This window comes from Mytilus edulis, chromosome 12 (assembly GCF_963676685.1).
Source record: "Mytilus edulis chromosome 12, xbMytEdul2.2, whole genome shotgun sequence".
In the NCBI taxonomy this organism is placed as follows: domain Eukaryota; kingdom Metazoa; phylum Mollusca; class Bivalvia; order Mytilida; family Mytilidae; genus Mytilus; species Mytilus edulis.
This window is the reverse complement of record NC_092355.1, coordinates 60,120,705-60,264,883: the sequence shown is the minus strand read 5'-3', so window position 1 is coordinate 60,264,883 and position 144,179 is coordinate 60,120,705. Positions and strand designations below refer to the sequence as shown.

General features: G+C 32.9%; 3 protein-coding genes and 1 long non-coding RNA gene across 4 annotated transcripts; 3 read left to right on the top strand and 1 right to left on the bottom strand.

Annotated features, from left to right (window-relative positions):
* The first annotated feature begins 23,544 nt into the window (after window positions 1-23,544).
* On the top strand, window positions 23,545-24,018 carry LOC139497741 (uncharacterized). Its single transcript, XM_071285976.1, has one exon. It carries the CDS (start codon window positions 23,545-23,547, stop codon window positions 24,016-24,018), a length of 474 nt encoding a protein of 157 aa, XP_071142077.1.
* Window positions 24,019-66,825: 42,807 nt separating this feature from the next.
* LOC139498904 (uncharacterized) lies at window positions 66,826-133,252 on the top strand. Its single transcript, XM_071287493.1, has 13 exons — window positions 66,826-66,918; window positions 67,543-67,650; window positions 70,817-70,888; window positions 74,955-75,006; window positions 86,398-86,628; window positions 96,676-97,215; window positions 100,170-100,276; window positions 102,720-103,173; window positions 121,082-121,857; window positions 123,216-123,246; window positions 126,446-126,717; window positions 128,583-128,610; window positions 130,028-133,252. The coding sequence occupies exons 1-13, from the start codon at window positions 66,841-66,843 to the stop codon at window positions 130,402-130,404; spliced, it is 3,126 nt and encodes a 1,041-aa protein (XP_071143594.1). The 5' UTR covers window positions 66,826-66,840; the 3' UTR covers window positions 130,405-133,252.
* On the bottom strand, window positions 92,259-93,709 carry LOC139497369 (uncharacterized). The gene is made up of 3 exons (XR_011657755.1): window positions 93,532-93,709; window positions 92,915-92,987; window positions 92,259-92,416 (listed from the first exon to the last, which is right to left on the bottom strand). It is a non-coding gene; the product is annotated as an uncharacterized lncRNA (long non-coding RNA).
* Window positions 133,253-133,802: 550 nt separating the features above from the next.
* LOC139497740 (uncharacterized) lies at window positions 133,803-134,519 on the top strand. The gene has a single exon (XM_071285975.1). The coding sequence runs from the start codon at window positions 133,803-133,805 to the stop codon at window positions 134,517-134,519; it is 717 nt and encodes a 238-aa protein (XP_071142076.1).
* The last annotated feature ends 9,660 nt before the right edge of the window (window positions 134,520-144,179 follow it).

The window sequence follows — 144,179 nt, the reverse complement described above, 5'->3', positions numbered from 1 at the left end:
ATGTTTACTGAAGACAGAGACAGGATTAGATACTGTTGAATATTGGAATGATTAATTATTAAACTTTTAATTTATAGTATTCTTAAATGCTTTTAATTTGTTATTAGGGTAGTATCGTATAGGTTCTATGCAGTTCTTGCAAGATAAGATTCACATAGGGTAAGCTTACAATCAACGCGCGTCTGGCGTATATATAAAATTTAGTCCTGGTGTCTATGATGAGTTTATTTACAACCACTGGGTCGATGCCACTGGTGGTGGAGATTTATTTCCTCGAGGGTATCACAAGCCCAGCAGTCACCACTTTTTGTGATTACATTGATTATCTTTGATATTGTTATATTTATAAATTAACTGTTTACAAAATTTTGAATTTGTTTAATACTAAGGCTTTCTACCTCAGGCGTAGATTACCTTAGCTGTATTTGGCAATCCTTTTAAGAAATTTGGATCTCAATGCTCTTCAACTTCGTACTTGATTTGTTTTTTTTTTTAAACTTGTTTGGATTCGAGCGTCACTGATGAGTCTTTTGTAGACGAATCGCGCGTCTGGCGTATATATAATATTTAGTCCTGGTATCTATGATGAGTTTAGTTTACTTTAGCCTCGGTCACACCTTAACGCATAGCTCGAACGGACGACTAACGGATAACTTTTTTTCAATCCGTTAATGTCCGTTAGACGTCCGTCCATATACGTTGCATGTCCGTTAAGCGTACGTTTTATCCGTCGGCGTTCGTTCTGTCCGGTGGAAAATTTTGAGCATGTTCAAAACTTTGAACGGACGTTCAACGGACATTAGGCGTTTGTTTTGTACGTTACTCGTCCGTTTCGTTTCCTTTTTGTATCCGTTACGTTTCCGTTATACATCCGTTGGAGGTCTGGAAGATAAATTCACCAACGGACTTCTACCGGACGTTTAATGGATAAAACGGATGTTCAACGGATGAGAAACGTACTTCTACCGGACGTATAACGGATAAAACGGATGAAGAACGGATCTGAATCGGATAAATGCCAATTGAAAATTTCACATCAGAAATGCCAATTATTGGTTTGTCAGATTTCTTAAGGTTCATGAATTCTTATCATTCATAATCGATCTTAGAGTATAGGCACGTCTCAACAATCAAGCAGCTCTTATTAGACCTTTTTAACAACTCTCGACACCGACCAATGACACCTACAGTTTACAGGTTAAATGGATGGGTCGTCTCAAAGACAAAACCATCATGATTATCATTACGTAACATATTGGATTTGCGGGTATATACTGTCTTGACTATATAGCTTCATAAAATATATCAACCAAATAAATAAATAAATAAATATATATGTCTCTGTCATATTCTTCTTTTGCATGTTGAATTGAACAAAAAATGCAGTCATTCTGCATCCTGATCCGCATTCTCTTCAATTGATGAGTATGTGAGTCGCCAAATATTTGCCGCATGCCAATAACGATGAAATTGTTGGTGTAAAAGATTTTTTATGATTTTTTTCAAAGTGATGAAAAATATTACTGTACTGTCCGTCCATCCGTATCACACTTGTGAACACGACCAACTTGGTGTTTTTCAACCGATCTTCACCTTAGTTGATGTACATATACAATTTCTGGAGGGATAATCACATATTGATTTTTAAGGTCGAATAAAAATTTCACATCTATTCTTTTTTATTTTTTTTTTTATCAACGACGGACCTCTCTGCTTCATAATATCTTGTTAGTGTTGATGTTTTCCTTGATGAATTTTGAAAAAAAAATATTATTGAATTCTCGTTTCAGTGTTTAAGCAGTTCATTTTATTGTACATTCCTTCGTATCGAATTTATATTTCAAGTTGTTAGTTTATACTAAAGAGCTTGTTGACATTGCAAAATCTTTTTGGACAGTGCCAAGCAGGGGTTTGGAGACCAACGGCTGATATACCTAAAAACAACATACCTTGTGCCTTCGTCGTAGTGTCCTTCCCCTGTTCCTGAAAATTTTTTTTTGGTTTCTTACAAGAAGATGATCAAATGTCGTCATTGCTATTTGTGTTTTGTTTTTACTGGGTCAGAATTTGTTTCTCTATATCAAATTTCTGGTACATAGCTTTGGTTTTGTATATGTACCTTTTTCAATTGTTGTTTCGTACTTAGTTTTTTTTATCTCATCTATCACCATACATAAGGGAGGTTTTGTCATACCTTACATACACCCTTTACAACACCTCAAATTAATCGTTAGCCAGAAGATTTGAAGAGAAAGAGAAGAAAATTTAATCGCGTGATTGGTGAATACAGAATTCAAGTGGAACACCAATTTGGTGAAAAGAAACAAAGTATTGAGTACATTATGGAGGCACCCAAGGCACCTAAGGCCAAAACTAACAAGCATTTTGGGAACATTTGCCGCCCTTGTCAACAGACATAAAACATTGTTTAATCAAATATCAAAGACAATAAAACATGTTTTGTTCTTTTCATTTTCCAAATTCCACCAGGACAGCTAGAAGCTCAACGGCTACAAAAATTAAATGTGACTTACAATCCATCATTTTCTTTAAAAGAAATGAAAAAAATACATGTTATTTTGACTCTGTGGGAAAGTTAAAATTGAGAATGGAAATCGGGAATGTGCCAAAGAGACAACAACCCGAACATAGCAAAAAACAACAGCAGAAGGTCACCAACCGGTCTTCAATGTAGTGAGAAATTCCCAGACCCGGACGCGTCCTTCAGCTGGCCCCTAAACAAATATATACTAGTTCAGTGGTAATGAACGCCATACTAATTTCCAAATTGTATAATTGTCAATGAAAGCAATGAAATCAATAATGATCTCATTTATTTTTCAACTTTTGAGCCTACCCCTAACATTTTACCTGTCGTAGTCGTTCTCAACTGTAGGTGTCGAGAGTTGTTGAAAAGGTCTATTCAGGCCAGACACTGCCCTTTGGCGGAATTTTGAAGAATAAACCAAAACCAGTTACACAGAAACATTTTGAATATATATGCGATTTACATGATTGTATTATTATTGTCGCTTTTGATTTTTCCGTATATCTTGTTCATCCGTTTTATCTGGTACGCTTCCGTTAGGTATCCGTTTTATGCGGTACTCGTCCGTTGGATGCACGTTCGATATCCGTTCTGTCCGGTACGTGTCCGTTTCTCGTACGTTGCTTATCCGGAGTGTGTCCGTTATGCATCCGTTACACGTCCATTTTATTCGGTCAGTACATCAACGGACTCCCAACAGATAACAATTTTGTCAACGGACAACTTTTATTTTCATCCGTTAGGCGTCCGTTCGTGCTATCCGGTAAGGTGTGACCGAGGCTTTACAATCATCAAAGTTTTTTTTTTAATTCTTAAAAAATCTTAACAAGGGTTAGGATGGGTAGTAAATGTACTGTAATAGAAAGTACTGGTAGATACAGTGATTTCTTTTATTAGGCTATGATTTAATAAATAAGTACTGTTGTGAAAAAAACGTTTTTTTAAGATTTTACTATTTGAATAATTGTAAGTATATGTTGCGTTTTGTAAATGCAGCTGTTTCATTTGTTATACCACCAACTCATATTACGTCACGTACGGTTGCATACGAAAAAAGATCGAAAAAAAGGTTAGCTTGAATTGGATAGTTGTAGGAAATTAATTCTACATTTCATTGCAGTAAAAAAATTGTCATAAACAGATATCTTTGGTGTTTCAATTATATTTTCATTTTGCATTTCTATAATATATTTTGGAAACTTGATGTTACATGGTTACTAAAGCTTGAATACTGGAAAAAGGTGAAATTTTATTGGTTAACATCATGGTGTTTTCTTATATGCAATGCAATGTTATGTGAAATTATGTCTGAAATTTTGCACATGATTAAAGTTTATTCATGCACAGTATTTCTTCCTTTGCAACAAAGATAAATTCTGCACAATGTTTTTTGAAAAGTGCAAATTCAACAAAGACTAATAGAAGACAATCAATGGTGGTAGTCAAAATATTATAATCCACAATACATATGTCATTCATTACAAATAAACCTTCCTTATTTGGTTCCGAAGTTTACCGACTCTTAAATAATGAAAAACAATTCACATGGAACACATGAAAATGATGTAATAATAGAGCGCATTAAATTTTTTTATGATGTTTTTCATGCGTTCCCATTTAACAAATTTTCGCTGTTATAACAGTTTTAAATGATTTGGTATATTTTAAATTATTACCTCCTATTTGTTTAATTCTATATCCTTAGCACATACTGACAACTTCTCTTCCCATCAAATTGCCTATATTTGCCTTCTTATTTTCATAGTACATACTTAAAGTCTTATTCCGTGTATTAAGTAACTACGCATGAATGACCACAAGGGTACGATTTTATGGTATCGTAATCAAGATATTAAAACAAAAATTGCTCTTGGCTATTTTGAAATAAATGCTGTGTTCCAAATTAAACTGAATAGTTTGTGATCAGTTTTCAATTTTTGTTACATCCTACTAATTAATCTTTTGATCTAAAAATGTTTTTGACGATTAAAAGTTTCTTTCGTTTAAATAAAGAGTAACAAATATGGCTCTTTATACCTTGATTAGAGTACAATGCCATTTTTTTCCATGCAATTGCTTTGTACACAAATAAGAGTGAACCTTGAAACCTTGGGAAGGGAAATCTATTTCGACTTGTATCGATTGATTATTGGTTACTTAATGTCCAGTGACAAATATTTTATGCATGTAAACTATCCACTAGACTACCTATGGGTACATACCAGGGGCAGATCCAGTCATTTTTTAAAAGGGGTTCCAACCAAAGATAAAGGGGGGGGGTCAAACTGTTTGTCCTCATTCAAATGCATTGATCATCACGAAAAATGCGTATTCCACACCCCCTCCACCTTTTTAAATCCACCACTGCAAACTATCTATATGTGTTAAATGTATTATAGTTTTAGTTTTAAAGTGAAATAAAAAAAAAATCAAAAATGTTAAGCATTCACTGCAATTTAATTTGCTTTTGGTCAATTTATTTTGTCATCTTACTATGTAAAGAAGTAATTATATAGTAAAACACCGCTTTATATCAATAAACATACTTATACCAGCAGCTACCATCTTTTCATTCTGGAGTCAAGGGCCTTTTAAAATCACATATTTTACAATAATACTAGTGAGTAGATTTACAAAACTACGTAATGAGCCACACCTAGTCAGCCAAAACATATGAATAAACTACTTCACTGTGTCTAAACCACACCGGCAAAATTTGTTCGGACTCGATGGTATCTAACATCCGGCACAATGACGGAACATTAATAGACAGAAGAAAGCTAGATTTCTCCTTATTTTCTTATTTTTTTTATGATATCGAAGAATATTTATACATATACAACTATTTTCTATTGTGATATGCAATATTTTCAACAACCGTTCTATATTAACGGAGAAATAAGTAAAATGTATGTCAAAATGACGAATTGAGTGAACCTTGCCTCGAAATTGTTTAATTTCTCGTTAAATTGTTCACATTGTACGAAAAGAAAGGTACGAGAAGATAGATACTGACACGGAGATTGCAAAACTTGTTTTATGAACATCTCAATACTTGTATTTCTGAGTATGGAACGAATGAAATGGGTCATGTCAAAATGGAACTGGCCGGTTTCGTCAATGTTTACCACCCGGTTTGGTCATAGATTTCACAATGCATAACTCGGTTTGGTCAAATAAAAAAAAAATCATAATCGCATTGCATTATGATAATTGATAATTTAACTTCAGTGTTAAAAAGGAGTTTTGTGACCGGGTCGTTGGAAAACAAGTTCTTTCACAGGACAACGGCTTATTATTTATATGATTAGTCTCAGATTCAAATAAATAATAAGCAAACACTAAAATTCCTACTCTTATAGAACACAAATAATTTTAATTTTACTTTGCATTCAAAAAATTTTAACAGCAGAATACATATAAATGAAGGTTATAACGCAAATTGAGGTTAAAGCTCTCAAATTTGCGTTTTCAATATGAATTATGGAAAATATGTTTAAACTTGAAATTAGAGTTAAACTTTGCGGTCTTAAAAAATCTAAACACACAATTGATATGTGGTTTTCTCGTACAATAGGATGGACACCTTTATAAGTAATCTAATCATTCTATGTATGTAATCTTTTCTATGATTGTTAAAAGTATTATTTAGGATAAACGTTGATGATAAGACAAATGTATATATGCATGCATAATCGACATGGAAAATGAATGTTTATAGGAAGAAAAGGATTACAACTACCATGCATCAAAGGTGGTGTCCCGTGGGTGGGGGTGCAATCTATTCGTCTTCTAGATTCGTCACTTATATTATAAAGTATACCGAATTAAAATATTGTAAGAAATAAGAAAACAGGAACACCCGCGAAATCTAATTATGTGAGGCTGATTATGTTTATTATAAACATTCTCATTGATATTTTTAAACAAGCGACACTAAGTGATTCGAATTCATAGCGTTTTGAACTACATGTACATGTATTTGTATAAAGCTGCATATGTTAAAAGTGAGAAGGTTTGACTGTAACATATACGAGTATGGAACACAGATCTAACGATTTTTTTCCTATTTGCCATATGTCCATTGCCCTTGCCGCCTTGACCTCATTTCTATATTATTTTTCCTTCGGCCACAGACCTTCACCATAAATTGAAATGTGACCATTTAAGCATTTGTGACATGTCAGTGCGGAAACTGAAATATAAATAATATGTCTTATTTTTTTATTGAAAAAAAAAAAAGCCAGTGAAGTTGTTTGCTATGTCCGATCCGGTTCGTGAAATTTGAAATTTTCACATTTTCAGTTGTTACACATTTTTTTTTAAATTCAAGAACGGTGTAATTTTGTTTGGAATCCTTGATTGTTTTTAGCTCACTTGACCCAACAGGAAACGTTTTTTTTTTTCATCACTTGGCACCGGTCGACCGTCGTTCATTATCTTTCAATACAATTTTTTACATAAATGTTCACATCTAAAATTACTAGGCTGCATTTAACAAAACCTTATTTAAAATCATGTCTTTTAATTAGGGTATCTAGTTTTAAAAAGTTTACTGTGACCCCGCTTGTCAACCAAGATGGCCTTCATGGCTAAGAAATAAACAAACTGGGGCATGCAAGTGCATGATGTCAATTATTCAAAAACAGCCGTAGACATAGACAATTCGAAAGGGCCATATGATTATATTCAAAATCTTGAGCTTTACCATTTGTCTATTTACTATAAAATTCTCACATTAGTTCTAAAAGGAGTTATTGCATTGCCCTTAAATGACGAATTTGAAGTTCTTTTTATCAATTTCTATCTTTTATTTTCAAACATATATATAAAAGTCATATAGCAAAAATGACTTAGGAAGTCAAGAAGATATACAAATAAATCGACTTGGCCGATATCCTAATAAAACTTTTGACCTTTAATTAAGAGTTTTTTTCCCATTTCATTGCGTTTTTACACACCCGTTACAATTTTGAATTGACGTATTATTGTATACATCCGTCCGTCCGTTCCTCCATCTATCAGTCATTCTGTCCGTCCGTCCGTCCGTCCGTCTATCTATCCGTCTATCCTTCCGTCCAGCGTAAACATGTCGCACCGTAACTTGAGAACAGCTTATCTAGTTTTCATGAAATGGTCAAACGATCTGTAAACCTTTTAGTGAAAATCAAATGAAATCTTTTTGAGTTACAGAACTTTGTAAGTAAAACAGGAGTGTATTTTTTTTAACATGTCGAGCCATATCTCAAAACGATTTATCATCATTGCATCAAACTTTACACACTTCTTAGTAATATAAATCTTAACTTCTGCATACTTTTAAGTGATGTTTTAAATTTTGTTTATTAAGCGTTATTTAGGTGTTTTTTTTAAGGGGGTCACATATTGCAATGTATCTCAAAACCTCTGTAAAAAAATATCATAATGTTATAGTGCCTAACAAGATTTTGTGAGGTAGACGAAATTGACTTTAAAACGATCGTATTGACTTTTGATGTGCAGAAATAGGCAGATCGGACATATTTTGACTTTAGTTACTTACTTCTTAAGTTTGGGAATAATTGTAATCAACATATTCCAATGAGACTGAAAAATGCTTTTTTTTATCATGATAAATAATAATTTTACCTGCCGTAGTCGTGCGTAAAATATATTTCGGTATTTCTCTTACGAAAATGACTTGTTTAATGGAACAAAACGTATTATTTGTAAACTTTCTAATTACTCTTCACAATAGGCTTTTAAAAAATAACCTTTCAACTGTATATTCCGAAAATTTTGTGAAAATCGAATAAGTGGCAATTCTTACCTTTCATACCTTAACTTTCATTGATAAAACATATATTGACTCGTCCAGTGTCCAGTTTGAAGGTCATTTTAGTTACCGTACACATTCATGCACGTTCTAATTAATCAATAGTCATGTATGAAAAGCATAAACAAGTTTGAAGGTAAACTAATAACAACTTAATCCAATCAAATTGCCTACGATTCAATAACAATGACCAGTCCACATCATAAAAATGTATAGGGGTAAACTGGGTAGGGAGAAAATGTCAGATATATTAAGTTCATTATTTTGCAATAACGAGTAAAAATTTGTTAACCAATAGATTTGTTATAATTTCATAAACATGTCGTTATGTATTGGTATAGTTTTTGGATCTTTCATTAGCGTATTTAAGGCTGTAGAAAGTTTGGCCTTCAAAAGTCAACATAATCATTGACTTTATAAAGAAAATTCGCCTTTTTAAAACATTGAATGTTTCACAAATAATACGCGACAACAAAGCAAAATCATTTCTTAAAACACTGCAAAAAAATTAATTCTGATTGATGTAGTGGTATTGTCATAAATTGCACTGGAGTGAACAGTGGTACATCAAACGTCGAATTCCCTCACACAATGTTATCACACACTATAATGTTAAAAAAATAATTAGATATCAGTGTTTGCTATTCAGTATTTATATTCCATTTAAAATTAGTTTGAAGATCAGTGAAATAACGGATACGTCTTTCATTATAAAAATGTGTACAGTACTATAATTACCTATGTAAATAAATGTAAACACGCCAAGTTTACTTTATAATAAATATATATTTAAATTCTTTCGAAAGACAAAGTTCAGATCCGTGTTAATGTTGCTTTTCAGAAATTGTTGGTTTTAAAAAAATATAAAAAACCGGGTGCTATATATAGACGAAACCGGGTGATTGTTAGTAAACAACAATGACGAAACCGGTGTATTTTTATTTGACATGACCCATTTCTTTCGTTCCATACACAGATATACAAGTATTGAGATGCTCATAATGACTAGTTTTGCAATCTCCGTGTCAGTATCCATCTTCCCGTACCTTTATTTCCGTACAATGTGATCAATTCAACGAGAAATTAAACAATTTCGAGGCAAGGTTCACTCAATTCGTCATTTTGACATGCATTTTTACATATTTCTTCGTTAATATAGAACGGTTGTAGAAAATATTGCATATCACAATAGAAAATAGTTGTATATGTATAAATATTCTTCGATATCATAAAAAAAATAGGAAAATAAGGAGAAACCTAGCTTTCTTCTGTCTATTAATGTTCCGTCATTGTGCCGGATGTTAGATACCATCGAGTCCGAATAATTTTTGCCGGTGTGGTTTAGACACAGTGTACTTACAGGATTACTCAAGTTGTAAATATGTGCTAAATTGGATAGTGTATGGAAAGGTATATACTATGAAATTAAGAGCTCAGGGCAAGTCCTAGCTCTAAATTTCATAGTATATACCTTCCATACACTAACCGACACTTTCAACGGTTTTTTTACCCGTTCTTTCATTACTATTTTCCTTTGTACTTGCGTTGTACGATTGGGCGTATTGCATTTCCGCTAATTATTCAAAGTCCCAATACTACGTTTCCGCAAATTTAAAGTATACGTTTCCGCAATTTGCATTTATTACTTTTCCGCAAATTTACCTGGTAAATTATAAAGATTTGAATGTACATATGTGATAAAAAAAAAATTAATAAAACAAATGTTCTGATCTCAGTATAGCTACAATTTACTAGATATAACTAGTTGACTCGAGTAAGGATGAATTAAACTTCATTGAGAAATCTTTGGTTTGGCTTACTTGCCAACTGACATGATTAAAGAATGCTTTGTAGAATTAATTGCCGATGCTTCATCTAAAGATACATGCATGAGGTCTACCGATTATATATTGGAATTTCATATGGGTGGCAATTGAGATTTCCACCAAGCATTTGGGCATCACCCCTGACCCCGAGGAAAAGAGAACAACGAATGGTGTCGAGTCTTTTAGTGTCTACCTGTGCGAGCAGTTTTAAGCTAACCATCTTACCATATTTGTCTTTGTCGATGTGTTAATGAAACTGAGGACAACATCTTACATAAAGATGAGAACTCTAACTGTAAAAGCACCCGTTCGGAAGTATGAAAAGGAGAAGATGGACTTCCTTCCTAAACAAAATACAGAACTTGTAAACGGTGAATGTGCTCCTATGATCTTTCTTTGTCTACAAATATTCTGCCAGAACTGACTTATGAACTCATATCAAGATATGTTTGAACATACGTTTTCATACATTTTAATGATGTTTTTTACTTACATGTTATGATGACCTTTAACTTAATGCATATTTATTTTTTATTATAGCTTTGCTTTCGATCAATAGGTATTCCTTAATTATTTGCGGAAAAGTAATAATTTATTTTTTCCGGAAAAGTTACTTTTTTTCCGGAAAAGTAAGATATTTATTTGCGGAAACGTAAACTTTTTTTTCCGGAAACGTCATCTTTTTTTCGCGGAAAAGTAATGCCAATTTGCGGAAACGTAAAACGCCGGTACGATTACCTAATGCCTGAGAAAGGTGTCATTGTTAAGGTCACTGCATATAGCCTTAAGCGAAATAGAGCACATAAGAAAGTATATGTATACGTTTGGTAAAGTATAACTTAGCCATTCGCGTATATAAAACATATTTAACTTTATTAATATTTCAAATTGGCACTGTAAAAACAATGTTTCCTCCATCTTTATTATTTGGTGTATATCGTAAAATCGAAATATTTTTCAAGTTTATAAAGAGCAGTTAAATATGACCGGTTTTGACCACGGCAATATCACAGGGATCCTGGAGGCGAATCTTATAAGGTAATAATTACCCCGCTCACTGTTGACGTCCCCGGAAGTTATCATTAATCGCTAAAGATAAATGTGCAAGTATTAAGTCGATAACAATGTCCAACGTTTCCAAAAGAGCTACAATTATAACACACAATAAGAATGTTTATATGAAAAAGTTATATTTGTTAGGAATTAAGGCTAACGCAGATACAAGTATCGTGTCTTCGGGAGAGATAAACCGTACTTTATAAAGTCAAGTTCGATTTAAACACAGGCTTTTAAACCGATAGTTCCGAGTGGTAAATATGGAATTATTCCTTCGAAAATTTCATGGACCCAATCACCCGTCAACAGTTATTAAATATCTGTTTCATAAATGACGACGGAGAGTTCAAAAAGTTCCCTCCACTTTTCCATCTTTTCTTCTCTTATATATAAATCTATGTGTATTGTGAAGATGTTCACAATTGGATAGCTAATAAATTCTCCACAAGAAACCAAATGACACAGAAATTAACAAATATAGGTTACCGTACGGCTTTCAACAATGAGCAAAATCCACACCGCATAGTCAGCTATAAAAGGCCCCGAAATGACAAATGTAAAACAATTCTACCGAGAAGACTAATGTTTGTACAAAATAATGAACGAAAAACAAATATTTTACACAGCAACAAATGACAACCACTAAAAAACAAGCTCCAGGCACATACAGAATGTGGTGGGATAAAGCTCGTTTAAAGGATCCAACCCTTCCAAAACTTGGAACAGTGGTGTTTTACAATCTTCTGTAGGATTTCAACACCTTCTCAATGACCCTTGTAATCACTCTTAGGGAAGTTGAATAATCTGTTATTAAAATTGTTATCAAAGTTTGAAGAAGGTTATAACCCCATTGAAGTTATAGTATCATAGTCGTTCGTAAAAATTGTTATAAGCTAGCGATGAAAAAGCATATTTTTCGAGAGGGTCATGTGAAAAAGAATGAAAGAAGAAATATTCTAAGGATGAGCCGTCACAATAGTTCTGATTTTCCTGCTTCTTTTTATTTAACAAAATTAATAAATAGTATATATGATAAAATAGTTTATCATTTGCAAGATTAATGATATTAAAAGTCCCTACAAATTACTGTAAATTCATTATTATTCGTTGGATACCAATTTTCGTGCGTGGGTTTTGTGGGAACAGGTGAACCACGGATTCAAATGTTCAATAAATATCTAATTTTCAATAGGCTTTGTATACAGAGATTGGCAAAACCACGAAATCAAATATCCACGAATATGCAGGTTTTCAGCAATCCACGAAAATTGATACCCACGAAAATAAATGAATCCACGAAAGTAAATGAATCCACATTGTATGTCGTTTTCAATCAATAAATAAATTAGGAACTTGCGTCATATGAAGTATTATCTGCTAAACAAATTAATTGATAATTAGATGTTTAACATGTGTCAATGAAATTGAAGTAGAATTACAATTAAGATAATAATTGATGTGAATAAAATGATTTGGGATTTGAGTAAAGTATTCGTTTGCTGAAAAGGTTTATTGTATGTTCATGACCTTGATACACCTAGATGAATATAACTTATAAAGGTAAGCCCAGGGTTTTATATCCTTTATGTGAAAATAGTATAATATGTGGTAAGCACTGGCATTTGAATTCATGTTCTGAACATAGATATACATAGACATTGTACAAATCAATAACCTGCATAGCTATTTAAGTGAATAAATACATCCTTGAAATCTATGTTAAAGTCACATGACATTGTTGCAAAAGAACTGTATTGTCAAACTTAAAAACTTATTTAGTTCGTGTGACCTGTTAAGATAACATCGTGAAATAACCTGCAACGGCCTTTTTAAAATATTTTACTAAAAGTTATAATTATTATTGACATTAATCAAATGCAACATTATGTATTATTCTTCAAAATTAATATGTTGTTTCTTCAAACGATATTTAAGACAAAAGTCTGGCAGTTGAGTGATGGGATACATATTAGAAAAAATCCTCCTAACATTTTAACTATGACTCAGTTGCCAATACTGATTTAAAACTACGGGCTTTCTCTCTTGAGCTACGTAATACCTTGGCAACGTAGATATCTGTGTTACTACCACAACTACATTGCTTTTGCTGTTTTAGTCTATCAATGTATTGTTAAACGGTGTTCACATGTTTTAAACATTAACAGAAATGCGTTCAAATTTATTTTTGGTCAATCTTTGATAACACAATTGTATTTGATGTAAATAAATGAAATGCTGAGCTATTTGTTTGGTGGGCTTACTTTTGAAGCGTGTGGAAGTTACAGCTTTGTTCATATACCATTAGAGGTACACATTATTGTAACCACCATCCTGTTCTCTATTTCTCGCTTTTGACATTTCAGAAATCGAGGTTTTTTTCTGATTTTTACTCGCATGATCAATACTGTAGGTGTCACATGTGGAACAGGAATTCCTTACCCGTCCGAAGTACCTGATTCCACACTCGACTTTTGTAGGGTTCATATCTTGAGTTGTCAATGTATTGTACTGTCAATTTAACTGACCCATTAAGTGTATGGCTTCTCTTGACAGCTTTGGTGTCAAACACACTAATTACCTTAGCTTTAGGTCTAAAATAATATGTGTATTTCAAATTAAAAAAAGAATATATGCGGATTGCCAATGAGACATTTCTCCACAAGAGACCAAATGACACAGAAATTAGGTTACCGCACGGTCTGTAACAATGAGTAAAGTCCGCATCTCATAGTCAGCCATAATAGACCCCGAAATGACAATTCAAAACAATAAAAACGAGAAAACTAATATAACGGCCTAGTTAATGTACGAAAGTTGTTTACAAACAATTTGAGTTACTTCCCCTTTTTTGTCACCTTTCAAAATATGGTACTTAAATTTACGTTTATTTTTGTAAAATAGACTAAACGAATCTAAAACAAATTGAATTTCAAATACATATTACAATATTACTTATTTTTCTACCTTTATAGTACAATAACACCGTGTAGAACGCCATATACTGTATGTCGGCTATGCTTGACACGGGGTGGCGGTTTCGAACGGAGAAAAACGATCCCGGCAAGTTCAAGTATAAATATTTATTTTTTGAGAGTTGTTAGTACCAAACAATATATTGCACGGAAGGAACCGAACCATAATCTGTTTCCTGCAAGCAAAAGTAGACGTTTCCAGTGGCCTATTTTCTCCATCTTCGCTAGCCAAGGATTACGATCAACTCCCGCTCTCGGAGCTAGCGAAGATGGTTTTCTCAAACACCTCTCCCTAGTTCTTCATATGCAAGTTTCAGGATAAAATACTACTTTTGTCGATTTTTTCATGTATAATTTACTTATGAAGTCCAATCATGGGATTTAACCAAATGCCAGCTTAAATAATAGCGACATCGATTATAACCAACGTGAAATTTCGACGCTGAATGAACCCACCACATGAAAAAAAATCATGCTAGTGCAGTGGAATGCGCGAAACTACGAAAAGATTCTGGATTTGATGAGATACCTGCAGTACTAGTAATTAAAAACACAGCAGCCATTGAACTTTTGTAGATAATTTGTAACGATTGTTTCGAACTGGGAAAGGTACCAGATAAATGGACTACTCAGTAGCATAATCAATTCAATTTTTTAACCTGGATCTGAAGATAGAAAGATTCCTTTAAATAACCGGGGAATTACATTAATATGTGTGCCTAGTAAAATATATTGCATGTTCTCAATACTCGTTTTAATTTATGGCTCGCCGATGTAAACAAAGTACTGTGTGATGAACAGAACGGATTCAGAGAGAAACGAAGCTTCGAGGAACGAGCATTAATGGAAAGTTCCTGTCTGCGATTCAGTCTTTGTATGATAACGTGAAATTAAAGTCAATGAACGCTTAACGCCATGGTCCAACGTTGAAGCAAGCGTAAAACGAGGCTGCTTAATTTCGCCGAGTCTTTTTGCCGTCGACATTTAAACGACTTGGTCGAGCGCGTAAATAACCTTAAAGACAAATCCTTCTATTCAGATCTCCGATACGAACTTTTTTGTCAAGTTAAATCACTTGAACATATTGATGACTGACAGAATAAATACATAGATTAGATTTATTGCTCTTATAAACTGCAAATACATACACATGTTTTAAGCTCATCCATTGAATAGATTTTTTCTTAGAAGAAAGAAGTTTTTATAAAATTATGATTTGCAAACCATATTTATTTACCTTCAGTATTATTTTTTCTTTCTTTGTGTGCATATTTGTATTTTACATAAATGTCACTGTCATATTCTGCATTTAATATCCAAAGTTTAAATACTTTAATATTTAATTTCAATTGAAAATTTTAATTACTATGTTATATAATTAGAACAATAGCATTTTAATACAGTAAGACGGGATTTACTTTGGTACAAGCTTCAAGTTATGGGAATTCCTGGCCAATGTTTTAATGCAATAAAATCATGATATGAAGATGTTCAGTGCACAGTTATAGTTAATAATATGCTAGCACCGTCGTTTGATGTGTCATCTGAAGTGAAACAGGAATGCAAATAAATATATAATTTTCTCGCCTACTTTATTCTCTGTATATATTAATGACTTGGCCGACCGAATAAATGTTCTTTATTGTGGAGTGTCTTTAAGTGAAAAAAAAACATTAGGTATTTTGCTTTATGCTGATGATATTGCCCTAATCGCGCCGGTCGAACAGAGTTTACAACGCATGCTTAATGTCCTGATAAACTTGTGCTCATCTTGAAAGTTTTCCATAAATCAAGAAAGGATTTAAGTAGTTCACTTTAGACTAGATATTTGAGATATTTGAGACTTTAATTTTACAAGTAGTAATTATGATTTAATAATAACGTATTCTTATAAATACCCTTGGATTTGGCTTGACGAACACCTTACAATTACAAATAATACCAAGGAACTAGCAAAATCAGGAAGCCGAACCATTGGGACTGTTTTTTGGATGTTTTGTTTTATCCGGTGGTATCTCCTATAAGGTTTATATAAAAATGTACAATTCAATGGTGGAACCTATCTTAATGTACGCGAAAGTGGAATTTGGGGAGGGGGGATCGTTTAGCGTAACTAATTCGGCTCAAAATAAAGCCTGTGTACTATTATACCACTGTCCCAGGTTAGAGGGAGGTTTAGGATCCCGCTTACATGTTTAACACCGTCACATTATGTATGTATGTGCCTGTCCCAAGTCACGAGCCTGTAATTCAGTGGTTGTCGTTTGTTTATGTGTTACATATTTGTTTCTCGTTCATTTTTTTTTTATATATATAAATAAGGCCGTTAGTTTTCTCGTTTGAATTGTTTTACATTGTCATTTCGGGGCCTTTTATAGCTGACTATACTGTATGGGCTTTGTTCATTGTTGAAGGCCGTATGGTGAACTATAATTGTTAATTTCTGTGTCATTTTTGTCTCTTGTGGACAGTTGTCTCGTTGGCAATCATACCAAATCATCGTTTTTATATGTAGATATTTTTTTAATCTTTTTATCAGTTGGAAGAAATACGTCTTATATTTCTACAATGGGCGGCCTAGGATGAACATCATGTTTGAATAGGCAGCTCGTTTCTTGTGTTCGGCTTCAGTGTAAACTTACACGAATGGATCATAGTTGAACCGTACAGTTGGGTGCAGACCAAGCATTACATAAAGTAAACGCAAGTTAACGCCGCGTGCACATATTTCGTTAGTTAACTTCAAATTTCCCGTTTACTATAATTACGTTAACGCGGTCGAAATGGAAATTTCTAATGTCTACCCGAGTAAACGGGCGTTTACTTTGTTTCCGTTTAGTCAGTAGTAAACGGGCGTTTACTTCAGAATTCGTTAACTTTATTTTTACGTGCACTTAAAAGTAAACAGGCGTTTACTACAGATTTTAAAAGTGTATTTTTACGTGCACTTGAAAGTAAACCCGCGTTTACTTTTCGCGTTAACTGATTGGATTAATTGATAAATTAACTTCAAGTTCATTTGTACATTTATTTTATAAAAACGACCTTTAGTCTTTGTATTTTAAGTATATGTGTTTTAAACCAGAACAATTCATAAACTCTTTTAATTCGAATATTAATTTTATTCAATTACACACAATCAGTTCCATTAAGTCCATTATTTTACTGATTAGCAGATTTTCTATATTTTCTTTTCAAAAATTACATGTACAAATATCTATACGGAAAGAAAGGTTATCCGAGACATCGGAAAAATATTTTTATATGACGGGATATAAACAAGGTTTACGTTGTTTCTTTCCCCATTTTTAATTGTCTCTTTGAATTCTATAACTCGGTGCATTTAATATAAAAATTTTAATCGAAATTCCCCTCGTTTGTCTTGGATTAACATGATTTCAGCTTCTGTTTTGACAAATTATCAAACGTAAATTGTACGGGGATATTTATAAAGTGTAACATATTAAGTATGTACGTCATTTGTACCATTCCGTCAAATATTGCTATCCTTTACATGGATATATAACTCATTTACTATTCAGCTATAAAGAGTGCCAATATGGTCTGTGTTCAACTTGGTTGTTGGACAAATATTTTTATAAAACGAGTCAGTCGTATGAAAACTACTGAAATTTGTTTCAATTCAATATTTTGAATAAAAAAAAACATGGTGGAACTCTAAATTGACATAATTGATGTGAACAATTTTTTTAGTCATGATATTCAAATATTGCTACCTTTTACTCATTTACTATGCAGCTATATAGATGTACATAAAAAAGTGCTAATATGGTCCGTTATGGTTGTTGCAGACAAATAATTTTATTATATGAGTCAGTCTAAGGTATGAAAACTACTGAATTTTGTTTACGATTCAATATTTTGAATAAAAAAAGGACATTGTGGCACTCTAAATTGATGCGAACCAATTTTTTTATTCATACTGCTCCAATATTGCTACCTTTTATATTACACAATCAATTCTTGCATGAAAACATAACTCATTTACTTTGTGACTATATAGATTTACATAATAAAATGTTAATATGGTGAGTTTTGGTTGTTGCGAAACAAATAATTTTATAATACGAGTCAGTCTGAGGTATGAAAACTTCTTTAGTTGGTTTACGATTCAATAATTGGTATAAAAAAGTAAATGCTGGTACTTTAAATTGATGCGAACCAATTTTATTTAGTCATAATATGCAAATTTTGCTACCTTTTATATAATGCAATCAAACCTTACATGAAAATATAACTCATTTACTATATGGCAATATAGACTTATATAATAAAGTGCTTATATGGTAAATTTTGGTTGTTGTGGACAAATAATTTTATTATACTAGTCTGTCTGAGGTACGAAAACTACTGACTTTTGTTTACAATTCAATATTTTGAATAAAGAAAAGACTTGCTGCCACTCTAAATTGATGCGAACCATTTTTTTTAGTCATAATATTCAAATATTGCTACCTTTTATATTATACAATCAATTCTTACATGAAAATATAACTCATTTACTATGTGACTATATAGATTTACATAATAAAATGCTAATATAATCAGTTTTGGTGGTTGCGGATAAATAATTTTATTATATGAGTCAGTCTGAGGTATGAAAACTACTGAATTTTGTTTACGATTCAATATTTTGAATAAAAAAAGGACATGCTGTCACTCTAAATTGATGCGAACAAAATATTTTAGTCATGATATTTAAATATTGGTACCTATTTTATTATACAATCACTCCTTACATGAAAAGATAACTCATTTACTATGTGGCTATAAAGATTTACATATTTATTTAATAAAATGCTATTATGTTCAGTTTTGGTTGTTGCAGACAAATAATTATCTAATACGAGTCAGTCTGAGGTATGCAAAGCTACTGAATTTTGTTTACAATTCAATATTTCGAATAATAAAAAGACATGCTGGCACTCTAAATTGATGCGAACAAAATATTTTAGTCATAATATTTAAATATTGCTACCTATTTTATTATACAATCAATCCTTACATGAAAATATAACTCATTTACTATTCAGCTATATAGATTTACATAATAGAATGTTTATATGGTCAGTTTTGGTTGTTGCTGACAAATAATTTTATTATATGAGTCAGTCTGAGGTATGAAAACTACTGAATTTTTTTTTCGATTCAATATTTCAAATAAAAAAAGGACATGCTGGCACTCTTAATTGATGAAACAAAATTTTTTAAGTCATAATATTCAAATATTGCTACCTATTTTATTATACAATCAATCCGTAAGTGAAAATATAACTCATTTACTATGCCGCTATATATATTTACATACTAAAATGCTTATATGGTCAGTTTTGGTTGTTGCGGACAAATAATTTTATTATATGAGTCAGTCTGAGGTATGAAAACTACTGAATTTTGTTTACGATTCAATATTTTGAATAAAAAAAGGACATGTTGGCACTCTAAATTGATGCGAACAAAATTTTTTAGTCATAATATTCAAATATTGCTATCTATTTTTTATTATACAATCAATCCTTACATGAAAATATAACTCATTTACTATGCTGCTATATAGATTTACATAATAGAATGTTTATATGGTCAGTGTACAAATAATTTTATAAAACCAGTCAGTCTGAGGTATGAAAACTACTGAAATTTGATTACGATTCAATATATTGAATAAAAAAAGGACATGCTGGCACTGTAAATTGATGCGAGTAAAATTTTTTAGTCATAATATTCAAATACTGCTATCTTTTCATTATACAATAATCCTTACATGAAAAGATAACTCATTTACTATGTGGCTATATAGATTTACATATTTATTTAATAAAATGCTATTATGTTCAGTTTTGGTTGTTGCAGACAAATAATTATATAATTCAAATCAGTCTGAGGTATGCAAAGCTACTGAATTTTGTTTACAATTCAATATTTTCAATAAAAAAAAGACATGCTGGCACTCTAAATTGATGCGAACAAAATATTTTAGTCATAATATTCAAATATTGCTACCTGTTTTATTATACAATCAATCCTTACATGAAAATATAACTCATTTACTATTAGGCTATATAGATTTACATAATAGAATGTTTATATGGTCAGTTTTGGTTGTTGTGGACAAATAATTTTATTATATGAGTCAGTCTGAGGTATGAAAACTACTGAATTTTCTTTTCAATATTTTAAATAAAAAAAGGACATGCTGGCACTCTTAATTGATGAAGCAACATTTTTTAGTCATAATATTCAAATATTGCTACCTATTTTATTATACAATCAATTCTTACATGAAAATATAAATCATTTACTATGCCGCTATATAGATTTACATATAATCAAATGCTGAATATATGGTCATTTTTGGTTGTTGCGGACAAATAATTTTATTATATGAGTCAGTCTGAGATATGAAAACGATTGAATTTTGTTTACGATTCAATATTTTGAATACAAAAAGGACATGCTGGCACTCTAATTGGATGCAAACAAAATTTTTTTAGTCATACTATTTAAATATTAGTACCTTTTAATATTATACAATCAATCCTTACAAGAAAATATAACTCATTTACTATGATATTTGGAGTTGGATATCACGTCGACGGAAAGGCTGATATACAGAGGTGAACAAGACGGTCAACTTGTTGGAAATTAGGAACATTGTAAGTGATGTGACAATAAGTACAAAAGTAGTCATGTAAAAAATTGTTGAACAAGTACACAGAATGGCAGAGAGAACACTTTAACGATCGCGGAAAAGACAATGGAAACTTATAACATACAGGCAATACAAATGCAAATGTTCCGTGGAACCGTTTGGTTCAAAAATTATTCCACGGTCGTACTGGCGTCATATAGTCCTTTTTCGTGCAGGCTCGATCCGGTTAGCCATCCAGACTGGAAGATACACCAAGCCTGTTGAAGATCGTTTATGTACTCATTGCTCTGACGTTTTTTATTGAACTGTTGTCTATATAATGACTTGAGATTTGACCTTTACTCATAATGTTCACAACATATAAAATAGTTTCGACAATTTGAATGATGATTTAAAATTTTTACAAAATTTATTTATATCATGTATTGCTCAGACAGATTCAGCCAATTTTTATGTAAAAGTTTTTTCATGCGACATAAATTGTTAACAATTTTCCGTGAATAATTATTCTAATTAATTATGTTCATTTGAATTATGCAGAAAAGGTTTTTTTCTTTTTTTCGTGACATCTTAACGTAAATATTTTCACATATTAGTCAGTGTAAGGTTTTAGATAAAAATTATATGTAAAGTAAATATTTTACTTTATTTTTTTTACTTTAGTTTTATTCATCATGTTGAAAGTACTCTTAAATCATATTTATAATTTAAAAATATTAAGTATTTCAAAGTATCTTTGGATTTTTAAGAAGATGTCTATATTTTGTGCAATGTTTCTCATAAGCCAAATTATAGGTATGGCTGGGTGTTGATTGTTCTATGTATGTTTTAATAAAATTGAATACTATTTTATTATTTTGTTATTATTATTTTTACAGAGATTTTATTATTTGACTTATATAAAAAATTAATGTGGATATTATTTTGATGCTTTGGTAGCATTCGTCTACTTTTGTTTATTGCCGGACATTCTAAAATGGAACTCGTCGAAAATATCACAGAAATTACACAAAGTACAAACACGATTTTCTCTCTGAATTTTTCGCCAGCTACCAATTTCTTTATGGATTTTTGTGTTAATTTTTTCCTAAATCAACAAAATGAAGCAACAATTTTGAGGTACGTCAGGACATCAAAAAGTCCACTCAGGACAGAGTGAGCGTTAAGGAATGCTTACAGTTTTCTTCTTTTTGTAAAATCAATTTTATCGGCACTAGCCGTTATTTGGGATTAGTCATGCACGAGCGATGATCATATTCAATACCGATACATTCATAAACTATAAGCATGAAGAAATATCCTCTATTGACTACATATTACTAGATAAAGAGCTGTTTGAGAACCATTCCAGTTATCTTAAACTTGACTCCTGTAGTTCTTTAGTCTCTGATCATTATCCTATAACCTGCAGACAAAATGTCAAAATAGAACATAGGCAACAAAGTACAAAAATATTGCCTACTAATAGGAAAATTAAATGGAGTACTATTGACGTGAATCTATACGAGGAAAATGTTAACAAGTCACTTACAGCTATTTCAAGTGAGATTCAATCGGGTCATGAGCTGACTAAAGTTATGACACAAGTTAAAACCATTATGAAAAATGCAGCAATAGAATCAGCACCTAGAGCCTAGGTATACAAAAGAAAGAAACAAAAACCTAAAATAAGATCCTTTAAAACAAATCAAGCGAGTAAAAGTTGTAAAGAAGCTTTTGCAAAATGGAAAGCAAATGAAAGACCGACATCATCGAACAACAAAATATACTGTGATATGAAATTTGCGAAATGCGAACTTCGAAAAACATGTAGAATAGAGATAGCGATGAAAGTCCTCAATGATAGACAAGAAATTTTAGATGCTAGAACCAAACATGATCAAATATTTTACAAGTTACTTGGTAAAAAAAAAGGAAAGCTGAAGAATTGTATATCCGAACTGAATGTACAAGATAATATATATAAATCTGACAATGAAATTATAATTGGATGGAAACATCATTTCAATAAATTAGCTCAACCAGCAAATGATTCTGAATATGACGACGAATATTACAAACAGCTATCATTAGATCTAGACAATATAATTGATATATGTAACAATCAAACTAATACCATCTCTGTAACTAAAAAAGATGTTCAAGATGCCATAAATGGATTGAAATAAACAAATCTCCAGACATTTATAGCATATCCTCTGAAAATATCAAATATGGTGGTGAAAAGCTGCAAACAGTTATAACAAATATGATAGTATCATCATTCAAATTAGGATTAATACCTGAAATACTCAAAATGGGTCTCCTCACTCCTGTATTCAAGAACAAAGGAAGTAACAAGAACGTCACCAACTATAGAGGGATTACTGTCATGCCAATACTGCTGAAACTAATTGAGCCTGTAGCAAAGGCTAAGGTCCAACCTAAAATATTGAAAGAACAAAATGGGCTACAAAGAGGATTTACTGAGAACTCAGCTCCAATGAACTGCTCCTTCTTTATAGAAGAATTTGTCAGAGAGTGCAGGGATGCTGGTAAAATAATATATATAGCGCTTCTAGATGCTTAATCGGCATTTGATGTGGTAACGCATGAGAGTATCCTAAGAAAGCTGTGTAGATTGGCTACTATGGAAACTTATACATAGTCTTCACATGGACTCTAGCAGTTTAGTTAAATTTAATGGTATAATATCTGAACCATTCTCAATATGTCAAGGCGTAAAACAAGGGGGTATACTGAGCGCCGACCTGTACAAGCTGTACATCAATAATCTCCTAACAGATATCGAGCACTCAGGATTGGGAGCAAAAATAGGATCCATTTGTTGCGCAGCTCCGACTTGTGCAGATGATGTGGCACTAATGAGCGACAACCCTGAGGAACTACAGGTACTTATTAACATGGCATACAACTACAGTCGAAGGGAGAGATATAAGCTTCAACCAGTGAAGAGTGTTATTCTGCCAGTGTATCCAAATCGTAGAAAACAGCAAGAACCTTCCTTTCCATGGAGTATAGGTAACTCAATAATGCCAATAGTTAGCCAAACAACCCATATGGGGGTCTTACGCACATCAAAACCATATGATCCTAATCCGTTGTATGAAAACGTGAAAAAAAGCTAGACGACCATGTACAGTCTAATACCAGCTGGTTTGCATGGGAAAAATGGACTGGACATACAATCCTTACTACATATATTTAACATCTGTGTCATTCCTGTACTTCTGTACGGCCTGGAATTGGTAACTCCTACAGGAAAAAACTTGGATATTATTGACATATTCCACAAAAAATGCCTTAACCAATTACTTCCTTTAACAACAAGTACAGCTACGCCCGCCATATACATTATTTCTGGACAACTACCAATAGAAGGTCAAATACATAAAAAGATCTTATCATTATTTGGAAATATATTTAGACAACCACATAATAGTTTAGAAAAACAAATTGAATATATAGACAACTACTTATGAAAACGGATGATAGTCACAGCTGGTTTATTATTGTTAAAACGATTCTAGCGAAATACAACTTACCATCAGCTTTATATCTATTAGACAGTCAAATTCAAAAATTAAAATGGAAGACCATGGTAAATAAAGAAGTATCAAAGTATTGGAAACATTTTATCGAGGGTCATTGTAAGCTGTACCCATCACTAAAGTATTTAAATAGTCAATATATACCAGGAAAGACACATCAGTCAGGATCCTACTTCGTCAAAATGGTCTCCCCATTACGCCAGTTCATTTTCACAATCGTAGAAATGGAAACCATTGTAGGGATGACGCGCTACCAATTTTGTCCTTGGAAACCGATAAATGTATCCACATTGCACCAGTACGATCCTTATATGTCAGTTGCATTTTATAAGAGAAATGTATCAACTCGCTAATGAGCATCAGTTAATGATCTTATCTGCATTGATTCAACTTAAAACTATTGTCTGATCGGTTGTCAGGTGGAATTTTTGAAAATTCATAAACATTTAAAAAAATTCTAATTAAATATTTCGTGGAAGGGCAGACTAGATTTTTTTAGTGGTTGAAGACTATAAACCCTAGTTATCACAAACAAAAAATTATAATTTTTCGAAGATATGCATTTTCATCATCCAACTTGAAAGAAATACCAGTACAAAACTGGTATGGATAGTAAACCCCACATTGACAGAAACAAGTGCCTGTGAAAATAATAGCTATTCGAACACACCTACTCTGTTTTTGTGATTCATTAGATAGGTGTTTCACTTGACCCATATATTTCATCTTTTAGTACTGTGATTTTTATAAGTTATAAAGTCAACCTGTAGCTTTGATATATAAAAATGATAGAATCTGAAGCGAGACGGTGTATGAAATATTCTTGCTTTGTACGATATCAAGACAAAATATTCAACTCAAACACGCCCTAACATAAAAAGGTGCACTCGATTTTCTCTTCTCGATACTATTGTTACCCATTTTTTGGAATATTTTCTTGAGTCACATAATAGAAGGGCAGACACGAAAATTACTGAACTAATAGATTGATATGTTTTCCGTCCGTGGTAATTTTTTAAAAGAAATCGGAGGATATGCATTTTCTACATCCAACTTGAAAGATACCCATATTGTCGACCTGCTATCTAATTGTTCTGCTTAACTATGTACTAGATAAATTGAAAACTTATGCAAATGGTGTTTTTAAAATATAACACTTCGTTATTGAGAAGAAAATTGTAATTTCGTTTGTTTCTATTAACTTTTTTTTTGTCACTATGGTAAACATTATCACTGTACTATTAGGCATATTTTAGGGGCCAGCTGAAGGACACCTACGGGTGCGGGAATTCTCGCTACATTGAAGACCCATTGGTTGCCTTCGGCTGTTGTTTGCTCTATGGTCGGGTGGTTGTCGCTTTGACATATTCACCATTTCCTTTCTCAATTTTATTACAGTACACATTTATCGCCTTCTCTAACAAAGAGCTTCGATTCTTTTGTTCTATTTCAACCGTGTTTCCGACTGACATGTATTAGTAAACCTATCTGCTAGTAATGCCATGCAAGAAGCTATGAGAATACCTGTAAAATTAAGAATAGCAACAGGAAGTTATATACTCATAGCTGACAGAACAAGGCATTCAAAAAACAAAGGACTATTGGCAACGTGTCCTTTGTGCCAAACATCAGATGAAACCTTGGAACATTTCTTTCTACTTTGTCCTGCACTGTCGAACCAGAGAAAATCAATCTTAAGCAATATCCAACTGCTAAACGAAAATCTCAGTATTCAATTCAAACACAACGGTAGCGAAGTAGACCTTATCCAAGTGATAATTGATTCAAGTACAATTGGATTACTGGAAAACAGTTGTGACAATTCAATCCTAATGGACATAGAATTTCAATCAAGGAGACTATGCTTTCTACTACACACAAGCAGGTCGAGAATTCTCAATGATATCGATCGAACATCAAGTTAGCTTGATAGACACCGTGAGCAATGCAAAATGAGCGTGGATTTCGCCACACTTCTTAACTCAACCATAGTCCATAACGCCTTCTAATGCAAACATATACGTCAACACAACAAAAGCGTGGATCTCGCCACACTTTACTGAAGAGGCTAAATATATATCGTTTATCAGAGAATAAGCGTGGATCTCGCCACACTTTAATGAAAGTTCGGCACGGGTTACATTAACGTCTGTAGGTCTATAATTGACACTATGGCTGCTTTAAACGCAAGACCGTATAAAATATATATACAAATTTATTCACAAGTTTACAGTTTGAAAGCTAGGGGAAGACTGCCCCAGCAACAGTTTACAAAACATAAATTAAGTCAAAGATAAGGGTATTAAAACATTATAAAAAGGTTCTCATAGAAATATATACTATTGTCCAATCTTATGTAATAATAAGCTGATCATTGTCCTCCGGTTTAACTTTATAAAATAGCGATAATTGCTTTTGTAGTTCGAGTGTTAGATACATGTATTATCTCTCACACTTTTGACAGCCATCGGATTAAGTTGTAAAATAGTAAATCTATAATCTCTTTGGATATTTGAAATAAGAAACATTATATCTAAGAATAAAGAAACATTTAAAACAAGAAATATTCAACTTAAAACTAAACGAGAGTTCATAGAAATATCCAATCTTAAACGAGAGTTCAAATTGATATTCAATCTAAAATGGGAGTTCATATAAAGCACTTTTCGAATTATGGTAAAAGTTCCCGATGTCACTTTTCTTCCGGTTATACTTACTACAACTCAGCATAAAGTCCTATGAAGCAGTAAGCGTGGGTACGTGGCCACACTACACTGTATACAGATAAAAGTTGACTATCTTAAGTAAAACCAGCAAACATGCAGAAGAACGATTTCTGCTATATATATAAGTACGTCTGAGTCAGTGACAACCCTACAACAGATGTATCCATCGGATCGCCATCAATGATGGTGATACATGGCTGTGTACATAATGTATATACAACTCGTCTAAACATCAACCCAACAATGTTAGATCTGTAAATTTGCTTTCGCAAATTTTTGGTTCTTCCCTCGCCGGGATTCGAACCCATGCTACTGTGATATCGTGACACCAAATCGCCTGCACTGCAGCCGTCCCGCTAGACCACACGACCACCTGGGCTCTCAAAAAACGAGCTTTCGGTGGGCATGTGTTACCTTTCCACGTCAGTTTTAATCTAGCGGCGTACTACAGTACATGATATATAAGGCATGAAGATGTTATTGTTACAGATCAGCTAAATTATCTATAGTAAAGGATCCTACAAATTAATGTAAGATACAGTCACAGAAAATAATTATATTCATAAGTACGTCTGAGTCAGTGACAACCCTACAACAGATGTATCCATCGGATCGCCATCAATGATGGTGATACATGGCTGTGTACATAATGTATATACAACTCGTCTAAACATCAACCCAACAATGTTAGATCTGTAAATTTGCTTTCGCAAATTTTTGGTTCTTCCCTCGCCGGGATTCGAACCCATGCTACTGTGATATCGTGACACCAAATCGCCTGCACTGCAGCCGTCCCGCTAGACCACACGACCACCTGGGCTCTCAAAAAAAGAGCTTTCGGTGGGCATGTGTTACCTTTCCACGTCAGTTTTAATCTAGCGGCGTACTACAGTACATGATATATAAGGCATGAAGATGTTATTTGCGAAAGCAAAATTTACAGATCTAACATTGTTGGGTTGATGTTTAGACGAGTTGTATATATATATATATATATATATATATATATATGTGTGTAAATAAACTGTAAATATCGAGGAAGTATTTTAAATTTTAAATTTCATGACGTTGAATTAGCTAATATTTTTATGCCGATACATATGTATATACAAAAAAAAGTAAAATCACAAAAATACAAAACACTTTTAAAATTCCTTTTAATGATGATAGATGTCTACCTGTGTGACTTTTATATTTTAAAAATTCAGATATATGTACTTTTGAACTGGTGGTGGAATACTCATTGATTGAGGTGCTCCTTTATTGGAGGAAGTTATGCAATACAAGTTACAAGATAACCGTGTTGATTAGGTAATTAGGTGTGTCACTGTGAAGGTAATAAACAGATACAAGTAAACTCGCCCCGGTAAACAAGCAAAAAGGGTTCCTTTTAAGAAAAAAATATATATTGTATTTGCAAAAATGTTAAATAAACTTGTTGTTTAGTTTCAACTTTGTAATTTATCAGGAACATATATTGCTACCAGAATATATGAACCCAATTAAGAAATCTACACAAAGTCGGAAAAATTTCCATTCATTTTATTTCATTTGCAAACGTTAAATTATTGATCGAATTCATTACAAAATGTGGCATCCTTAGGGATCAACTATAGTTTTAACAGAGTTTGTCTACTTTTGCAGAATATTCAAAAACATAATGAAACTCGTCCTCAATCATGTCAATAGGATAAACATTTAATACAAATGAAGTTTTCTCTCTGATTAATCTGCCATCTACCAGTTTCAAAAGATTTTTTTGTGTTCAATGTTCTAAATCTACAAAAAGAATCACTAGTTTTGTTGCTTAGAATACCAAAGTAGGCTTCACAAGTTAGACATTTGTTTTGCATAGTTTATCGTTTTTTTCATCCTATTTTTCTAGAAACTCCTGATAGATTTGAACATTATAAATTATTATAGACAGCTTACATCTGGGAACAGTTTATCTAAATATGTCAATATATATGTTCCTGCTTACATACTAGTATGTTGATTTTTTTTTAATTTTTTTTTTTGAAAAATTCATGAAACTAATTCTTGTCCAGTAATAAATACATTTCTTAAAATATTGAAATTCTGAAATATTACTTAGTTCTTATCTTTATTGCGAAAGCCTATTTTTGAGGGGAAAAAAAAACAAAATAATTTCAAATTTTACGTAGTAAGATCTATAACCCTATTCAAAAAATTTGAAGAAAGAATTTCTCAGCAAATTTTGTTTTGTATCGTAAATCATCGTAGGGCGACGACTTATATAAAAATCAGTCCGTTTTCGAAACATTTTTTTTTACTTAAGAAGCTTGGTGCATTCGGACCTAGTATGACAGCTAGGCCTTGAATGCATTTAGATAAATTCTGAAAAAAATAATTTATATTCGTTTTCCATTCAGTTTTTGTCATTCATCGTATTTGGGTACTGATTTATCTAATTATCAAAATTAAGTTTTTCATTTTCGTAACACACTCCGTGCGTGCAGTACGATACGAAAAAATGTCTACATCACGGTGGGTAAGGTTATCCTACAAGAACACTTTCTGTACTGGTGATTTGGTTCTGATTGGTGCTGGTGAATATGTAAAAAAAAAAAGACGATAATGATGACTGTTGACGTTTTCTCGCATAAGAAATGGAAGGAAACAGTTCTTTCGAGATTTTTTTAATTTTGTTTCTTATGGGTTTATAGGCCAACAAATTAAAAATGTGACATTGTAAAATGTTTTGGTAAGCGTAACAGAAAAGTGCTCATTTTAAGAAAATCTTGAACTTAATAAAGTCACAAAATACCTAGGAATAAAGTTAAGGGAAAAAAGTCACAAGAAATAAGTCACAATATAATTTAATATGTTTGGATAAAATTCAACTGGAGTTTTTGTATGCATAGAAAACAAGCCGGTGAATGTGTCCATAGTACACGGATGCCCAACTCGCACTATCATTTCTATGTTTATTGGATCGTGAAATTGGAATAAAATCTCTAATTTGACATTTAGATTAGAATCATCATATCATAGGGAACATGTATACTAAGTTTCAAGTTGATTGGACTTCAACTTCGTAAAAACCTACCTTGACCAAAAACTTTAACGTTTGCCTGAAATTTGCACTATCATTTTCTATGTTCAGTGGACCGTGAAATTGGGGTCAAAACTCTAATTTGGCATTAAAATTAGAAAGATCATATCATAGGGCACATGTGTACTAAGTTTCAAGTTGGTTGGACTTCAATTTATCAAAACCTACCTTGACCAAAAACTTTAACCTGAAGCGAGACAGACGGACGAACGAACGGACGCACAGACCAGAAAACATAATGCCCCTCTACTATCGTGGGGCATAAAAATCTTAATAAATTGAAGGATTTTTATCCTCAAAAATCAAAATAACATGTGGTCAAGCCATATACTGAATTTCTAACTTAGACTGAAATTAAAGGGAATTGTTGCTCTTAAATACAACTCGCATCTCCTTCTTAAGAGATACAATACAAAAATAATTCCAACAAAACATGTATCTGAAATACACCAGCATGTACCGGTTTTATAATTTCCAAAGCTAAAGAGCATAAACTGAATTAGAATATGTTCATATGTCCGGGATCGGGTGTTTTAAAGCTGGCGATTTCGGGATTTACCCTTTCGGTATCCGGGAATTCTTATTTGAATTTCGGATTGTCGGGATTTAAATTTATTTTAATTCGGGACCCCGGGATTGCGTGTTTTTAAGCCCAGCGTTTCGGGATCAGGACTCCCTCAATTAAGGGATGAAAATGAGTTTGACATTTGTGTTACGATTTAAAAAACTATCAATTTATTAATTTAAGTTGCAGTATGAAAACAATATTAGGTCAATGTCATAAAAATATAAACTTTGTTTGTAATCGGCGCAAAACTAGGGGCGATGCTCGCCCTTCCCCAGTTTCTCAGCCTCGTACAAAAAAGTTTACATTTTTCTGACATTGACCTAATGTTGTATATTTAAGATATTAAATGCCCTTACATTGATGATTCTCTGCGTATTGATTCTCGCTTGTAGCCCCCAAATTCTTAAAGTTTTATATAGGAATAGCACTGTGTCCAGCTGTGTCCACTTGTAGCCAGCAGATTTTACAAATTTTATAAAGAATTAACGTTGTGTCCACTTGTGTCCGCCTGTATCCCCCTATTTCATAAAGGTTTATATAGAAATAGCACTGTGTCCAGCTGTGTCCACTTGTAGCCAGCAGATTTTATAAGTTTTATATAGAAATAACGTTGTGTCCCCTTGTGTCCGCCTGTATCCCCTATTTCATAATTTTTTATATAGAAATAGCACTGTGTCCAGCTGTGTCCACTTGTGGCCAGCATATTTTATAAGTTTTATTTAGAAATAACGTTGTGTCCACTTGTGTCCGCCTGTATCCCCCTATTTCATAAAGTTTTATATAGAAATAGCTCTGTGTCCAGCTGTGTCCACTTGTAGCCAGCAGATTTTATCAGTTTCATATATAGAAATAACGTTGTGTCCCCTTGTGTCCGCTTGTATCCCCTATTTCATAAAGTTTTATATAGAAATACCACTGTGTCCAGCTGTGTCCGCCTGTAGTCAGCAGATTTTATAAGTTTTATATAGAAATAACGTTGTGTCCACTTGTGTCCGCCTGTATCCCCCTATTTCATAAAGTTTTATATAGAAATTGCACTGAAGAATTAACGATGTGTCCCCTTGTTCACAGAAACAACTCTCCATCAGAGACAACTTTACATCAGAGACAAATTTCCATCACAGACAATTCTCCATTAGAGACAATTCTCCACCAGAGACAACTCTCTATCAGAGAAAATCGTCACCCAGAGACAACTCTCCATCGATGGCAACTCTCCACAGAAACAACTCTCCATCAGAGACAATTTTCCAACAGAGACAACTTTCAATCTGAGACAACTCTCCATCGCAGACAACTCTCCATCAGTGACAACAGTCCGCAGAAACAACTCTCCATCAGAGACAACTTTCCATCACAGACAACTCTCCATCACAGACAACTTTCAATCACAGACAACTCTCTATCAGAGACAACTTTTCAACAGAGATAACTCTCCATCAGACACAAATATCCATCACAGACAACTCTCCATTAGAGACAACTCTCTACCAGAGACAACTCTCTATATAACTCTCTATCAGAGAACTCTCCAACAGAGACACCTCTCCACAGAGACAAATCTCAATCAGAGATAACGCTCCAGCAGAGACAACTCAACATCAAAGACAACTTTCCGTCAGAGACAACTAGTCTGTAAACAAGGTTTACAAGGTCATGGCTGTTATGACTAAATTCGTTAGTTCTGTACTAATCGATACTTAAGTCTGAGAGAACAAGATTTATTTGTTTTGTTTTGTTTTTTGTTTTTTTTTGTTGTTTTTTTTTTTGGGGGGGGGGGAGGGGGGTGTTGAATTTTTTTTTCAGTAGCTGAATATACTCTTATTTTGGTGCTTTGTGTCAATTGTCTTAAAGTAAGTTGTTTTTGTGTCTCGTACCGGTCTTTTGAGTTTATCCTATTGTTATTACATAATTTTTAAAGTTTGTTCTTATGTTGTACTATTACGCCGCTGTCCCAGTTTATGGAAGGATTGTGCGTTCACAAACATGTTTTACCCTGCCATATTCTTTTAATATGTGACTGTGTTAAATCAGTAGCATGTAGTTTTAAAAGTGGTTGTCGTTGGTTCATGTCTTTTGACTCATATTTGATTTTTATAAATTGTTTTGTTATATATAATAAGGCCGTTGTAGTTTTCGTTTGAAAAGTTTCACATTTTTGATGTCGGGGCCTTTCATAGCCGACTATATGGTATGAGTTTTTGTCATTCTTGAAGGCCGAACGGGTGGATTTAATTGCTTAAATCCACTTCATTTGAACTCTGTTGGATTGTAACCATACCAGACCTCCCTTTTTCTATATGATCTACCTGACTTTTGAACTCGTGTTTTCCATAACTTTCATGAAATATTTGTCACTGGACTTTAAAAATCAACCATTAATCAATCAATCAATTTAACAATTTAAACACGTGATAAATCTATCTATCTTCTTATTTCCGCACTCAGTCACAACTTTGACTAGTACGTGCCGTTGCATGCGTGGCTTATTTACAATTTAAAAGAAATAAACTTTTCAGTAATATTACGTTACATTGGTGAACAAAAAAATAAAATATATATAACAGTGATTTAATTAATATAAAAAAGAAGATCTGGTATGATTGCCAATGAGACAACTATCCACAAGAGACCAAAATGACACAGACATTAACAACTATAGGTCACCGTACGGCCTTCAACAATGAGCAAAGCCCATACCGCATAGTCAGATATAATAGGCCCCGATAAGACAATGTAAATCAATTCAAACGAGAAAACTAACGGATTGTTTTCCTATGTATATTTCTTGGTAAAACTGTGTACATGGTATGCAGTGTTTAGAACATTTGCGAAAGAGCAGATATAGAAATCTGCTCTTTGAAGTCGTCAACTGTTGTACAAAGGATTGCTGAGGTTGGAAGTAGGTTCCATTGTACTATTTTATGCGCATAAAATGAGAATGTGTAAAAATATTTACTGGTCTGAATTTGTTTATATAGTGATTGGTATGCTTATGTCTTGTTCTGTTGTCTGATTTAATGAGAAGATCTTTAGAGTATACTGCTAAATGGTGGTGTGTAATTTTATAGAAAACCACCAGTCTTGTCTGTATTCGTCTCAATTGTAATGTAGGCCACTGTAGGTGTTCGAGGATATTTGAGACAGAGTTGGTATTGTGGTATCTATGACATGTATAGCGGGCAGCTCTTCTCTGGACCATCTCAATTTGATTGTTTTGAATTTTTGTTGTGAGGGTCCCAGACACAAGAGCTGTACTAAAGCTTAGGTCTAACTAACGAAATGTATGCCCTTTCTTTTATTTGTTTGGGTGATTCTTTTAGGTTACGTTTTATAAAATTTAGTTGTCGATTTTCATTTGCTGTTCTTTTATTTACATGTTTATTCCATTTGAGATCTGATTGGATGGTTATGCATAAATATTTTGTAGCTGTTTCAGTTTGAAGAATGTGGGTTTTTTTTTTGTGTGTGATTCTTAGAATGGAACATTTGTCTGGATGGAATGACATTAACCAGTCCTTTTCCCATTGTGCCGCTGAATCTAAGTCCGATGATTTTTAATATGAATAATTATGATGGTCTGGTAAGAGCTGAAAAAAATGGCAAGCTAAGCGACAGATCAATTGAAATCGGAATAATAAATCAGTAAAAAATACTCCTGCCCCCTCGCCTCCCCAGAATACATGATAAATAGTCGTACCCTTACTGTTATTTTCCGTGTAGTTTTAATACTCATCCAGCTTACCGTCCCTACAGGGATGTTCTACTAAGGCTGCCATATCATGAAAACGTTTATCACACAGCTCACATTCTATTATATCTGCATTCATAAATTTATTAATGCTATATTTAGACTAAACGCATCATGTTTGTTATGCATGTGTCGTCTAAACTATATTATTATAGATATATATGTAAAAGGAAGAGGTAGAAGAGAGACAGCATATATTTCCAATGCAAAGAAATACAACAGATATTGACCTCTTCTGGCACACTATACCGAAGAACCAAAAAACTACACCCATCTGTAGGAGAGTCACGTGGGTGGGGTTAACAGAATAGAGAAAAATGGACAAAAAGGATATAGAATATTGAGGTGCTAAAATATAAAGAATAGCAAAACATGAACAAAAAGTAAGAAAAATTAAATATATAGAAATGAAGGACTGGCTCATCCAACTTCTCAGCCTCCTGTCCATGATGCATTTTATTGGGGCTTTTTTTAAAAGATCAGCTGTTCAATATTTAATACTATGAAGCAGTTAGTATACTAGACTCAGGGGTGGATCCAGGATTTTTGAAACTGAGAGGGATATTTCCAAAAACGGAATGTATATACCGTCGAGCGGAGCGAGCCGATTTTTTTTTTTGACAACTTATTGTAAAAAACATGTAAATCGTGAGTAACATGAGAACTCTTTTTTTTCGTTCAAAGGGGAGAGTGTTACCTGTTACCTGTTACCTATTCTGTACTTTCCACCTTTATCAGATGAACCACTTCAGTTGGAATATCCTCTTGAAGTGTAGAATCCCTTATATTCACTATTGGATTAAAAACATCTTCTTTATACACTTATATACACCGCCACCACACTTATTTAAAAGTATTCAAACTGTATATACAGTCATATTTTAAAATCTAAAACTTGATAGATTCATCCATTGTTATTTTGTCCTTTATCTCACTTGAGTCTCTCTCCTCATCGATAGAATATATATACATCACATCTATCCACCATGCACATAGACTGTGAAACTTGCTCAGCTCAGCAAATGTCTAATTCACATTCCTTATACTTAAACATACTCATCAGATGCAAACTGTAAGTCCTAACCCTTACACCTACACCTAGTATATACCCTTAACCAAAGAGCCTCATTACAGAGTAGTTTATTCTTAAACTTAAGGTAATGAACCATTACATTGTTATTTGTACTTAAAACTTAGCGACAAATAAACATTTAAAATCTAAAAATAATATGTAAAGTTATCACCTATCATATAAGCGTTAAAAAGACCACCTAACTTTAACAATCAGTTTAAATCTTTGCTTATCATTATCATCTATACCACACTCAAAAAATATATTTCACTATATATGTCTCTTTAACTTGGAAAACTATATGAACAGTCTTTATAGTAACAAGCTAGTTCTCTTCTGATGTAGACCAAAACATAAGCTGCTTGACAGGCGCTCAATAGTTGTCCATAATTGTTTTAAAAACTGGAATTTTGTACAGTCCACTATTAATTGTAATAGATTATCTTCAAAGTTAAATAAATCATCCACAAGAAGAGCATTTATCTTATCATTTAGTAGATTTCTTAGTAGCATAATGAATTTCCTTCTCACTCCTTCCAAAGAGTTACATTTTATAAGAAAGTGCATTAAGTCTTCAGATTGTTTAAAACACAGAGGGCATAAAGAACTTGTTCTATTTCCATTAAATTTTGCTCGATCAGCTTGAAGAGTGTAAGTCCCACTTATTATTTTGGCTTTGACACATGCTCTTTTAACGGATAAAAGTTCTGAACCACTACTCTCCCAGATATTATGAACTACACCAACTTTAAAGTTATCAACATTTAACATTTTCATAGATACTTTTGTCCTAGCTTCAAGAATTAAAATGTTTTTCCAATAGTCATTCACTGCGTTATAAACCAATTTTTTCCAAATATGCTTTTCTGGGACTAGATCCAGTACCTCTATAGGGGATGGCAATTCATACATTTCTGTTAATTTTATAATTTGAATAAACCAACTTTCAGAGTCTCTTGTTTTCAAAGCAAGCTGTCTTTGAGCGATACTGCGTTCAACTGACCCGTGATTATCTGCAATGTTACGAAATAGGGAAAGCATTTTTTTGTGAATTTCAGATTCTATAGGAAGCTGACCAGTCAGGACTAAAACAGCAGAATTCGCAGTGCGTGACGGCAGATGCTGGATTTGTTTCAACAATTGTATATAATAAACAGATAGTTTTGCTATATCAGTTTTTGTTAATCGAATAATATCCAGGCCATACAGTAGCCTCGGAATGACAAAGCACTTTATCATGTGAACTGAGACCTTCGGATTTATCCCATTCAGGCCATAGAGACCAGCGCCCATCAATGCATATACTGTTTTACGAGCAGTTTGTATTCTATCTGGTACAACTTCTTTAACTCCAAATTTAGAATTTATGTCCCTTTTTATTCCTAAGTGGGTAGCATTAATTGGTGTATTTAACTTTTGGTCGTTCATATACCAGGAATGTTCTGACTTGTCTCCTATTTTCAATACACAAGATTTCTGTTCACTAATCGAATATCTAAATTTGTTTGCATGGTCCATTTGAATATTAATCATAGTTTGTAGATCATATGGATCATTAGCTATCAATGTAACATCGTCTGCTACAGTTGGAGCACCACAGTATATTGAACCTATGTACGACCCAATTTTATTTTCCTCATAGATTTTCAGTAAAGAGTTAATAAAAACTTTATACGCAGTTGGAGACCAAACACCTCCTTGACGGACGCCTTGTTTTTCTTTAAACCCACGTGAATAATTTCCTTCCCATTTTACTTTTGTAGTTAAGTCTTCATACCATGCCCTAAATAATAACCAATTGTCTCCAGATATGTTCATTTTATGCATTTCTCTAAATAGGCCAGCATGCCATACTATATCAAACGCTTTTTTAGCATCAGTTAATCCAATATATATGGGTAAACGTTTTTCTTCACAATACTTTTAGATATTTGGATGATATATTGGCTCTAAATAATGACGACTTCAGTATGTATACTAAAGAAATTTATCCTGTAGAACTTACTTTAAATAAAGCTAATGATAACAATGACCACTGCCCTTTCCTCGATCTTAATATCTATATCATAAACGGGAAGCTTAATACAAAAATTTATGATAAAAGAGATGATTTTTCATTTCCTATTGTTAATTATCCATTTTTAGATGGTGACGTTCCCTTGTCACCATCTTATGGTGTTTATATATCTCAACTTGTACGATTCGCTCGTGTATGTAACAATGTATTAGATTTTAGCGAGAGAAATTTATGTATTACTGAAAAATTATTACACCAGGGTTTTCGATATCACAAACTGGTCAAAACATTTACTAAATTTTATCACCGGTATAAGGAAATAATTCGTAAATATAACTCAACATGCAGACATCTTATACGTTCAGGTATTTCACATCCAAAATTTTATGGAAATATTCTTTATAAAGCACAAAAATGTCAGTATTCTCCTCAGAAACTTACAAAACCTTTAAATAGACTTATTAAAAGGGGATATAGTTACGATACTGTTGTCAGGTCATTAAAGATTGCATATTTTGGCTTTAACATTGATTCACTGATAGGGTCTTTGCATCGGAACTAAACACATTTATTTCTAAAAAAAACAGTTGTTGGCATGACACGGGTTATGTTCTTCTCATATATTTTATGATAGTATGATACTAAACCCCTAACGGGAGGGATTGTACCTGATATTCATATGATGAAGACATAATCTTTCAATCAGTTTAATTGAGGTCTGGAGCTGGCATGTCAGTTAACTGCTAGTAGTCTGTTGTTATTTATGTATTATTGTCATTTTATTTATTTTCTTTTGTTACATCTTTTGACATCAGACTCGGACTTCTCTTGAACTGAATTTTAATGTGCGTATTGTTATTCTTTTACTTTTCTACATTGGCTAGAGGTATAGGGGGAGGGTTGAGATCTCATAAACATGTTTAACCCCGCCGCAATTTTGCGCCTGTCCCAAGTCAGGAGCCTCTGGCCTTTGTTAGTCTTGTATGATTTTAAATTTTAGTTTCTTGTGTATTATTCGGAGTTTAGTATGACGTCCATTATCACTGTACTATTATGCATATTTTAGGGGCCAGCTGAAGGACACCTACGGGTGCGGGAATTCTCGCTACATTGAAGACCCATTGGTTGCCTTCGGCTGTTGTTTGCTCTATGGTCGGGTGGTTGTCGCTTTGACATATTCACCATTTCCTTTCTCAATTTTATTTTTTACAGAGTTTGTCTTTAGTGCCGTGTGGAGATAGTAGAGTGCCTCCCCGTGCTTAAGGTTTATGCTCTTATATTATACTAGATTATGGAGTGTGTGTCCGAGTGAGAACTTCTCTATGTTCATTACTTTAGGAATATCTATCAAAAAGTATTATTTTAATATTCAGCCCCATTCATCTATTTAGTCAGACGTCAGTCGCTACCTTGATATACCCTTTCTTTTTTTAAATTTGTCGGGTAACTTATGACAATAAGCATTTGACGTCTTGAGCCGAACAGTTTTATCATTTTTACACAATTTAATCTACTGTGTGATGGTTCATATTCTGGACGCCAGTCTTTGCTCCTTTGTAATAAATCTACATACCAAAAAACAAATATGAAGCTTAGAAATGGAAAAATATTAAATACTAAACTCGTTCAAAGGGTATCTACACGTCTCAATCTTCAGAATCGCTTATCTAAAAATACTACCATAGCTAACGTTTTTAACAATAAAAATCGTGGTTACCCTTCTATCGATAAGTGTCATGCCAAAAAATGACTTACGTGTCCCCGTCTTTCCACCAACAATACAGTAAGGTCCACATTTAATGGTCGCACATTTTCTCTAAATTTTGAAACTGATATTACTTGAAAAACAAACAATATTATTTATTTACTCACATGAAACAAACCGGGATGCGGTATTCAGTACGTAGGTGAAACTGGGCGATATTTATCTAAACGCACGCAAGAACACCTGTATCGTTTTAAAAGACCCAATAAATTCAAAAGTATCATTTATCAACATCTTAAGAAGCACAGTCATCCTATTAAATATTTAACAGTTCAACCTTTAGAAGTAGTAAATAAGCAGCCTGGTGAATCTCATTCCAAGTTTGTACGATCACGAAAAATAAATGAATTAAATTGGATTAAAAAATTACAGACAGTCTACCCTCTCGGTCTTAATGATAATATCATGGGAATTGGCAATATATCAAGAACCGATTCTGTTAACATTTTGGATATAGTTTCTAAAACTGTTCGTAAAAATCGTTCTCATGGACGCAGAAAAAATCGCAATCAAAGAAAATTTCGGACCAACCATACAAATATTTCGGACCTAATTTCCATTTCAAAAAACAACGGCAGACATTATCTGTTAACCAAGCTTTGTTCTTTACCTATAAATAAATTAAATAAAATTTTAGAGGATTGCAACACAATTTCATATTACAGTCCTAAGTATGAAATTGTCCAAATTATAATGGCATATTGTTATTCTAAACTGTTTCCAAAAATTGATCGCCCTGAAGATCATAAAAAACATTTTATTAAAATAAAGTATGTCAATAAAGGTTTTGATTTTGTAAATATTGCCGGTATTTTTAACGACCATTCTGTTAAAGACCAAATTCCTGGATATTTTGATAATACTGAACTCCCTCTCATTTGTTATATTTACAAGAAATCTACCCGAAAATATGTGTTTAATTATAGCCAATTGTGTAAAGATGTAAATATCACTGAAAATACACCTATGTCGTGTAATTGCAGTAATTCAGAATACACCTATGGACCAATTTCCCATGTTATAACAGGAGACCTTAACATCGTTCGCGACCGAGAGTTAAAATCATTCCTCAGTAAAGGACCTAAATATCGTCCCCCGTCAACTATTAACTGGAATGAGTGTCGTAATATCATCAACGACTCACTCCGCGCCTACTGTTTGAAATGGGTAAAACGGGAAAAAGCTGACAAAAAATCTTTGGGCTCTTTTATTAATTCAGTAATGAAGATAGTTGATATTCGAATACAACATTTTAAAGAACATTTTACCCTCAACAAAAACTATAAAAACCCTATTTCGCGTATCAAAAATAAACTAACAGAACTAGCCAAGGAATTTGTTTTTGTCCCGGCTGATAAAGCTGCTAATAATATCATTATTGTTTGACGTAAATTTTATATAGAGGTTCTGCAAAAGGAAATCACGAATTCACCAACATTCCAACTGACTTCATTTTCAGAAAACGACATCTGTAACAAACATAAACTTTTAGCTACTTCTTTACAAGCAGAACCAAACACAATGAAAGTCCCAACTATGTACTGGCTTCCGAAGCTGCACAAAAAACCTTACAAATATAGATTTATTTCATCTTCCAGCCATTGTTCAACTACTAAATTGTCTGTTTTACTTACTAGTACACTTGGTACAATAAAAAACCTGATAATAAATTGTTCAAATAAGGCCTTTGAAAATAGTGGAATTAATTACTTTTGGAGTGTCAAAAACTCGTTGGAAGTACTTGATAAATTGCATGCATATATTGGTGATTTTGAATCTGTTCATAGTTTTGATTTTTCTACCCTATATACCACTTTGCCTCATATTCTTATTAAGAAAAAATTCACATTCCTAATTAACTGGGCATTTAAAAAGTCGGAATGCGAGTACATATGTTCAAACTCTTTTAGATCATTTTTTAGTAGCAATAAACAAAAGAACTATGTCAATTGGACATGCTTTGATACTATTTATGCACTTGAATTTTTACTTGATAACATTTTTGTTCGCTTTGGAGATTCCGTATATCGTCAAGTTATTGGAATTCCAATGGGGACTAACTGTGCACCACTTATTGCGGACCTGTTTTTGTATTGTTATGAGTTACAATTTATGACTAAAATTAGCAAAGACCCATCAAAACAACATTTGATACAAAAATTTAACAATACTTTTAGATATTTGGATGATATATTGGCTCTAAATAATGACGACTTCAGTATGTATACTAAAGAAATTTATCCTGTAGAACTTACTTTAAATAAAGCTAATGATAACAATGACCACTGCCCTTTCCTCGATCTTAATATCTATATCATAAACGGGAAGCTTAATACAAAAATTTATGATAAAAGAGATGATTTTTCATTTCCTATTGTTAATTATCCATTTTTAGATGGTGACGTTCCCTTGTCACCATCTTATGGTGTTTATATATCTCAACTTGTACGATTCGCTCGTGTATGTAACAATGTATTAGATTTTAGCGAGAGAAATTTATGTATTACTGAAAAATTATTACACCAGGGTTTTCGATATCACAAACTGGTCAAAACATTTACTAAATTTTATCACCGGTATAAGGAAATAATTCGTAAATATAACTCAACATGCAGACATCTTATACGTTCAGGTATTTCACATCCAAAATTTTATGGAAATATTCTTTATAAAGCACAAAAATGTCAGTATTCTCCTCAGAAACTTACAAAACCTTTAAATAGACTTATTAAAAGGGGATATAGTTACGATACTGTTGTCAGGTCATTAAAGATTGCATATTTTGGCTTTAACATTGATTCACTGATAGGGTCTTTGCATCGGAACTAAACACATTTATTTCTTAAAAAAAACAGTTGTTGGCATGACACGGGTTATGTTCTTCTCATATATTTTATGATAGTATGATACTAAACCCCTAACGGGAGGGATTGTACCTGATATTCATATGATGAAGACATAATCTTTCAATCAGTTTAATTGAGGTCTGGAGCTGGCATGTCAGTTAACTGCTAGTAGTCTGTTGTTATTTATGTATTATTGTCATTTTATTTATTTTCTTTTGTTACATCTTTTGACATCAGACTCGGACTTCTCTTGAACTGAATTTTAATGTGCGTATTGTTATTCTTTTACTTTTCTACATTGGCTAGAGGTATAGGGGGAGGGTTGAGATCTCATAAACATGTTTAACCCCGCCGCAATTTTGCGCCTGTCCCAAGTCAGGAGCCTCTGGCCTTTGTTAGTCTTGTATGATTTTAAATTTTAGTTTCTTGTGTATTATTCGGAGTTTAGTATGACGTCCATTATCACTGTACTATTATGCATATTTTAGGGGCCAGCTGAAGGACACCTACGGGTGCGGGAATTCTCGCTACATTGAAGACCCATTGGTTGCCTTCGGCTGTTGTTTGCTCTATGGTCGGGTGGTTGTCGCTTTGACATATTCACCATTTCCTTTCTCAATTTTATTCTTTAGCTTCTATTCTTAGTTCAGTTACAACCAGCCCCGCTACAGTAGGGGATTCCCCTTCAGTGAACCCTTTTTGTAATCTACTTTGCTGATTTTTAATAGAGCTTTTGTTACGGGATAAATGTAGCTTTTCTATAGTTTTTCCAATAGCACTAGTTATAGTTATACGTCTATATGAATTTGGATCTTCTTTTGGTTTTCCTCCATTTTTAAACAGAGGGCATCCTATCCCTATTTTTAAATTATTTGGGACAGCAACAGTTTTAAAAATCAAGTTTATCAATTTAGTTAGTATATTTACAACTGTCTGTCCTCCATATTTCAAGTGTTCTATGGTGAATTTATCAACATCTGGAGCTTTTCCATTTTTAAAAGATAAAATACATTTATTCAAAAATAAATTAAAATAAAAAGTGTACGACCTCTACGTCAACCTGGATCCGCCACTGCGACTGCAACCTTGTCTGATATATTTATCATGATATTTTCCGGAGAAATAAGTCCTGAAACGAGTTGTACATACAATATATGCGCACCAGATTTCGCGCCCCCTGTCAAAAAAGTCTGTTTCCTGTACTTGTGAAAGAAATGGAAAAACAGACGATTTTGTTAAGATATACTTTAAGATATAACCAAGATATTGTGAGAACACAGAAAAGTAAGTGAAAATAAAACAGACTTCAATCGACAAAAAGTTGGTTCTTCCAAGGATTTGTATAGTTAGCCTCACAGGCACTTGTTTCTATCCATACGAAGGTCGACTATCCATATTTTTTTTCGAGCAAAGCCTGAACAATTTTATTTAGTTTTTCATGTTTTTCAACGCTATCAATCAAATTATCTTTTTCAATTTAACACTATAAGGTATGGGGAAAAAATCTGGATTCAGAATTTTTGTTTTGTCATCTGCTTGAACAGAATATTTTTTTTCATCAAATTGGAGATCTAGGAAAAAACCATCTATTTGTTAGATGGGACAATAGAACTGCCAAAAGTTTAATTGGACAGGTAACTTGCAGGTGAATCTATGGAAAGGTTAAATAGGGTGCGCAATAACTGTATCACAAAAAAAAGTATGTTTGTGATATTTGTTTATGTGTATGAATAAAAGGATGTATATGGTTAACTTCAAAAAGACAGAAACCCAACAGCAAAACAACCAAAAGACATCTGAAGGGCAATTTTGCAATGTTTTTTGAATGATAGCCAGTATACATGGTATTGATAGATCCATGATTTTTTATAAGATTTGAAACGAGTGAAGAAATGACTAATTAATACGTACATGTATTTATAATAAATGATTAAGTCTCCCATTTATCTACATTACTATTGACAACAAAATAATACATTGTAATAATTTGTATATACTTTTAATTAGCAAGATGTGGGTGTTTCCTACAAATTGTGCAAAAATTTAATTTATTTCAGAAGTTTCTTCACCATGTTTACTGGAGAGCCAAGGGCTTTTCAAATTCTTATTTGTCCTGAATATGCATGAAATATTTGCCACTGGATGTTAGGCAACCAACAATCATTCAATCAAATTCTCGTTTTTATTTTTTCATATTCTCTGTCTTTTTCCCTCTCCGTTTTTATGCCCCCGCTGTAGCAGAGGGGGCATTAAGCTTTGCCCTTGTCTGTCCATACGTATATACATTCTTGTATGATTTTTAATTTTAGTTTCTTGTGTATAATTTCGGAGTTTAGTATGACGTCCATTATCACTGTACTAGTATACATATTTTTTAGGGGCCAGTTGAAGGACACCTATGGGTGCGGGAATTCTCCCTACATTGAAGACCCATTGGTGGCCTTCGGCTGTTGTCTGCTCTATGGTCGGGTTGTTGTCGCTTTGACAAATTCCCTTTTTCCTTTCTCAATTTTATGTACATCCCAAAGTTGGTTTCCATTCTCTAACTTAAGTTTGCCTCTTCCAAATGTTATGAAACTTATAAAAAATGCTTATTACCACAAAATACAGATCTAGTTTAATTTTGGTGGTGTCACTTTAACCGTTCTACAGTTATGCCCCTTTACAAAAGCTGCATTTTTTGTTTCCGTTCTCTAACATGACTAACTTAAGATTGCCTCAACCAAATGTTATGAAACTTATACACAATGCTTATTACCACAAAATACAGATCAAAATTGATTTTTGGTGGTGTCACTTTTACTGTTCTAGAGTTATGCCCCTTTACAAAAGGAAAAATTGCTGAATTTGTTGTTTCCTTTCTCTAACTTAAGTTTGCCTCAACCAAATGTTATGAAACTTATACACAATACTTACATGATTAAGTTTAAACATATTTATTTATAGTGGATTGGGAAACAAGTTTTGCAACTTATATTAATCCCTTTCCACATTGCGGGTGCGAGTGCTGCCTTGTAGCGGCATTAGCCTACTCTTTTTCGAAATCTACAAGGGTGTCTTTAATGTGCAAGAGATATGGCTCTCTCTTAACACGGGTCAGCCATTACCATTACCATTACCAGAAGTAATTTCACAGATCTTAATTGTGAAATAATATAATGATCATTTTAATACATGTATATAAAATAAGGTAAGTGAAATACAGGTAAAAGTGAGTTCCCTGTTTTCAGATCTCAGCTGACAGTACAAATAAAAAAAAAAAAGGTAGAATTTTTTTTTTTTAAATCATGTTTTAAGTCATCTTTTTATATAAATTAATATAAATAATTAAGAATAAAGGGAAAATTTTACTATGAAATAGATTACGGAATATAATATCTGTAAAATATAAATGACTCATAATTACCTCCCTCTGATTGCTAAATTGATAAATTATGCAAATATGTTCTACCTTGGTTGGTGAAACATTTATAATTATGATCAGGTATATATTAATTGCGAGTACCTTACATAGTAGAAAATGGGACTCTATTTCACAAGGTTCTGTGAAATATGAAACGGTAAATATATATATATATATCATTATATATATATAAATATAAACGAGTCTAAATTGAAAACTACGTTCAAACCTAAGATTGCGTTGGATAAAAACCCCAATTTTTATACGTGTGCATGTTAAACAAATTTCGTTGTAGAAGGATGTAAAAACAGCACAAACAACATTTTCCAAAAGACCAAAAAAGTGAAAAAGTATATTTAAACAAAACGCATTTGACTAACAGGTCGAACAACTGATGTTCTTTAACCCTGCTGACTGCCAATATATATACTGGTAAACTCTATCCGCATAAGACAAAAAGAATGTCATGAATGTCACTCCTCTGGATAAAATCTACCTGTGAAATACCATGTCTGGAAAAAAATAACTGTGACAAATTATCCCCAGGATAAAATATCACAGAGGAAGAAATAAACCGTTACAAAAGCAAGTCTCATTTCCATGGTCCTGCAACTTGCGTTAATCTTCTTGACTTGAGACCGACACATGTCTAATGTGTTTGTAAAGGGGGAACTATATATTTTATTTTAGAATTGAAACTGTGACTAGATTTGTTATTTATCAGCACAAACAAAATGTTATTTATATACTCTTTTTTTTAGGTCTAAAAAGTAGTGAACGCTGAAGAAAAGAGAACAGAAACATAAAAACAATAATGTCCTGTTAGATATATACATGTGGCCTACATAGATCTGTTATATAGAAAGAAGGAAAGTGATTAAGGTAAATTGTGCAGTTAATGAAATCAGCCGTTAATGATTTAACATACTAAATACAGATTAGAGAAAAGTGATCTTAGTTGCATATACATGTATAAAAACAATTTTAGCCTTTGACCATGCAAAACATTTTTCAAGATAAATCTATTAGCTATAGCCTATAATCATGATAATTGGGTTTTATGTCGAGCATAAAGCAATAAACTATTTCATATCCATGTTGTTGAAATATTCATACACTGTAGCTGTAAACTCATAGTAGAGAAACTGTAAATGTGATGAATTACAAAATGTAGTTTATCAGGCAATTGACAAAAATCATATTAAATGTTTTGAGTACATTCACTACAAACTAACAGCTCAGAGTCTGAAAAGTCCATTTTTTTGCCCAACCGGTAATGTTGAGTACAGATTTTAATTGACATGCTTGCCCAAACTGTTCAGGGTTCGACCTCTGCGGTCGTATAAAGTTAAGGTGACTTGTGTTTAAATGTGTCGATCTGTCTGAAATTGTACTGCAAGGTACCATAACAGGCAGGAATTGAGTTTGGGGGTAATTACTCCAAGGGGGGTTAAAAGAAAAAAAAATGGGGGGGGGATTTTTTTCTTCATAATTTTTGGGTTTTTATACTGATATGGCAGGAGATATACACCAAACAGGATGTGTAAATTTTTATATGAAGTATTGTGCAATACCATAGGACACAAAATGACTTCATGCTATAAGGCCTAAAAAAAATAATGTTGTGTTTCCGATCACCCCGTTGAAATTTTGAAGGGACAGTAGGTAGGGATTTTTCTTTTTTTTTTTTTTTTTTTTTTTTTTTTTTATAATATTAATATATTAAACTCAATTTCCAGTTACCAGACAAAAGTTTTGGATTTAATAGAAAGAGATTGATTACCCACTTTAAAAATCTCCCTGAGATAATTTTTTGTTTACCCTTTTAAAATCCCCCTGAAATAACTTTTAGTTTACCCCCTTTTAAAATACCCCTGAAAAAAACTTAAGTCCAAACCTAAAAAAAAAATTTGGGCAGCACTTCCCCTAGGAAATTAGCTTTTTAAACCCAATTCCCCCATTTCAGGACCATGCAAAAGTTTGGGATTGTCAGAGAAAGAAATTGAGAAGATGTGGGGCAGATTCATTTATAGGAACATGAACCAAACATCATCCCAAACCTACAGATAGACAAATATATTATATACACTGTACTTGGCAGGACACTTTCTTTTGGCAAAGCATCTGGCTTTTCATCAGAATGTCTAAAGCGTTGATTGGCAATCTAATTAAAAACCGATCTCTCATCGCTCCTGTTTCTGATATGTCGCGTGGGAGATCTAACGAAACCCGCTTTGAGGTCACATGTGAGTGACCTCGTAGGTGTGTCTTTTTCGACCAATGAAATTGAGTCTTCCACGATCTTGGAAGTTTAACGTAAGGCAAAGGGATGTAACTCATTTTATTTACGACGAAATCGTCAGTCAAAATAATTCATAAACTTTTTTGATTGGCTTATTAATAGGTCGTCAACTCATTTGCATATCTTTATAAATTCATAACTTTTAGTTCACTCACATGTGACCTCAAAGCCGGTTTCGTTAGATCTCCCACGCGACATATCAGAAACAGGAGCGATGAGAGATCGGTTTTTAATTAGATTGGTTGATTGGCTGACCAGTTTCAGATGGATTAATATCAGGTTCATTTTGAAGAAGGGTCTGGCATGAAAATTTGATAAATTTAATTCCAAAAGATTGCATTGTTCAAACAGTTGTGTTATTGTCATCAATCTCGGTCCAGTCATTTTTGCCGGTGGCCGAGCACAAAATTTGTGTTGTGTATTTTTTTTCATCGATGTTAGACATTGGATGAATTTCATTGCTAATGTCAAAAAAGGTGTTACTTTCTGTAAAATTTAGAAATATTTTTTTCTCCACGAAATGGTCACACTTTCCGCGTTAAACATTGAATAGGACGCGTTGTGTTGCCATGTTCAAACACTGACAAATGAAAATAACTACTGCGCATGCTCCCGCATATATAATTAGCCAAGACGATTCCACTTTCCAGTACATTCTAAAAATGAGCCTCGAGTTTAAAATTAGCGTTGTTTTCTTTTGGGGCGATAAAAAGATCGAGGGACTTAGAATTTTTTATTTTCTTTCAGAAAAAACGGTCGGTAGGTATACAAATTATTTTTTTTCCCACATCAGCTTTAAAAACTTTTGAGTTGGGGTCTGAAGGACGGTCGGTCGGGTGACCGGAAACACAACATTTTTTTTTTTAGGCCTAATGAATATGTCCTAAAAACTTTTCCACTAATTAGCTTTGTATGGTACATGTACCTTTTCTTTTTTAATTCATGACAGGGACATAAAAATTCAGGGAAAGTTTTACCAATATTTATATAAACGTCAAACAAACTGAAATTGAGCTACATGTATTTTTTTATATTTTCAGTTTGAAGATCAACTATTAGTAATTATTGATTCAAGGTCCAGTCAAGTTATTACTATCTATAGGTCAGTGAACATTACATTGGTATTGTATTGGAACAATTAATGATTTTTTTATCAAATGAAAATCAGAAATATATTGAAATTGTAAATGTGAATTAAAGGGGAGATAATCCAGAGCTATAGGATTCATTCTAAATAGCATTAGACCAGTGTTTGTATTAAAGGGGAGGTAATCCAGAGCTATAGGATTCATTTTAAATAGCATTAGACCAGTGTTTGTATTAATTCTTTTAGAACAAGGTTAATATTTTGCACTTAGCAACTTTTGTGACGGGATACAAAAAATTAACTGACACAATATCAAAATTAACTGACACAATAACAAAATTAATTGTACTTGGAAGTTGAAACTAATTAAACATTGCAAGCGTTACAAAAAGAGTTGTTAACTTAGAACATGTAGAAATCAATTGTTGTTTATGATTGTAAGATGGGAGGTCTATGTCAATGAGACAGCAACCAATCAATAAAAGAGGTCAACATTTTATTTAAAAATAGATTAGTGTCTGTAACGTGTTGTTTTTATTTCATTTATATTTTCAGTTTGAACATCTATAATGTCTATTATCATGATTATTGTTTTTTATTTGATAATTGTCCAGTCCGTGTGACCATTGTCCAGTCAATGTGATCCTTGCCAGTTGAGTTCCTATTATAGGTAAGTTTAATTGTATGTGAACTAGATAAAATCATTTACTACTGAAATTTGTTTAAAAAAAGATGCAAATGTAGTATTTTAACTCTGACAGGGGGAGATAATTAACAGATATATTTTACATTCAAAATATCCCTAGTTTTTTTTTATGTAATAAACAAAACCCTAAAACATCTTGTAAAAGTGAAGGTTTAGAGGTCTATGTCAATAAGGCAGCAACCAATCAACAAAAGAGGTCAACATGGAATCAAACAATAAACAAGCATCTTTATAATTATATTTCAACCTGAAATAGAAACATTTATATTCTCTTTTAATACATCTATTATCAGTATTTATTTGATCCCTGTCCAGTGAAGTTGATCCTTGTCCAGTGGATTTGATCCCTGTCCAGTCAGGCTGTTGTTATAGGTAAGTACATCATATATGTGAACAATATAGGATCATTTTGATACTACTGAAATTTGTTTCTAATGTTAATATTCAAACTCTTAAAGGGGAGATAATCAACATCAAAATATCCAAGACCAATATTTTATAGTAAACAAGACACACAATTCAAATTGTATTGGAACGTTTAATGATTTATTTTATCAAATGAAACTCAGAAATATATTGGAATTTTAACTGGAGTTTTAATTGTGAAAATTCTTAAAGATTAGATAATTTAAAACTTAGCTATTGTATTCATTTTTAATAGCATTAGATCAGTGTTTTTTAATTATACCCCATGTAAAATGTTTTTGACCCGTCTGTCAGTCCGTCCGTCAGTCCTGTTTCTCGTCATCGCAACTCCTCTCAAACCACACAACAGAATTTCACGAAACCTTTTCAGATAATTAGGACATACTATGTAGTTGTGCATATCGAAGGGAAATTGCGATTCAATTTTTTTTCTAGGAGTTACGCCCCTTTGAACTTATTTACTTTAATGTACTACTGCAACAGTTTGTCATCGCAACTCCTCTCAAACCACACAACAGAATTTCACGAAACCTTTTCAGATAATAAGGACATACTAATGTAATTGTGCATATCGACAGGAAATTTCGATTCAATTTTTTTCTAGGAGTTGCGCCCCTTTGAACTTATTTACTTTAATGTACTACTGCAACAGTTTGTCATCGCAACTCCTCTCAAACCACACAACAGAATTTCACGAAACCTTTTCAGATAATAAGGACATACTATGTAGTTGTGCATATCGACGGGAAATTGCGATTCAATTTTTTTTCTAGGAGTTACGCCCCTTTGAACTTATTTACTTTAATGTACTACTGCAACAGTTTGTAATCGTAACTCCTCTCAAACCACACAACAGAATTTCACGAAATCTTTTTATATGAAAAGGACATATTATGTAGTTGTGCATATCGACAGGAAATTACGATTCAATTTTATTTCTAGGAGTTACGCTCCTTTGAACTTATTTGCTTCAATGTACTACTGCAACAGTTTGTCATCGCAACTCCTCTGAAACTACATAACAGAATTTCATGAAACCTTTTCAGATAATAAGGACATACTATGTAGATGTGCATATCGACAGGAAATCACAATTCAATTTTTTTCTAGGAGTTACACCTCTTTGAACTTATTTGCTTTAAGGTACTACTTTAACAGTTTGTCATCTCAACTCCTCTGAAACCACACAACAGAATTTAATGAAACTTTGTAGATAATAAGGACATACTACGTAGATGTGCATATCAACAGGAAATTACAATTCAATTTTTTTTCTAGGAGTTATGCCCTTTGAACTTATTTGCTTCAATGTACTTCTGCAACAGTTTGTCATCTCAACTCCTCTGAAAACACACAACAGAATTTCATGAAATTTTGTAGATAATAAGGACATACTATGTAGATGTGTATATTGACAGGAAATTATTATTCAGTATTTTTTCTTATACAATTTTTTTTCTTATACTTATTTAATTTCTCAAATGACAATGTGGGGACGTGGGGTATGTGAGCGTGCTCACTAAGGTTCTTTAATTCTTTTAGAACAAGATTAACATTTTGCACTCAGCAACTTTTGTGACGGGATACAAAAAATAAAATGACACAATTACAAAATAAATTACACTTGGGAGTCGAAACTTATTAAACATTGCATGCATAATTAAAAATAGAGTTGTTAACTAAGAAATCAAATTATGCTGTAAGAATGCAAGATGGTAGGTCTATGTCAATGAGACAGCAACCAATCAACAAAAGAGGTCAAAATGGTATTTAACAATAGACGAGTGTCTCTATAAAGTGTTATAGTTATTTCATTTATATTTTCAGTTTGAGCATCTATTATGTCTATCATTGATTTTTATTTGATAATTGTCCAGTCAATTTAATCTTTGTCCATTCAATTAATCCTTGCCCAGTCAATTTAATGCTTGTCCAGTTGAGTTCCTATTATAGGTAATTGTATATTGTATGTGATTGATATAGGATCATTTATTACTGAAATTTATTTCAAAAGAGACCTGAGTGTAGAATTTTAACTCTGACAGGGGGAGATAATTAACTGATATATTTCACATTTAAAATATCACAACACCAGTGTTTTTATGTAGTAAGTAAGACACTAAAAACAGAGAATGTATCCTGTATGAGTGAAGGTTTAGATGTCTATATCAATGAGACAGCAACCAATCAATAAAAGAGGTCAAAATGGAATCAAACAATAAACAAGCATCTTTATAACCAGTTAATTATTATTTAAACCTGAAATAGAAACATTTACATTCTCATTTTAAGCATCTATCATCTGTATTTATTTGATCCTTGTCCAGTCAAGTTGATCCCTGTCCTGTCGATTTGATCCCTGTCCAGTCAAGTTGATCCCTGTCCTGTCGATTTGATCCCTGTCCAGTCAAGTTGATCCCTGTCCTGTCAAGGTGATGTTATAGGTAAGTGTCCAGTTGATTTGATCCCTGTCAAGTTATGGCTGTTATAATAGGTAAGTGTAAATTACATGTGAACTATATGGGATCATTTACTACTGAAATTTGTTTCAACTGTAAAATATTCAAGCTCTTAAAGGGGAGATAATCAACAAATAGTTTTAACATTCAAAATACCAAAAACCAATACTTAATAGTAAAAAAGACAAAAATCAGAGAACATGATGACATCATTGCAAAATTATTTTCCTTCACAAATAGATTGGTTGAACTTAAGTATGAACTTGGGATAAAAGATAAAAAAAAATGTGAGGTATCTACTGGAGCTAAATCAACTTTAAACGTAATATAGAAAGCAGAACACAGCCATACTGTTAAACGTTTACTTCATCTAAATGAAGTGCTAAGGCTACATCCCACACTGACATCAACCCTATATAAAATAGGTTAAACACATCATAACTCCCACAATATTGTCAACAGTATATGTCAATGAGAACGCAATCCAACAAAGTAAGAACGGAAATATGTAGATGTCAGTATATAGGTAACGAAAATAAATTATCTTCAAATGACAAGGTCTACATTTTCATGAAGCTGGCCATAAGGCCTAGGTAAGGATTTATTCATGTTAATGAAATAATTGAAAAATATGCCTTTACTGTTCATAGTTATTTTGTTGAAACAGGAAATAACACACAAACATTGATATGTTTATAAGATAAAGAAACATTCATATATATCACAACAGTTACTGAAGAAGTACCGATAAAGTATAATTAAGTGATACATATATTTTACATATATCAGACTTAAACAAGTAAATATGATTTATCAATATTTTTCAGAGATGCTTTAGATGAAGGCACTTTCTTACTGATAAATATAGCTGACCTCAGTTTTAATTAAATTAGTATGTATTGTATCATATATGTTTTAGTTCACCTGACATTCTCGTCACTTAGCGTCAGTTGTCTCTCGTTGACTCGAGTAAAAAACAGAAAATGTAGGCAGAGAAAGACTGGGAATATAAAAATTTACAATTATACTTCCCCAGGGACAAGAGCTCACAAATAATATTTCCACACACATGATATATTTATAAATTATTTGCTAGTGTCTTTTGGGTTTTGAATGTTTCTGCCTTTTTGAAAAATCTTATTTTTGAAAACTCAGTCAAATTGTAAAAATCCGCCTCATGTTTGGGAGGCTGATCCATTGTCCAGTAAACCCATAATTAAAAATTTATATTTGCTGCTGCTTTGTCTTTCTATCATCATAAAGCTGAAGTCAAAAGTTAAAACCTGGCTTAGATGGTTTATAATTCAAATATGGATTGTTTTGTTTAATACTTTGTTGATTTCATGATAAAAAAGAATATAATTTTGTATAGACTTAAAATATTCTGAATACTAGTAAGATAAAAAGGTATAGGTAATTAAGGTATTCACTTCTCATTGTTGAAAGCTGTGCACTAACTTGTCCTTTTGTCAAAGTACCATACGTTCTTAAATAGTCTGACTTTTGTAAGACTGATGAGCTGTAGGATGTGTGAATTATCTGTCCAACCCAAATAGTATTGCCGTATATAGATATATGAAGATGTGGTATAAGTGCCAATGAGACAACTCTCCATCCAAGTCACAATTTATAAGTAAACCATTATAGGTCATATAGTATGGTCTTCAACACGGACCCTTGGCTCACACCGCTCAGCAAGCTATAAAGGGCCCCAAAAAATACTAGTGTAAAACCATTCAAACAGGAAAACTAACGGTCTAATCTATATAAAAAAGGAAAGAAACGAGAAACACTTATGAACCACATCAATAAACAACAACTACTGAACATCAAATTTGTGACTTAAGAAGGGTGCAAACAATTGCAGCAGATTTAAACGCAATAATCACAACAGATTTATACATTTATTTTTCTATTTAAGGAAATATGGATGATTGGAATGAGGTAAGATTTTTCTTCTTTATAGTCAAACAGTCAAGTGATTTTTGTCGAGCCTCCAACATTTATGTTGCGAAAGCGAGACAATGTGATCCTGGATTCCCTTGACGGCGTCAACATTAAGGTTCATTCTGTTGTTAAATTTTTTTTTTAGACATCAATTTTTTTTTGTCAAACCTTTATGGAATTTTAAGAAACTTGGACAGAAGCTTTTTTATGAACAAAATACTGTAACCATTATAACTCCTGCAATAAAGCATTATATTTTTTAACTGCTCGCTCAACACGGGAAAGAAGTGACGAAGACCCCTAAGCGCATGAATGATGTTCACTGAAACAAAAAGTTTTTGACAGAAATGCAACGAACTCAAAAGAGGTCTATTCATTTTAATTTCCTAAGCTTACCTATTGTTTGTCATAAAACTTGGAAGTAATGATTAACACCTGTAAAAACACATAAGTGTCAAATATGTCCCCACTGACAAAAAGGCAATTTGATCATTAAATAGTCACTATTTATGAAACACAATTTTCACTCAGATTAGCTTTATTATGTTTTAAAAAAAATCTTTTTCTTCTTCAAAATTTAGGAACAGTATACAATGTAATCATAAGTAGGGTTTCCTCTGGGTCTATTTTCTTTTTCACCACCCCTTTTGCCAAAACAATATATATTTTTCACCGCTTTCAATTCACACCCCTCCCCTACCCCAACTAATGTTTGTCACATTATTGTATTCAATAGAGTACATTTTCTCCCTTGTATTAACCAATACAAATCGGTCATTCTAAAATATAGTTATTGTCTGGCATTAGCGTGAAAAAACATTTAAGTTACTACACTTTTTACATTCTGTTAAATGTAAACTCTGTTTCTTATTTACAGAAACTTATTGTAGCTGCTAGATTTGGAAGTGTAGAAGAATTGAAGCTTTGCCTAGCGAACGGAGCTAACATTGATTATCAACAAGAGGTAAACCTTTAACATTGAATATCAGTTAGGTAAACTTGTAACATTGATTATCAAATAGGTAAACCTTTAACATTGAATATCAGTTAGGTAAACTTGTAACATTGATTATCAAATAGGTAAACTTGTAACATTGAATATCAAGTAGGTAAAATTGTAACATTGAATATCAATTAGGTAAACTTGAAACATTGAATATCAAATAGGTAATTATATAAAATTGTAACATTGAATATCAAGAGGGTAAACCTTTAACATTGAATATCAAAAGGTAAACTTGTAACATTGAATACCAAGTTGGTAAACTTGTAACATTGAATATCACATATGTAAACTTGTAACATTTAATATCAAATAGGTAAACTTGTAACATTGAATACCAAGTTGGTAAACTTGTAACATTGAATATCAAATAGGTAAACTTGTAACATTGACTATCAAATAGGTAAACTTGTAACATTGACTATCAAATAGGTAAACTTATCATGACACAACAATGGTGTTCAACACAAAACATGGTACATTATGACTTAACACTGATTTTCAACACAGAACATGAGACACATGACACAACACTGATGTAAAACACAGAACATGTAACACATCATGACACTACAGTTATGTTCAACACAAAACGTAAGTCACATCATGACACAAAACTGATGTTCAACACAATACATGGGCCACATGACTTAACACTGATGTTCATCACAGAACATGAGATACACATGATACATGACACAACACTGATGTTCAACACAGAACATGGGACACACATGATACATTACACAACACTGATGTTCAACACAGAAAATGGGACATACATGATACATGACACAACACTGATGTTCAACACAGAACATGGGACACACCATGACACAACACTGATGTTTATCACAGAACAGGAGCCACATAATTACAGAACGTTGAAGATCAACATAGAACACTGCTACATCATAACATAACTGTTGTTCATCACAACAAATGAGCCACATCACATGAGACACTTCGTGACACAACCATGGTGTTTAACACACAACATGATGCATCATGACACAACATTGATGTTCAATACAGAACACGAGACACATCATGACAAAGCACTCATGTTCAACACAGAACATGAGACACATCATGACAAAACACTGATGTTCAACACAGAACAAGAAACACATCATGACAAAACACTCATGTTTAACACAGAACATGAGACACATCATGAAAAAACACTGATGTTCAACACAGAACATGAGACACATCATGACAAAACACTGATGTTCAACACAGAACATGAGACACATCATGACAAAACACTCATGTTTAACTCAGAACATGAGACACATCATGACAAAACACTAATGTTCAACACAGAACATGAGACACATCATGACAAAACACTCATGTTTAACTCAGAACATGAGACACATCATGACAAAACACTGATGTTCAACACAGAACATGAGACACATCATGACAAAACACTGATGTTCAACACAGAACATAAGACACATCATGACAAAACACTCATGTTTAACACAGAACATGAGACACATCATGACAAAACACTGATGTTCAACACAGAACATGAGACACATCATGACAAAACACTCATGTTTAACTCAGAACATGAGACACATCATGACAAAACACTAATGTTCAACACAGAACATGAGACACATCATGACAAAACACTCATGTTTAACTCAGAACATGAGACACATCATGACAAAACACTGATGTTCAACACAGAACATGAGACACATCATGACAAAACACTCATGTTTAACTCAGAACATGAGACACATCATGACAAAACACTCATGTTTAACTCAGAACATGAGACACATCATGACAAAACACTCATGTTTAACTCAGAACATGAGACACATCATGACGAAACACTGATGTTCAACACAGAACATGAGACACTTTATAACAAACCACTGATGTTCATCACAACACATGAGCAACATCATGACACAACATTGATGTTCAACACAGAACATGAAACACATCATGACAAAACACTCATGCTTAACACAGAACATGAGACACATCATGACAAAACACTCATGTACAACACAGAACACGAGACACATCATGACAAAACACTGATGTTTTGTTGTTCAACACGTGCACAGAACATGAGACACATCATGACAAAACACTTATGTTCAGCACAGAACATGAGACACATTATAACAGTATAACACACCACTGATGTTCATCATGACAGAACATTGATGCTCAACACAGAATAAGACAAGAATGTGTCCAAAGTACATGGATGTCCCACTTGCACTATCTTTTTCCATGTTCCATGGACTGTAAAAATTAGTTAATAATCTAATTTGGCATTAAAATTAGGAAGATTATACTATAGGGAACATATGTACTAAGTTTCAAGTTGATTGGACTTCAATTTCATCAAAAACTACCTTGCCCAAAAACTTTAACCTGAAACTCCCACTTTCATTTTTAACCGGATTTTTGTGACAAAAATGTCGGTTATTGATTTGGGGATGTACGGCGGGCTGGCGGTCGGGCTGTTGGGCGGGGTTCTTGAAAGATTGAAAAATGGAGTTTCCAGTCGTGTCCGTGCATTTATGCATTAACTGTTCTACCAAAGCTTCCGAAATTTTAATATGCTGTTACTGATGACAAAATGGAGGTCAAGTTCAATAATGACGACTTTGACTTTTACCGTTCAGGAGTTATGGTTCTTGAAAGATTAAAAAATTGTTTTTCCCGTCGTGTCCGTGCATTTTCTCATGAACCATTCAACCAAAGCTTTTGAAATTTTAATATGTTGTTACTGATGACAAAATAGAGGTCAAGTTCAATAATGACGATTTTGACTTTTACCGTTCAGGAGTTATGGTTCTTGAAAGATCGTAAAATGGCGTTTCCATTCAGGTTGTTGCATTTACTCATGAACCATTCAATCTAAGCTTTTCAAATTTTAATATGTTGATACTGATGACAAAATGGAGGTCAAATTTGATATTGACGATTTTCACTTTCACCATTCATCAGTAATGGTTCTTGTGATATTGCCAGGACACAAATAAATGTTAATAAATCCGGTTTGCTGTCGTTGTGACAGCCTCTTGTCTATGTTTAGTGAACCGTGAAATTGGGGACACAAAAGATCATATCATAAGCAACAAGTGTACTAAGTTTCAAGTTGATTGGACTTCAGCTTCATCAAAAACTACCTTGACCAAAAACTTTTACATGAATGGACGGACGCACAGACAAACGGACGGACGCATGAACAGAACCATAGACCAGAAAACATAATGCCCCTCTACTGTCGTAGGTGGGGCATAAAAACATCATGACACAACACTGATGTTCATCACATAACATGAGACACATCATGACACAACACTGATGTTCATCACATAACATGAGACATATTATGACACAACAATTGTTTTCAATACAAAATAGGAGACACATCATGAAACAACATGCATTTAAAGACAGCATGTGACATATCATGACATAACACTAATATTCAACATGGAACATGAATCACATGACAGAACATTGATGTTCAACATGGAACATGAAACACAACAGGACACAACACTGATGTTCAACACAGAACAAGACACATATTAGGACACAACACTGATGTACAACACCGGAACATGAATCACATGACACATTACTGGTGTTCAACACAGGACATGAATCATATGACAAAACATTAATGTTCAACACAGAACAAGACACATATTAGGACACAACACTGATGTTCAACACAGAACATGATACACAACAGGACACACCACTAATGTTCCACACAGAAAATGTGACACATCATTAAACCTCACTGAACTATACATGTAATCAGAGTACTGCACTAAATGTGAAACCTACCTTTTTTTTTAAAGCATAACACTGACATACTAATACTAACATATGTTCTGCACCTGACTACTTAGAGTAAATAGAGTAAATAGACAAACAAATATAACAACACACAACACATGGCCTGGACCTGACCTGACTACTCAGAGTAAATAAGCAAACAAATATAACAACAAACAACACATGGTCTGGACCTGACTACTCAGAGTAAATAGACAAACAAATGTAACAACACACAACACATGGTCTGGACCTGACCTGACTACTCAGAGTAAATATACAAACAAATGTAACAACACACAACACATGGTCTGGACCTGACTACTCATAGTAAATAGACAAACAAATGTAACAACACACTGTAACACATGTTCTGGACCTGACCTGACTACTCAGAGTAAATATACAAACAAATGTAACAACACACAACACATGATCTGGACCTGACTTCTCAGAATAAATAGACGAACAACTACAAACAACACATGGCCTGGACCTGACCTGACTACTCGAGTAAATATACAAACAAATATAACAACAAACAACACATAGTCTGGACCTGACTACTCAGAGTAAATAGACAAACAAATATCACAACTCATGGTCTGGACCTGACCTGACTACTCAGAGTAAATAGACAAACAAATATGACAACACACAACACATGGACTGGACCTGACCTGACTACTCAGAGTAAATAGACAAACAAATATAACAACACACAACACACGGTCTGGACCTGACCTGACTACTCAGAGTAAATAGACAAACAAATATGACAACACACAACACATGGCATGGATCTGACCTGACTACTCAGAGTAAATAGACAAACAAATATAACAACACACAACACATGGCCAGGACCTAACCTGACTACTCAGAGTAAATATACAAACAAATATAACAACAAACAACACATGGTCTGGACCTGACTACTCAGAGTAAATAGACAAAAAAATATCACAACACACAACACATGGTCTGGACCTGACCTGACTACTCAGAGTAAATAGACAAACAAATATAACAGCACACAACACATGGTCTGGACCTGACTACTCAGAGTAAAAAGACACAAATACAATAACTAACAACACATGTTTGGACTTGACTACTGAGAGTAGATAGACAAACAAATACAACAACACACAACACATGGTCTGGACCTGACTACTCAGAGTAAATATACAAACAAATATCACAACACATGATCTGGACCTGACCTGACTACTCAGAGTAAATATACAAACAAATATAACAACAAATAACACATGGTCTGGACCTGACTACTCAGAGTAAATAGACAAACAAATATCACAACACACAACACATGGTCTGGACCTGACTACTCAGAGTAAATAGACAAACAAATATAACAACACACAACACATGGTCTGGACCTGACTACTCAGAGTAAATAGACAAACGAATACAACAACAAACAACACATGGTCTGGACCTGACTACTCAGAGTAAATAGACACAAATACAATAACTAACAACACATGCTTTGGACCTGACTACTGAGAGTAGATAGACAAACAAATACAACAACACACAACACATGGTCTGGACCTGACTACTCAGAGTAAATATACAAACAAATATCACAACACACAACACATGATCTGAACCTGACCTGACTACTCAGAGAAAATAGACAAACAAATATCACAACACACGACACATGATCTGGACCTGACTACTCAGAGTAAACAGACAAACAAATACAACAACACACAACACATGGTCTGGACCGGACTACTTCGAATAAATAGACAAACAAATATCACAACACACAACACATGGTCTGGACCTGACCTGACTACTCAGAGTAAATAGACATACAAATATAACAACACACAACACACAGTCTGAATTTCTGAGTAAATAAACACAAATACAACAACAAACAACACATGGTCTGGACTTGATTTCTGAGAGTAAATAGACAAATAAATACAGCAACACACAACACACGGTCTGAATGTGACCTGACTACTTAGAGTATATAAACAAACAAATATCACAACACACAACACATGTTCTGGACCTGACTACTCAGAGTAAATAGACAAACAAATACTACAATACACAACACATGTTCTGGACCTGACCTGACTACTCAGAGTAAATAGACAAACAAATATAACAACACACGACACATGATCTGGACCTGACCTGACTACTCAGAGTAAATAGACAAACAAATACAACAACTAACAACACATTGTCTGGACCTGACTACTCAAGAGTAAATATACATACAAATACAAAAACTAACAACACATGGTCTGGACCTGACTACCCAGAGTAAATAGACAAACAAATATCACAACACACAACACATGGTCTGGACCTGACTACTCAAAGTAAATAGACAAACAAATACAACAACACACAACACATGGTCTGGACCTGACTACTCAGAGTAAATAGACAAACAAATACAACAACACACAACACATGGTCTGGACCTGACTACTCAGAGTAAATAGACAAACAAATATCACAGCACACAACACAATGTCTGGACCTGACTACCCAGATCAAATAGACAAACAAATACAACAACACACAACACATGGTCTAGACCTGACTACTCAGAGTAAATAGACAAACAAATATAACAACACACAACACATGGTCTGGACCTGACTACTCAGAGTAAATAGACAAACAAATATCACAACACACAACACATGATCTGGACCTGACTACTCAGAGTAAAGAGACAAACAAATATAACAACAAACAACACATGGTCTGGACTTGACTACTCAGAGTAAATAGACAAACAAATATCACAACACACAACACATGGTCTGGACCTGACTACTCATAGTAAATAGACAAACAAATATAACAACTCACAACTGTTTTTCAACAGACTGTCAGAATTCCAATGGGATCAAACTGTGCCCCTTCACTTGCCGACTTGTTTCTTTGTTATTATGAGGCTGACTTCATGCAGGAACTTCTTAGGAAGAAAGATAAGAAGTTATCAATATCCTTTAACTCTACTTTTCGCTATATAGATGATGTTCTTTCACTAAATAATTCAAAATTTGGTGACTATGTGGAACGCATCTATCCAATCAAGCTAGAGATAAATGATACTACAGATACAGTTAAGTCAGCCTCATATCTTGACTTACATCTAGAAATTGACAATGAGGGTCGGTTGAAAACAAAACTTTATGACAAAAGAGATGATTTCAGCTTTCCAATTGTGAACTTTCCATTTCTAAGTAGCAACATTCCAGCAACACCTGCATACCAAGTATATATCTCCCAATTGATACGATATTCCTGTGCTTGCATTTCCTATCATGATTTTCTTGATAGAGGGTTGCTGCTCACAAGGAAGCTATTAAACCAAGAGTTCCAAATGGTGAAGTTGAAATCATCCCTTCATAAATTTTATGGACGCAATCACGAGTTGGTTGACCATTATGGAATAACCGTTTCATGATATCGGATACGTTCCTTACGTCGTAACTACAATCCCCTTCCCTTTAATGAATGTGACCTACCGAATTAGACTATTTACCGGATTTGTTATCACATAAGCAACACGACGGGTGCCGCATGTGGAGCAGGATCTGCTTACCCTTCCGGAACACCTGAGATGACCCCTAGTTTTTTGGTGGGGTTCGTGTTGTTTATTCTTTAGTTTTCTATGTTGTGTCGTGTGTGCTGTTGTTTGTTTGTCTTTTTCTTCTTTAGCCATGGCGTTGTCAGTTTGTTTTAGATTTATGAGTTTGACTGTCCCTTTGGTATCTTTCTTCCCTCTTTTACAACACATGGTCTGGACCTGACTTGACTACTCAGAGTAAATAGACAAACAAATATAACAACAAACAACACATGGTCTGGACCTGACTACTCAAGAATAAATATACAAACAAATGTAACAACACACAACACATGGTCTGGACCTGAATACTCAGAGTAAATAGACAAATAAATATAACAACACACAACACATAGTCTGGACCTGACTACTCAGTGTAAATAGACAAACAAATATAACAACTTACAACACATGGTCTGGACCTGACTTCTCACAGTGAATAGACAAACAAATATAACAACTAACAACACATGGTCTGGACCTGACTACTCAGAGTAAATAGACAGTTAATATAACAACACACAACACATGATCTGGACCTGACTACTTAGAGTAAATGGACAAACAAATATAACAACAAACAACACATTATCTGTACCTGACTACTCACAATAAATAGACAATAAATATAACAGACAATCAATATAACAACACACAACATATGGTCTGGACCTGACCTGACTACTCAGAGTAAATATACAAACAAATATGACAACAAGCAACACATGATCTGGACCTGACCTGACTACTCAGAGTAAATAGACAAATAAATATAACAACACACAACACATAATCTGGACCTGACCTGACTACTCAGAGTTAATAGAAAAACAAATATAACAACTTACAACACATGGTCTGGACCTGACCTGACTACTCAAGAGTAAATAGACAAACAAATATAACAACTAACAACACATGGTCTGGACATGACTACTCAGAGTTAATAGAAAAACAAATATAACAACTTACAACACATGGTCTGGACCTGACCTGACTACTCAAGAGTAAATAGACAAACAAATATAACAACCAACAACACATGGTCTGGACCTGACTACTCAGAGTTAATAGAAAAACAAATATAACAACTAACAACACATGGTCTGGACCTGACTACTCAGAGTTAATAGAAAAACAAATATAACAACTAACAACACATGGTCTGGACCTGACTACTCAAGAGTAAATAGACAAACAAATATAACAACTAACAACACATGGTCTGGACCTGACTACTCAGAGTTAATAGACAAACAAATATAACAACAAACAACACATGGTCTGGACCTGACCTGACTACTTAGAGTAAATATACAAACAAATATAACAACACACAACACATGGTCTGAACCTGACCTGACTACTCAAGAGGAAATAGACAAACAAATATAACAACTAACAACACATGGTCTGGTCCTGACTTCTCACAGTAAATAGACAAACAAATATAACAACACACAACACATGGCCTGGACCTGACTACTCAGAGTAAATAGACAAACAAATATAACAACTAACAACACATGGTCTGGACCTGACTACTCACAGTAAATAGACAATAAATATAACAACACACAACACATGGTCTGGACCTGACTTGACTACTCAGAGTAAATAGACAAACAAATATAACAACAAGCAACACATGATCTGGACATGACCTGACTACTCAGAGTAAATAGACAAACAAATATAACAACAAACAACACATGGTCTGGACCTGACTAATCATAGTATATAGACAAACAAATATAACAACACACAACACATGGCCCAGACCTGACCTGACTACTAAATAAATAGACAAACAAATATAACAACAAACAACACATGATCCAGGTTGTCTGATTTGGTACGGGCGCACAATGTGGAGGGGTTAAACAATATTTGCTTTTGTACCATTCCCCCTTGGCCTATCTAGACCATTGGTATTAAAAATAAAACACACAATAATAAAACCTGCACTATTCAATTACCATTGGTCTGTATGTTAACTGATACTTAGTCATTATACTGAGTCAAGATTAAATCCAAATTCTGAATTAAATTAGACAGTTTTAATTGAAAAATGCATGCATGGTTTGATTTTAAAATATTTCTCTTTTTGTTTGAGTTATGGATGGTGAAGTTATTATTTTGCTTCTTGACATGAAACAATTTTTTACACTTATGTTTTACTTGATGTTGTGTTAACAACTTTGGTCAGGTTGTATAAAGATCTAATGTAGAAACATCTTGTAAAAAGGACAAATAGTCGTTAGATTTATATAAAATGTAATTCCGTTTTACTCATATAATTGTTCTGTATCTGACATGTCTGAAAATACTACTCTTTTTCACTTTTCTTTGATTTTTTTTTAAATCAATGATTATACTGAATCTGCACTAAATCCTGTTGTTAATTAGACATGTTTAATGGACAACAAATGCTTGTATGAATAATAATAATGATAATAATAATAATCTTTATTTAAACATGTTTTAGGATCTCATTTTCTTTATGTTGTACTAAATCAGGAAATAAAACGTTTTTCATGCTTTTTTGAATAATTTATTATTAATGAAATCTACACTAAATCCTGTTGTTAATTATACAGGTTTAATGGACAACAAATATTTGTCAGAATCATATAAAGTGGGGTCTCATTTTACTTATAGTATTGTTCTGAATCAGAAAATAGAATTTTTTTCATTTTTCTTTGAAAAATTTACTTTTATAAAATTTATGATTTTACTGAATCTACACTAAATCCTGTTGTTAATCAGACAGTTTTAATTAATGTGACTGTTTATTTTTGTTTATATTTATTACACAACATTGTCCAGTTTATCAGACAAGTTTTGATGTCAGTTGTATTATTCCAGGATACTGGATGGACAGCATTAATGTTTGCAGTGGCTGGAGGACATGTGGAAGTGTCTCGACTACTTCTGGAGAACAGATGTAACAAAGATATCACAAATGTATGTTATCTACTAAATCTGATCACATTACTATTAATCAAAACAAAATCATGTTGTTTTAAAATTAGACAGGTTTAATGGACAACTAATATTTGTAATAATTATATAAAGTGGGGTCTCATTTTACTCATAGTATTGTTCTGAATCAGAAAATACATATTTTTTTCATTTTTCTTTAAAAAAAATATTTTCTTTAAATTTATGATTTTACTGAATCTACACTAAATCCTGTTGTTAATCAGACAGTTTTAAATAATGTGACTATTTAATTTTGTTTATATTTATTACACAACATTGTCCAGTTTATCAGACAAGTTTTGATGTCAGTTGTATTATTCCAGGTTAGAGGAGAGACAGCATTAATGTTGGCAGCCATTGGAGGACATGTGGAAGTGTCTCGACTACTTCTGGAGAACAGATGTAAAAAAGATATCACATCAAAAGTATGTTATCTACTAAATCTGATTACATTACTTTTAATCAACACAAAATCATGTTGTTAATTAGACAGGTTTAATGAACAAATATTTGTCAGAATCATATAAAGTGGGGTCTCATTTTACTCATAGTATTGTTCTGAATCAGAAAATATAACTTTTTTTCATTTTTCTTTGAAAAATTTACTTTTATAAAATAAACAATTTTACTGAATCTACACTAAATCATGTTGTTAATCAGACAGTTTTAATTGATATGACTGGTCATTTCTGTTTATATTTATTACACAACATTGTCCAGTTTATCAGACAAGTTTTGATGTCAGTTGTATTATTCCAGGTTAATGGACGGACAGCATTAATGTATGCAGCCAGGTGGGGACATGTGGAAGTGTCTCGACTACTTCTGGAGAACAGATGTAACAAAGATATCACAGATGTATGTTATCTACTAAATCTGATCACATTACTTTTAATCAACACAAAATCATGTTGTTAATCAGACAGTTTTAATGAACAACAAATATTATTTGTTAGAATCATATAAAGTGGGGTCTCATTTTACTTGTCTCCTCGTACTAAATCAGGAAATGTAACTTATTTTCATATTTCTTTGAAAAAGTTTTTTTTTTTAAATTGATCATTATTCTGAACCATGTTAATCAGACAGATTTAATTATTATATCAACAAATACTTGCTAGACTTATATAAAGTGAGATCTCATTTATCTCTGTGCATTGCACTGAATCCCTTGATATAAATATTTTATGCATTTCTTGAAAAAAGGTTAACATGACATTTCTGATGGAAGTTCTGACATCCCACAAAAAAAACTTGTTGTATATTTGTTGTTTATGTACAATATGAATACAAATGTGACTGGTCATTTTGTTCAGTTTTGACCACTGATTCATGTGATATACATTTAGTTTTTATTTATTACACAACATTATCCTGTTAATCAGACAAATTTTATATCAGTTGTAGGATATGTTGTATACTATTTATATTGGTAACAAAGTAGTATCCATAATATTTACATGTAATTTGGTATAATTATAGAGAGATGGTAATACAGCTCTACATCTGGCTGCTGAATATGGAGAGCTACATGTCACAAAATGTCTAGTAGAAGAAGGAGGCATCAGTCCCTTCGTTAAAACACATGAGGTAATATATTATAGTAAAGGCTCAGTATTCAACTAGTAAATAATGCATCACAACTTTATAGTTACATATATGTCATATGATACTTTAAATTGAACTAAAAATATGAAAGTGTTTTATAGACTTGTATAGCTTAGTTTTACTATAAAACACATGAACATAGATGATCATATAAATGAAATCCAGTATTTGTTTTCAAAATCTTCAAAAATAAAATGATTTTGTTTATAAACCACTAATACATTTTGGGTGATTAGTTTTACTAAAAGGGGATAATTTTATTATTCCATAATTTGTAATCCAAAGTATATGAATATCTCAGTTTTAGGGAAAAGAAGCAATAATAATAACCTATAAGTAAATGGATAAAATAGTTTTTGATATCAAAAATAATAATTTGTATTGATTCAAAATTAGACCTGGCAATATCCTGAATCTGTCACTTGTTGTCATTAAACAAAATGGAAACAAATAAACTGTCAAAAGACCCATACACCAATCCTTTGTCGTAACAATGATAACAAAATTATTAGATAGTATCAAAATAGTATTAAGCAATACATTGAATAAAGGCAACAGTAGTATACCGCTGTTCGAAATTCATAAATCGATAGAGAAAAAAATAAATCCAGGTTACAAACTAAAACTGAGGGAAACGCATCGAATATAAGAGAACTACGCTACAACAGAAACACAACATTAAAATGTAACACACACAGGAAACGAACTATAATATAACAATGGCCATTTCCCTCACTTGGTACGGGGCATTTTAAAATAAAAATGGTGGGCATGCCAAACCTCCCTCTTAATGGCGATGATAATTATAACATTAAACTGACAACATTACAAAACAGGACTACAATACAAATAAATTGGAGAAAATATAGACAGAGAAACAAATGAATAATAGCCAACAAAAGGTACCAGGTTAAAAATTTAATACGCCAGACGTACAAGTTCATCATATATTTATAATTTAATAGTTAAAAAAACATTCGATTGTAACAGTTACTTTATCTAAGTTATCTCTCCTTATATCAGATTTAACTTCCCTTATATGGCAAAGTGTAAAAACAATTAATAAATCTGTTTTTTTGTAAAATATAGCAGTAAATATGATAAATCACATTATTTTCTATATTAACATGAAAAGTTTTACACATAAATTACATACAACTTTCGAAATTTGCACATTTTATTAAAGATCTCGACTGTTTATTGTCTGTTTTTTTCAAAATCCAATATGGAGGAAGACACCGCAGCCTCCTTAAGACTGCAAATTTCTTCAAATTCTTGTTTTTAATCTATATAGTTGGAATAGTTTGGCCATACCGTATATACTCGAGTATAAGTCGATCCGCTTATAAGTCGGATGCCCTTTTCAGCTTTAAAATCTAAGGATTCAGTCTTGACCCGCCTATAAGTCTGTTTAAATTAGGACTTTTTTTTGCAGCAGAAAGTAACTGATCATCGGCAAAATCAAGAAATTAAAGAGATTCATTGAATGAATGTTTGTTTCTTTAAATAAGTACATGTAGAATAGTTATCAAAGGTACCAGGATTATAATTTAGTACTCCAGACGCGCGTTTCGTCTACATAAGACTCATCAGTGACGCTCAAATCAAAATATTTATAAAACCAAACAAGTACAAAGTTAAAGAGCATTGAGGATCCAAAATTCCAAAAAGTTGTGCCAAATACTTGATGTTCATCCTGATAATTTATTCTGTTGATAATAATAAAGATGTTTTCATTTCTTGTTTCTTATTTTTGTTCATTGTTTTGCCTCATATTGTTTACGTAATGCATCAATGATTTTGTAGTGTATGACCAAACACCTATTGTTTGAGAAAAACGAATATAAACCAACATAAACCTTAACAAAATAAAAGTCAAACGAAAAAAATAAATTAATCCAGTTAATCATTCATAACAGACCAGTCATAGTAATAAATAAACTGAGACATTTGATAGACACCATCAATTAATGGATTATAAAAATCAAGGGACACTAACTAATTAACCTATTAACATGTCACTGATATTTTTCACACCTATAGTGAATACAACTCTTTGTCACTTAATTAGGGGTTATTCATGGATTATATTGGCTTGTCAATCAATGTTGTAATTTTTAATAAAACAATAATAACACAATTAGTCGGTTAGATACATTCTTTTTAAATATTAAGTACATTATTATCTTCTTCTGATTTCTGGTTCTTGGCTCTTCCTTTGGGATGATACAAAAACCATGTGACCATGAAAAGTCAATACACAAAACGGAAACAGTGGGAAATTCAACACAAATGTTAAGAGAGAGCAAATAAAACACAAAGACAGTATTGTAGTCATTTATTTTCCACAAAACCTATTTATTTAGAGATTTATGTAGGTTTGGCTATCACAAACATAGTTTTGGTCAGGAAATTCACATCTGACCACCTTTCTTGAACTTGGATTTTTCCTCTGGTCTCAGGATCTCGCTTATAAGTCGGTACCCCTCTCTTGATTCTGAATTTTACTCCCAAACTTCCAACATATAAGCGAGTACCTACGGTAATTTATGTATTTCCTTATCTATACAATGTCAGTGTTAACACTAAAAACTATGAAATCTGTAAAATAACAATATACAGTTATAGGAGGGTATAGACAGGCTACAGAATAGAAAATCATGAATGATAGAAAAAAACTTCAGGAATAGAGAGAATTGGGCAAAAAGATGACGAATAGAAAATAATGGGGTGCAAAAATATAAAGAATAAAGAAAAATGAGGTGCTAAAATATTTAAAAAAAAAATTGAGAATAATTTGTCCAAAAAAAAAAAAAAATCCTACAACCCTCATCTAGACATCAAGGATGCATTAACAGATTTTAAAATAAAATGCATAAAAAAAATAGGCTAAATGCTGACAGATTTAAATTATTTCATATGCTTTTAAAAAAGTTAAAAGCCTTCTTAAAGGCTACAGGAAAAATTATAAAAATATTCAGAATGTTGTTCATGAGTTATATTTTATAATTGAAAATGATATGGTTAGCACCATAAAATAACACAACACTCAGCTGCTACTGGTCTTGTTTATTGTATGATATGTGTAACACAAGTCTTCTTTGTAATAATCAGATAAAGGCAATATAAAGATTTGTCTGCATTTCAGGGTAAGACTCCATACAATCTAGCAGCAGCAAGTAAAAGGGGGCAGTATAAAGAAGTGATGGAATACTTACAGGTACATAATAATCATATACTTTTGAATTACAAATGCTTACATTAAGAATAACTCAGGTAATTTACCAATATAAAGCTTAAGAGATATAAAGCTAAAAAAAAAATCAAATGCCACAAAACTCAGGATACTCCAGGAATGTACACACAAACTTTTAACATTTTTTAAGTCTTGAAATAAAAAAATCAAATTATAATGCAATTTATTTTTTTATCACAATTTTGATTAAACAACATCATATATTAGAGGTGATAAATTCCACACTTTATCAGCTTTTAAGTAAGAGCAGACTTAGTTGATGTCTCAAGAGTAAACATTGCATCAGGCGAGAACAATTTTTAAAAATTTCTATTTAGGAGATTCTAACACTGACAGTATGTCTTAAATAAAATGTTTTGTTAATTTTGCATTCGAATGAATAACAAGAATGTGTCCACAGTACACGGATGCCCCACTCACACTATCATTTTCTATGTTAAAAGGACTGTGAAATTGGAATAAATTCTCTAATTTGGCATTAAAATTAGAATGATCTTATCAAAGGGAACATGTATACTAAGTTTCAAGTTGATTGGACTTCTACTTTATCAAAAACTACCTTGACCAAAAACTTTAACCTGAAATTTCCACTATCATTTTCTATGTTCAGTGAACCGTAAAATTGGGGTCAAAACTCTAATTTGGCATTTAAATTAGAAAGATCATATCATAGGGCACATGTATACTAAGTTTCAAGTTGATTGGACTTCAACTTCATCAAAAACTACCTTGACCAAAAACTTTAACCTGAAGCCAAAAACTTTAACCTGAAATTTGCACTATCATTTTCTATGTTCAGTGAACCGTAAAATTGGGGTCAAAACTCTAATTTGGCATTTAAATTAGAAAGATCATATCATAGGGCACATGTATACTAAGTTTCAAGTTGATTGGACTTCAACTTCATCAAAAACTACCTTGACCAAAAACTTTAACCTGAAGCCAAAAACTTTAACCTGAAATTTGCACTATCATTTTCTATGTTCAGTGAACCGTAAAATTGGGGTCAAAACTCTAATTTGGCATTTAAATTAGAAAGATCATATCATAGGGCACATGTATACTAAGTTTCAAGTTGATTGGACTTCAACTTCATCAAAAACTACCTTGACCAAAAACTTTAACCTGAAATTTGCACTATCATTTTCTATGTTCAGTGAACCGTAAAATTGGGGTCAAAACTCTAATTTGGCATTTAAATTAGAAAGATCATATCATAGGGCACATGTATACTAAGTTTCAAGTTGATTGGACTTCAACTTCATCATAAACTACCTCGACCAAAAACTTTAACCTGACATGGGACAGACGGACGAACGGACGAACGAACAGACGAACGAACAGACGGACGAACGGACGCACAGACCAGAAAACATAATGCCCCTACTACTATCGTAGACGGGGCATAAAAATGGAGATAACTGTATTGCACTTTAAACTTGGCATACATAATTTTTATACCCCACCTACGATAGTAGAGGGGCATTATGTTTTCTGGTCTGTGCCTCCGTTCTTCCGTCCGTCCTTCTGTGCCTCCGTTCGTCCGTCCACTTCAGGTTAAAGTTTTTGGTCAAGGTAGTTTTTGAAGAAGTTGAAGTCCAATCAACTTGAAACTTACTACAGTAAAACATGTATAAACCGGCCGGTTTGGACAGTGATCCGGTTTATTCAGGTTTCCGTTTTGACCGGAAGTTAATGACTTGTGACGTCCGACATTTTGCATGTAAAAGTTCTCTCTGATTATAAATTATATCTGATAAATTAAAATACTTTTACTTCGTTTTTCATTGTTTGCATTTGCATCATAATGCTGCGTTGTTTGGATTGTAAGACGAGAGTTTCGATTTACTCCCATGATCAATAATTTGAAATGTTTGAATGGCCAATTAACAAGCCAGAATATTATCAAACGTAATTTCATCACTTTCGAAACGTTGTCGTACAGTGTACAATATCCATTGATTGTTGTTATCCGGGTGTTTTTCATTATCAAGGTCATTTGTTTAGGGGTTCACAACAGGGAACCCAGGATTTCGAAATCACAATGTGAATTTCTTACTCCGCGATTTTAATTTGTTTATCCAAGTTAAAACGTAATTTCAATCTAAGATATATTCGGTGTGTCTTTTCGTTTAATTGACACGTTTATAATGTTTTAATAAATAATACAGCTCACTACTGTACGATTGTAGGTTCACAGTTTGACACCTGACTAATTAATTATCACGAAAAGCCATATATTGTATAAACAAATATGTTTTGATTGTATATCGATCATTGAAATTAATTAGACAAACCGGTTTTGACAGGTAATAATTAATGTAATTAAGAGTATTGGGACTTCATAATTAGACCGGAATTCGGAATACACAGGCTCCGGTTTACAGAGAGTATTTTAACAAAGAATTTGAATGGAAAAATATGGGACTTTCATTTTCGGCCAGAATGGACAGGAAACCGGTTAATTCAGGGTCCGGTTTAATCAGGTTTGACTGTACACTCGTTCCCCATGATATGATCTTTCTAATTTTAATGCCAAATTATAGTTTTGACCCCAATTTCATGGTCCACTGAACATAGAAAATGATAGTGTGAAGTTCAGGTTAAAGTTTTTGGTCAAGGTAGTTTTTGATGAAGTTAAAGTTACATCAACTTGAAACTTAGTACACATGTTCCCTATGATATGATCTTTCTAATTTTAATTCCAAATTAAAGTTTTGACCCCAATTTCACGGTCCACTGAACATAGAAAATGATAGTGCGAGTGGGGCATTCGTGTACTATGGACACATTCTTGTTTTTATTTCGTATGCAGCAAAAATACTGCAATCTGGTTGGTTAATTACCACAGTGTAAATAACACCCCACCCTTGTTCACCCAGGATAAATAAAATTTTGCCAAAAAATCAAAGAAAAAAATCAATAATTTGCCAATACAATGTATAAAAAAAAAAATCGAAACTAAATATATTTGAGGATAAAAATTTGAAAAATTAAAAAAAAAAAAAAATCCAGAAAAAAAAAAAAAAATAATTTTTTTATGAATTTCCCACCAAAACAGTATTTGACAATATGCAGCAACATCTTTATTGAATTTCCATAAGCATTTTTCAATTTCACATCCCGGTTTAGAAAGGAATAAAGGAATTGTTTCATTTGTCTTAACTCGGCCGATTCCAAGGAGAGTAGTGGATTCTACCGTGGATTGCCGTATGGGAACTGTTCATAAGAAATAAATGCGCCTCAGGGTGTATGAATTTTCAACAACTGTGTAAAATTCTGTACACCCCTGATTACACCAAGATAACTAATATTACTTCCTCAGGAATATTTTTACATAGCTCCACATCTTTAGGTAAACTCAATTAGCGATTGTAAAATTTTTAGTAAGCCACTTAAAGTACAATGCAGTATTCTACTAAATACCTAGTACAATCATGAAAGTGTGATAGAATTTGCTACCAGGTTTGAGGTATACTCTGTGACTTGTATTTATCAAACAGTGGTCCTCAACTCTGCAGTAAATAGAGTTATAACAGTGATGCTAAGCCTACTTATTTAGCACACCTTTCCAATAGGGCCTAGTGAGCTTTTCTTGTCCCTTGGCGTGGATGGCATTTGCAAATCAACATGACGCAAGTATATGTCTACAAGGGGATGATCCAAATAAAAAAAAAACACCTGTACACTTCAAACTATATCTCTCTTTTTACTCTGGGCCACATATTTCCTGAAAAATATGTTTCATATAGATATATTTGGGTGGGTTGATATTTTATAAATCTAATAGTTCAACAAGTTCAGTGTCTGTGAAATGAGCAATATAAAAAAGAAGATTTGGTATGATTGCCGATGAGAAAACTGTCCACAAGAGACCAAAATGACACAGACATTAACAACTATAGGTCAACGTACGGCCTTCAACAATGAGCAAAGCCTTTCATACCGCATAGTCAGCTATAACAGGCCCCCATAAGCATGATAAGACAATGTAAACATATATTGACACTGCATATTCCTTGTTTTTTAGACTGTCATGTCAGAAAAATCTTCAGGTGTGACTGCTGGAATAGGGTTAGAAGGTAATTTTTATTTTATTATAAGTTGATAATTTCAGAATAACAACACGTTATAAAGTATCTGTACGACGTCATGCAATTAACTGTAATGTATTTATGAGATTTATCACTATAAAATAGATAATAACAAACTATAACTATATAGTGTTAGCAGCTTTCCAATATTTGAAATACACCACATAGTAAGTACCATCACATATATGGTCTTCTGTAGGAAGTTATAGTACATGTTTATCAGTACTTGCAGGCAATATTCTACCTTGCTAGGATTATTTCCCAAAGAAAAGGGGAAGCCATTATAGACTTCACTGACATAATATTGTTAGAAACCAGTAATGTTTGTTTCACCTGTGACAAAAGTCCTATAATGTGAGACGTAGGGATTACAATCCATTCATGTCATTGATCACTGATCAAGGTACATTTTCCGTTGTCTAGTCAGTATCTCGGCTGCTATACACAGTAGATAAACTATATTTGATTGATATAGTTGCTGTAACGTGAACATGTCTGTCTGGCAGTTTTCACCTGACCTTGACCTGTTTTTTATGTTGAATTGGTCAATGTTGAGTTTTTGTGTTTAGATATAAAAAGATGTGGTATGAGTGCCAATGAGACAACTCCCTATCCAAGTCACAATTTGTAAAAGTAAACCGTTATAGGTCAATGTTTAGTTTTCATAGTACATGTTTGTTTCCCAGGTACTTAAAGCATTAAGTCATCTTGGTATTTAAAACGACTGCACGGCGTACATGTCTGTATGGCAGAGTTGGTGTAACCTTTTTATGTCGGGGAGTTTTGTGGCCAAATATATGTTGTGGGTTTTTCTCATCATTAATGGCCTTGCTATTACCTATTGTTTCGTATGTCAAAGTATTTGAAACCTGGTGGATAGTTGTATCATCATGATCATTGAAAATCATACCACATCTCCTTAATTTTATTTTGACCTCAATTTCATGGTTCATTGGCATGATTGGTCAAAGTTAGTTTTTTGGTTATGTCTAATTCGCAGATACGATAAGCAAAATGTGAACTATATTTAGTTAATGGAATAAAAATAGGATGTTCATATATACAAAACAAACTCATCATAAATAACAGGACTAAATTTTGTATACAAAAGACTCATCAGTGACGCTCTCATCCAAAAAAGTTAAAAAAGCCTAAAAAAGGTATGAAGTTGACGAGCATTTAGGACCAAAATTTCTAAAAGTTTTGCCAAATACAGCTAAGGTAATCTATGACTGAGGTAGAAAAGCCTTAGTATTTCTAGAATTCAAATTTTTGTAAACAGTTAATTTATGAATACAACCATATCAATGATAATTCATGTCAGCACAAAAAAGTGCTAATTACTGGGCTAGTGATACCCTCGGGGAAATAAATCTCCTCCAGCAGTGGCATCGACCCAGTGGTGCCCCTGAATTGGTAATTTTAAGAACATTTTGCTGTTTTTGGTTATTATCTTTATTATAATGATCAGTTGACCCCTTAAGGAGTAATTGCCCTTTATAGTCATTTTTTACCAATTATTCGTAAATTTTTGTAATCTTTTACAAAAACCTTCACCTGAAAGACTACTGGAACAAATTTAACCAAAATTAGTCAGAATCGTTTTTAGGGTATCTAGTTTAAGAAATAAGTGCGGTGACCCAGCCAACCAACCAAGATGGCCGACATGGCTAAAAATAGAACATAGGGGAAACTGTTGGCTTATAAATCTGAAACAAAAGCATTTAGAGTTTATCATGGTGTTAAATTGTTTTTCTAATATGACGTTCTTCTTTAGCTTTGGGTACAAAGCCATGTTCTAATTCGAATAGAACATGGGCTGCACGTGATTGATGTCACAATTGAAATTGCAACGTCAGATGAATTTTGAACAAGGCCAGAGATCAAAATGGACATTTTTGTTGGTGTTGCTCGCTATGAAATTAAATAAAAACATTCTAAAAGTAAGTTTAAATGTTTCTGTTCTTTTTTTATTGATAAACTGTTGATTTTTCTATAACGTTTTTGTTCATCAAATCAAAATGGCGACATTTCGAGCGTCTCCCTCATGAAAATATTTTCTGAATTTTTTCTGAACTCGATGCTGAAATTTTACTGAACACATTTAGTAAACCCTTTTCTTAAAAATGCCTGAATTTGGCACGTTCCAGCAAGTTTTCAGCACATTTTCAGTAAAAATTCAGCAGTACGTTTTCAGTAAATATTCAGCAATATTCAGAAATAATTCAGCATTAATTCCGAATTTTTCTTAACACCTTGCTGAATTTTACAGAATCTATTAAAAACCTTTTGCTTAAAAATTTCTGAATTTGGCACATTCCAGCACATTTTCAGCAAATTTTCAGTAACAATTCAGCAAGTCATTTTCAGTAATTATTCAGCAATATTCAGAAATAATTCAGCATTAATTCTGAATTTTTCTGAACACCTTTCTGAAATATTCAGAACCTATAAAAAACCTTTTGCTTAAAGATGGCTGAATTTGTCACATTCCAGCAAGTTTTCAGCAAACTTTCAGTTACAATTCAGCAAGACATTTTCAGTAAATATTCATAAATAATTAGTATCACTTCTGAATCTTTCTGAACAACTTGCTGAAATATTCAGAACCTCTTAAACACCATTTTCTAAAAAAAAAAAACAGCTATAATTTAACCCGTTCCAGTGGGTTTTCAGCAAATTTTCTGTTAAAGTTCATTTAAGACTCTAAAGGTAAACTTTTTAGCATTTCTTTCTATAATGTTCAACAAACAAAACAATATTTAAGCAAATATTCAGTAAAAATTTGAATTAATCTATACTCAGCCAATATTCAGTCTTCAGCTATTGTTCAGGATGGGTTCAGACCATTTTCAGCTTTAGCTTACATTTTTCAGGAAAGGTTCAGATGATTTTCAGTTATAATTCAGAAAAGTTTCCATTGGTATTTTATATATATAAGACAATATGAGCTTTTTAATATTCTGTCTGAAAGACACTATTTATCCAAAACAAATAAACATTATTTAAGAAATACAATGGTGTCATATGTGAAGTAGAATAATTAGTTGTGTCTTTGTCTTTTTATGCCCCACATAGGGGCATTATGTTTTCTGGTCTGTGCGTCCGTTCGTCCGTTCGTTCGTCCGTTCGTTCGTCCGTCTGTCCCGCTTCAGGTTAAAGTTTTTGGTCGAGGTAGTTTTTGATGAAGTTGAAGTCCAATCGACTTCAAACTTGGTACACATGTTCCCTATGATATGATCTTTCTAATTTTAAAGCCAAATTAAACTTTTGACCCCAATTTCACGGTCCACTGAACATAGAAAATGAAAGTGCATGTTTCAGGTTAAAGTTTTTCAGGTTAAAGTTTTTGGTCAAGGTAGTTTTTGATGAAGTTGAAGTCCAATCAACTTGAAACTTAGTACACATGTTCCTTATGATATGATCTTTCTAATTTTAAAGCCAAATTAAACTTTTGACCCCAATTTCACGGTCCACTGAACATAGAAAATGAAAGTGCATGTTTCAGGTTAAAGTTTTTGGTCAAGGTAGTTTTTGATGAAGTTGAAGTCCAATCAACTTGAAACTTAGTACACATGTTCCTTATGATATGATCTTTCTAATTTTAAAGCCAAACTAAACTTTTGACCCCAATTTCACGGTCCACTGAACATAGAAAATGAAAGTGCATGTTTCAGGTTAAAGTTTTTGGTCAAGGTAGTTTTTGATGAAGTTGAAGTCCAATCAACTTGAAACTTAGTACACATGTTCCCTATGATATTATCTTTCTAATTTTAATGCCTAATTATATTTTTTATCCAATTTCATGCTCCATTGAACATGGAAAATGATAGTGTGAGTGGGGCATCCGTGTACTTTGGACACATTCTTGTTTATTATTGCTTTTTATTTTGTGTCTTATATAGTTGCAATCAGATCAGTCAAGCCTTTTACAACTGACGATTAGTTTGTTATGTTGTGACATCAATGACCCAGCATTGTGACATAAGAAATTTATGAGAAATTGGACACATTTTGAAGTCGGTTATACTTAATACAGTATAGATTTTGCCCATTTTAATCTTTAACTGACCAGTAATGACCGTTTATTATATCTCTGGGTTTTTTTTTTGGTTTTTTTTATCTATGAATTGTTTGCTCAGCATCAATCATGCCACATCTAATTATTTTTATATTTTGTATAATAAACTTATATAAGTGAAAGCTTCCATGCTGCCTTTGATACTTGGGCCAAGTATTGTACACCGTTAGGTTACCACACGAAAGGAGCACTACAGTAAATCTACATGTAATCTCACGTCTTTCACTTGAAACATTTCGTATCTATACAGTAACATTAACAATATGCGTCTTGTTCTATTTTTCCAACTAAAAAAAAAGAAGTCTTTTGGACTCTTTCCTGTCCTTCAACCCTTTGAAATTTTCTTGTGTTAATAGGGAAAATCATCAATCCAATTTCAACGGCCTGATAATTATTTCAAATAATGTGAATCATGAATTATTCATGAACTTTTAATTCTATTAATTCAGAAATTGAGAATCATTTGTATATTAAATAAAAAGCAGATTATAATATATGTAAACTTCTCTTTCTTTCTGTATTTAATCAAAATTGAAGTTTCAGAGCTTCAAACTTAGATCAGTTCAATTTCTGCTTGAATTTCAAAAAGTTTCTGTGGAAGATGCAGGACTTTCACCTGCAAGAAAATACAATCCACAAAGAATCCAATGTCTAACTTATTTTTTAATTCAATATAAATTATGATTTTTTTATAATGCCATTTTTTTAATTGATTGATTTAATATCATGAAAAAAATAAATTTTAGAGGGGAAGCGAAAAAAAGTATAAACATTTCTTAGAGTTTTCTGTATTGAAAGGTGCAGATCCATGATTTTGTTAGAGGAAAGGGCGCTCCCTTTTTTTTTAATGATCAATGCATTTGTCGATTTGAATTGGGACATATAGTTGCCGCACCCCAACTTTTTAAAATGTCTGGATCCGCTCCTGTTGGTGTGAATACTTGTAAAAAGTCTATGGCATGCAATTATCATATATATGAAGCTCCATATGTGGGACCCTGGCACCCTGTATCTGCCATTGATTAATACGTTCATAAAGAAAGCAATGTGTCATATCTAAGTTCAGGTTAGGGGCACAATATGGTTCATTTCCGAAATCCTGCTTTTTTGTATTTTTTTTCCCATTATTCCTCTCACATCTGACATCCTCCCCCTCACTCAATTTCATATCCCCACAATCCCCTATAATTCACATCCCAAAATTTGCAAAAGCATGCCCCCCCCCCCTTTTTGTCCCTCAAATTAAAAAAAACTGCTGGTTCCCAAAATATGGTTCATTTACCAAATCTGGTTATTTTGTAAAAAAAAAATCATGAATTCTCTCACATTCTCCCCTTCCCTTTGTTCCATATTCAACCCATGTATCTCACATACCAAAACTTGCAAAAGCATGTCCCCCCTTTTTCTTTTTTTCCCATTAAAGTAAAAAAACAGCTGGTTCCTAATAAAAACAAGAACATTCCCCTTCCTCCTCCGATTTTCTCTAAATACATGTAAGTTGAATGGTCAGTGCATAATGATGTGCACAAGTTCAATACATAATTTCAAGGATTTTCTTCATTTTTATTTATTTTCTGGTGTTGACTTTCTCAAAGATGGTATTTATAGATTGTCTCAATAAACTTTTATCTTTAAATATGATTTAAAATTAGCAATAAACATTTCAGTTCAAACTGTAATATACTTATCTGATAAATATAGCCATCATTTTACAAATCGTATTTAGGGCGCCTAAATAGTTTTTTGTTGACGTAATTTATTATGCGTTTCCGGTTCAGAAAGGTTTCACTTATTAAACTGGTATCTACTTTCTACGAACATAGTGTAGTAGCCAGCAGGGGACCAGCTTAGATCATGAAAACGTTTTAACTCCCTGTATAACTGACTGTACCATCAGTGCTTGTAAATAACACTGTATTAGTTTACAATTACAACGATTGACTAATCTGATATTTTTCTTAGTTCTTTTTTATGCCGAAATACAATTAAGTAAGGCATATTTAAGAACTTGGAGAGAGATTCAGAAAACTTCTTCTACAGATAAAATTAACACTGGCAGTGCACCAGCAAAAACGGATAGGCTATCGAACAAATCGCAAATAATTTCAACGTAAGTTCCCTTTTCAAATTTAGAATTTTTATAAATACTTCGACACCAAGACACATTGACACCTGGCAAGACCTTCGGTGTCAATATTTTAATATAACATAGGTCCTTGCTAGTATAATTTTGGTATGCCTCTCAAGTCTTCATATAAATGAATTCTAGACATTCCGGCACCTTGTCAAATCGGCACCGCTATATACAGTTCGGCACCAAGTCAAATCGGACCTGGTTAATTGGCCCCCAAAATTAACAGATTATGTTTTGCAAGTTGGGGAATCATGACTTTTAAAGAAAGGAAGTTTATTATAGAAAAAACAAACTTGTTATAAATTGTAATTGATATAAGATCTTCAGTTTTTAATGTGATTACCAGTCATAACATTATTAATAGAGTACTCATGACTTAAACAGAAAGCCAGCTCAATATTGTTTATTGTAGATTTCACAGGTACCTGTGGACATGATTACATATGGGTGCCCCTGAGTGGGAGAATCTTAAATGACACCCCCCCCCCCCCTTTTTTGGTACATGTAGTTAATGATTTTGAGATTTTTTTATTTGTTTATATAAACTATTTTCACTTCGAATATATTTTGATTTTACTGATTGGCTAATATCTCAAAAAGATACGAACCAAATTCTTAAACTTTCCCTTAAAAATCATATGTCACAATGCTTATGTTATATCAATTACTCTGCTCTAAAAATTAATTGTTTACGTTGTTAACTCCAATTGACTTCAGATCAACTCATGTAATTAAAAAAACAACTTCAGTTTGGTGGTCTTTGGTGTACATGTATTCTGCTCTGGTCTGATATAAAAGTTTGAAAAATATTTTTTATGCCCCACCTACGATAGTAGAGGCCGGTGGCATTATGTTTTCTGGTCTGTGGGTCTGTTCGTCTGTCTGTTTGTCCGTCCATTCATCTGTCCGTCTGTCTGTCCCGCTTCAGGTTAAAGTTTTTGTTCAAGGTAGTTTTTTATGAAGACTTGAAGTCCAAGCAACTTGAAACTTAGTATACATGTTCCTAATGATATGATCTATCTAATTCTAATGCCAAATTAGAGTTTTACCTCAATTTCAAGGTCCACTAAATATAGAATATGATAGTGTGAGTGGGGCATCTGTGTACTGTGGACACATTCTTGTTTGTATTATTTTCAGAAGATTTTCAGTATTCTGTCTGAACAGTTCAGCATCTGGCAAATCTGTTCATATAACATGTATAAGCTCTTAGAGCTGTTCTGAACAGTTCAGCTTTCTATCATTTCAGAAAGTTTTTTTTTTTAGCTGTTTTGAACAATTCAACACTGTCTGAATAGTTCAACACATTTTCAGATGTCTCTCTGAAAAATTAAGCAAGTATTTATTCTGTTCAGAATGATTTCAGTATTGTTTCTGAACATTTCAGGATCTTGAAAAACTGTTCAGAAATTTTTCAGGGCTGTTCTGAAAAATTCAGCACTGTTCAAAGATATCAAAAAATTTTCAGCATAGTTTCAGATGTTTGTCTGAGGAGTTCAGCAATAACTGAACAGTTCAGATTATTTTCAGCTTCAGTTCAGCGATGTCTGAATTTTTCAGCACAGTCTGAACTTTTCAGAAATTGTTACAGCACTTTTTCAGCAAATCTGAACATTCCAGTAAGTTTTCAGTATTTGTTCAGAATTTGGAAAAAGTGCTTCAGCACGTTTTCAGATCCCAAAATTTGGTTCAGCATGCATTCAGCTAGGGTCCAGAACCTATTCAGCAAAACTCAGCAAAAATTCAGACATTCTTTTTCATGAGGGCTGAGTACTATAGGTCCGCTTCGAAGTACAAAAGTTCAAAATATTCCTATTAGAATCGAAATAATTCTATCATGCCATGCTCTATGCTCATTTTAACATGGGTAGGCATTATATTTGTAAACATTTAATACCTCGCTAACGCTCGGTGTTAAGATATTAACAAATATAATGCCTACCCATGTTAAAATGAGCATAGAGCATGGCATGAAAGAATTATATCTTATTAGTCAAGTCAATCTATACAAATGCTATATCTGCCGATAAATTTTCAGATGAATTAGACAATTGGTTGTTGGGTTGCTGCCCCCAATTGATATTTTTTTAAGAAAAGTTTGCCAATTTTGGTTATTATCTTAAATACTGTATAATCATAGATAGGGATAAACTGTAAACAGCAATACTGTTCAGCAAAATAAGATCTACAAATAAGTCAATGTGACCAAATGGTCAGTTGTCCCCTTAAGGAGTTATTGCCTTATATAATTTGGGAAATTTTCATAAATTTGTACAAAATATTATCCTTCTTAACTAAAGGGCCAAGTTTATTAATGATAGAGAAAATTGTAGGCAATGTTCAGTAAAGTAAGATCTACAAACATATCACCATCACCAAAAGACAATTTTGTCATAAATCCATCTGTGTCCTTTGTTTAATATGCATATAGACCAAGGTGAGTGACACAGGCTCTTAAGAGCCTCCAGTTTAGTTGACATTAGGCATTTTTTGTTAGTGAATACAGGGATGATTCCACTATATAGTTTAGGGCCGCTAAGCGGCCCTTAAATCTGCCAGCGGCCCCAAACAAATGTTTGTGAATAATAACTTCCCAATTCAGGAAAATAAAATAAAAATCGGTATTTGCGGAAAAGTTTCAGGTCACCGATTACGGCAACTATAATTTTTCATAGTTCGTCGTCAAAACGTAGTAAAATCCGATCGCATTTTTATTAACAACGATTTAATTATGTCAACGTGAGGTAAACAATTTTAGCAGCCGGATTTAATTGAATAAAATTTGATGGGAGTATTTGAATTAAAAAAAGGAGATCGCTAAGCAGGTTGATCAAAAACATGCTTTTTTTTTCAAAATTGGTGTCAAAGCAGACCTCGGCAAAGAAAAAATTCAAATTTTGATATAACATTGATGAATAAATTGTAATGGGCGCCGATCTTCTAAAAGTAGATCGACCAGCAGAGCCGGTTATGTAACTTGATTAAAACTTGTTTTGTAAAAGAAGTTTGCTCTATCTTTATGGAACTGTTTCAAAAGATATAAAAATGATCCAAATAAGTTCATTGGTGCCTGGTGCAATTGCTTTAAATATCTTATCGGGTATATAACCCTTTGTAATTGCTTTTCTGATTTCGACAATTGGCCAGTTCAATTTGAAATCCATTTCAATCAAGGTAAGTTTATAAAGATGATCTGTTGAAAAAATACCCAATGGATGATTTTTTCAGTGGTTACAGTAATATGGCAAGCCGTTTTGCTATTTAATCTGACTTCAAGATACCTTATATAATAAGTTCATAAGATATCTTATATAGTTTGTAAGATATCTTATAAAGTTTATAAGATATCTTACATGATAGTTCATGAGATATGTTATAAAATTTATGAGATATCTTTTATAGTTTATAAGATATCTTATATTTTTCTTATAATCGATATTAGATATCTTCTTTATTATATAAGATATCTTATAAAAACAGATTATTTAAGACATCTTATATATCATATAATATATATCATTAGAGACATCATATAGAAATTATAAGATAATTCATATAATATATGTTATATAATTTTCTTAAGATGATATCCAATAAACTATATAAGGTATCTTGTATAAAAAATATTTATAAAATATTTCATATACTTAATGAGATATCTTATTAACTTTAGAAGATATCTTATAAAGTATATAAGATATCTTATAAGTATATATGATATCTTATAAGTATATAAGATATATAAGTATAAAACATATAAGATATCTTATATAATATAAGATTCACATATAATATATAAGATAGCTTTAAAAAATTTAATTATATAAGATATCTCATATATTAAATGAGATATCTTATAAAAATCGTATATGTTATATAAGATATCTTATATATTATGAGATAATTTGAGATAATTTGAAATTCGAATAAATAGCTAAACTGCTTGCCATAGGTTTATGTTAGCTGGTATATATGCATTGTTTACCAAAGTTAAGATGATAGTGCATCATGTGCAATGGTATTCATGTATTAACTTCCCTGGTTTGAATCCAATAACTTCTTCAATCAGTGTACAGATGGAAATTCATATACATTTTCCGTTTTTACAGGTCGGGAAAATGATATTATTTCGTTTTAGATTGTATGCATAACAAATTCCCAATTGGGATAAAAATTCCCAATTTGATGTTCAAGGGACCCATTTGAAAACACCTGAAATCATCCCTGGAATATTTTTGTTATATAATCATTGTATATAAATATTGAATATATATTTTTATTAAAGTATGCATAATTTTATCATGTTATCACTTTGCACTTTAACTGAATTTTGAATGAATGACAAAAAATGAAGAGTAACACTTACAATCAAGCCACAGTAAAGAGCTTAACATCTAAAACTGCTCAACAAAGATACAAACTTCGAATAAAAAAAATACTTAGTTTGCCAGAAAATAGATTATTATTCAATTTTTTATTGATCATCTAGCAAGCATGCCTGCTGAAGCTAAATTAAAACTGGAGTTAAATCAAATAGTTATCCAATATGTTTAAAACTGCAGTATGGTTGAAAAGTTAATCAAAATTGTCAAAAAATTCCCTATTGAAATTATTTCCCTTTAATAATCAACAGTTTAACTTAAATACAGAATTTTTTTTTTAAATGGAATAATACTATTTTGCCACAGTCTATTTCTATGGTGTAGACACGAATAATACTATTTAGCCACTGTCTATTTCTATGGTGTAGACACGAATAATACTATTTAGCCACTGTCTATTTCTATGGTGTAGACACGAATAATACTATTTAGCCACTGTCTATTTCTATGATGTAGACACGAATAATACTATTTAGCCACTGTCTATTTCTATGATGTAGACACGAATAATACTATTTAGCCACTGTCTATTTCTATGGTGTAGACACGAATAATACTATTTAGCCACTGTCTATTTCTATGGTGTAGACACGAATAATACTATTTAGCCACTGTCTATTTCTATGGTGTAGACACGAATAATACTATTTAGCCACTGTCTATTTCTATGGTGTAGACACGAATAATACTATTTAGCCACTGTCTATTTCTATGGTGTAGACACAGATTTTTTTGACATCATCAGCAATACATTAATAATTGGAAAATTTGTATTTATACAGATTCCATCCGATCTACCATGTTGAACAAGTTGCTTGGCAGTGGAAGCTACGAATCATTTGACATGCGCTGTATGGTAACCGGCCAGTTTTCGGTAGGGAAATCAAGTTTAGTCAAGCTTTTAGTTGGGGATAATGTTCCAGAAGGGCGACATGCAACTGATGGGATTACCCTCATTGAAGGTCGCTGTGGACTTGATATAGAGACAAGAAATTGGATCATGATTGATCCAGGTAGGAATACACATTTACATATACATGGATTTAACATTGTATTCATTTAAAGTATGCATAAGGTATTGTTTTACAGGTAATTGAGGTAGACAAGTTATATTTTGTGAAGAAATGGCCGTGGTCAGAAGTTTCAGTTGTATGCCAGTCTACCTTATCTCCATATCATCATCTCTGTATGTTCCTGTTCCAAGTCTGAAATTCAGTGATTGCTGTTGGTTTCTTTATGTTATTTCTGTTCAGCATTAATGTTTTGTCATTAGTTTAGCTGTTGGTTTATTGTGCCCCATCTAGGGGCATTATATTTTTTGGTCTCTGCGTCCATTCGTTCGTCTATACATCGTCAGGTTAAATTTTTGGGTCAAGGTAGTTTTTGATAAATTAAATTATCTTTGCACTATGATTTACTAAGCATATATATATATATATGTGTGTAACACTCCCAAATGTGTCCATCCCCCAAATTTAAACGTGTCTGATAATTGTTATTCGCCAAAACGTGTCCACTATAAAATGCTAGAACGTTACATGTTTTTTAGCGCTAATACATGTTTGTCGTTTATGAAGTGGATACATCACACTTCCATGAGGAAGTTTTATCAAGCACCAATTTCATATTTCAATTGTTGATATTCACCCCACATTTACCAAGTTTTAGAATAGTTTAATTGTTTTACAAGAAATTTCTTGGTGTTTCTAAACGTAAGGTTATACAGACAGAAGAAGTAATCGTATCTACAAAATCATTTTTAATTTACTTGTGTTTAACTTTGATAATACTAATGGCGTATTTTTTTTTTCAAAGCTGATGTTATTCTGAAATTGTTTAGCATTTCACAGCGGTATAACACTTTTACTATAATTATTCATCCCATTTTTTATTAACTTTGTATTTACATTATATCATAGATCAAATTTATTCGTTCAGTGTATGTTCATTTGGTCAATACGTCTTTTGATTCAGTTAAGTCATTTAAATTGATATTTTATAGTGTGTCTTTCTATGTTGTGATGTTACACTATTGTTTTAGATAAAGGTGAAGGTATGGTACCATTAAAACGTTTAAACTTGCTGCAATTCTTTGCACCTGTCCTAAGTCAGCAATCTGATGTTCAGTAGTTGTCGTTTGTTTATGTAGTTCATATAAAGGTTTCTCGTTTCTAATTTTTTTAACATAGTTTAGACTGTTAGTTTTATCGTTTGAATGGTTTTACACTTGTATTTTTTGGGGGCCCTTTATAGCTTGTAGTCGTTGTGAGCCAAGGCTCCCTGTTGAAGACTGTACATTGACATATAATGGTTTACTTTTATAAATTGTGATTTGGATGGAGATTTGTCTCATAAGCACTCCTACCATGCTTTCTATACCTATTGTCCTCAATGAGGTCAAAAATGTTTACGGCAATTGCATCAGGGAACATACAAATAATGTGAGTACAGCTGAATTAGTCGTTTACTGAGTGAATAATTTTGTACTATTAAACTCCGATGATCCCTTTTTTTTATGTCATTCCTGTCTACGACTATTGCACAGCGGGCTTTCAATTATAGAATTGAAATCCCCTTTTTAGCTCACCTGGCCCGAAGGGCCAAGTGAGCTTTTCTCATCACTTGGCGTCCGGCGTCCGGCGTCCGGCGTCCGTCGTCCGTCGTCCGTCGTCCGTCGTCGTCGTCCGTCGTTAACTTTTACAAAAATCTTCTCCTCTGAAACTACTGGACCAAATTAAACCAAACTTGGCCATAATCATCATTGGGGTATCTAGTTTAAAAATTGTGTCCGGTGACCCGCCCAACCAACCAAGATGGCCGCCATGGCTAAAAATAGAACATAGGGGTAAAATGCAGTTTTTGGCTTATAACTCAAAAACCAAAGCATTTAGAGCAAATCTGACATGGGGTAAAATTGTTTATCAGGTCAAGATCTATCTGCCCTGAAATTTTCAGATGAATCGGACAACCCGTTGATAGGTTGCTGCCCCTGAATTGGTAATTTTGAGAAAATTTTGCTGTTTTTGGTTATTATCTTGAATATTATTATAGATAGAGATAAACTGTTAACAGCAAAAATGTTCAACAAAGTAAGATCTACAAATAAGTCAACATGACCAAAATGGTCTGTTGACCCCTTTAGAAGTTATTGCCCTTTATAGTCAATTTTTAACCATTTTTCGTAAATCTTAATTATCTTTTACAAAAATCTTCTCCTCTGAAACTACTGGACCAAATTAAACCAAACTTGGCCACAATCATCATTGGGGTATCTACTTTAAAAATTGTGTCCGGTGATCCGGCCAACCAACCAAGATGGCCGCCATGGCTAAAAATAGAACATAGGGGTAAAATGCAGTTTTTGGCTTATCACTGAAAAACCGAAGCATTTAGAGCAAATCTGACATGTAGTAAAATTGTTTATCAGGTCAAGATCTATCTGCCCTGAAATTTTGAGATGAATCGGACAACTCGTTGATAGGTTGCTGCCCCTGAATTGGTAATTTTAAGGAAATTTTGCTGTTTTTGGTTATTATCTTGAATATTATTATAGATAGAGATAAACTGTAAACAGCAAAAATGTTCAGCTAAGTAAGATCTACAAATGAGTCAACATGACCAAAATGGTCTGTTGACCCCTTTAGGAGTTATTGCCCTTTATAGTCAATTTTTAACCATTTTTCGTAAATCTTAGTTATCTTTTACAAAAATCTTCTCCTCTGAAACAACTGGACCAAATTAAACCAAACTTGGCCACAATCATCATTGGGGTATCTAGTTTAAAAATTGTGTCCGGTGACCCGGCCAACCAATCAATATGGCCGCCATGGCTAAAAATAGAACATAGGGGTAAAATGCAGTTTTTGGCTTATCACTCAAAAACCAAAGCATTTAGAGCAAATCTGACATGGGGTAAAATTGCTTATCAGGTCAAGATCTATCTGCAGCAACAAAAGAAAGAGAGTTTTTAACGACCTCAGCTGGCTATACAACCCTTGCACAATCAACTGAATTTTGCAGAAATCATTAATAGGATAGATTGCCCTTATATGATAATTTTTTATTACCTTTTTGTTTTTTTTGGCAAAGTGGGGGGGGGGGGGGGTTGCGCAACAACAAAACTACTTCACAACTTTCTCATTACTTTGCATTTCTTGTTAGATAAATTTTACAAAAATTCTCCCCTGAAACAACTGTTGAATTTAAACAAACTTGGTTTAAATCACCACTAGGATATCCAGGGACCACTGTGTATGATGACCCTGCCTGCCCACATGGCTGAAATAAAACATAGGTTTCAAATGCACTTTTTAGTATTATATCTCTGAAACTAAACGACAGTACAACAGTTGCATTTATCATGCAACAATTGTAAATAAAAATATCAGGTGAGCGACACAGGGTCCTTGGACCCTCTAGTTAACAGTTCTGAGACAAACTGGTCTACAGGCTTTTATTGAAATTTTAGGTTTCGAGCATCACTAAAGACACAGGAACAAGATACATAAACATCCAGTGACACATATTTCATGCATTATTTGAACGACATCACGTTAACAATAAATACTTTAGATAGGTTCTATAATTATACCAGGAATTTTTGATTGGGCCGGAATTTTTACGGTTATTCAAGATTATTACTAGTTAGGATATCAATCTAAAAAAGGAGAAGGCCTGGTAATGGCTAATTTCGGCCTAAAATTTACAGTACATCAGACATGTGAGATAATTTTTGAAATTTTTTATTCACTCAATTGGTTATTGTAAAAGGTTTTGACTGACTTGGTCATTAAAAACGCTCAAACTCAAGCATTTGTCAAGCTTAAATATGAAAAAAAATTCTATCAAATATACCATTTAAAGTCACTTTTCAGATGATTTTTTGTCTAAATGGAAATAGCCGCATTCGTGTTCACTCTCAACATTTATATATAACTAGAACACACCTGTATATCGCGGGTCCGTGACTGAACTAAAGTATATAACTATGCGCAAGCCTAATTTTAGTATTAGTATTTTCATCTGATAAAGTCATGCTGATTTTAAGATACACAGTTTTCTCTGCTTTAAAATCTTTCTGTTTGAACCCGTCCAACTGGAACTTATCAATTATTGATAATATTAATTTTTTGGAAAACAAAAGGTCCTGGAATGGAGTATTTTTTAATCAACAGCATTGTCCTATATTAGTTATAAATATTGAATTCTTTGATTCGCTGTATTATGTCATGCCCGCTAACAAATTGAAAACTGTACCTATACGCCTTATTTTAGTCCAGATTTTTAGTATTCGTATTGTTATCTTAGAAAGTTTAACTGATTAAAATACTACAATAGGTAACAATTTGACAATTAAGTAGTGTCAACCCTGTGATTATGACCCGTGTAATACTATATAGCATATTAATCCTGAATACACCGTTTGGTGGTGCGCCTGTCAGATGCGGAACGTACAGATAAGGTAATCGGTAACAGGTGAATATACTATTGATATCGGTATCGGACTCGACCCGGAACTTCTTAATTATTGGCAATATTAATTACGTGGAAAACAAAAGGGCCTGGAGTGGTGTAATTTTTAATCTACACCTTTGTACTATATTAGTTATATATAAAGTTGAATTCTTTGATTCGTCGTTTTTACGTGATGACGGCTGACAAATTGGACCTCGTAATTTTAGTATTATAGATATGTATCATTATTGTCATTAAATACAATATATATTTAAATATTAAGAATGAACACAAGTGTGGCCACTTCCATTTTAGACAAAAAACGTCTTAAAATTAGCATAAATGTGAAGATATAAGAATTTTTGCATGAAAAAATGATGCTAGTACCTGATGCATGTACATTGTATTATCAATAACAGCCCATATTCATGTAACAAAAACATGTTTCTTTCCAATAAATAAGTAAAAGTTAACAATTAAACAACTTTAAAATTGATAAATTAACTATCTTGATTGAATAAATCCGATAATCCACTGATACCAATGTAAGAATCTATATATATATAAATGCTTCAAGTTGGCATATAACTTACAGGCAGATTCCCGTCCCTAGTATTTTCATGGCATTCCATGGAATTTCCATGGCAAAATTGTTGCCATGAAAAGGATGGAGTATTGAAACGAGCTTTTTCATGGTTTTCATGAATTCCATGGCATCGAAAAAAAGAGTGACAGGGATTGTATACTCAGTATTTCCATCGTTGCCATTAAATCATAAAAGGATGGAAATCATGGCATCGATGGCAAATTGCCATGATTTCCATGGAAAGTATGGCATCAATGGCAGGTTGGCATGGCCTCGATGAAAAGTATGGCATCTATGGCAGGTTGCCATGAAAATGATGGCAACAATTACAGATTGCCATGGAAAGTATGGCATCCATGGCATTTCCCTGGTATTCACTCACAAATGGACATGCAGACCTGCAATATTACCATGTATAGTTCTGTATAGTTTAATAACATATTCTTGTCCTTTGTCCTTTTCAAAATAGGACACTGGGAAAGTAAATATCTGCAGGAGTTCTCATCAGATTGAATTAACCTCATTACTTTCAAAATAAAGCTTCACCGTTCAAATTTCATTGCCATATATTGCTAGCAAAATAGATAAAAAAAATAAAAACTATTAAAATTAGACTATGTTTTAATGTAAAGTTAAACATTTTGGAAATGTTCAAAGTTCATTATTGCTATCTGACGTCTATCTTGTCTTGTGTTCCTTTCTTGGCTTCGGCAGATGGTTGATGACCTAGTGGACAACTTTCCATTTCTTTCGTATGATGCCTAAAAAAAAGTTACCATATATATTAATATCTATTCTGAAAAATATCATATATATACTAGTGAAATAAAACAAGTAGGTGGGGTTTTCCTTCGTTTTGACATATTGATTTGATGGGCTTTTCTCATTGTTGAAGGCTGTTTGGTGAACTATAGTTGTTAATGTCTGTGTCATTTTGGTTTGATAGTTGTCTCATTGGCAATCATACTACATCTTCTTAAGCATGTTTTAAAGAGTAATTATGTTTTTAGAAAAGAATCCTTGTAAAATCAAGGGCAGATAATTATAATGACCTGTTTTGGGGATTTTTTCAATAAAATAAGACCTGTGGGCTGTAACCCCAAATTTTCAAATATGTATATCATGTTTATATAAAAATTAATATTACAGATGGTTTTACAACTTCTGTTTTTTTTCCAAAATGTTTTGAAAGTCCAATATGTGCACAAAAATTACTTAAAAAGCATTTATAAGAATTTCTTTCATATAAAACTACTTACTCCAAGTCTGATTGAATGTGTCCATTCTTCAGTCCTATCAGAAAACAATTTTCTTTTGTTTCACCATGCAGTTCTGAAATTTAAAACATATTACAATAATTAAAATATAAGAAATGTTACAATTAAACAAAATAATTATTACATATTCTGTATGAAGCGTATAGGTTATTCTATTGGTCTTTTATTTCACTGTAACATCATAGGCCCATATTTACATGTATGTCTTACCATTTTTAAAATCTTAAATTTGATCCATAATCATGATAATTCAGAACATATGTACTAATTTTAAAAGATAATACTTTTTGATTTTTCAAAATAGATGTCTATATATCATGTATATAATTATTACAGTCATACTACAGATCTCCAATTTTGCCAAAACTACTATCGAATAAAATTCTATAAAATAGATTGTCTTAAAGATATAAGTCTTGTCATAATACCACAGTAATTATGTACATGATGTAATTATGCAAAAATTGCATGGTCTTTTATAGTTATTCTCTTGATCCTACATGGTACTTACATATATATATGACACAATTTATTTGAAGGAAATAGCAGTTTCATAATATTCAAAAAGGTTGAAATACTTATTCATAATTTGTACTTACCAGAAGATTTAATCCAAAATATATGAAAACATCAATCTTCACAAATCCAATAGTTATGTCATCAGAATAATACATCTGCACTTTTTAATGTTAATAGAATACTTTGGCTCTTTTTAGGCTACAACTCTACATCCATGGTAAAATTCATATTTTGGTCAAGATAAATAAGACATCTTTTCTTGTACAAGTTCAAATTTTGAATCTGACCAGTGTTGGGGTTGTTAGGGGAGTTGTTTGATTCCTTGAAATGTTTCCCTAATTATACTATTAATTACCTAAATCTTAAATATTAGATATATATAATAATAAATAAAAAATATTCACCAATTTTTATCGATTATTTTTATATTTTAGACTGTAGAAATTTAAGAGAAATGTACAAAGCCATATGGTCTCCTTCTTTGGGCCCCAACTCTTGTCAATGAATGTGTACATATCATTTCCTGTCCATTTCACAGAGGCAAATGGAAACAGATGTGGAACCTACATAACATTTCTATCACTAATTGTTAAGAAAGAGACTGCATGGAAATAATATTTGTGTATTATCCACACTGTATCATGATTATTACTTAACTAAAAAGAGATACACTTAATAATTAATTTTACTTGAAAATAAATTAATTTAACCTGCATTTCCTATGTTGGAAAATTAAAAAATAACTTATTGTCTTAATTACTGTTAGTGAAATAAGTATATAATATTCTGGTCACTTTTTATTTGTTTAAATGTATATAAATAGCAACACATAACATAAAGTTATAAATTACCTAACAATGCTATCACATTTTATATTTAATTGAATTTAATATGCAATCTTTAAGACTTCAAATATATGTTGGATTTCAGGGTGGTACAAAAACTGGCTTTATGACACAAATAATTATGATGCACACTCTCATCAGTATTGATATATTTTTCATTTGAAAAAAAAATTAAAGGAACTTAATTTTTAGTTGGATTCCATCTTGGGGATCCATCTATTTTTAAGCGGAATCCTCCTAATATTCTCATACGGGAGTATTGATAATGTTTCAGGAACTTTTTATGTTTCAAATCATCAAAATATTCTAAGTCCAATTTGCCTTTGTTTTCATCTTAGAAAATTTCAAAGTGTTGCTTTTCCATCGTTTGCCTTCCTTAAAAATTTCAAAGTCCAAACTTTGCCATCGATTGCCATAGATTTTCATCCTTTCCATGGAATTTCTTTTACACAAAATATGAAAACGATGGCAATTTTTGCCATGGAAAATTTTTGCCATGAATTTCAGGGAATTTCATCAAATTTTACATCGTTTCCATCCTTTTTCCATGAAAAATCGATGGCATAGATGGAATGCCATGAAAATCCTAGGGACGGGTTACAATGTTAGTTATCTTTATATTTGTAGCTCAAATTTCTCACCAAGTCAGCTCTTATCATTTGTTGTTAGTTGTCCGTCGTTGTCTTAGTTAACTTTTTACAAGTTGCACTTCTTCTAGAGAATCACTTAATGGAATGAATTGAAACTTTGTAGGGAACCATCATCCAAGATGGCAACCAGCTGGGGACTTAGTTTTACAAAGAACTCAATAGAATATATTTGTATATATACAAATGTCTTGTTCTAGACAACAGCTTAATGGGTTGAAACCATAGCATGGCATGAATGTTCCTAATGAGGTGCTAACGAAGTGTTGTAGGTGATCCATCATCCAAGATGGACGCCATCGGGAAACTTTGTTTAACATAGGAACTTATGGGCAATATATACATATGTCTTTTTTGAGAGAACCACTTAATGGAATGACACTAAGGCCACCCTTAAAAAATTGTTTGTTTGGCATTGCCGACCTGATTTATATTTTGGGGCTAAAAAGAGGTCTTACGGGCCTATTCCTTTAGTAGCGAGTACAGACCGATTGTTCACGATTCAGTAAGACACTGCTTCAATATCCGTTTTTGTAGTAGAGGCCATTTTAAATGCATGGTTGAATGGACGCCCCATTTAAACCCATGTTATACTGCTGGTTTAAAAAAGACTTAAAGTTCTTTATTTCTATTTTTTAATAAAATCAGTGGTGGATCCAGAAATTTTCATAAGTGGGGGCCCATTGACTGACCTAAGAGGGGGCCCGCTCCAGTCACACTTCAGTGATCCCCTATATAAGCAACCAAATTTTTTCCAAAAAGGGGTGGCCCTCCCCCCCCCCCCCCCCCCTTTGTGCCCTTTTTATGTTAAGAAATGTTTCACAGTTCAGTGACGTCATGTGGACACATTTGGGAGGATGGACATGTTTCTAAGTGTTACATATACAATGACATATATATGTTATTGTGGTGTGGGTAGTTAAGTTATATTTTGTAAAAAAAATGGACGTGGTCTGAAGTTTCAGTTATATGCCAGTCAACTTTTACCCCAAAAATATTCTGTATATGCCAGTTCCAAGTCTGCAGTGATTGTTGTTATATCTGTTTATCATTATTTTTTTGTCATTAATTAGCATACTGCCAACTACAATTTGCGATGGATTTCCCCCATGGAGGCTTCCAAAGGGAAATTTTGAAAGAGCAATTTTTTCCACAGTTGATAACATTTAATTAACTTTACCATTGGTATATAGGACTGTTGAAGTATGAAGAAGCAAATAAACAACATTAAAATTAATTTGAAGGTTCCTTTAAAGATTTTCTAGAACTATGAGAGCCATCTTTCACATACAAATGTTTTTGAAATGTATTAATTAGGCCGTTGTTTTTTTCTGTAAATTGTTTCACTTTTTTTTTGGTGTTTTTTGTGTGTTTTTGTGTCAATTATTTAACTTTTTGTCTTTTCATGACCTTTTATCATGTGTATAGCTGACAAAATGAAAGATATGTATGAGTTTTACTCAATGTTGAAGACTGCAATGATATACAATTCATTAAAACCTGGTCAATTGGACTTTGTTGCAATGAAGAGTTGTACTATTTGCAATTATACCACATCTTAATTTTCACAAAATAAGAAAAAAATAACTTTTTTCCCTGCTTCAATGATCAACTTTATTTTATGCTAAAGTAAGTTTTTTAGTTACTTTGAGTGACTATGTCACTGTAAAGTCTTTACCAAAGTTTATCTATTTGTATGTAATAAATAACATCAATTTTTTTTTTCATACAGCAACTTATAATGCCTTGGATGTTGTGTACAATAAGGTATTAATGACCTCCATAGAAGAAGATGAAAGTAAACAAGCAAAAACACCAGAAAATCAGGAACCAGATGCAAAACCTGTTGATAGTCGAAATGCAGAAGATAATCCTTCTCAGAAGTCACAAGCTACCAAGTCAACATCTTGGCCTGTGAACGACTCGAGTGAACCCTCTACACAGCCACAAACAGCCCAATCTTTATCACCACAAACGTCCTCTAGTGAGTCAAAAAAACAGCAAATGAAAAAGAAAATGACAACTAAAATGACCAAAAAAGAAATAAGAAAGAGAATGGAGAAAGTCCTCAAAAGTGGGAAATATAAAATGAAAGTTGGCCGACTCATCTTCTGGGACTTTGGTGGACAGTATGTCTATTATACAACACACCAGACATTCATGACTTTTAGAGCTTTGTTCCTAGTAGTTTTTGATGGTAGTAAGAGATTGAATGAAGAAGTTCCTGATGTCCTGTGTTTTCCAGGGCAGCACATGACACCAACCCCAGCAGGTAATTATGTTAATTAAAATTGTAACATCTATTTTACTGAACATGCTTACAAAATTTGGCAATGAACATAATGACAATTAAAAACTAATTGTTCAGAGGACAATTGAAAGTCTTTCAACCTCAAAATGAACCTATTTTGATATATAAATATAAAAAGTTGGTTTGATGTCCGACAATAGCTTACTTTACTGATTCAAAAGAAATAATCGTTTCAATACACTTTTTCTTATAGTAAGAGATAATTTGCCATTTCCTCAGTTTCCTGTTTGAAAAATATCTCTTCCGGTATTACATTTATATAGATCACTTGACGCTGATTCCAAAAATATATGGTTTTAAATACTTATTTTATTAAATTAATGCAAAAAAGACTACTTTAGGTTTACTACAGGTCATTCCGGTTGACTTTTTTTAAGAACATGTGTATTCCTACTTAATGCAAAAAGAACCAATGTCTTAAACATGCCTCAAAATGAAGTTACAGAAAAGTTAAAAATCTAAAGCATTAATACTTACATTTGTCCTTGACCTCAATTTCAAGGTCACCAAGCAAGGACCTTTCTCATTTCAAAAGACTTAAGATCTCTACTATGTATTGTTTATAACAGTTTCTTAAGAGTAGCATTCACAAGCAAAAGCAAAAAATTAAATCATGACCTTTACTTTTTTTTTTATGGACCCTAGGTCTTTAATCATCTATCATGCTTATGGTTTATGCGTTACTATCACATTTACTTATGTCAAATACATAAAGGGAGATAACTCTCATATGGAATCTTCAGAACTCTTCAATCAAAATAAATCTCGACAGTCTTCAATTTGGTAAAATATATTTGTGCAATCTTTTAACTTTTGCAAATTAGTAGTCTGCACAAGAAAAACAGTGTTCTGGGAGATTACTAAAACACAGTAAAGTGTTTGGTGAAGAGGTGTCAGTTTCTAAAGCCTAAAATATGTTCGATATCATAAACCAAATATCAAAGCAACATCTTGCAAAACAACAAAAACAGTGTTCTGGGAGATTACTAAAACACAGTAAAGTGTTTGGTGAAGAGGTGTCAGTTTCTAAAGCCTAAAATATGTTCGATATCATAAACCAAATATCAAAGCAACATCTTGCAAAACAACAAAACCTCACAAGAAAAAAAATTAGAAGTAAGAAAACATTTGTTTTGTCTATACATATATATAGAATTATTCAAATTGTCAGAATACATTGTTTTTTTGTATTAAAATTATTTACGAAGATTGTAAGCAGTTTTAAAAGAAAACAGTGCCTTCAGATATGTACTGCACATTCAAATGCAACATGTCAACAAATTTTTACTTGTAATGAGTTAAAAGATTAGTGGCAATTCCAGGTAACCCTCCAGTCAGATAATTTTGGTTGGGTTTGTGTTTTTCAATCTATAGATTTATGTGTAATGTTTTGTATACTGTTGTTTTTCTTTTTGAACATAATTAGGGCTCCGCCGATGGCGGGTCGCCCTATAGTGATCAGTCTGTCCGTCCGTCCGTCCGTCTGTCCGTCCGTCCGTCCGTAACACTTTCGTGTCCGCTCCATATCTAGAGAACCGTTATGATTTCATACTTAATACTTAACATGATTATTAACCAACACCAGAGGGTGTGTCATGTTGTATGTACAACTTCCTAGGTCAAAGGTCAAGGTCAAAAACTTTGGTTTCAGTTGACAACCCCGTGTCCTGTGGTGAAGATCGTGTCCGCTCCATATCTAGATAACCATTATGATTTCAAAGTTTATACTTGACATCCATTTTAACAACCACCAGAGGGTGTGTCATGATGTATGTACAACTTCCTAGGTCAAAGGTCAAGGTCAAAAACTTTGGTTTCGAGTTGACAATCCTGTGTCCTGTGGTGAAGATCGTGTCCGCTCCATATCTAGATAATCGTTATGATTTCAAAGTATATACTTGTCATACATTTTAACCACCACCAGAGGGCGTGTCATGATGTATGTACAACTTCCTAGGTCAAAGGTCAACGTCAAAAAAACTTTGGTTTCAGTTGACAACCCTATGTCCTGTGGTGAAGATTGTGTCCGCTCTATATCTTGAGAACCGTTATGATTTCAAATATTATACTTGACATCCATTTTAACCAACACCAGAGGGTGTGTCATGATGTATGTACCACTTCCTAGGTCAAAGGTCTGTCTGTCTGTTGGTCTGTCCATCGCTAACAAATTTGATCCACATTATATTTTGAGAGGACAGCTGTTATTATTTCATACTTTATACCTGACAAACATTTTCAACTTAACATATATATTAACCAACACAAGAGAATGTGTCATAATGTATGCATCCTAGGTCTAAGATCAGTCTGTCGGTCTGTCCATCCGTTCGTTGTTCTTAACAAATTGTGTCCGCTCTACCTCTCGAGAACCATTAATATTTCATACTTTATACTTGGTGGGTCATAATATATTGAAGGCATAATTCTAAAAATATGTGACAAATATCAATTGGGCAGCACCTTTAAACATATTGTTCAAACATCAATCCATATATCCAGAAGTCACCTTAGAGTAGTAAACAATGAGTTCACATCATGCAGTCATATCACTATTATACTATGAAAGTAAGATGAGAATATTTATCAGTTTTAACTTAAAATCTTAGATCAAAATCACACATGAGACTATGTAATAACTTCAAATAATGCTTCATATCAGATTATCCATACAACTTATTTACCCCACGTTATTGACGGCGGGGCCCACAGAGATGGCTCCCATCTCAATGATATCTAGTTTTTGTATTCTATTATTAAACTTCTGGTTTTTGAATGCCTCCCTTTTACACAACCTTATAAATTGTATAAATAACGTAATTAGCTCATGCACAGATATTAAAGAATTTATAAATTGATTGAAATGCATTACAAATTAAATCTTAATTGTATTTTAGCTTTATTGTTTTTTTCAGTCTTTTTACTGCACTGGGTAAACTCAATCCTGACCTATTGTAAGGTGGTGTATGCTGGCATCCCTAAGATCTTGTTTGTTGCTACCCATAAGGACAAGGTACCAGTGGTAAGTGAACAAGTTATAAATAGGTTGTGTTTACAGGTATTCCTTAGATCTTGTTTTTATGCATCCATAAAGACAAGGTACCAGCGTTTTTTTTTCTAGTAGCAACAAATTAAAGTTTCCGCCAATTTAGAACCAAGCTTCGTGTAAACATGTTATACTGTGTGTTGCATTATCAGGTTCATAGCTCATTCATTGCATGTTAATCAGATACTTTATATGTGTAAACACAATGCCTTTTAAGAACACATGGTCATATATTTTGTAAAAGCATGCGTTCCTGTACAAACTATTTTGATTCCAGAAAATTACAAACTAAGAAAAAGATGCCATTGCAAAGATTGTGATTAAAAATAAATCTATTCTAAATGTCCAAAATAATGTGTAGGGTACAAAGGACAAATGGGGTTTGCTAAACAAATATGTTGATTTAATATCCACATGAAGAAAATGCATATCACACTAGTGTGTTTGTGTTATGATCCTTTTAATTGATCACAATAATATTTGATGATGCGTCTAATAATCCTTTTTAACCGGATTTTTGTGACAAAAATGTCGGTTATTGATTTGGGAATGTACGGCGGGCGGCCGGGCGGCCGGGCAGTCGGGCGGTCGGGCAGTCGGGCGGCCGGGCGGTCGGGCGGGCGGCAATCAAATGTTGTCCGTGCATTAACTCATGAACCGTTCAACCAAAGCTTTTAAAATTTTAATATGTTGTTACTGACAACTAAATGAAGGTCAAGTTCAATAATGACGATTTTGACTTTTACCGTTCAGGAGTTATGGTTCTTGAAAGATTGAAAAATGGAGTTTCCAGTCGTGTCCGTGCATTTACGCATGAACTGTTCTACCAAAGCTTCCCAAATTTTAATATGTTGTTACTGATGACAAAATAGAGGTCAAGTTAAATAATGACGATTTTGACTTTTACCGTTCAGGAGTTATGGTTCTTGAAAGATTGAAAAATGTAGTTTACAGTTGTGTCCGTGCATTTACGCATGAACTGTTCTACCAAAGCTTCCCAAATTTTAATATGTTGTTACTGATGACAAAATAGAGGTCAAGTTAAATAATGACGATTTTGACTTTTACCGTTCAGGAGTAATGGTTCTTGAAAGATTGAAAAATGGTGTTTCCAGTCGTGTCGATGCATTTTCTCATGAACCATTCAACCAAAGCTTTTGAAATTTTTATATGTTGTTACTGATGACAAAATAGAGGTCAAGTTCAATAATGACGATTTTGACTTTTACCGTTCAGGCGTTATGGTTCTTGAAAGATTGTAAAATGGCGTTTCAATTCATGTTGTTGCATTTACTCATGAACTATTCAATCTAAGCTTTTCAAATTTTAATATGTTGATACTGATGACAAAATGGAGGTCAAATTTGATACTGACGATTTTCACTTTCACCATTCATCAGTAATGGTTCTTGTGATATTGCCAGGACACAAGTAAATATTAATAAATCCGGTTTGCTGTCGTTGTGACAGCCTCTTGTTTTAAATCATTTCAAAATGAAATGTCATCCCTTTTTTCGTCCCAGAGAGTATCACCAGCCCAGTAATCGGCACTTTGATGTTAATCTGAATATCAATTTTATGATAATTTTTTTTAATCTTACTGTTGACAAATCTATAAATTATTCGAAATACTTAGGATTGTCGTATCCCAGTCATAGATTACGTTGGCCGTATTTAAACAATTTTTTTGATTTGTAGATGCTTAATCATGTCAATGCTCTTCAACTTGTACTTGTTTGGCTTTATATATAGTTCGATCTGAGCGCCACTGATGAGTCTTATGTAGACAAAACACGCACCTGACGTATCAAACCATAAGCTCTGATAACTATTCAACAAAGGACATCCCACAACATTGTATACAATAATAGAACTCAAGAAAAAAATCTCTGTTTTGTTGATTTTGCATTGCTGATTATGAAGACTGTTTTTTTTAAAATTGCTCTCTATCTTCCTCAGTTTTTGCTCAAAATACAAAAGAAGGTTAAACAAAAACAATCCACATTTTAGGGCAATCCCATTGTCCAAAAAATTAAAAGCCTGGTATCTTTGATTTTTTTGGGTTAAAAAAAGATGTGTCACTATCCTCATATTTTCCAAGGTTTAGCTTTTGTATAGACTGTAAGCCCAATCAATACATGAATGATAACTATAATGTACATAAAGTATGTTATGTACATGCCTTTAGAAACAAATAAAAAAAGGTTACCAGTGTTGTGTAACTATCTATGACACATATCTTATAAAACAAAACAAAAACCGATATGCTTGTACAACAGTATTGTATAAGCACTTTAAATAGTTCTTTAAATAATAATTATATCATATTGTTCTAAAGAGAAAAGTATGTCATTAACCATTATCAACAACATTATATTCAGCCTTAAAATCTGTACTTAAAATGATGATTATTTGGCAGGAGGATGTGGAAACCAGACGTGCTCTGTTGTACAGCGAAGTAGAGGAATTATTTAAGGATCACGAGGGCAGAAATCATCTTGTTCTTGATAAACAAATATTTGTCAATGCCACTGATAAAAATGATCAAGAAATTGAATCCCTGAAGAAAGCCATCACAGAGCTTACTTTCGATCATCCTTGTTGGGGGGAGAAGATGCCAAACGCATGTGTCCCACTAGAACTGGAGATTGCTGAAATGGTAGCTGCAGGAAAGCAGATCCTGAGATTGGTAGAACTTGAAGAATTAAATTCAATCAGCAAGGTGTCTGTCCTGAATTTAGAACAACTTAATGACTTCCTACACTTCCAACATTCTCTTGGGAAGATCATCTACTTTGACACCCTTCAGCTCCGAGATCATGTTATAATTAACCCGCTACTCATGGTGGAGGTTATGAGATCTTTTGTGACAGGTATTTATCAATTGAAAACTAAAAGTTTCTGTCTTATTTCGTTTAAATACCATTGTTGTAATTAATCAGAGCATTGACCAAAACTGTTTAAGGTGGCTAGGCCTTTTACCAATGCGCATATTTTAACGCATGTTTCTTACGACGAGTGCCTTGGAAACGGTCGCTTTAAGGGGTCTTCTCAAAAATAGCTTTGACGACCTTGGAACACGGGCGTGTATGAAAGCACCCTTGACGATGTAAACAAGTGATGCAAAACGTTCTTCAAAACAGGAAATAAGAACGGTCAGAAATTCAGAGTGCTTTCTTCATTTTTCGCATAAAAGTCTAAAAGGAGAAAAATATACATGATTTAAGCATAACATTAAAAAAAAATATATATAAATACTAACAAAGTCACATGTATGACGTCGACAGTATTTGGTGCTGCTTCGCTCCCAAAACGCATTCTCATCTTACACGGTCGCCTCTTGGGTCCGTTCATACCATATTTTGAATTCACTTAAATACCGGTTTAATTAAATGATGTCTTGGAGATTTATTTTTGAAAATGTTTTGCCATTGACGCAATGATTTACTGTAAACAAATGATAGCGATGTAAAAAACTTCATGTCATCGTACAGCTTTCAAAAACAGGTACACTTGTGACCTGTATCAGAGACATATATATGTCTCTGCCCGTATAGTATGCTTTAAAGGCATCGGGGCAGGTTTATTTTCAAGCTATAATCCGTTTGGCGTTTTATAACAGTTTGTTTCCAAATATTTTTAGGAGTTTATTCCAGGGTATGCGATATATTTTTCCACTGCAAAATTTTGATAATTATAGTTAAATATTTTTTATTTTCCCCAAAACAAATTTGAACATGCCAGTTTTCTAACAGACTTAATACTTGACAGGCACACCTAACATTTTCATTTAAAAATTTGTTTACCTTATCAAATAATGATCATGAAAATCATCTGATAATTTTTCTCGTATCACAATTCCATGACTTCCGGAACACTAGACTAAGTCCTATAATCTAAGACCTCGGGGCCAATGGTTTCTATTTTTATGATACTTTTCTATTACTTATTTTGCTGAATTGTTATTTTGTTGATTTGCAATTTTCTGTTGTATCTATCAATATGTCAACCGAGTTCATATTAAAAAAAAAAAGAAATATCCGCATTAAAACTAAAATAATTGAATCAGAGCACTGAGTGTTATTATAATAGACTAATGCAGTGATCGGGAAGGACGTGCGCCTTGCGCCTATAGCTCATATTGACCAGAAATGGCGCATAGAGTGACAAATGTAAGCGCCCACGTGGCGCACGATATTTTTCACATCGTTTCGAACCGTTTAGATATTGTCAAATGGATTTCCGATCGTGTTCCGTGCCGCCATGTGTGTGTACACAACTGTATAATGTTCCTCCAATCATAGGAGCACCTATATATTTTTGGGACGTCTCGAGTGTTTTCCTATGGTAATAGAACCATGCGGTTTAACGTCTGGGGTGTTTTCCTATGGTAATAATAGAACCATGCGGTCTAACTGATAACCCAAAAAACGTAATTAACCATCATTCATGATATATTTTTTTTATAAAAAAACTTTAAATTTGTGAAATTTGGCTATAACAGACGAGATTTAACTCTAATAATAATCTTTTAATTTAGTTTAGCTAGCTATTGTTTCGATTGAAAAACCCCGAAGCCTTTTTATGAATATAGTTTTTGTCTCCATAAAAGGCGCTTAACTGTCCTTGTCATTTTTTGGTCTTTGGCTCGTTTTGACATTTTTTTAACATGTCTTTAGCGAATATTGTTTTGTTCTATCAATTAATGGTACTATCTACTGTTAATCTTGTCATCGTGATGAAGTAATAATAATAATACAAGAAGTGCAGAGGAAGTGCCTGAAATGTCCTCTAATACGGAACGTCTGGAATAAGTATGGTATCGACGAAGACCCAAATTTAATGTTAAAAAAACCAACCATGAACATGAACAAGCCAAGGCAACAGTACCAGTTTAAACATTGTAAATACAGGTTATCTTTAATATTGTCCATTTTGGAAGAAGTTATTGTATATTCATTGAAATTACAGAATCACAGGAACAATATCCATGATATTATTTAAAATCATATAGATTAAAGTACCAACACCTCTTTGCCAAAAAATAATGATACTTTTTATTTTTTTACAGAAGACAACTCAAATGGCCCACTCATTGACAACATGGCCCATTATTTTTTAAAATGGCCCATTGAATTTATTTTTGAGGGGCCCTGGGCCCATAGTGAAAAAAACCTTCCAGATCACTGCTAATTGATCCAGCAACTTATTTCACTAAAATGATTATTTGTTTTCCTGCAGAAATAAAACGACACTTCAATAATTTGCTGTTTTCTGCCTTTTGATGAAGATGAAAATTTATCAATCGGGGTGAATCCCGCCATTTTAAAAGGGGGTTCCGAACCCAGGACAAAAAGGGGGTGTTCCAACTATATTTCCCCATTCAAAAGCATTGATCGTCCAAAAAAGGGGGGTTCCAATCCCCGGAACCCTTCCCCTGGATCCACCACTGTCAAAAGTAACCGGGACTGGCCTAGTATTCCGACCTTATATATCGGTCTGTGATATAATCTCAATACTGCATGATTTGCGGAGGACCGCAAAACTTTTGGTTTCACCATGTCGGGAATTTGCTAGGACATACACTCGCAGCATGCCGGGCAGTCTCAAACACTACTAAAAACTTTATATATAAAAAAATCTATACTACTACTAGGTTCAGGAAAAGTTTGGATTGTAATTTAAAAACTACGCCAAGTACACAGGAACGCTATATTAGCCGGTGATGTTGGCAAACTTTAACTTCTATCTAAATTTTTGACATGCTTTTTTTTAAAGGTAAGCCAATAAGGAAAGTTCTTGATTAAAAAAAATATAGTGGAGTGATGTCATTGCAGCAAAAAATGTGAATGGCAATTTTGTTTGTGAACACTGATTTGATCTTACCGTGGCAAAGAAATGCATAACTAATCATCGATTTATGCGTGATGATAAAAGGAGATAATGTTTTTTTATTTATAATATTGAATTTTAAATTTGAACTTTGGTGGATAGGTGTTTCATTGGCAATCATACCACATCTGCTTATTTTCATATCGTATGGTTAACATAGAAATATGACTAATCTGACAGATGATCCCTTGATTATACAGGGTGTTCAAACAGCTGGATGTATACATACGAAGCCTCGTAGGGTAAAAAGGGGGAATTTTGCCTATACATGCACCAAGCAGAATTGTCCATTCATTTTCTTATGGCAGTCCATATATCTAGCTCCTCTTACTTTGCATAACTTTCATAATTGATACTTATCTGCATGTTCTCATCCGTATTATGCTTGAAATATTTGCTAGTGATCATTCAGTATGCACAAATTAAATTTTCATTATGTGCAATCATATAAAAAACGTAATTTCTGGGACTTTAATTTGTTTGACTATGTGGTATATCAGTTTTTGGTAATTGTTGAAGTCCGTACGGGGACATAATTGTTATCTTCTATGTAAATTGGTCTCTGGTGAAGAGTTGCCTCATAAAAATGATACCCCATCTTCCTATTTTTATACCCCACGCAACGAAGTTGCCCAGGGTAAAAGTTTTTGACCCGTCCGTCCGTCCGTCAGACAGTCTATCAGTCCTGTTTCTTGTCATCACAACTCTCCTCTCAAACGGCCCAACAAAATTTCATGAAACCTTTTTAGATAATAAGGACATACTATGCAGATATGCATATCGACAGGAAATTATGATTCAAATTTTTTCTAGGAGTTATGCCCCTTTGAACTTTTTTGCTTCACAATACTACTGCAAGTTTGTCATCGCATCTCCTCTCAAACCGCACAACAGAATTTTATGAAACCTTTTTAGATAAGGACATACTATTTAGATGTACATATTTTTTTTCTAGGAGTAACGCCCCTTTGAACTTATTTGCTTCAATATACTACTGCAACAGTTTGTCATTGCAACTCCTCTCAAACCGCACAACAGAATTTCATGAAACCTTTTTAGATAATAAGGACATACCATGTAGATGTGCATATCGACAGGAAATTACGGTTAATTTTTTTTCTATGAGTTACACCCCTTTGAACTTATTTGCTGCAGTATACTACTGCAAACAGCTTGTCATCGAAACTCCTCTGAAACCATACAACAGAATTTAATGAAACTTTGTAGATAATAAGGACATTTTTAGCCTGGCCCGAAGGGCCAAGTGAGCTTTTCCCATCACTTTGCGTCCGTCGTCCGTCGTCGTTGTTAACTTTTACAAAAATCTTCTCCTCTGAAACTACTGAGCCAAATTAAACCAAACTTGGCCACAATCATATCTAGTTTAAAAAATGTGTCCGGTGACCCGGCCAACCAACCAAGATGGCCGCCATGGCTAAAAATAGAACATAGGGGTAAAATGCAGTTTTTGGCTTATAAATCCAAAACCAAAGCATTTAAAGCAAATCTGACAGGTGTAAAATTGTTTATCAGGTCAAGATCTATCTGCCCTCAAATTTTCAGATGAATCGAACAACCAGTTGTTGGGTTGCTGCCCCTGAATTGGTAATTTTAAGGAAATTTTGCTGTTTTTAACCGGATTTTTGTGACAAAAATGTCGGTTATTGATTTGGGGATGTACGGCGGGCGGCCGGGCGGGCGGCAATCAAATGTTATCTGTGCATTAACTCATGAACCATTCAACCAAAGCTTTTAAAATTTTAATATGTTGTTACTAACAACTAAATGAAAGTCAAGTTTAATAATGGCGATTTTGACTTTTACCGTTCAGGAGTTATGGTTCTTGAAAGATTGAAAAATGGAGTTTCCAGTCGTGTCCGTGCATTTACGCATGAACTGTTCTACCAAAGCTTCCCAAATTTTAATATGTTGTTACCGATGACAAAATGGAGGTCATGTTCAATAATGACGATTTTGACTTTTACGGTTCAGGAGTTATGGTTCTTGAAAGTTTTAAAAATGGAGTTTCCAGTCGTGTCCGTGCATTTACGCATGAACTGTTCTACCAAAGCTTCCCAAATTTTAATATATTGTTACTGATGACAAAATGGAGGTCAAGTTCAATAATGACAATTTTGACTTTTACCGTTCAGGAGTTATGGTTCTTGAAAGATTGAAAAATGGTGTTTCCAGTTGTGTCCGTGCATTTTCTCATCAACCATTCAACCAAAGCTTTTGAAATTTTTATATGTTGTTACTGATGACAAAATAGAGGTCAAGTTCAATAATGACGATTTTGACTTTTACTGTTCAGGAGTTATGGTTCTTGAAAGATCGTAAAATGGTGTTTCCATTCACGTTGTTGCATTTACTAATGAACCATTCAATCTAAGCTTTTCAAATTTTAATATGTTGATACTGACTACAAAATGGAGGTCAAATTTGATATTGACGATTTTCACTTTCAGCATTCATCAGTTATGGTTCTTGTGATATTGCCAGGACACAAATAAATGTTAATAAATCCGGTTTGCTGTCGTTGTGACAGCCTCTTGTTGGTTTTTATCTTGAATATTATTATAGATAGAGATAAAATGTAAATAGCAATAATGTTCAGCAAAGTAAGATCTACAAATAAGTCAACGTGACCGAAATGGTCAGTTGACCCCTTTAGGAGTTATTGCCCTTTATAGTCAATTTTAAACCATTTTTCGTAAATCTTAGTTATCTTTTACAAAAATCTTCTCCTCTGAAACTACTGGGCCAAATTAATCCAAATTTGGCCACAATCATTTTTGGGGTATCTAGTTTAAAAATTGTGTCCGGTGACCTGGCTATCAAATCAAGATGGCTGCTACGGCTAAAAATAGAACATAGGGGTAAAATGCAGTTTTTGGCTTATAACTCAAAAACCAAAGCATTGAAAGCAAATCTGACGTGGGTAAAATTGTTCATCAGGTCAAGATCTATCTGCCCTGAAATTTTCAGTTGAATCCGACAACTCGTTGTTGGGTTACTGCCCCTGAATTGGTAATTTTAAGGAAATTTTGCTGTTTTTTGGTTATTATCTTGAATATTATTATAGATAGAGATAAACTGTAAACAGCAATAATGTTCAGCAAAGTAAGATTTACAAATAAGTCAATGTGACCAAAATGGTCAGTTGACCCCTTTAGGAGTTATTGCCCTTTATAGTCAATTGTAAACCATTTTTCGTAAATCTTAGTTATCTTTTACAAAAATCTTCTCCTCTGAAACTACTGCGCCAAATTAATCCAAACTTGGCCACAATCATCTTTGGGGTATCTAGTTTAAAAAATGTGTCCAGTGACCTGGCTTTCAAATCAAGATGGCCGCCATGGCTGAAAATAGAACATAGGTGTAAAATGCAGTTTTTGGCTTATAACTCAAAAACCAAAGCATTTAGAGCAAATCTGACAGGTGTAAAATTGTTTATCAGGTCGAGATCTATCTGCCCTCAAATTTTCAGATGAATCGAACAACCCGTTGTTGGGTTGCTGCCCCTGAATCGGTAATTTTCAGGAAATTTTGCTGTTTTTGGTTGTTATCTTGAATATCTTGAATATTATTATAGATAAACTGTAAACAGCAATAATGTTCATCAAAGTAAGATTTACAAATAAGTCAATATGACCGGAATGGTCAATTGACCCCCTTTAGGAGTTATTGTCCTTTATAGTCAATTTTTAACAATTTTCATAAAATTTGTAAATTTTTATCAATATTTTCCACTGAAACTACTGGGCCAAGTTCATTATAGAAAGAGATAATTGTAAGCAGCAAGACTGTTTAGTAAAGTAAGATGTACAAACACATCACCATCACCAAAACACAATTTTGTCATGAATCCATCTGTGTCCTTTATTTAATATTCACATAGACCAAGGTGAGCGACACAGGCTCTTTAGAGCCTCTAGTTTTTCTAGTTATTTTAATTCTCCAGTGGCAATGTGGGGACTGACTGCCCAAGCGGGGCCGGCTTCAGTTATTCACAATATAATCAACCAATGAGCCAGCACCCTATGTCGGACTCTTTAACAATCATCCCATCAACCAAATATTTTGAAACATATTTAGAATTCAAGAAACAGACAAGTCCATGAAAATGAGGTTAAGTTCAGATAAACCCTGCAAGACAGACATATTTGTTTTTCGTTCATTATTTTGTACATAAATCACCCATTAGTTTTCTCATTTGAATTGTTTTAAATTGTTCATTTGTCATTCAGAGGCCTTTAAAACCAACTATGCAGAATAGGTTTTACTCATTGTTGAAGTCCATATGGTGACCTACATGTATAGTTATTTCTGTGTTATTTGGTCTCTTGTGTCTCATTTACAATCATATCACATCCTCTTATTTGATATTTTAATTTGTTATTATACATTTAATAATCATTTCATACACCATGAAGATGACCTATTGATTACACAATATAGCATATTAAAAGAGGACTTACTGTTGACCAATGAACCATACAAATGATTATGTGGTCAATGACAATTGCCAGACAGAATTGTAAATTATTGCACGCAAATAATTTATCTACTACATGTACCTTTTAGTATTTATTATTTTTGAGTATATGTCCAACATGTTGACGACAGACAGTCAATGGTAAACCATAATATGTCCTGAAAACAGGCGTAAAAAAAAAGCCTCAACTAAATCAAATTTTTGAAACTTGATTGATTTTATTCCTCTGACATGTCTAATGTCTATGAGATCAAATTTATAAAACATTTATTAATATTGTTAATTTCAATGTACTAGTATACATGTATGTATTGTTGCCATTTATACATCATGTACATGTACAATCATAAGCTGTTCAGCTCTATATTTTCATTATCTTCATTCTCCTTCACTGTTTTTTTATAAGACTCAATATATGTATATATGATCTGTATTCATCGTTGGGACAGGTAGGTGAAGTAGGTCCTTTTGATTGGATTATTTTTATGGATTTTGACAGCACTAAAGCATATACATGTAGTTCCAATTCATAGTTGATCTTCGCTCCTTAAGTGGATTGTGGCAACACATATTGCATATACATATAGAATGTTGTTCTTAAGTTTCAGAACTTTACGCATAGTTTCAGGTTGCAAGACTAGAATATGATACTGACTTCTCATGAAATTCTGTCAGTACTTTGCCAATAGTTTCCATGTAAAGTTGAACATTCCAAGATCACTCCTTCCATTTGCATGTACATGTACAAATGTACTTGCAGCCTGAAATTAAATATCAGAGTAATTCTGTCAGAAAATCAACAATTATTGACATGCAAAAGCATATAGATGTAGACTTAAGTTCATAATGGATAATGTGTCCATGGGACACAGATGAGCAGCCACTTGCATACATTGTATAAAGAATGAAAAGAGTGACACCACCCAAATTTGTACTTGATCTGAGTGTTGTTGTAGTAAGCATTACATATAAGTTTCAGAATATTTGGATGAAGCAAACTTGTGTTAAAGAAAGGAACAAAAAATCTGCATTTTTTTTTTATTTGTAAAGGGGCATAACTCTAGAAAAGTAAAAGCAACCCCACCAAAAATTCAAAATTCATGTGTGTTTGTTGGTATATATATGCATAAATTGTGTATTAGTTTCATAACATTGATAGAGGCAAAATGAAGTTGGAGAACAGAAACCAAGTTTGGGACGTACATGCAAGTTTGATAAGACTGACAATGCAAGGGTGAAACTTAATGCCCCTGCCGCTATGGTTTTGAACATAATGAAGAATTTGTGGTGATCAATAATGAGCAAACAAAATATAATAACATGCACAGCAAGCGTAAATAGTGATTTTGTTTTTATAGGTTGAATGAAGACTTCTTGCTCACTCAGTTCGGCTGCCTTCAATTCTGAAATGCAGCTCAGTCCTCATGAAAAAATGATGCTGTCAGAGGCTTCTTGTACCCTGTTAGGAATATAGGATACACACATTTTGTATTTATTAAAAAATACTATTCACAAAACAATAATGATTTTTTCAACTCAAAATACAGTATCTGGCCAAAAGTAATAGTCAACTGCATTTTTTTGCTATATATTTTATATAAAAACACATTTCTTCAAAAAAATATTTTGAGGGCATTTATGGTTGGATTTTTATCTTCGAGGCCTTAAAAGAAGTAGAATGGTCTAAATTAATATGTGTTTATTTGATAATAGGTTCGTTTTCATGTGTTTTTGTTTTCCCTTGAAAAATGCTTGAGAACACATAAAATATTTTTTTATAATTTAATTTGGTTGAACATATATATATATATGTTAAATATATATCGAATTTTTGAACAGAAAATATTGAAAATGAGACACCAAAAAAAAAAAATATAACCAAAAAATAAACCTGTGATAATACTGCTTCTATTGGTACCAGGATGCTTAAAATCAATCCCAAATGATCCCAGAATATTTTTTTTGAAAAAATGTAGTTTTATATACAATATACATGAACAGATAAAAATCTCAAGTGACGCATACTTTAGGCCACACTCTGTACATGTTTAACCCTGAAATTTTTGTATATCTAACAGAATTAGGGGGGGGGGGTATGGTAAACAAATTGTGATTGATCAAGACGAATCCTTCAATAAGATGTATTGCCTCCTACTGTAGGGTTTATCATTTACAAATTAGGCCAATTATATCATACTCTCAAGAAAATAAACAAGTCAATCAAACCCCTTGAGGACCTTAATTGAGGTGGACAGGGGTAAGGAGACAGGGGAATGAGAGATCAGAGAAAAGGGGTATCTTGGAAATATATTTTGTCATTTTTATTTTGTCTTGGAGCAAGGAGATGGAAGTATTGAAGTAAAGGTGGGGGGGGGGGGGTTTAGGGTAAAAGGGAAGGGAATTATAATTGGGGCTAGGGAGTAGAGACTGTCCAGAGGGAAGTTATGGGGTACCCAACATACAAATGACCCTAACTTGGCTACGAAATTAGATATTACAAATGATGATTAAAAAAGACTAATTCATTGACACTAACGGTAGCGTAAAAATGACAGTGATGGTGCTTCATAGTAGATGTCATCCCTTTCTCTTCAGCCGTTTGCACACGGATATTTTTCAAAACTGGCCAGACATGTTTACAACTTGTCTGTAAAGGGTAAAATAAACACATAAATAAGATACCAGCTATTAAACGATTAAACATGGAACAGAAATTGAGCCCGTGCAAGGTTTCAGCCGCAGTTATTTTCAACAGTAGCGAGTATTTTAAGAAAACCCCCAAGTTTGTATTTTTCTTGATACTAATATAACATTTGGCTGCCTAATATATCGAAATCTATGTTTTCTTATGTAATAACTCTACCTTCATCGTTGTATATTCGCCACAATGTCTGTTATGCATGTACATGGTCGTATTCATCAATATAGTATGCTGGTCGGCACTGGCGACCTTGAAATTCCTCTGGTCCGATGATGGCACGAAATTAGAGGGAAGCAACTCGTGCCAGACAAAATAACCGTATTTCACCAAAATAATCAAAATTTCGCTTTTTGATAACAAACAGTAATACGATAACCACATTTATATTCAGCCATCGTTTATTGATATAATTACAAACATTATTTTATTAAAGCCATCAATAAAGAATTCACAATTAAGTAATTAATGTAGTGCATTGAAATCAGACCTTATGGGGTAGAGGGGTTAAACAAAAGCTCGTAACTTTTTTAAAAGCCTGGTGACCCCCATTTTATTTTACCTTAGAATGTTCGAAAAGTTCATAGCTTTGACATATCAGTTTTTAGAAAAAATCTACCGGGGAAATTTTACGAAAAATCGATTAAACCAATATTTTTTGCCTTAAACTGAAATTAGAAAATGCAAAATTTAGACATTAATCTGAAAATAAAAGGATTTTTAAGTCAAAAACAACAAAGGGAAAGGTTTACATTTTAAACTCTAATGTTTTTTCACATGAAAATCATACTGACTTGGTTTTAAAAGTCTTTGAATTTGATGTAACCGTTATTGTTGAAAGGGTGGACATGTTTGGAAATAGGGTCTAAATCGCACATTTGGCTTCAATTTGAGGGGGAAACAAGCCTGGTGACCCCCTTTTTATGCCCCAGTAGAGGGGCATTATGTTTTCTGGTCTGTGCGTCCGTTCGTTCGTCCGTTCGTCCGTTCGTCCGTCTGTCCCGCTTCAGGTTAAAGTTTTTGGTCGAGGTAGTTTTTGATGAAGTTGAAGTCCAATCGACTTCAAACTTGGTACACATGTTCCCTATGATATGATCTTTCTAATTTTAATGCCAAATTAGAGATTTTACCCCAATTTCACGGTCCACTGAACATAGAAAATGAAAGTGCATGTTTCAGGTTAAAGTTTTTCAGGTTAAAGTTTTTGGTCAAGGTAGTTTTTGATGAAGTTGAAGTCCAATCAACTTGAAACTTAGTACACATGTTCCTTATGATATGATCTTTCTAATTTTAAAGCCAAATTAAACTTTTGACCCCAATTTCACGGTCCACTGAACATAGAAAATGAAAGTGCATGTTTCAGGTTAAAGTTTTTGGTCAAGGTAGTTTTTGATGAAGTTGAAGTCCAATCAACTTGAAACTTAGTACACATGTTCCTTATGATATGATCTTTCTAATTTTAAAGCCAAATTAAACTTTTGACCCCAATTTCACGGTCCACTGAACATAGAAAATGAAAGTGCATGTTTCAGGTTAAAGTTTTTCAGGTTAAAGTTTTTGGTCAAGGTAGTTTTTGATGAAGTTGAAGTCCAATCAACTTGAAACTTAGTACACATGTTCCTTATGATATGATCTTTCTAATGTTAAAGCCAAATTAAACTTTTGACCCCAATTTCACGGTCCACTGAACATAGAAAATGAAAGTGCATGTTTCAGGTTAAAGTTTTTGGTCAAGGTAGTTTTTGATGAAGTTGAAGTCCAATCAACTTGAAACTTAGTACACATGTTCCCTATGATATTATCTTTCTAATTTTAATGCCTAATTATATTTTTTATCCAATTTCATGGTCCATTGAACATGGAAAATGATAGTGTGAGTGGGGCATCCGTGTACTTTGGACACATTCTTGTTTCTTTGCATTTTTGGATTCAGCATAAAAAAATCTACAGAATATGTGAAAATAAAAAAAATCTACTGGGGTTCACTATAGGGGTGAGCCACCTTAAGGCTTTTATTTCATGTTCATGCTGATAATTATTGTTTCTTATATGTCCTTATGGATTTCTTTATTATCCTTCGATGTTGCCCACAATGTAAAAATAAATGGTAACCCTTTTTTATGAGCGTCTGTCTGTCTGAAGCACATCAATATTCAGACACTGTTTGCGATTAGGTTTTGCTTACTTCGGCCTTCCCTAGATTTTCCATCAAAACGTGATGGAATTTCGAGATGGAAAAAATGCCATCAAGTTGATGGAGTATTGGAACAACTTTCCATCAACTTTCCATCAGTGATGGAAAAAAATTGATGGAAAATGTTTGATGGAATTTTTTCATATTGATGGAAAATTGATGGCATATTTTCCATCTGATGGATAATTGATGGCATATTTTTCATCTGATGGATAATTAAGGGCATATTTTCCATCTGATGGATAATTGAAGTATGTTTTTCCATCTGATGGAATTTGAAAATCTTTCCATATATGGCATTTTCTGTGATGTCATAAAACAATATTTGTTCTCTGTCATCTATAGGTAGTCCAGTTACATGTATGTTTCTTTTAGTTCAGTGTCCCATTGGAATCTCTGTCCTTAAAGTTGAATTAGTTGATGGCAAATTCTGCAAAATAAAAATAAAAGAATCTAGCATACATGTATTATAAACATGATAAATTAGAATAAGTTAACATTGTAAAGACATAAAGTAAGGTTATTAGTTACTTGTCATTTGTGGATATATAAATGTATAATTGTCGGTCATAACACAGATCTCTAATTTTATAGCAAAATTATTTTATTGGAATTAAGTACTAAATAATTTTATAAAACAAATAATGTTTTAAAATGATACAAAATATGATTCCTGTCATACACAATTGTATGATATGTATATTCACATTTTTTGTGTCATTTGGTTTTTTGTTGATAGTTGTCTCACTGGCAATTATACCATGTATACCACATCTTCTTGATTAATAATTTCTATAAATCTATGGTTTAGTTTTTTTCTCTTGACTCTGAAAAGCTAATAAAACATTTTAAATGTCACTTAACTTTGAACTAAAAGAGCATGCACATATATTCAAAATGGTGGAAATTCTAATACATTGTACTTACCAAAAGATTTAATCCAGAACAGTTGTACACACTAATCTTCCTAAATCCAAGAGACAATTATGTCATCAGAAGAATACATCTGCACTATTCGTTCAATCCCAGTCAATAGAATTAATAAGAACCCTTTGATCTAAATCCATTGTAAAATCCATAATTTGTTAATGACAGAAGACATCTTTGCTTCTTGTCTGCATGTTCATGAATGTTCAAATTTAAATTTGTTAATAAACTCTGTGTTCATTTATGATGTCACATCCTGTACACAAAGGTTAAAGGAAAACAGATTGGCACCTGACACCTGTGATGGAAAAAATTTCCATCAAGAAAAATGACAGAGTCCAAATACCATCCCTCTTTCCATCAAAGAAAATGTTTAAGTCCAATTTCCATCAAAATTCTTTCATTTCCATCCTATTTACCATCAGATGGAATAAATGCCATCATATTTTCCATCAGGGGTAAAAATGCCATCCAATTTTCCATCAAAGGGTAAAAATGCCATCCAATTTTCCATCAGGGGTTAAAGATTCCATCAAATTTTCCATCAAAAGAATGATGATGGAAAAAATATTTCTAATTTCCATCATCCTTTGATGGATATTTTTGGTTTAGGATGGAATTCCATCAAGTACCATCAAATTTCCATCAATTGTCCATCAAGTGTTGATGGAAAATGAAGAAATTGATGGAAGATCTATGGAAGGGCTGGTAGGATTGGCTGTCGTCAGATTTTCTACACCCTTAATCATAAGTTCTATTAAGCATTTTTATGCCCCACCTACGATAGTAGAGGGGCATTATGTTTTCTGGTTTGTGGCTCCGTTCTTTCGTCTGTGGTTCCGTTCGTCCGTCTGTGCGTCCGTTCGTTCAGGTTAAAGTTTTTGGTCAAGGTAGTTTTTGATGAAGCTGAAGTCCAATCAACTTGAAACTTAGTACACTTGTTGCTTATGATATGATCTTTTTAATTTTAAAGCCAAATTAGACTTTTGACTTCAATTTCACGGTCCACTGAACATAGAAAATGAAAGTGGAAGTTTCAGGTTAAAGTTTTTGGTCAAGGTAGTTTTTATACGCCCGTCAAAATTTTGACGGGACGTATTATGATATACAAATGTCCGGTGTCCGTCCGTCCGTCTGTCTGTCCGGCGTAAACATGTCGCACCGTAACTTGAGAACGACTTATCCAAATTTCATGAAACTTAACATAGTTGTTTCTTATGATGGTCAAATGATCTGTATACTTTTTGGTGAAAATAAGATTATAACTTTTAGAGTTACGGCATTTTGTAACTAAAACAGGGGTGTGTTTTTTTTCACATGTCGCACCCGATGATATCTCAAAAACGATTCTTGATTATGGCTTAAAACTTTAAACACTTCTTAGTTATATTAATCTTAATATCTGTATACTTTTTGGTGATGATTCATAATTTTATTTTTGAGTTATTGAGTATTTTGTAAAAAAGGGGGAGGGTTTTTTGTCGAGCCTGCAACTTTTGTTGCAGAAAGCTCGACATAGGGATAGTGATCCGGCGGCAGCGGCTACGGCGGCGGCGGCGGCTACGGCGGCGGCGTTAGCTAACTTCTTGAAAGCTTTATATTTTAGGTGGAAGACCTGGATGCTTCATACATTGTATATAGATGCCTCATGTTACGAAGTTTCCGTCAGTCACATGTCCAATGTCCTTGACCTCATTTTCATGGTTCAGTGACCACTTGAAAAAAAAGTTCAAATTTTTTGTAATGTTGAATTCTCTCTTATTATAAGTAATAGGATAACTATATTTGATATGTGCGTACCTTGCAAGGTCCTCATGTCTGTCAGACAGTTTTCACTTGATCTCGACCTCATTTTATGGATCAGTGAACAAGGTTAAGTTTTGGTGGTCAAGTCCATATCTCAGATACTACAAGCAATAGGGCTAGTATATTCGGTGTATGGAAGGACTGTAAGGTGTACATGTCCAACTGGCAGGTGTCATCTGACCTTGACCTCATTTTCATGGTTCAGTGGTTATAGTTAAATTTTTGTGTTTTGGTCTGTTGTTCTCATACTATATGCAATAGGTCTACTATATTTGTTGTATGGAATGATTGTAAGGTGTACATGTCTAGCGGGCAGATGTCATGTGACCTTGACCTCATTTTCATGGTTCAGTGGTCAAAGTTAAGTTTTTGAGTTTTGGTCTTTTTATCTAATACTATATGCCATAGGTCAACTATATTTGGTGTATGGAAATATTTAATAATCTTTATGTCAGTCGCGCAGGTTTTATTTGACCGTGACCTCATTTTCACGGTTCATTGCACAGTGTTAAGTTTTTGTGTTTTGGTCTATTTTTCTTAAACTATAAGTAATAGGTCAACTATATATGTTGTATAGAAGCATTGTTAGCTGTACATGTCTGCCTGGCATGGTTCATCTGACCTTGACCTCATTTTCAAGGTTCATTGGTCTTTGTTTAGTTATCTTGGTTAATGTTAAGTTTATGGTACAGTTGTTATAAAGCTTAGCTTTTTACTTAGGACTATCAACATAATATCAATGATTAGTATAGAAGACGAGACATTTCAGCGTGTGCACTCTTGTTTACATGTCATGTCGCACCATATCTCAAAAACGATTTATGATTATTGCTTAAAACTTTACACATGTCTTTGTTATATTAATTTAAAGATCTGTATACTTTTTTGTGATGATTCAAAACTTTATTTTGGAGTTATTGAGTATTTTGTTAAACAGGGGAGGTTTTTTTTACATGTCGCGCCGTATCTCAAAAATAATTTATGATTATTGCATAAAACTTTACACACTTCTTTGTTATATTAATCTAAAGATCTTTATACTTTTTGGTTTTGATTCATAATTTTATTTTAGTGATATCTAGTTTTTTGTAAAAAAAAAAACAGGGTTGGGGGTTTCACATGTCCCGCCGTGTCTCAAAAACAATATATGGTTATTGCTTAAAACTTTCTCAGAAACTATTTATGATTATTGCATAAAACTTCCACAGAAGACGTCGGGCGAATCATGCGCTCATGGCTGTTTATTGATGAAATTGAAGTCCAATCAACTTGAAACTTAGTACATATGTTCCCTATAGTATAATCTTTCTAATTTTAATGCCAAATTAGATTATTACCCAATTTCATGGTCCATGGAACATGCAAAAGGATAGTGCGAGTGGGGCATCCGTGTACTTTGGACACATTCTTGTTTAATTTATTATGAACTCATACCTGGTTGGATAAGTCATATTTTTTTATCCGTACATGATTAAAATTGAGAAAGGAAATGGGGAATGTGTCAAAGCGACAACAACCCGACCATAGAGCAGACAACAGATTATTGTATGAATAGGTTAAGCATTCCTGTATTCTTATCATCTGCATTTAACATACAATTCTTAAAAACTCCTGATCAACTTGCAAATTTTCTTTTCTGAGGCGGTGCTTCCGCCATGGTTGGTATGTATGACGTCATGACATCAGAAATCTAAATTAAGCAAGATTTTTTTTTATATGGGCCTTCAATTTACAGATAAATAGAAAGAAAACGTCAATATTCGTAAAAATAGAAACAAGGCGTCAGATACGAACAATAACTTTGAAATATGTAATTGTCATATCCGACAAAAACAGTAAAATGATACACCATATGTTATATTTTAAATATTGTCCCCAACTTCAAACAAAAAATTTGCCATGGCTAAAAAAGGATAACATGCATTTTTTGTCTTTTATCCTAAAACATGTAAAAGACAGAGCAAGTCTGACAAAAGCAGACTTGTTTATAATGTTACGATCTACCTGCTCTTTATCAACATCAAAACTGTTAGATGACTTCTATACCAGTTATCATGAGTATTGCCATTAGAAATTGGACGTTTACTTTTATTAGTTTTTGAGAATTGAATGCCATTTTGAATACTTAGACCATTTGGAAGAAAATTTCATCCTCATAAGGATTGTGTGTAATAATTTTTTGTCTACAATGTTATACTTTTTTTTATTTGACCATGGTATATCTGGCTGGAACTTTAAAGCATATTTTGCCTATCATACCACAATGACACAAGCCATAATTGGACTCACAGTGGCAAACTATTATTCTAAATGAGGGGCAAATAAGTGAAAGACATTCAAAGTTTTATGTTGATTATACCTAATATTAGCCCACATAATTATTATGACAGCCTTTACAAGGCACAGAAAAGATATCGTGTATACTAGTACTAAACAGGGATTATTGACAGTTGATGATACATGCTACTGTACCTATTTTTATAATTTGTCAGGAATATGACAAATGCAACCTTTACACATCCATGCACATGGCTTGTTTAGAATATGACTACATGCAACCTTTTGTTTGCATTCGTACCCACCTTTCATTCACCTTGCAGCGTTCATGCATTATATTGTTTGGGCATAATTATTTTTGATTAATGTAATGATACACAGACTGCTGACATGTAGAATTCCGTTTAAGTTGACCAATGAATAGTTATAGTCATTAAACTATAATATATCGTTCCTCTGAAAAAAAAAATTAAAATTTTTTTTTTTCAGATATAGGATTTTGGCCAAAGAAAAAAGAATTACAGCAAACTTTCAGAAGAATGTCAGAAAGTGGGATAATACGCCGAGAAGACCTGTATCAGATCTGGAAACAGAAGGACTTCCGTGCAGTTTTACCGTACAAAGAGTTTATATTCAACATCCTCATTCATTTAGATATTCTGGCAGAGCAAAGGAGATATGATACAGCTACAGGAAGTCGGTTGCCAGTAGAGAACTTCTTTGTTCCCTGTATGGTCACAGAAAGAAATACCACCAGCTTCATGGAAAAAGAATGTACACCAGAGAGAGCAATATGTTTAGCGTTTGTTTTTAAAGGAACTGTCATACCACCAGCTTTGCCCAATCGTCTGATCAGTGCATGTTTGAGCATGTGGACTTTGAAGCAGTATGAAGGAAGAAAACTCCTCTTTTCAGGATTTATTGTAGTCTCATTTGACAAGGCACATGATGTTGTAGTATGTGTTGAAGGCAACAAGATTCTCCTTTATATAGTCCATAAATCTTCGGCTGGACTTATAGTACAAGATGTAGCCACTGGAGTTAAGGAATGTTTGGTTACAACAATGAAGAGAATATCAGATTTCTATCAGTCAACCATCCATGAAAAACACAGCCAACAATTACCTTTTCACCTTGAATATTCATGTTCTCAGTTGACATGCTTCATTAGCGAAGAGATAGCTTTGCAGACCAATGTATGGGTTTGTGACGAACATAGTCAAACACACAGATCAAGAAACTGGGAGGTTTGGAGCCAAGATAAGGTATATATTTTATAGCCTCAAATCTTGACTTACATCTAGAAATTGATAATGAGGGTCGTTTGAAAACAAAACTTTATGACAAAAGAGATGATTTCAGCTTTCCAATTGTGAACTTTCCATTTCTTAGTAGCAACATTCAAGCAGCACCTGCATACGGGGTTTATATCTCCCAATTGATATGATATTCCCATTCATGCATTTCCTATCATGATTTTCTTAATAGAGGGTTACTGCTCACAAGGAAGCTATTAAACCAAGAGTTCCAAATTGGGAAGTTGAAATCATCCCTTCGTAAATTTTACGAATGCCATCACGAGTTGGTTGACCGTTATGGAATAACCGTTTCATAAATGATATTGGATATGTTCCTTACGTCGTAACTACAATCCCTTCCCTTTTATGAATGTGACCTACCAAATTAGACTATTTACCGGATTTGTTATCACATAAGCAACACGACGGATGCCACATGTGGAGCAAGATCTGCTTACCCTTCCGGAGCACCTGAGATCACCCCTAGTTTTTGATTGGGTGTTTGTGTTGTTTATTCTTTAGTTTTCTATGTTGTGTCATATGTACTATTGTTTGTCTGTTTTACTTTTTCATTTTTAGCCATGGCATTGTCAGTTTATTTTAGATTTATCAGTTTGACTGTCCCTTTGGTATCTTTCGTCCCTCTTTTATATAGTCAGTAAGCAGAATGTGCAAATTAAAAAAAATTAAAAATCAATAACAGGATCAAGACTGAATGGAATGAAACCAAACATGGCATAAATGTTCCTTATGAGGTTCTGACCAAGTGTTGTTACTTTGTAGCTGATCCATCATCCAAGATGGCCGCCAGGGGGGGGGGACTTTGTTTAACATAGGACCCTATGGGAAATGCATACAAATGACATCTTTTAGAGAACCACTGAATGGAATGAAACCAAACATAGCATGAATGTTCCTTATGAGATGCTGACCAAGTGTTGTTAATTTGTCTCCGATCCATCATCCAAGATGGCTGCCAGCAGGGGTCTTAGTTTAACATAGGACCCTATCGGAAATGCATACAAAAGTCTTCTTCTAGAGAACCATGGAATTGAATAAAATCAAACATAGCATGAATAGTCCTTCCCTTATGAGGTGCTGGCCAAGTGTTGTTACTTTGTAGCCAAATTTTATCTGTTTTTATATGATTTCAAAAACCCAAGTAGAGTCAGGTGAGTAATACAGGCGCTTGAGAGCCTCTAGTTTTGCCATGGTGACATATGTCTTTCTCTAGCTTTTATTTTTGATTTTACCCTTTGCATTTTCTGATTTGTATACTTTTAAACAATGTCAAATAATTATAGGTATGTATTTTATTTCTACAGAGGAATGAACAGTGTGAGCAGAATTGTCCAGGTAATATATCCCATGTATACAAAGTTAGGATCCATATAATTTATTTTCCGCTGGCATACGTTAGTGGCATACGTAAATTTTATCATTATAGAAAAAGGATGATAGGAAAAATTGTTTAACATTTTAAAGGATCAAAGAAATGATTTGAAGGTGTGTATTACCACATTTCCAATTGAATTTGTATTTTTTAGTACATTAACAGGATTTAAGTCCAAATATGTGTTATGGAAAATATGATCTAGAATATCAGTTATTACTAGCAATTCATTTAAACTTTAAATATGATTATTTGTTTTAATGTGGAAATTTTAAAAATGAAACAGCAGGTTACATATGAACTATCTCAAGTCATTCAACAATGAAATGTAAGTCAAGTTTCTTAGTTAGCTTTGTTTCCAGCATACCTACCTGATGTATATCACCTACGATATATATACCTTATTTAAAAAGGTCAACAGTCATCCAAGCGAAAAATGTAGTTTGTTTAAATGCTCTTTATTTTCTTAGAGGCATCCATCAGTAACTTGTTATTAGCATGTGATGTTTACAAACATAGCAATAGACCGATCAGAAAACATTAGCAAATGTTGGGGCTTGGATGTACTAAAATGTCCAAGAAGAATGTTATTTCAATGACTTAATGTCATTGGAATGATTTTTAACCAACATATAGATGCAGACGAATTTATGGAGAGATATAATTGGATACTTTTAGCAGTCAAATTTATGGAGAGAGATATAATTGGATACTTTTAGCAGTCAAATTTATGGAGAGATATAATTGGATACTTTTAGCAGTCAAATTTATTTTGAAATAACATATTGATGTGTTACTGAAGACTTCTCCGGATAATAAAATAAAAATGACATAATTTTCCCTCACAACGTTAGCTTTGGTCAATCCTTCTCACTATACTTAGTGTGTAGGTGGGTCGGCTCAATTAAAGGTGTATCATGTACGATTTTGAAAAAAAAAAAAGATTTTTTTGTTTTGTGCATTAATCATGTATATGAAAACGAAATATTCATATACATTTAGTATTTCGATATTGGCAAACTATTTGGTTCACTTTTGTCCCAAAACAATGCTGATGTATTTTTAGATAGCAATACAATAGTTCAACCTCATTTAAATCTGTATTCGTACAAACTTTGATTTGACTATTCCCTGGATATGGGTAACACATATGATAAGAGTGATTAATTTCAAAAATTGATAAAATGAGCATTGAAATGTGATATAAGGGTTCCCTGTCCATATCTCTTACATGTAAAAACAAACATTTTATATTTTATTTCCAGATATATTTAGAATAAACAAAAACTGTCATTGTTAGATGATGTGTATGTTTTATCGAAATTTGTAAATACTTTTATCTCTGTTCAAATTTTGGACGAAAGGAAAGAGCAAAAAATATATCATGGATATAGAGCCATAGTCATGATATTAGTCATTATCATCACTTAAAATCGTTTGAATTTATATTTAGTATTGACATTATACATCTTTGAAATTACAGTTTTTATACGCCCGTCGTCTTTTACACGGGGCGTATTATGGTATACCGTTGTCCGTCCGTCCGTCCGTCTGTCCGTCCGTCCGTCGTCCACACTTCGGACAATAACTCAAAAACACTTTCACCAATTTCCATGAAACTTAAGTGAATTGTTTATATCTATTGACGTAAGCTCCCTTTCGTTTTTTTTTAATTTCAGATTTTAAGTTTTGGATTTATGGGGCTTTATTCATAAAAAAGGGGGGATTTTCAACACTTCGGACAATAACTCAAAAAGGCTTTCACCAATGTCCATGAAACTTTGGTGAATTGTTTATATCCATTGATGTAAGCTCCCTTTCAATTTTTATAAATTTCAGATTTTAAGTTTTGGATTTATGGGGCTTTATTCATAAAAAAAGGGGGATTTTCAACACTTCGGAGAATAACTCAAAAAGGCTTTCACCAATGTCCATGAAACTTAAGTGAATTGTTTATATCTATTGATGTAAGCTCCCTTTCAATTTTTATAAATTTCAGATTTTAAGTTTTGGATTTATGGGGCTTTATTCATAAAAAAAAGGGTGATTTTCAACACTTCGGACAATAACTCAAAAAGGCTTTCACCAATGTCCATGAAACTTTGGTGAATTGTTTATATCTATTGATGTAAGCTCCCTTTTAATTTTTATAAATTTCAGATTTTAAGTTTTGGATTTATGGGGCTTTATTCATAAAAAAAAGGGGGATTTTCAACACTTCGGACAATAACTCAAAAAGGCTTTCATCAATGTCCATGAAACTTTGGTGAATTGTTTATATCTATTGATGTAAGCTCCCTTTCAATTTTTATAAATTTCAGATTTTACATTTCCGTGTTATGAATTTTTATGCTTAAAAAAGGGGGGATTTTCGAATTTTGGGACAATAACTAACACTTTCACAAAATTTTATGCAACTTTGATAAATTGTTTATATCTATTGACATAAGCTCCCTTTTCATTTTTATAAATTTTAGATTTTATGTTTTCTTAAGTAATGAATTTTTATACCTAAAAAAGGGGGATTTTATGAAACTTTGGTGAATATATTAATGTAACATCTCTTTTGATTTGTATATATATTTCTAGTTGATCATATAAATTCATTTAAAGCATAAAAGACAAGTTAAAAGAGCAACGGGCGTATCATGCGCTAAAGCGCAGCCCTTTATTTACTTCATATGTTATTCTAAATTCACATTGATATACCGAAATTACTTCTGTCTATAAATAGTTACCAAAGGTACCAGGCTAATTATTTAATAAGCCAGACGCCTGTTACGTCTTACTAAGACACTTCAGTGAAGCTCAGATCAAAATAGTTATAAAGTCAAAAAGGAACAAAGTTGAAGAGCATTGAGGACCCAAAATTAAAAAAATAGTTATAACATTCAATACATTTTTATTAAGTGAAGGATTTAAAGACGACACGATATAAGGCTGTAGAAAACATTTCAATTGCTTTACAGATTCTTTTAAATAAACAAATTCAGATGGATATTTAATACACCATAAACCGTTTTGACTATTTTCTGCAAAGAGTATAGTTTATTCAAGACTGGTTTTTACTTCCTTTTTGTTTATATATTATTAATAAATCTTATAAACACATTTTGCTTATTGTAAGACAATTAAGATTTTCAAACAAATGTTTAATTTCAGGTTTAAGTGATGATGCTTTAAACCAAAGACCAAGCGATACTGAATTATTGCGTTTTTCAATGAAATGTGCATCAAGCCAAATGTATAAATTAGTGACATATCTTGAAATGTCTGAGGAATGGGAGGATATCACACACAATTATCCAAACAATATAAAGGTAGCCAAATTTTTGGTTCTATCAAAATGGAAAGAGATGAAAGAGGAGAGCAATTTCAAAGACTTGGCAGAAGCTCTGACAAACATGGATATATCAACACATGTTTTGTGTCAAGTAAGTTTTTAAAAATACATTCAAATCTGTAAACCCAGTTTATTTTCGCAATTACTTTATATTGCTTTTACCCATAATTTTTAGTCCACTTCGTGGTTATTTAATTTCGCAATTTTCTAGTTTACTTGATGTAGTTTATTTAGGAAAGATTTGAGTTTTACATTTCGCGATAATTTATTTTCGCGTTATATTTTACTCACGATAGGCGAAAATTTTGTTTTAAACAGTCTTTGACATAATGATTTAAGTAGTGTATATAGTAATTGTTTAATGTTTCTCTTACATGTTAACTCATACAACGCTGTATACATTTTAACATTTTATAGTGGATAGAGAAGATTGTATTCTCTACAAACCTTGTATCCCCTGAGATGACTATGTACTTCGCCTTATAGGATTAAACACATTTTTTCTAGAGGTTAGTGATGTGTAAACCAGGCCGATTAACTCCCAAACTTACTAAAAGTCTGAAGTTCATTCGAATGACGTCATGTTTTGCCATAACGTAAATTCGCCAAATCATTCATGAAATTTCGCGGAATTTTGTTTAAATTTAATTTTTATACATTTTCGAAGCGTAATTAAGTGCATTTATTTTATTTCTTTATATATATTCGATCGAAACAACTATTATACATTTGTTTTTAAATCTCGATTTGTTAAAAATCCCAGTATTCCTGATAAGCATGTGTATAGTGCATGAATAGATTATGAAAGTAGTTTTGGAAAACATGGTTTATCGAAGTGTAAATCAAGAGAAACAATCTAATTGACCAATCCAATTCAAGTATTTATAGATATGCAAATCATACAAGAATTATAGAAAAATATCCGTCATCACTGTTTATTCATTCATCAATAACCATAACACCATGAAATAGCCAATAGTTCTTAAATATGTGTATTACACTAATAAATCAATGCTATCACATGTTACGAGTTGCAAGTTTATATTCTAACAGAACCTTTTTGATCGTTGCAGACAAATTTGCTGACAAATTTTGGTAAAATCCAATCATTACAATAAGGGAGAAAACAATCAAAAACTCAAATTGTTTTATAAAATGTTTTATGTGTTTTTCAGTCAGCGGTCAAAGCATTTATAGAAGTTTTTTCAATCTGAATTAATTAATTTTTATGCTTGAATGTATTGAGATTGTTTATGTCCCAATCATTCACATTTAGGTCCAGTCTTGGTGAAAGTGTTGCTAGATATGATTAACTTTGTCAAACTTTCAATAAATGTTAGGAGATTTGAACAGAATCTTGTTTATGACCAAAACACATTATCAGAAACTAAATGTTTTGAAAATGATTATGTTTGTTTTTCCTCATTTTACTGATACATTGATAAATTGATTTGTTTTTACATTTACCAAGTAGACACTGTCGGTGGGTATTTTTTTTCACATTAATTACTTTGTTCAATTTTGATACCTTGATAGAAGCTTTTATTTCTTATGATTTAGAGATAATATTTGAAGCAATTGTTTGAAAAATAAAGTTATATAGAATGTTGTAGGATTAATTATCCTGTTACCCACATCTTATGTCCATTGAAAACAAAATTGATTTGAGTTCCCACGATGCTTTGTTTCTGCTTTGGATAACAGTCTGAATAATCTACTGCAAAACAACAGAAACACTCATTATATTGCCATGTAAGGATTACATTTCTGTCTAACATAAGAGACAATATTGCGGTCATCAATCACTGAAAGGGTGGTACAATTTAAGAAGAATGTGGTATGCATGATGTACATGTATACAATTATAAATGTGTAGATAGAACAAATTGTTTTGTAGATATCATACTTTACACCTATAACATGAACTGTATTTTTTATTTCTCATTATATATGCAGGTAAGAAGAATGAAAATAGCAAAAACTGGTAAGCAATAAACAATAACAAAACCAATACAAACTTCAAAACAAACTGAAGGATAACAAACGCAATACAAACTACAAAACACACTAAAGGATATCAAAACCAATACAAACTACAAAACAAACTCAAGGATAACAAACCCAATACAAACTTCAAAACAAACTAAAGGATAACAAACGCAATACATACTACAAAACAAACTAAAGGATAACAAACCCAATACAAACTTCAAAACAAACTAAAGGATAACAAACGCAATACAAACTTCAAAACAAACTAAAGGATAACAAACGCAATACAAACTACAAAACAAACTAAAGGATATCAAAACCAATATACACAATAAAACAAACTGAATGAAAACAAAACTTAATATTACAGATGATTGTAACATATATGATTAATTGCATTGCAGTTCTCTTGGAAGTATGTTATTCTCTAGTGTAGGGTGTTTTGGGTTTGAACCCTGAATGACTTCTTTGCTAAGCATGCGAAATTAAAGAGTCAGGGTAAAGACTGCATGGTCGGATCAGAGTTTGAATAGTGTGTCTGGGTAATGGAACATGTATTCCTGTGGACTATTACTTTGTTAATTAGCATGTTAAGGATTCAGCTCAGTGTGTGGGTCTCATACAAAAGACGGTTAACATTTATATTACATCAACATGTTCCCGTCCTCAAATAGCATATTAATTTGGCACAGAATCTTTAGAAGCAATTTCTCAAAATTCGTTTGATTTATTATAATGTATGTGCTTGTTATATTCTGTTTAGCTCACATGGACGACAGGTCCACAATATGCTTTCACCATCACGTTGTGTCTGTAAGTCACCTTTCAAGGAATTGGTCTACCGTCCTCTGAATCCACTTTTACATTTTGACCAATTTCGTTTAAAAAGCATGAATGTAGTTTAAAAATAATACGTTCAATGATATTGCTAGTGAAAACAACAACTTGGTTATTGATTTAAAAAAACATCAAACTGCTTAGATAAGATTGTTCCACATCAATAAATGTGTCAAACATACAGTTTGATGAAACTTTTTGAAAAATACTTTTTCTGAAAGATAGTTTTTGTTTTTATAGTTAACATTTACAGACACTGGAAATACATTTGTTGCGAAGCTTTTTCAAATTTTAAATCTGTATCTTACTGATAAATGTACTCACTTTTTAAGTCAAAATTAATTATGCTTTTAAATTGACAGCTTCATCAAATTCATTATAATTTGTTTGTGTTTTTAACTGTGTGAGAGTATTAGCAGATCTTAAAATATTTAAAGTTGGTCGGAATATAACCTTCATTCCCAGCTAGTGATTCCAGCTCCCTTGAGCCTTTAGTTTTCATAATTTTTTAGGGACTTTTTTTCAATTTAAATCATTTTGAATCTATCATGTTTATTGTGTATATATTTCAGATATTCCTTTGGAATACCTCGATTGTATTCCGACAGATGAGATTTTGGATGCATTAGCACCACAAATAGGTCAGATATTTTTTCAACTTGGTACTGAATTGGGGTTGTCAATTGCAAACCTAGAAAATATACAGAGCAATAATTCCCAAGACTTAGCAGCTCAGAACAAAGAAGTACTGTTCAAATGGCTAGAAGACAGAAGAACTGTTAAACCTACAATACGGGTACTGGTTCAAGCTTTAGTAAACATTGGGAGAGGAGCATATTGCTTACAAGAAATTCTAAAGAATGTGGATCTTAACACCCTTGGAAGATCAGAAGTAGTGAAAGATAAAAGTTCAAGTCAGAAAACAACAAAGAAATGTTCGATATCTTAAATGCAGGAACCAGAGCGATGAAGTGTAATCCAGTCCTTTTGTTTCCAAGATGAAGAATGTTTACACGTTTCGACTTCGTTCCATATATTCCAGTTGCAGCAAGGGAAATAGGTATAGTCTTCGCCTGTCTATTTACAATTCCTTTTGATAGCACAATGCTAAGAGACTGGTTGACAGAAAGCTGTCATTCATGTACTTTTTTTCAATTATGTTGATGTATTTGTTTTCCATACTGACTATTATTTTAATTTGACAATTTGCATTGGGGCTATGTGATATTTTTTTCATAATTGTTCATAGTTTCATAGTTTATTAAAGAAAACTCAGCAGCAGGATCATATTTTACAAAATAATAACTACATCATAGATTCATTACACATATTTTAAAACTAACATTCTTATTAAACTTTCTTTTTGAAAAAATTACAATCTTTGTTTTTGATACATTTACAGTGAGTTTCCACTCAAAACAATACTACTCAAAAACATCCAGAGCCTGATGTAACCCTTCTGTCGCCTCCGCAAAAATAATTGTGTCATTAGAGTACAGAAGAATAAATAACTTGATATACAAATCAAGATTCTCTGTAAATTTTTCATTCATAAATTTTAGACAATCCATAGAGTTTTCATCCAGATATTCCTCCAGGTCATTCAGGTATAAGTCAAAGAGAAAAGGTGACATTTTTTTTCCCTGTCTTACACCTACCTCACACGAGAAAAATCTGTTTTGAGTTCTCCATTTTTAGCACAAGACTTAAAATCTGTATGCATGCTCAATATAACTTAAACATTTTTCCCACCAATGTTATATTTAATAGTTTTTGCCATAGTCCGACCCTCCATATTCGATGACAATCCCATCTCCCACTAGGGCTTTACCATTACATAATTTTTAACAGCTGACAATATGTCGTCTTCTGTAATTTCCTTATCTATAATTTCAATAAAACACTGACTTTTTATACTTTGAGCTAAATCCTCATAATCAATATCATCATCTGGAACATCGCTTTTATTCAATGACTTAAAATCCTGATATAATTGATCAATAGTAATTTGGATATCTTAAGCTGACCCCTCTCTATCAAATCTTTTCAAGATTTTCCAAAATTTACCAGAATCTTTTTTTCAAAAGTTTACACATGTCAGATTCTAGTGCATGTTGAAAACTCTCAAAACTTCTATTCATCCGGTAAACTTTCCCGCACTTTTTCATCTCATCTTGGTTCTCTTTATTTTTATTAGAACTGTAATGGTGTTTCGATTTATGGAACACCTTTCGATTATCCCTACATTGTTTATTAAACCAAAGTTGGTTAAAAATACCAGATTGATAGAATCTTCCCTTTGGTTAAAATACACGATAAGTGGTGCTTTTAAAATGATCACATATTTTGTCAACGATTCGTTCATTTGGATCACTTTTGTCCTCCGACAAAAGCAATGATAACTTGTCTAATTTTGTAATGTCACTAACGAGTGCCTTAATGAACCGGTTTGTAATACAATGACATTTTGTGAAAGTCAGTATCCTAGTAAGCTTTTATATGTAACTGGGTTCATTCCTTTCATGGTGTGTCTTTTACAATACTGTTAATGTTTTTTTTTACTTTTGAAAGAGTTATGGGACATCCACCCTCTATTGACTTTGAATGAAGCCATTTGACTGACAGTTTTCCGGTAGAGAAAGTTGATCATAATGAACAATCTTTTAAATATTTGAAACTTTTTACTGCAGTTATTGAACAAAGAATTTTATATTTGTTTCCGGATAATACAGGGGGAACCTCTTTTTGAAGTTTATACAATTTATGCAAAATTTAATTGCATGTTTAAGACATCTAAAGACATTTGAAAGTTGATTTTCGTCGTTTTCACTCTATTCGCTCTGAAGTTATGGAACTTCTTTGTTGAAAAACATTTCTTTTCTGAGTTTCTTGATAATAAATGGAGACGAATAGAGTGAAGTTTTTAACGGAATGATTTTAATTAGAAAAGACAGATTAAAGTTCATTTGTAAGGTTGTCATGTTTTTTTAAACATGAAAATGCAAATTATTTTGTTTATCCATACTGAGAATATTGCATTGACTTCAGAATTGTATGTTTAAAGCAGTTGCCAATTATACAATTTTTAATTAAAACTGGAAACTAAATTTCATTTTTGCAACAGCAATAATACTAGTGACTAAAGTGAAGTAAAGTGTCCTCTTCCTGAACAAGGGATTATCTACTTGGACTTGGTAATGATCTCGATATTTAAAGAGAAGAAATTTGGTGTAAATGTATTTCTTCATCTTTTGATTAAACAGTTGTAGCTTAATTACCAGACTCTAATGTTGTTGTTTTTTTCATATTTCCATATTTCAACAAAAGAGACCTGTTTGTGTTATAATCACTGATTAGAATATAACAGAGAAGATCATTTTTGATTACCAATGACAAAAACTTATCCACCCGATGGTAAAAAATCCCGCTCTACATGAAAAAGGTGAAACAATTCAAGCTGATTTATGATAAAAACATTTAAAAACTCCTAAAAGGGTGGTGTTTAACGACATTGACTTCCCATAATGGTCCAGCACGGCCGTGTTTTATTTATGTTTACAATGTTGTCTTTCTTTATATAGGACCACCAATAAGTAAACATTGAATTTATAAAAATAAGTACACATTGTATTTATAACAGATAATTTCACATTGTATTGATAATATAGTTTGTATATTTTCACCATAATTTTAGCTTATAAAAAGCTTTAACAAGCTAAAGTATTTTCAATGTATGATTTTTATTTTGGTATGTTTATCATGTAGTATTATTAATATATTAAAATATCAACATTATTTGACAGTTTTGTTCTTTGAATTAGATATCTTTAATGCACCTGTATTTTACTAGTAAAACCACAGTTGTTCGATGATACTTTTCGTTAAATTGTTTCAAAGAAAGAGGATGAGCTTAATATTTGCACAATTATATACATTATGAAAGAGAGGGCATTACAAAAGTTTGCACACATTCCGAAATTTAAAATAGGTCCAAAGGGGGGATTAAACAAATGTGTTCAGAAAATCAGAAAAAAATGATGAAACATAAAACAACAGTACACACAATTCTATACAGAAAATATAAGACTGAGAAACAAACACCTCCACCAAAAAATGGGTGATCTCATGCGTTTTAGAAGAGTAAGCAGATTCTGGTACACTAGTGATACCTGTCATGTTTTCCCAAAGTAAACATTAGATGATAAGTCGAACACGTTGATGTGAAAAGAAAAGTTTATACAAACGTATTATTTACTTTCCTTGGTTATTCTGTTTTAATTAATCACAATAGTATCCCTTGTCGTTCTGTTATTGAAACAAAGGTTGGTGTCCCTTGTTGTTCTGTTAATGAAACAAGTTGAAATTCGTGGTATCCCTTGTCATTCTGTTATTGAAACAAAGGTTGAAACCAATGGAATCCCTTGTTGTTCTGTTAATGAAACAAAGGTTGAAGCTAATGGTATCCCTTGTCATTCTGTTATTGAAACATTGGTTGAAATCAATGGAATCCATTGTCGTTCTGTTAATGAAACAAAGGTTGAAACCAATGGAATCCCTTGTTGTTCTGTTAATGAAACAAAGGTTGAAACCAATGGTATCCCTTGTCATTCTGTTATTGAAACAAAGGTTGAAGCCAATGGAATCCCTTGTTGTTCTGTTAATGAAACAAAGGTTGAAACCAATGGTATCCCTTCTCATTCTGTTAATGAAACAAAGGTTGAAACCAATGGTATCCCTTGTCATTCTGTTATTGAAACAAAGGTTGAAGCCAATGGAATCCCTTGTTGTTCTGTTAATGAAACAAAGGTTGAAACCAATGGTATCCCTTGTCATTCTGTTATTGAAACAAAGGTTGAAGCCAATGGAATCCCTTGTTGTTCTGTTAATGAAACAAAGGTTGAAACCAATGGTATCCCTTGTCATTCTGTTATTGAAACAAAGATTGAAGCCAATGGAATCCATTGTCGTTCTGTAATTGAAACAAAGGTTGAAGCCAATTGTATCCCTTGTCATTCTGTTATGAAACAAAGGTTGAAGCCAATGGAATCCATTGTCGTTCTGTAATTGAAACTAAGGTTGAAACCAATGGTATTCCTAGTCGTGTTGTTCTGTTAATGAAAGAAATCTTAAAACCAATGGTATCGCTTCCTTGCCTTTGAACGATGTTTGTATTAACACTAGCGTTTAATTTGTGTATGAAATACATTACGAAAGATTAAATAGAAAGAAACAACCTTTTCTGGATTTTCTCTTTTGTTACATGTGTTCCAAGACAGGATGCACTTGAATATTTTGCAATCCAAAATGCAGGAAATAAATGCACCGGAAAGTCATGTAGAGGGCAGCATATACAATTGAACATTCTACAAATAACAAAACTTTTATATGGGTTTTACAAAATAATGACTATTGGACAACGATGACAGAGTACAAACTAATGAGGTTCTAAAAAAATAGTTAATCGAGTATAATAGGCATACAGAAACAGAACAAGTATTCTGTTAGTATTGCATTGCAATACATAATCCTGTACTGGATAAAAATTCCTTGTATTGGAACAAACTTCTTACTTGATCAATAACTTCATGGTATAAATTATACAACATGTATAACAAATATGGAGTCAATATATTCAAGTTCGAAGAAAAAACGTGGAAAACTGATTTTCCAGACTCACGGATGGATAGACAGACGGAGAGAGTGCAAACCTAAAGTACCATTCGACCTCGTCGGTAGGGGACACTTAAAAAATGACATACAAACTACAGAATGCGGAAATATATCTTGCTTTACAAGCGATATAGATGTCAATCAACGAAGATTGTCTATCGCAAGTAAAAACATATTAGGTTGTTATAAAAAAAAAGATGTGGTATTATTGCCAATGAGACAACTCTTCACAGGAGACATAATAACAGAAAGTAAATACTTTAGGTCACTGTACGACCTTCAACAATGAATAAAGTCTATACCGCATAGTCACCTTTAAAAGGCCCGAAATGTTTAATGTTGAACACTTCAATCTAAAAAAAAAAACGGCCTGATTCATGTACAAAATATGAACGAAAAATAAATATGTAACACATCAAGAAACGACAAACACTGAATAAAGTTGCTTTGTTTACAAAAATAAGATCGTATGTAGGGTTTTATAATACGTTTTGACTCCAGAGGGTTGATGTCGTATTGATATATACATATATACGCGACAACATTAATTATCAATTAGTGGTTACGTACTTATTCAATAGAATTGTGATTCAAACCCACTTAGTGCCGCTACTTTTTGTACATTTACTAGTATTAGTCAGTAAATAAAGAAGTAATGAAATCAAGCTCGGTTTGTTAATTATGATTCGGAACACCTCATTACCTTATATGGGTAAATAGCAAGTATAAATGTAGTAATATTAAATCAGATTTACAAGTAATAACACCAAGGTGTATCAGATCAGAAATGTAGATAAAGGCAAATTGATATAGTACAAACGAACAAACGTCAAGGTATTTATAATGATTTCTTTAAAACAACTGTGCATGACTTCATAATAAGTAGGACATGGCCCTAACGCGGAATATAACATGTATACAGATGGACTGGAAATATCACTTCTACTTGTGTGTTGACGCGTGGATGTATTATCTTATTAGACATTTGTTGAAACTAGGTCTATACCTAGGATTACACTTTAGACTTACGATTACAGGTGACTAAAACAAAGGGTCATCTCAAAATACAAAACCAAAACCACAATACAGATACAAAATAGCAAATGGTGTTTTCTATATAAAAAAAGAAAAGATGTTAGCAACAACGCGTTAACATTTCATGTTTCTGAAGCGCTTTTCTGGATTTACTATCAGGACCGCACAAAGCCGAATATTTGAAGAAGTATACGAAAACTAGCAAAAATATTATTCAGAGGATACTCAACAAACTATTTAATTTGAAATATTAATGTCGGTGTCGTTTTTTGTTATGCACGATTACAACTTTGTATCCGCAACTGCTGCCTTGCCGACTTAAATAGATTCTGATTTTTATGCCTCATTTATGGGCATTATGTTTTCTGGTCTGTGCGTCCGTGCGTCCGTCTGTCCCGCTTCAGGTTACGTTTTTGGTCGAGGTTGTTTTTGATGAAGTTGAAATTCAATCAACTTGAAACTTAATGCACATGTTCCTTATGATATGATCTTTCTAATTCTAATGTCAAATGAGAGTTTTTATCCCACGGTACACTGAACATAGAAAATGAAAGTGCGAACGGGCATCCGTGTATTATGGACACATTCTCAATCTAACAATTTCTTCTCTGCTACACTTTTGCATTTTTTTATCCCTAACAATCAATTGAATAGATTTACGTATAAACTTTGTGTTGAAATGAACAACGTCGTAGTGAGAGATCACGGGCTGTTCCTGGGGTTGGAACACCCCTTTTCTAGCCGATCAATGCTTTTGAATAGGGACATATCGTCGGACCCTCCTTTTTATCTTGGGTTGGAATCCCCTTTAGAAAATTGCTGGATCGACCTCTGCGTCGTCAGAGCACTCTATAATCTATATAACAATTTCATGAAAATAGTACCAGTCTCGAAACAGGGATAAAAGCTCATGTTTCGAGCATACTAGTCCCACCCATGTTCATGGGGGATAATTATCGACATCGCGAAAAAAAACCGTCCATACTTAATGATTCCCAAGATCTTTGTTATAATAATTGGATAAAAGAAAAACAACTTGGAACTCTTTTGTCATTTTTTATTTGTTACTGTTGAAAACAAATATAGCAAGGTTTTAACTATTTGAGTACACCTATTCTTACTTTTCAACTGAGTCTGGCGAGCAGTCTAAATTATATTTCCAACAAAGAGAAGTTCGTTGACAACTGTTTTGTTTTTGTTTTTTTTTCTAGGATAGTTGTGATTTTTTTCTATTGAAACCAAAAACGTAGACAGAAGTGTTTGTCCTATTCAGGCAAGTGAAATTTCATGAAGAATAAAAAAGCTCAAAAAAACCAGTCCGCTGTATTTTCCTTTTCTTTTTAAAAACTAAATAAAAGAGAGAAAGTATGTCTTACATTGTAGCATACACATGCTAAAATGTTTCACGGTTGATTGCACCTTTCTTAACACAAAGTATTGCTGACTTTTTCCAGCAATTGTCCCAATCTAGCCACTTCAATGACAATTGCGATATTTTTTGTGACTCATGTTAAATTTATTTTAAAATAATGTTAGTTTATTCTATCACACCTCGAACAATTATAGCATTTTCAACCTGGATAACACCGTATACAATAATTAATATTAACACATTGCTGCAATATTAGAAAAAAGAATCGTTGTTCAACTACAGAAAAACATCATAACATTGTTTTAGATCGACGGTTTATTTTTACACTTTGAGAAATCCCAGATTTACATGCTACCTGTAAGTGTAATTGTAATCTCAATCGTAGGTGTATGACAGTTTCCGCAAATGTCTATTATGATAAGTTACCTACTCGAAATAATAAAGTATAAGAATAGATCAAAACTATTTTACATTTGCTTTTTCTTAGCGCGGAATATAGCATGTACTAGTATAATGAAAGAACATATATTTTCACTTATTTGCTGACCGCAAGAAACATTAATTCCACAAAAAGTGATATTCTTTTAGGTTGCATGTTGTCAAGTACTTGGTTTTTTTTTAATCTTGTTTCAATGGTGAGTTCTTGTCTTGCTGATATTTGATGATCAACAACAGTCTTTTTAATATTTGGTTTTGACACAAAAAATATCTCTTATGTTATCCTTCAAATTTATCATACGAAAACAGAAGTGATGAATATAATGCGCATTGCATTACTATTAAAAGTAAAACCGGTTTGATTTGATTAGTTGAAAAGTTTATTGTATTACTTAGTATCTCATGAGAACGAAGTCATTTTTAATTTTCAGTTGACAGATGTCTTAATCATAATGGTCAACCGTGTTTGATTTTTCATAAAAAGTTTGCACTACTTAGGCCGTATTCATATTGACCCAAACTCGGTGTTGTGTTAGTGTAACTCACACATAAACTAAACATAATTACGTTCCTATTGATAAAACTCAATGTTTATATGTAGTTTAAATGATGTTTTGTCTACATGCAGTCGATAGTCGATGTAGGCCTTGTGTAGGTTAAGTGAACACAAAACTAGGCATTCAGAACTTTAATTTTCCCATGTATATTTAAAAAAGAAACGATTTTTATGTAAAATTCATACTTGTAAAAATTATTAATAAAGTTCTTTACAGAAATATTTGTCTAAACTTGATATACTTATTTGTTATAAAAGCACTTTACGTAGCCTTATTAAACCTTTATCAAGACTCATCCATCATCATTGCCAAACATATAATTCATTTGAAAAGGTCTTCCCGAATCGACTGGACGTAAACACTGACAGAAATATTTGTCACTGGTCTTTACTCAAACTACGATTCACCCATAAATGCATAACTGAAAAAGAGTGAGGTTAACTGTTTGTTTGTGTAGTATCTCAGATCCGTTAAAATACAATTGGAAATACAAAAAAAAAAACATTACTTCCTCCCTTTGCCAAATACTCCTTGGAGAAAAAAAATACCATTTGAAACAAACAGAAAAGATAGAAAATTATGTTTAGGTTTTTTTCAAAGGTACCAATACAGTATTTAACACTATAATGTATGGGGAAACTTTTGATTCAGATTATTTTTTTACTATAATCATCTGTATGACCCGATTTGTTTTAAAACAAATTGTGGAAAAATCCATCCCCCTTTTTTTTAAGTCAAATGGTCGTTCCCTAATTGCTAGAAAAGTTTTCCGAAATTTTGAATTCGGTTCTACGTAATTACATCCCAGCTCCTTTGTTCTAACAGGGGTGATCTGAGGCGGATCACCCCTACCAGATCACGCCAGTTTGAGTTTTTTTGTTATGCATGCTTTCCTTTGTTCTGTAACATTTTGGCGGGAATGTCAAATCCACTATAAAACTGTTAATTAATTATATGGGAAAGACTATCTATCAAAAATGACGTAGAAAACATCCAGTGTATTTGCTGGGATTACGTACTAATAGTAATTTACCCTACTTTAAGGAAGCCCTATCTTTTTATAAGTGGGCGAGTTGGCAGACCTTTATGCATTGGGGTTTAAACCTTTTTCGTAAATAGGTGAGTTGTCAGACTGATTGTTCAATTTGATTGTACACTCTTTCAAAAGTTGGGCGAGTCGGTAAACAAGAGTTAGGCGATTTTTTTATAAAGTGGCGATACAGTATGGGCCGATTGGCAAGTGGTGCGAGTTGAAATTGTTTGATATCTACTCATCGTGCTCGGGGGTCATAAAGGGTATACATCATATAGTAATATATAAAGTGTATTATAATGGTTCTGTGGCGTTCTAAACTAGATTTTATGAATAGTAAGTGGTTTTTCGTCTAATCTAAAACAGCTGAGATGTAAAATAGTTATCCCACTCGGACTTGGTGTGTCAGTGTTAGATCACCCTCTGGCCTCCGGCCATTGGGGTGATCTTACACTGACACATCACGTCCTTGTGGGATAACTATTAATGAACATGTAAATGACATATAGTTTACGAGTGTGATCAAATCTTGTACAAGTAACTAAACAAGGTGTATAGATGTGAACAAATTTAATGTGAAACTAGTGTACATTAAACCAAATGTAAAAATGTTTACAGTACACGACGTAACTCTTCTCAGAATCAGACTTGTGAGATAGACCAAAAATAACAACTTGATAATAAGGACATTTCGCATTATTAAATTTCTGCACTGCTTTGTATGCTTAGATTTTTTTTATATTGTCATGTGTACATATATATATTAATTTGTCCATTAATGATTTACTTATCTGTACAGCACTGGGTCAATACCTCAATATAATCAGTGAAGTATTGACAAGTTTATGTAACAACCCTCTGCGGATGGAGTATCCGTGTCCGAGAATATAATCAGTGAAGTATTTACAAGTTTATGTAACAAACCTATGCGGATATAATCAGCTAAGTATTGTCATGTTAATGTAACAAACCTCTGCGGATGGAGTATCAGTGCCCGAAGGTATATTCAGTAAAAGTACTGACATGTTAATGTAACAAACTTCTGCGGATGGAGTATCAGTGCCCGAAGGTATAATTAGCGAAAGATTGACATGTTTATGCAACAAATCTCTGAAATTACGAAGAAACTAAGGTTTCATTTTCCTCAGGCAATGTTGACCTTAGATGGATTTGGAGAATCTAAATATCCATTGTGGTGGCATAGCTGTCAAAATATCCATTGTGGTGGCATAGCTGTCAAGGAGAATCCAAATATCCATTGTGGTGGCATAGCTGTCAAGGAGAATCCAAATATCCATTGTGGTGGCATAGCTGTCAAGGAGAATCCAAATATCCATTGTGGTGGCATAGCTGTCAAGGAGAATCCCAATATCCATTGTGGTGGCATAGCTGTCAAGGAGAATCCAAATATCCATTGTGGTGGCAAAGCTGTCAAAATGTTTCGATTCTTTTAAGTCCGTGGCTTCCAAACATTCGAATATGAACTGTCCTTATGAACATTAATCCAGAAAAGTGTTTAGGACTCATGAAGTTTATGATGTTTTGTTTAATATTTTTTTAACATTTTTTTTAGATTTATGTCAACTTCTCCCTGACGATTTCAAATGGTTATCGATGTTGGTATTTGATGTGTTGTTTGGACTCTTTATCTGTTATATCACGGAAAAGGAAACACATTGTCAATATCGATTCTTATGATGAGACTTCTGTTAATTTCGGCGATCTGTTTTCCTGGTGTGTTTACTGTCTAGTTATATTATATTTTCAAAAGAATAGCAAAAAAAAAACCAAGATGCTCCTAAGATCCAGGTTCGTTCTTGATTGTGCTCTTCAAACATATCTATATATTTTTCGAGTAAATAAACAAAAGTTGGGTTTTCTCGTCTGTATCTTATTTTCATAGTAGAACTGCAATGATACTATAACATGTAAACTATAAAAAAAAATCAAGTCAATGAAATATCACTGAAGGTTCAGAAGTATATGCTTTTCATTCAAGTGAAATGAATAAATGAAAATACAACTGTTTACTTATATGGTTGACTAATCATAATGATTCCCTAAAAACTGATATAATCTCAATTTATAGCATGTAAATTATGCATACGTTTCTAAGGTCAATAGGCATGGCTAAGACGATAGAGATTTAAGAGTGCTGATAAAAATACACATCTATTATTTTTTACTTACGAAAAGAAGCTCATCTAAAGCGGACCAAATAAAAAACTTAACAAGAGGGTACTTGAGAGGCTGTTCAGATTTGATCACGAATCACAGGAAGAAGAGGAAACATATAAAGGGCATTCTTTACCGAAATGCTTGACTAAATAATTTACCGGTTAAAATGAACATATTTACACTTAGCATTGTCATTGAAATTCATAACGTCGCTATTGTCACAGTACCCAAATTGCACTCATTTAGATGAACTGTTCATTAAACACAAATCTATGAAACGTCGTCATGTGACGATCATAAAAAGTCAACACGAACGAACAGTAGAACTAGGTAAAATCATGCGCCGTTTATTAAAAGTCAACGTGAACAAACAGTAGAAAAGGGTAAAATCAAGCGTCGTTCATAAAAATCAACGTGAACAAACGGTAGAAATAGGTGAAATATGGGTACACAGTCATGCACAACGAACGAGCTGAAATATATAAACACCATCAGTTTGAGCCTAAGTAATCTCACAGAGGAAAATTAACAACAGGTAACGCAAAATTGTTCGTTTGTCACACATTATACTATACACGTTTTCTTACATTCTGACCGAGTTTTTATTCAAGATTACATAACAGATATATACGACTTACTAATCAAGCCTTGCAGAGTGAGGAAACGCTGGAGAATGACACATTCAATCACCTACGCTTTATTTACTAATCTATAAACGTGTTTGAGAGTTGTTTCATTGATACTCATACCACATCTTCGTATAAACATAAATACATAGACATTATTTATTCATATTCACACAAAATATTAATGTACTATTACTGGATCGATACTGCTGCTTGGTGTAAATACAATATCACAGGTCAGTTTTAGAAAAATAATATATTTTTTGTATGATACAGGAAACATTGGGAAGAGCAAAGCTTTACCGAGCCCTTCTCGAGTTTTGTGCCAAATACAACAAAGTTTATATTTTTATGACATTGGCCTTATACTGCAACTTGAATTAAGACATTGATAGAATTTTGAATCATAACATAAACTTCAAACTTATTTTCATCCCTTAAAAACCCCTGTATGTGGAGAAGTTGCTCCAAGATGAAATTGATTTTGCACAAACTATAGCTGTGTTACTATATTTTGGAAATAAATACAACAAGTTGCAGTATAAATTGCATAATTCATTCATCCTGTTCATGGACTTGACTTTAAATTTTTTGGGTTTGTGCATTCCAGTTAAAGGTAAATATATGAAAAAAAAACGCTTCGGACACACACAGTACATATTAATGGTTTGTTTTTGTTTCTCATTTTGCTATTTGTTAAATTTTACAATAAGTTGAATTAACTTTTCGTCACGCATTTCTCACATATAACCAAATAGAATAACTTTATATTTTGTAAGCAGCCACCGGTATTCTACTTTCGCATACTGATTCCTTGAAGATCGAGTTTGGCTAGGGTTTGCATTCTTTTGAGATTGTCCATACAATATAATTTTTGACCAAATTGTACGGGTTTTTTTTTTCTCTTCTTCTGCTGGAAATTTTGCTCTTCATTGCTAATGCATTGCTAATGCAAATAAAAAAATCTTTATCGCAATATCTCCTTAAGGAGTCTATACATTTGCTTAGTTATTCCTATATTGCCTTTATTCGTTGATTTGGGTGATTATAAATTTTGCTGTTTACAGATTTATTGCCTTTTTATAAGACATACTGGAATACAAGTCAAAAAAACGAATACAATGTCATCATTTGTCATTACCTAATTGGTTATTTATATGTCTTAGATTGGGATGAAACATTGTATCCATTTAGAGATCTTTCAATCTAATCTGAAACATTGAAAAGAAAATGCATGTTTCAGCGATAATTCCACGATGAAATGGGTTTATAAATGTAAAGAGCGTCTCTTAAGAAACAACTCAATATGTTCATTTTAAACTGCAATTTTTCGAAAATCCATAAACACACTTATTAAATGATATTTTTATTGCTGTAAATGTTTCATTTTTAACGATAAGAGAATTTAAGGGGTCATTGTATTTGCTTTTCCGGTCTTAATCATTCAAACATAAATATAAGTGACGATGGAACATGAGTTTTGCAACGTAATGCCTTCATGACGAAGCGTTCATTTTCTTGATTTCTCCAAGCTACACATCGACACCGTTTGCATTTGATTATAGAACAAAAAGTGAACTTTATATCATTAGAACTAAATGTTTGCACTAACTTTTCTTTTCAAATCTCCAATTCTGTTGATAAATTTTTGGAGAAAACTGAATTATTACGTACATCATATGGATTTATAGATCTTTTTCAAAATATTTAAATAATGTATCTATTTTTATTCTAATGTTCTAAATTTTTAACATTCAGATTCAATTCAACGAGATTTGAAGAAATCCAGGCAAGGGAAGAACACAAATGCAAATT

Excerpts from the sequence above, each read along its gene's own strand:
- LOC139497741 (XM_071285976.1), top strand. The coding sequence starts at position 23,545 with ATGGACTCTAGCAGTTTAGTTAAATTTAATGGTATAATATCTGAACCA.
- LOC139498904 (XM_071287493.1), top strand. The coding sequence starts at position 66,841 with ATGTATGCAGCCAGGTGGGGACATGTGGAAGTGTCTCGACTACTTCTG. Across the intron at positions 75,007-86,397 it reads TGCTGGAATAGGGTTAGAAG|ATTCCATCCGATCTACCATG; the intron begins GTAATTTTTATT and ends GTATTTATACAG. Across the intron at positions 86,629-96,675 it reads TTGGATCATGATTGATCCAG|CAACTTATAATGCCTTGGAT; the intron begins GTAGGAATACAC and ends TTTTTCATACAG.
- LOC139497740 (XM_071285975.1), top strand. The coding sequence starts at position 133,803 with ATGAAACAAGTTGAAATTCGTGGTATCCCTTGTCATTCTGTTATTGAA.